The 118,563-nt window shown below is 35.0% G+C and overlaps 9 protein-coding genes across 16 annotated transcripts; 3 read left to right on the top strand and 6 right to left on the bottom strand.

Moving 5' to 3' along the window:
* Positions 1 to 1,758: 1,758 nt before the first annotated feature.
* Positions 1,759 to 3,339, bottom strand: LOC100241517 (organic cation/carnitine transporter 2). The gene has a single exon (XM_002265170.1). The coding sequence runs from the start codon at positions 3,337 to 3,339 to the stop codon at positions 1,759 to 1,761; it is 1,581 nt and encodes a 526-aa protein (XP_002265206.1).
* A 10,884-nt stretch (positions 3,340 to 14,223) lies between these two features.
* Positions 14,224 to 16,740, top strand: LOC100246643 (uncharacterized). Its single transcript, XM_010646787.3, has 3 exons — positions 14,224 to 14,756; positions 14,847 to 15,194; positions 16,057 to 16,740. Exons 1-3 carry the CDS (start codon positions 14,433 to 14,435, stop codon positions 16,549 to 16,551), a joined length of 1,167 nt encoding a protein of 388 aa, XP_010645089.1. The 5' UTR covers positions 14,224 to 14,432; the 3' UTR covers positions 16,552 to 16,740.
* Positions 16,741 to 17,069: 329 nt separating this feature from the next.
* On the top strand, positions 17,070 to 19,070 carry LOC104877794 (pentatricopeptide repeat-containing protein At2g13600). Its single transcript, XM_010646788.2, has one exon. It carries the CDS (start codon positions 17,070 to 17,072, stop codon positions 19,068 to 19,070), a length of 2,001 nt encoding a protein of 666 aa, XP_010645090.1.
* Positions 19,071 to 25,632: 6,562 nt separating this feature from the next.
* LOC100256921 (myb family transcription factor APL-like) lies at positions 25,633 to 27,732 on the bottom strand. 2 transcript variants are annotated; one of them, XM_010646790.3, is made up of 6 exons: positions 27,378 to 27,732; positions 27,190 to 27,266; positions 27,009 to 27,066; positions 26,822 to 26,888; positions 26,565 to 26,634; positions 25,633 to 26,467 (listed from the first exon to the last, which is right to left on the bottom strand). In XM_010646790.3, the coding sequence occupies exons 1-6, from the start codon at positions 27,544 to 27,546 to the stop codon at positions 25,811 to 25,813; spliced, it is 1,098 nt and encodes a 365-aa protein (XP_010645092.1). In that variant the 5' UTR covers positions 27,547 to 27,732; the 3' UTR covers positions 25,633 to 25,810. The 2 variants fall into 2 exon arrangements, with proteins under 2 accessions (XP_010645092.1, XP_002265800.3); XM_002265764.5 differs by having other exon boundaries at positions 26,565 to 26,607; positions 27,378 to 27,731.
* Positions 27,733 to 32,090: 4,358 nt separating this feature from the next.
* LOC100262240 (succinate-semialdehyde dehydrogenase, mitochondrial) lies at positions 32,091 to 62,059 on the bottom strand. 2 transcript variants are annotated; one of them, XM_002265478.5, is made up of 21 exons: positions 61,672 to 62,059; positions 60,171 to 60,284; positions 58,724 to 58,823; positions 58,123 to 58,171; positions 56,405 to 56,492; positions 56,175 to 56,285; positions 48,980 to 49,042; positions 48,728 to 48,838; positions 46,973 to 47,038; positions 46,762 to 46,839; positions 46,603 to 46,680; positions 38,711 to 38,777; positions 37,675 to 37,760; positions 37,428 to 37,460; positions 37,306 to 37,338; positions 34,620 to 34,720; positions 33,190 to 33,275; positions 32,880 to 32,986; positions 32,724 to 32,801; positions 32,442 to 32,490; positions 32,091 to 32,366 (listed from the first exon to the last, which is right to left on the bottom strand). In XM_002265478.5, exons 1-20 carry the CDS (start codon positions 61,774 to 61,776, stop codon positions 32,452 to 32,454), a joined length of 1,593 nt encoding a protein of 530 aa, XP_002265514.1. In that variant the 5' UTR covers positions 61,777 to 62,059; the 3' UTR covers positions 32,091 to 32,366; positions 32,442 to 32,451. The 2 variants fall into 2 exon arrangements, with proteins under 2 accessions (XP_002265514.1, XP_059591588.1); XM_059735605.1 differs by having other exon boundaries at positions 32,091 to 32,490; positions 61,672 to 61,999.
* A 2,534-nt stretch (positions 62,060 to 64,593) lies between these two features.
* On the bottom strand, positions 64,594 to 76,116 carry LOC100251993 (succinate-semialdehyde dehydrogenase, mitochondrial). 4 transcript variants are annotated; one of them, XM_019217462.2, is made up of 21 exons: positions 75,375 to 76,116; positions 74,369 to 74,482; positions 73,492 to 73,591; positions 72,887 to 72,935; positions 72,505 to 72,592; positions 72,276 to 72,386; positions 71,518 to 71,580; positions 71,265 to 71,375; positions 70,754 to 70,819; positions 70,566 to 70,643; positions 70,405 to 70,482; positions 69,143 to 69,209; positions 68,256 to 68,341; positions 68,026 to 68,058; positions 67,909 to 67,941; positions 67,669 to 67,769; positions 65,559 to 65,644; positions 65,241 to 65,347; positions 65,083 to 65,160; positions 64,867 to 64,913; positions 64,594 to 64,761 (listed from the first exon to the last, which is right to left on the bottom strand). In XM_019217462.2, exons 2-20 carry the CDS (start codon positions 74,474 to 74,476, stop codon positions 64,875 to 64,877), a joined length of 1,482 nt encoding a protein of 493 aa, XP_019073007.1. In that variant the 5' UTR covers positions 74,477 to 74,482; positions 75,375 to 76,116; the 3' UTR covers positions 64,594 to 64,761; positions 64,867 to 64,874. The 4 variants fall into 4 exon arrangements, with proteins under 4 accessions (XP_019073007.1, XP_010645096.1, XP_010645095.1 ...); XM_010646794.3 differs by lacking the exon at positions 64,867 to 64,913; XM_010646793.3 differs by lacking the exons at positions 64,867 to 64,913; positions 75,375 to 76,116 and having other exon boundaries at positions 74,369 to 75,363.
* Positions 76,117 to 76,204: 88 nt separating this feature from the next.
* On the bottom strand, positions 76,205 to 90,241 carry LOC100257122 (succinate-semialdehyde dehydrogenase, mitochondrial). Of its 3 annotated transcripts, none has more exons than XM_002265318.4 (20): positions 89,790 to 90,241; positions 88,394 to 88,507; positions 87,393 to 87,492; positions 86,723 to 86,771; positions 83,653 to 83,740; positions 83,429 to 83,539; positions 82,978 to 83,040; positions 82,711 to 82,821; positions 81,847 to 81,912; positions 81,652 to 81,729; positions 81,494 to 81,571; positions 79,881 to 79,947; positions 79,478 to 79,563; positions 79,157 to 79,189; positions 79,031 to 79,063; positions 78,229 to 78,329; positions 77,155 to 77,240; positions 76,928 to 77,034; positions 76,776 to 76,853; positions 76,205 to 76,575 (listed from the first exon to the last, which is right to left on the bottom strand). In XM_002265318.4, the coding sequence occupies exons 1-20, from the start codon at positions 89,898 to 89,900 to the stop codon at positions 76,543 to 76,545; spliced, it is 1,593 nt and encodes a 530-aa protein (XP_002265354.2). In that variant the 5' UTR covers positions 89,901 to 90,241; the 3' UTR covers positions 76,205 to 76,542. The 3 variants fall into 3 exon arrangements, with proteins under 3 accessions (XP_002265354.2, XP_010645094.1, XP_010645093.1); XM_010646792.3 differs by having other exon boundaries at positions 90,019 to 90,166; XM_010646791.3 differs by having other exon boundaries at positions 89,779 to 89,880.
* A 6,861-nt stretch (positions 90,242 to 97,102) lies between these two features.
* On the top strand, positions 97,103 to 102,503 carry LOC100267404 (ALA-interacting subunit 3). The gene is made up of 8 exons (XM_002265208.5): positions 97,103 to 97,542; positions 98,596 to 98,654; positions 98,756 to 98,830; positions 98,913 to 99,026; positions 99,189 to 99,259; positions 100,118 to 100,415; positions 101,023 to 101,312; positions 102,220 to 102,503. The coding sequence occupies exons 1-8, from the start codon at positions 97,455 to 97,457 to the stop codon at positions 102,272 to 102,274; spliced, it is 1,050 nt and encodes a 349-aa protein (XP_002265244.1). The 5' UTR covers positions 97,103 to 97,454; the 3' UTR covers positions 102,275 to 102,503.
* On the bottom strand, positions 102,479 to 109,869 carry LOC100262230 (uncharacterized). Its single transcript, XM_059735154.1, has 8 exons — positions 109,753 to 109,869; positions 108,406 to 108,631; positions 108,190 to 108,324; positions 107,252 to 107,474; positions 106,060 to 106,246; positions 105,761 to 105,945; positions 103,199 to 103,340; positions 102,479 to 102,719 (listed from the first exon to the last, which is right to left on the bottom strand). The coding sequence occupies exons 1-8, from the start codon at positions 109,838 to 109,840 to the stop codon at positions 102,595 to 102,597; spliced, it is 1,311 nt and encodes a 436-aa protein (XP_059591137.1). The 5' UTR covers positions 109,841 to 109,869; the 3' UTR covers positions 102,479 to 102,594.
* Between the last annotated feature and the right edge of the window lie 8,694 nt (positions 109,870 to 118,563).

Genomic DNA, 118,563 nt, shown 5'->3' with positions numbered 1-118,563 from the left:
TTTTACCCAAAATTAAATTGCTTCAAAAACTTACCTGTGAGATGTTACTGATGGGAACTGCTGGTGCTGGTGGGAGCCGCATACAGTGAAGAGAGAAAATGAAGTTATGGTTTCAAATAAAAAAAACTTTGGGATAAAAGTATGCCGATGGTTTCCAATAAAAAACAAGGGCCTTTGGAATAAAAGTGGGTTGAATGGAAAGAAAAGTCAAAGATAAAATGCTGATGTGGACTTATTTTGGTTCTTTTTTTAAAAATAAAGGTTATTTGGCTACAAACTCAAAAAACAATATATAGTACTTTTGATTACCTTGACCTGGTCATCCAAGGTGAAACAGTTCTTAAAATAGTTCTATAACATGCAAATTCCCATTTATAGAGATAGCAGCCAAAAGAGGATGGAAAGTGTAGGAGGGAAGAAAATGAGGTCGAGGAGAAAAAGAAGATCAAACTGAAGGTGCAATTAGGTTTTAGAATTTTGAGTGGTTCTCGTTGGAGATTGAAGAAGAGTATTGTTATATTTTAGGAAAATAGGATGGGTCTAATTAGGGATTGTAATTCATGTTGGCAGGTTGTATCATGCCAAAACTTGTTGTAAATAATAATTAGATTAAAAGTATAAACTTAAATACCATCTAATTATTAAATCAATAATGCGTTGTGTAATCCATTTAATCATCAAGTTTTATGTAATAATTAGATCAAATCATGTCTTTCTTCAATTAATATGATTAACTTCTCAACTTATTTAATCATGAAGTCCTATTTAATGATCATATTGACTTCGGTCTTATTTGAGTCAATATGATTAATTTCTTAACCTAATATGTTTATGACTTAATTGGCTTATTTATTCAAAATTAGATTTTAAATAAGTCAAATATAGGTTAAATAGGTTGTAATTATAATATATCAAGTTAATCAACATAATTATTAAATATAGGTTAATTTGGATCAAATTATTGTTATACAAGTTGAACTAAAAAATAACTATTTATCAAACGGATTACCCAATTCAACACAAATTTAAACCTAATACAATTATTTTCAACTCAATAGGTGGTTTTGCTTATAAATTGTATCAAATTTTGTCACTCTTAGATCTAAATATATAAGATTGTATTAAAATATTTTTTTGTAATTATTTTTTGTAAAATTACTTTTTTCCCACAACATTTGTTTTGAAAGTTTAAAAATAGATAGAAATAAAATTTCTTAAAAAAATATCTATTTTTTGTAGTGTACTTTTATGTTATTTTCTTTATCTTTATCTTTTTTCATAGCTTACAATGATCTCGATTTCTTTTCTTTTCTTTTTTTGTAATGTACTTTTACGTTATTTTCTTCTTCTTTTTTTCACGGCCTACAATGATCTCAATTTCTTTTCTTTTCTTTTCTTTTTTTAAATTAGGTTTGAATTCATGTCTCCATTAATTGAAGTGCAATTATCCCTTGAGTCAAGGAGCTATTACCATGATAGATCCAAATGTAAATTACAATTGAATTTGCAAAGGATACCTTCTAAACATTATTATTGCAATTACATAAATGGGAAAATAAAAAGGAAACATACTTAAATTATGGCACATTGATGAGCAAAGGACAGCCTCCCTAGTAATATAGTGGCATCTTAAATCACAAGTACTATGTTTGACAGCAATTGGTACATATTTCAAACATGTCCACCAATTTGTTTTCTATAATGTAATGCATCTCCCTGGAATTAATCCATCTTAGAAGCAAATCAGACAAAACATTATCAGCATGCATTGGCCTCCTTGTGCTCTTGTTCTTCCATGGTATCACAAAGAGACAAGCCCTTTGTCTCCGGCAAACAAACCACAAACAACCCACAACACAAAATCAACAACCCAAAAACTCCATAGGACAAAAACGCATTCGTCTTCCCCGCAGCAATCAATATTGTACTGACCGTGCCGCTGGACATGAGCGCTTGCCTCACCATGGCTACCGCCAAGCTCCTCACACAAGTTGGGAACAGTTCAAGTGTGTATATCATTAACACAGAGAAGACGGTGCAGGCGCAGAAGAAGGATATCAGCTCCAGCCCCACCTGCAATTCCTTCATTCCATGGCCTACCACCACACACATTATACTAGACACCCCACTGATGGTGGTCAAAGCCAGCACTGAGCTTCTCCTGCTCCATTTACCTATATAGAACATGGTGATCAATGATGAGGGCATCTCAGCCAAGACGTTAAGCGTCACACTCAAATAGAGATTGTATGCTAAGTTTCCGACCCCCAATGGCATGCCATAGTACATAATTCCAATCCCAAATGCAATTACCATAACTGCAAGTAATCTTCGAGAAGCCCATCTTTTCTCCAGCAACATCTTGATTGATAAATGAAGATTCATCTTCATCTTTTCCTGTTTGAGCAATGCCCCTGATAGACACAAGTCTAAAGACTTTAAACTTGTATTATTCTCCATGGGTGCTAGTTTTTCCAGTGTTGCTAATGCTTCTTCTTTCCGCCCTTGCATGAAAAGCCATCTTGGAGACTCGCAGACTAGGAAACGGATTAAAAGGCAGTAGAAAATTGCTGGAATGGAAGTCCATACGTAGAGAAGTCTCCATGAGGAGCTCCTATTCATATAAGCCATAGCTGGCAATGACAGAAACCCTAGGGTGCAACAGAGAAAGCCGATGGTCCCCACTTGGCCACGCCAAGCATTTCCAACTGTTTCTGTTGATAACACAAGGGCGGAAGCTCCAATTGATGCCCTCCCAAAACCACTGATAAATCTTAATGCTGAGTACATCCAAATGTTGGTAGAGAAGACAGTTAAAAGCGCTGCGACAGACATAGTGAGACATGAGAGGAATAGCATGTTCTTACGGCCAAATGATGAGTCCGCCACTGGAGCTAGAAGAAATCCACCAAGCAAGCACCCCATGAAGAAAGAGGTAGCAGGCAGGCCTTTGATGATCGAATTGACGCATTCAAGCGACCATTCTGATATGAAAAATGTGTATGCAGGCTTGTCCCACTCCCATGCGGTCTTGGGCAGTAGGCAAATGTTGGAACCTGAGTTGCAATCCTCAGTACTGAGATGATTGCAGTGCCATGTTGGCTCCGCGTCAGTGAAGATGGAGATGAATGTTTGTTGCCCATCAAACAACCATGCCAAAGATACAAGGATGGCATGTAGCAACTGTGCCCATGCAAAGCCTCCTATGCTTTGCTCGATGAACTCATCGAGGGAAGGAAGCACTTTCTCAACGCTTGGCGTTTCAGACTCTATCGAACTAGATGGTGAAAGAGGCTGAGATAACTCAGATTGGGAGAGCAAGGGGGTTGCATTGGCCATTCTGCTGATCTAGGGTTTTGATGTTAATTCTCTGGATGGTGATGGAAAGCCAAAACATACGAGTATTTATACACTAAGAAGGAAAACAGTACGAGAAGTTGGAATCCCAATTTGTTTTCAATGGTTAAAAATATTAGAACTTCTTAAAATTACGATCAAATAAATTCTTATTTTATTTAACAAGTGTTTTCGAAAAAAAATGTTTGAGAGTAATTTTAAAAATTATTTTCTAATATTTTATAAAACGAAAGCTTATTTGTAAAATTAAAATATTTTTAATATGTTTTTTATATTTTTAAATATATTTTAAAACTAACTTTTATTTGTAATACTTTTTTTTTAATCATTTCATATTTATATAATTATTTTTTAAAACAATTTACAATAACTAAAAAAACAAATAAAAGATGTTATTTAAAAATAATTTAGGACATATTTGATAACCATTTTCGAAAACAATTATGAAAAATAGTTTTTGAGCTAATTTTTGTAAAATAAGTCTTTTTGAAAACCTAAAATGTTTTTAAACTGTTTTTAATATTTTAAAATATGTTTTAAAAATAATTTTTATATCTTATATTTTATTTTTAATCATTTTATATGTTTGTATAATTATATTTTAAAACAGCCCTCAAAAAAACAAATAAAAACAGTAAAAAACAATTAAATGATGTTATTTGAAAGCACTTTATTTTCTATTCTTTAATGATAGAAAACATAAAACAGCTTTTTCTTGTCAAAGTATTTTTTGTATTTTTTATACTAGAGAACAAAAATTATTCCCAAATAGTCTTTTATTTTCTGTTTTTTAGGGATAAAATATGCTTCCTGTTTGTTTTTCTAAAACTAAAAAAATAAAAAATAAAAAACTATTTTCAAAACGTATAGATCCACTTTAACTTTTATGTAATCGGCCACTTGTTTTCTACTGCGATTAATTTGGCTACCATATCGTCCAAATACGTTATATGTAATACTGAAATTCGCACTTCACGTGATCCCAGCTTGCATCAGCTGTGAAGTCTTCAATTACGGCAAGGAAGCTATTATATATCCTTGCAATTTCAAAATAGTTCATCATGGGCTTTGATACTACTCTTCAAGTGAATGATGATGGATTGAATTGAAAGACAATTGTAATTAACGTATGAACAAATTTTCAAACCAAATACCCTACACCGCACACTAACGTCCAAGGCAATAAGTTGAGGTGGATTAATTATGCATGCTCAAGGAATGGAATCAATATTAATTAATGAATAAAATACGTCGAGTAGTAGCTAAAGAATCAAGAGATAGATTTATATGTATAATTGTTATAGTGATTCTTTTAATAATTATGAGAATATAAACTTAAAGTCAAAACCTAATATCATAATTTCCAAAGAGAATATAATATTTTCATAGATATGAATTAATTACTTTGATATGTCAAAATAGAATTTTTTTTTTTTTTTTAAAAAAAAAATATTTTTCTAATTTTCATATTAAAAGTTTTTTTTTTTTAACTCGAGATCATTAATTTAAAGTTAGAACCTGATCATCACTAGAAGGTCTTAATTTTCATTAGATTTTTTTCTTTTTTTCTTTTTTAGCTTATTGGATAAAAAAAAATGTTTTGGCTTATTTAAAGTATAATGGAACCAAGTCTTATTGTCTATTTTGTAATCTTATCATCACTAGAAGTACCCGTTACATGTTAATCAAATCATGTACACACATGAAAAGAAAATAAAGGAAAAACATGAAATTTTATAGTAATATACTTACTTTAATAATGAAAAATTGGATTTTTTATAACTTTATTCATATTGCCTTTTTGGTCACCATGCCCATAAATTTGAGTTATTCAAGACCAATCGCAAAAGGAGGTATTTGGCAAATCAACTTAATGATTTAATGACTTAATAGCTTAATTTCACTCACTCAGTAAATTAAACATATTTAATAAAATAATTTAATATATATTATAACTTAAAATTATTTTAAATATTAAGTCAAAATAATTAATTTATTTATTTTTAATATCAAATCCTTTTTAACTTATTTGCCCACACAACAATATATTTTAAAATTATAATTTTAAATCTATAACTCATTTTTTATGCTAAAAATTTTATGATTATTTTATTTATCTACATTAATACTATAGATATAGATATTTTATAAATAAATTTAATTTATTTAAGATTAATGAAAATAAATATGAATTAAAATCAATGAGATAAATATTAGTTAAAATTAATAAAAACAAATATATCAATACGATAATTTATAATAAATTTAAAGTTAACTTTATCAAATAACTAATAATAAATTTCAAATTAATAATTTAATAATAATTAACTTAAAATCAAATAATAAGTATTAAGTTTTATCCAATACAACTTCAACAGTCATTCTTGCTCAAAAATCAAAGTAAGGTCATGGTCAACTACAAGCTATATATTGCTTCGAAGATAACTCCATGGATCAAATGCCAAAATATGATTGTAAGATAGATTTCTAGTGAAAATCCTACTTTGGAGAAAATTATGTTGACCATCGACTCTCGCATGCACCAAATTAGTGAGTATATTTGAGGCTAGTGTCACTGTCTTCATTCATTATCCAGCGAGGATGCATTCCAGGTTCCAGCTTGCGTGTCCTGGGGAATTCTGCAATACTACTGATGTACCACAACTATCCTGTACGTTACATTACTCTCGTTAATCATCTGGCATTCTGCAGTGCCCAATTCGAATACCTTGTGGAGTAATTCAAGATTCTTGCAGCTAGCAGGAGATGTTAACTATTGAGAAACCGATTAGATATGTCAATTGACATCCACTAGTCCGAGGCATGATAACGGGACGGGCTCAATAGCGGAGCGGGTTTGGTTAATCATTCTTTAATTTATATCCATCCACACTTCTCCTCTAGAAAATAAAAAAATAAATATTATAAATTTGTATAATTTATTTTTATAAATAAATAAATAAATATATATATATATATATATATATATCAATTAAAATTTATTTTTATTTAATATTATCTCATATGAGCACCCAAATCCAATCCTTGAAAAATAAAATGAAATGAAAAACTAAAACAATTCGCATGTATCTAATAACAAAAAAAAACAAAAAAACATTTTTTGCTTATCTAGTTATAATGAAATTATACTGTAATCCTTTAATAATATTTTTCGTCTTAATTTTATAAAAATAAATTAATAAAATAAAATAAATAAATAAATAAAAGAAGGAGAATTTCGGTGGCTATCCCATTAATTACCCCCTTTAATTTAACATTCCCTAAAAACAATTTAGCTCTTTCAACAAAGTGAATTGTTCAACGTTCTTCCTGTATTGAATATTCATACCACAATATAGTGTTTCTTTCACCACTTACTTTTTCAGTCTGATAACTGATCATAAGTGATTTGTGAGTTATTATAAGTAATTTCTTGCTTTGAAAAGAACATCTTAAAGATACATTTAAGTTGAAATATGCTAATATATATATATATATATATATATATATATATATATATGCATTGATATGAAAATCAAAGCCCTTCAATAAAAGATCAACATGTCAATTTAATTAAATATAAGCTAGTGATAAGAAATAGAATGTTTTGGTTAAACACTCAAAATGATATTATAAAATGTCTAAAAACTTGTGTCAATGATTCATTTTGTATGTGATGCTTAAGACTTGGACATGTTAATTTTAAAGGATTGAAATTGTTGAACAAGAAAACTATAATGAGAATGATTGTCTTTTAAAGATCATTAAGACCACTTATATGAAGGATGCTTATTTGAAAAACATTTCCGAAAAAGTTTTCCAAAAGAAACAATTACAAGAGCACAGAACTCTAGAGCTTATTGTATACAACCCAATTCATCCAAACTCTTTTGATAATAATAAATATTTTTTACTTGTCATTGTGATTTTAGTAGAAAAATAATTGGTAGTGTTTTTTTAAGGAAAAATATGAAGTATTAATGCTTTTAAGAAATTTAAAGCAGGAGGAAATTCATATTAAAGAATTTGAAGAATATCATGAAAATCATGAAATCATTGGCCTTTAACGGTTCCATTTACTCCACAACAAATAGCATAGTTGAAAGACAAAATAAAAGGATTCTTGACATGACTCGAAGTATATTGAAGAGTAAGAAGATGTCTAAATGATTTTAGACTGAAACAGTTGGTTGTGTAGTTTTATTTGTCAAAGTATTCTCCTAATTGAAGTTTATGGAATGAAATACCACAACAAGCTTGGAATGAAAGAAAGTCAAGTATTTCACATGAGGGTATTAGGAAGCACTAATATTAATACAACCTACTCAAAATGACCCTCACTTGAGTTTATATAAAAGAGAAAGCTTTTGGAACCACCTTGAGACATTTGCACCTCCCTACCAGTGGAGGAGTATAGAGAATTCTAGAGAACCCTAATGACATTGACACATCTATACACAAGAAGGGAAAATAAGGGCAATGTGTGGAGAATGCTAAAGAGTTCTAAAGACGTCTTGTGCTTAGCTTGTACATAGAATTTGTATAAGACATTCCAAATAATTCTAGAGTAGTGGAAAACCTTTGAGGTATCTAGAGAGTTCTATAGGTGTCTATAAATAGAAAATGACTTTATTTAGTAAAAGTACCAAGCACTTCAGTCTTATAAGCTTTGTAAAGCATTCTAGTGCAACACAAGTTCCTTTCTTTCAAAGTCTCTTAGTGTTATTTTCTTCATTGTTCCTAACTTATGAGTTGTGTTATGCTACTTAGCATAGCAAGTTAAGACCAAGGTTAAGTTAGCAACATCAAGAGGCTTGAGTTATCTAAGCGCTGAATATGAACTTGGGAAACACCTAAAAGCAATTAAAGTTAGATGATAAGATTGAAAAATATATTTTCATTGGTTATAACTTAAGCTCTAAAGGCTACAAGTAATACAATCCAAACAATAAAAAGATCATTATTAGTAAAGTTGTAAAATTTAATGAAGAAACATGGAATTGGAGTAGTCAAGAAGGTAACTATAATACTCCTCCCCACCATAAAAATGAAAAAATATAAATAAATAAAAACAAACAAAAGGAAGCTTATAAGATATTGCTACTCCATTTTCATCACCATCTCCATCAACTCATGAAGTTCTAATAACATCATCTTGGAAAGTTAAAGTAAAAGAACACCACGTTTTAGAAGTTCAAAAGAGATTTATGAAGAAACAAAAATTAAAATGATCTAACCTTCTTTTGTTTTTTTGAAAATTGTGAACCAATAAGTTTTGAAGAACCAATTGGTCCAATTCGAAATCGAAGATGGAAAGATGGTATGAATGATGAAAAGAAGAATGCAAAAGGGGAAGTGGAGAAACACAAAGCAAAATTAGTGGCTAAGTGCTACAAGCAACACCAAGGCATCCATTATATGAATAAGAAATCAGTGATTACGTTATCAAAAAATCTAGTTTTCCATGATTGAAGTAAGTATATTAGATACAAGATATCATTTTATTAAAGAGTGCAGTATGAAGAATGAAATGCAATAAGAATTTGCAAAATCTCGAGATCAAATTGTAGATATTTTTACTAAGTTTTTGAAGTTCGAAAATTTTAGAAGGTTGATAGTTCGAAAGTTAAACTTAATTTAAAAACTTTATAAATATTATAATTAGATTTAGATTATGGTTTTTTTTTAACTTAATGATGAATGCAATTTGCTTTCAAACTTTACTTATTTGTTTTTAAATTTTTCTTAACTTTCAACTTATTTACCAATATTTTTAACGGAATGGAAAAAATATATGACTTTTTTCTTAATCTAAAAAGCTAACAGATTCAGATTTCCACCACCCAACTCTTATATATGTGAGGTGGTCGTAAAACCAAAAACATCTAGGCACAACATTCAAATAATTAGGAATTTGAATAATGCATTAATATGTTGACTTTTAGAATATAGCCGAATGAGGTGCCAATGAAAGCTAAGTAATCCAATGATAGTTTCGATGTCATATGTTGTAATTGGACCACTTATAGGGATGGCAACCGAGGCACCCCCTATCTCATTCCCGTCCCAAAATATATAATTATTTTTCACCCCCTTCCCAAACCTAAGGTAGGGTGGGGTAATGCACTTTCACTACTGTTTTCAAACAAAAATTATAATCTTGTCCTTACCCCACCTTAGACATGCAAATCTCAAATCCAAAATGAAATTCAACTCCTAAAGAGAAAAATCTCCTCAAAGATGCAACAAATTGCATCAATTTGAAGGGAAAAAACAAAATACTCATGAGAAAAGGCCAATTAAGGAGGTTGAACTTGAAATAAGGTTCAAAGTTGAAACTAGGTCCCAAGAATCTAATGCCCTCATCCAATTAGAGAGGAATCAGGGCCTAAATTGTTGTTGGGACTTACTTGTAGAGATTGACCTCACTGGGGCTCTTGGGCCTAAATTGTTTGGCTTGGGTTGATATCTGTTGAACACCTGAACCCTAGAATGAGAATCCAGTGGAAGGCAGGCATGTAAATAGGTTGGGCTAGGTTGGGCTGAAACCATTTTGACATGGGACAATTTGGGCTCAGGACAGCCTTAGTTAGGCCCAAGTGGGCTGTCAAAAATTTAGTGTTTGTTTGTCATCTGCTTTGAAAAACAGATTCTTATTTTTTAAAAATTAGTGAAAACCATTTTCAAAAATTGTTCTCAAATTTTTATTTTTTAAAAAAATTAGCATGATTCTTAATTTAGGCCAATTCTAGGCCTATAAAGAATCATTTTTAGAATTTTCCAAAACTGATTTTTAAGAAATGCTTTCAAAAAATTCCAAGCAGACTTTTAGGGCCTGTTTGTTTAGTGTTTTCAAGAACTGTTTTCTGTTCTTGAAAACAAAAAACACAAAAAACTCGTTTGGTTGAGAGGGTTGTTTTTGTTTTTATTGTTTCCCGTGTTCTCAAAATGACACTGTTTAGAGAACAACAAAATGTTGTTTTCCCTGTTTTTTTACTGTTTACAGAACAAAATTAAACAAAAAAAAAACCATCTGTTCTCCGTGTTTTTTTTTTTCTTCCCGTTCTCATCTCTTCTCCAGCACAGTCTCAGTCTTGATTCAAGGTTGTGAAATTTAAATCCAATGGCACAATAGCAAAGAGACCCCTAAAACGGATCCAGAAAACACAGGGAGCAAGAAAATCCATTTTTTTTTTTTTTCCTTGGGGTTTTTGCTTGGATTTTCTCGGAAATCGAACGAGGATGAATTTTCCCGGAAATCGAATGGGGGATGGATTTTCTTGGGAATCAAACGGGGGTTGCAAAAAAAAAAATAATAATAATAACATGATTAGATTAGTACCTGCGAGGATTGAGAGTCGCAGAGGAAAATAGGGCCTTTTAGGGATTCTCTCAGTTGGAGGGCAACTTCAGAAAAGGGCTTCTTGATGCCCGAGAGAGGGAGAGAAGTGGGTGGCATTTTTAATTTTTGGTTTTAGTAGAGATAAAAAATAAATTAACAAATCACAAGAACATAATTTTTAATAAAGTTAAAGATTAAATAAAAAAATATTAATAAAAATAATTTTATTATGTTTGATTTATTTTTAAAAAATATAAAAAATATTTTTATTTTTAAATTAATAAAATAAATAATTTTTTTAATTTAAATGAACTATATATCTAAAAATTATTTATAAATTTATAATATAAAATTACTTGAAGAAAATATTTTATTAATTAGAAAAGAAAAAAAAACATCTTTCAAACGTGTCTTTTGTTTTATTTGTTCTGATTTTTTTTTATTAACTCAACCAAACATGTTTTTTTGTTTTTGAGAACAAAAACTGTTTTTTAAAATTCAGTTCCCAAACATAATTTTTTTTAAAAAAACACCAAAAACTGTTCTTAAAAACTGTTCTCAAAAACTATTTTCCAGAACAGTTTTCAAAAACAGCAACCAAACAGGCCCTTAATTCCTAGTCTAGGCTTTCAAGTTAGTTTTCAGGCTAACTTAGCTTTGGGCTAGGAATTCAATTAATTACTTTCAGAATCAAACAAAATAAATTAAAAATTATTAATTGAGGTGATGGGATACATTTCCCACTTTTATATTTTTTAAAATAATATGTAAGATTTTTTATACAAAAATGGATACACAATTTGTGTATTTAAAGCATGTTTAAAATTTTATAATTGAAGTAAAAAAAAAAAAGAAATTACTCTCTCAAATATTTATGTAAAAAGTGGGAACATAACTTGTGCACTTGAAAACATTTTTTAAAATATTTTAAATTCAAGTAAAATTTTCTACACAAGAGTTTTATATTTTATATAAAAATAAAAACTAGAGGCGGCATTCTATATTTATATAAAAATAAAATAAAGTAAAAAAGTGGGTTCAAATATTATTTAATTAATAAAAGATACATCCTCTGGAGTTAAAAAAAAATTAAAACTTCAAAAAATCGAAGAAAAATATAATATACTGTGATATCCTAGATTGTCTATAGTGATGGACAAATGAAAGACTTTATAATCTTATTCATCATTTTGAAAATGGCTTAGGTGGTGTTTGTTTTTTTACTTAATTCTAAATAGAACCTTAATGCTTAATAGTGTTAAATATTAGGTTATTTGTTTTTGTAGTATTTTATTTCTATTAAGTATTAAAAAGTAAAAAAAACCAATATGTTATTTTTTCTATTTAGAAAAAGCTACATATTTTAGTTTTTTTTATTTAGTAAAAAGTTTATAATAAGTCATGAAAAAGTAAAAAAACAAACAACCTAAATTCTAAAACTAAATTGTTTTTAGCAAAAAGCCAAAAAAACAAACACCACCTTAATTAAACTTAAAAATTAACTCGTTGAATAAGTAAACAATTCAATTGAATAATAACAACAAAATCAAGCGGCAAGTCTTATCGGTTGAATATATAGTAGCAACAGTGCTAACTCTCATTTCTTATTGAATTGACTGATCAACTTTCGATTAAATTTTTGGATTCTATAATTCACAAAAAGTTTCATTTAATTTGAATTTTTATTATTTTGGGAATAAATCCTAAAAAAAAATACTTAGGAATGCTTCATTATATATAATGTTAAGAACCCTTTGCTCTCATGCTTAAACATAAAAATAAATAAATAAATAACTAAGAGACCATTTAGTGTGATTAAGCTAAGCTCAAACTAGGTTAAGCCGTGTTCAAAGGGTTTCAACTTGATAATATATAAAATAAAAATATTTTACAAAATTATAAAAACATAATCAAAATGAGATAGAGCATCATCCATCATCCTTAATAAGATGGTGATGGATTAGCTACTACGAACATACAAGACACACATGTGATTACAAAATGGATATTAAAATCTCTCCATTGAAAGCCACATATTAACCTTTCAACCTTAGCTTGAAAGATATCACCATCCTTCATCTACCATTTAATTCACTTCTCATCCAATTGATGCCGACTTTCCACCATTATCTTCTTATACATTCTTCCTCAAGCATGCAGGCCTACCAATTATCATCAAATTTCTCTCCATTTGGACGACATTCAATGACCCTATGCTACTATTAATTCAATTTAATTTAATTTAATTTAATTTAATTTCATGTTATTGAATATTAATTTTTTAAAAGCATATGGTTTTCAATGAAAGAGCAGTCCACCCATGATTAGTTTTTAGACCTTGGGATAAAATGTATATATCTTGCATGGTGGATGGTGACCCATCAAGCTTGTTCCTCTCCCCTCCCCCCCTCCCTCCACCTCCCAACAAACTTTTTTTTTTTTTTTTTTTGCCTTAGTATTTTTATTTTAATGTTGGAACCCAACCAAATATTGCTTTGGCCATGCCCTACTCTAAATATAGCCTCCTCTCATTGATTGGCTCCATGGTTTGGTAGGATTACTTTGAGTCTATTGTTTTTTTTTTTTTATCTAAAAATAAATTATTAAATAGATAAATATCATCAATAAGAAGGGACTATATAAAACCTTGTAAGACTTAACAAAAAAGAATTTAAAAAAAAAAACTCCAAGAAAATTTTCAAGTAATTACATATGTATAACAAAGAAAACATTTTATCAATAAAAAATAATTGGTCCAATGACCTAATAGAAGCATTCAATGACATTCATAACATATTTCAATATTTTAATGGACATCTATGCTCTAAGTGCATTCTATCCTTGGATAGTGTTGTTACTCATGAAAAAAAAATTAATTATATCATTGTTTAAAAAAAAACAAAGAAAGAAAGAAACTTAATTTGGTAATATTTGAAAAATGGATTTTAAAAAATAGAACAATTTTGAAAAATAATTATTTTTCATAAAAAAAAAATATTGTCTAAAAATATTTTTCAATTTTCAATTACTATTAAGAAAACGATATAAAAAATTGAAAACATGTTTAAATTGTTTTTAAAATAATTTGAATGTTGGTGAAATGTGCTTTTTAAGTTAAAAGCAATCATCAAATTAAGAGGTCCTTCCCTTTTCATGCACTTCTTTATTTTAAAATTAAAATATGGATAAGGTTGTTTCTTAAAAATCCTTTTTATAAAATTCATTAAATGGTTAGGAAAATTCAAGTTTATGAATTCGAAGTCATTGATCTCCAACCATTATATATATATAACCCAACTTGGAGGAGTGTGACAATAAATGGCCTTGAAAGTGAAGATGAGTAGTTACTTTATCCTAAAATAAATGAAATGGTGGGGCAGTCAAATTAACTTATGGGTCTGACCAAAGACCTAGAGAGAGAGAGAGAGAGAGAGAGAGAGAGAGAGATCAGAGGGTAATCCTCATCCCTCATCCCTCACTTGGAGCTTCACAATGGAATAAATATAAAAATGAAACGACAAGAGCAGCCTAAAAAGAAACCAAGAATAAAGCAAACACATCCCAACATGCTACTTCTCCAAATCCTCCTCTCTATTATTATAAAACCCTTTCTCTGCCCTTCCCCACATAACTTGTCCCTTTTGTCCCTATTCACCCCCATTTTCTCATCCATATTCACAACTCTCTGCACCTTCCTTCTTCTTCTTCTTCTTCTTCTTCTTCTACACAGTTCATGGCTTCCAGAGCTAGAAAGAAGCAGCAGAGATGGTGCACACAGCCTCTAACTCCTCTAATGGAGGGCCCAGATCCTGAAATGCAAGAAGAAGGAACCAAGAAGGAGAGTTCCTGGGAGGTCATCAGAGAATGGTTCCGCCTGCAGAAGGGTGGCGGCCTTGGGGTTCATGGAAGCAGTAGCTTCTCCCTCTCTTTATATGGAAACATCCCCTCCAAAACCCAAGACTTGAGGCTTCTGCTAGGCGTCCTGGGCTGCCCTCTCGCCCCCATCCCCCTCGCCACTGACCCACTTCACCGTCTCCATATCAAGGACATCCCCATAGTAAGTATATATACTTAATTAATCTTCTACAACATTTATGTATATGAACCAGCTCTGCTCATCATGAAATATATATGGGGTAATGAGCAGGAGACGTCGAGTGCCTGTTACATCATACAGCAGTACTTGGCGGCAACGGGGTGTCTGAAGCAAGAGAAGGGGATGAAAAATATGTACACCACGGGGACGATGAAGATGATATGCTGCGAAACGGAGATATCGACGGGGAAGAGTGTGAAGAGCTTGGGGACGAGGAGTGGGGAGAATGGGTGCTTTGTGCTCTGGCAAATGTCTCCCGGAATGTGGTCTCTGGAGCTGGTGGTGGGTTGCAACAAGGTCGTCGCCGGCAGTAACGGCAAGATCGTCTGGCGCCACACCCCTTGGCTCGGCACCCACGCCGCCAAAGGCCCCCACCGCCCTCTCCGGCGCATCATTCAGGTACATAGATACATACAAATTTCCTCCTACAATTTTTTTTTTGTTTGTTTGGAAATTAAATTTGAATAAAGAAAGAGGAGGCGGAATTGAAGAAGGGGCAAACGAATGGAAATGGCTGACAATGATAGAGAAACTGTCTCCTTCTTTACCCAACACTTTGCTTTTTCTTTTCTTTCCTTTTTTTTTTTTTTTTTTTTTTTTGTCTGAGAAGCTGAGAGTGAGTGATGGAGGGCACGTGGTCCACTTTATTACGTCACCAACGATCACAAACCTCGGGATTTCCACCTCTTATTCTGTTAAAGTGTTCCGCGTAGTATCTTATCATATCCCCTCCCTTTCACTTTTCCTTTTTTTTAACACTTTACTGCATCGTGTCGGATTTTATTGCATTTTATACCCTACTTCTTTTGGCTATTTCCACTTGTTCCCTTCTTCATTTTGTCTTATTCGATTAATTCCCAATTGTAACCACCTTTTTCAGCTTTTTCTTCTGCTACGCCCCTCAATTACTCCTACTATGTTTTTCAAATTTACAAATTTAACACAAGAAATTATATATATGACAAGAAAAAATCTGAAGAAAAAAAAAACCCTCAAATAACACTATAATTATACAAATCATGATGGTCGAAACTGCAATTATTTTAGGATATTGAAATATAAATCTCAAAACTGTAATAATTGTCATTTAGCTAATAAGTTCATGGATATTAAGGTTTAACAAATGGTGCTTGCAAATGTTGGAAATCAAATTCAAATAACTATTAATTCTAAGGTTTTTCTAGTCCAAGAATAATTGTACATTTTTATTAGGTTGACTTGAAAGGTTTTTCTAACCCTACCATGACGGTAAATTGTGTAGGGTTTGGATCCAAAGAGCACGGCTAGCCTGTTCGCCAAAGCCCAATGCTTGGGCGAGAAACGGATAGGAGAAGATGACTGCTTTGTCCTAAAGGTGGCGGCCGACCGGGCGGCAGTGATGGAGAGAAATGAAGGCCCTGCAGAGGTGATAAGGCACGTACTATATGGATACTTCAGCCAAAAGAGTGGCCTCCTAATATACCTAGAGGACTCACACCTCACAAGGGTTCAAGCTCCTGGAAATGACACAGTCTACTGGGAGACCACCATAGGAACCAGCCTGTGGGACTACCGGGACGTCGATGGCGTGATGATCGCGCACGAGGGGCGGACCATCGCCACGGTTTTTCGGTTTGGAGAGGTGTCCATGCAGCATAGCAGGACAAGGATGGAGGAGCTGTGGGTGATAGATGATGTAGTGTTCAATGTTCCTGGCCTCTCCTTTGATTACTTCATTCCTCCTGCTGATATTTTTGATGTTGATAACTCACCATGATGGACTAACAATAGGGTTTTTTTTTTTTTTTTTCCTTTTTTTTTTGTGGGTTTAATTTGGTTTGGGTTACACTAATATTGGTGGATCAACGTTATAACGGTGTAATTTTCATGGGGATTGTGCAGTTGGTTTCTAGTCATTAAGCCAAATGACCAAATTAATCAAAGAATGCATTCGAAGTCTTGGAATAATGTAGGGATTTTGAGTCTGTTCACCAATGATTTTAAAAAATAACTTTTAAAAATAATTCTTAAAATGATTAAATACGAAAAATAATTTTTTTCACTTATTCTAAACACTTGAAAACAAATAAAAAAATTTTAAATATTTTTTATGTTTTTAAAAAAATTAATTGATCTAGAAAAAGACGACTTATTTTTAGATTAAAATTTCAAACAAGCTCTTTTAAGTTGGAAAATAATTTTTTATATTATGTTTTCAAGAATAGAAATGAGAGAGAGAGAGAAATGAAAGGGTCCTAAGAAAGCCACAAGGCTCTTGGACTAACCATAATTTCAATGGGCTCGCAAAACGCCCTCTTAATCCTCTACTCTGAACAAGGAAAATGGCGGGAACTAACGGCCTTTTACCACCAAATCAGAAAACAAGGCTTTGAGCCAAACTCCTTCACCTTCTCATCTCTCCTCAAATGCCTTTCCTCTTCCCAATCTCCTCTCCTTCATGCCCAGCCCCTCCATGCCGACGCCGCCAAGCGCGGCTTCGTCTCCTCCGACCCCTTTGTGACCAACGACCTTCTCACGGTATATTCCCGATGCGGCTCACCGCAAAGTGCTCGCAAAATGTTTGATGAAATTCCTGTTCCAGGCCCATTCTGTTGGAACACCATGATATCTTGCTACTTCCGGGAATCCCATTGTGGGGCTGCTCGGGAGCTGTTTGATCGAATGCGTGAAGCCCATTTGGCTAATGATGTTACTTGGTCTGCGGTGATAGCGGGGTATGCTCAGAATAGCAGGCCTAAGGATGCATTGTTTGTATTCAAGGAGATGAGGGGGGAGTGCGATGAAATGGGCTCTCCCTTGTCGCCAATGTCTCACACCATTACAAGTGTTTTTTCAGCTTGTGGGCAGTTGAGGGATGTTATTTTGGGAGAACAAATTCATGGGTATGTGATGAAGATAAGCAGTTATGTTGAGAATGATGCTTTTGTTGGGAGTGTTGTTGTTGATATGTATGGTAAGTGTGGTTTTGAAGAGCTTGCGAGGTTTGTTTTTTATTCAATAGTGGACAAGTGCGTTGTAGTTTGGACGGCACTGATTGCAAGCTACGTCTGTAATGAGTGCCCTTGCCCAGCTATTGAAGTTTTCCGGGAGATGATTTATGAGGGCATGGAGCCAAATTGTGTTACTCTATCTTCTCTAATTTCAGCTTGTTCCCAAATCCCAGACTTGATGTTGGGTAAGGAAATTCATGGTTTCATTACTAGGAGAAGAGCAGCAACAACTCCAGATGTTTTCATTTCAACATCCTTGATAGATATGTATGGTAAATGCAATTACATGGTGTATGGTCATCGGATATTTGAGAAGGATAAAACATACCCAAGATGTAACACAACAGCTTTGTGGAATGCAACAATTGCTGGGTATATGGAGAATAATTTTGTTAGTGATGCTTGGGATGTGTTTAGATCTATAACTCATGGTGAAGGGATTAATCCCAATACTGTTACCATGTCCATTGTTCTTCCTTTGTGTGCTAGATCTTCCCAGCTCCTCTCAGGTAAGGAAATCCACTGCTATGCTCTTAGAAATGGCTTGGATCAAGAAATCTTTGTAAGTAATGGCCTAATAGACATGTATTCCAAATGTGGAAAGCTTAAGCTGGCGGAAAATCAATTTAATAGAATGATGAATGAAAAAAACAGGATTTCATGGACCTCCATGATTGATGGGCACGGGATACATGGAGATGGAGAAGGTGCAATTAGAGTTTTTGAAAGCATGGTAAGGGAAGAAGTCAAGCCGGATCATATCACATTTGTGGCTCTCATCTCTGCTTGTAGTCACGCAGGCCTCTTGGAACAAGGTCTTAGATACTTCGAAGAAATGAGTAGAGAGTATGGAATTGTACCCGTGGAGGAGAATTATGGGACTGTTGTTGATTTGCTTGCACGAGCTGGGCGCTTCAAAGAAGCCAGGGATCTAATCGAACGAATGCCTATAAAGCCTGGTGCAAACGTTTGGGGGGCATTGCTTGGTGCCTGTAGGATCCATGGAAATGTCAAGGAGGCTGAGCTTGCCGCTCATTGTCTGCAAAAACTTGAACCAAAAGATAGTGGTTTTCAAAAATTGTTAGCCAGTATATATCTAGAGGCTGGGAGGCGAGAAAATGCAGAAGATTTAAGGAGTCAAATGAGAGAAATGGGCATGGAAAAAAGGCAAGGATTCAGCTGGTTGGAGACTAAGGAAGAAATTTATGAATCCATTGACAGCGATAAGCACATTCCCGATACAACAGAGACTTGGAGTCCTGAACAACTAGAGATTTCAGATTAAATGATAAAATTCATCTTGAGGATATCAGTTGAAGATTATACAATGATGCCATAAATCTTCAGGCAGCAATATTATATTAATCTTCCCTTATTGGAAGTTACAAATTTATTTGTCACGATTTTGGACCCACTAGAGTGGGAAATATCCATGTATATTAGAGAAAGAACGAATTCAATGGAAACCTGAGTTTCTTCTTTATTTGTTGTACACATGATATATGCATTTTCATCATGACCTTTTTAATATTGTTGTACTCAGATTAATTTTCCTATCTCATACCCAAGTTAGATATTGAGTACCCACAACAATTTTTTGTGTTATCAGAGCTCATCGGACTCACTCAAAGAACCTCTTGACTTTTTATCTTCTCCTTCTTGTCTAATCCCCTTACATTTCTCTCTATTTACAGTTACTTCTGATTCATGTATGATCATCCCATGTTTGATGAAACCTTTTTTGTTGTTTCATCTTCTAAAAATGGTCACTATAATTGATTCTCTGAAAAAGGTGAATATTTCCGGCTTCATGTTCTGCTGCTCTGTCTTTTCCAGTGGAGAAGAGTCTGGGATTTGCAATGATCCATTAATATATGTCGACATGTTAATGCAAAACTCCTTTCTTTTAGTTGCTATGTTATTCTCATAGGCAATTGGTGCAAGTTTGAGATGCATGATATTAAGAATGGTCTTCTGTTTCAGCACTTCAAGGGAGGCACCGTGTAATGGTCTGCTCCCAACCGTGTAGATATTGTCTACTTTGGACCCAAAGGGGCCCTCACAACTTTAAAACGTGTCTATTTGGTTAAGAGGAGCCTCTACATATATAGCGCCAAAAACTTTCTCTCCTATCCGACGTGAGACATCACAAACACCCCTAGTTTAATACAAATAAATATTCTTAGAAAATTTAATTTAGATAAGTTAGAAAAAATAAATAAATTAAATAGTAATAATAGTTTAATACAAATAAACATTCTTAAAATATTTAATTTAGATAAGTTTGAAAAAAATTATATTATTATTTAGAAAGATGAAAATAATATTAGACGGTAGTAATAATATTAGCATGAAAAAATAATCAAGATCCCTAATATGCTAAATAAAATATTTTTAGGATTGTCGAATTTTTACCTTTAGATAATTGTGAATGATATTATGTTAGGTGGGAGGAGTAAATTCGTCAAGCTAAACACTTCAAGTTTTTGAGCGCTTCTTCAAGGTAAGGGAAATTAATGCAAATTTTTACAAAAGAAAATAATTTCCTTTTTATATTGTATTTTGAAAAGTGTAAAAATATTATTTTTATCTTTTTGCATGGATCAAATATGTGTTTTGCATGGAAAATATATTTGAGAATCTTCTTTGTTTCTTTATGAAAAGTGAAAAATTTTGGAGATATGATATTTTGTTTTGCAAGTTTGAATTAATGAAATAAAGTGTTTGACTCTAGTTCCTATGGCCCTAGTCAATGGGTTATAATTGTTGACATTTCTATTACCCTAATCAATGTGTTATAATAGTTGATATTATATGGCCCTAGTCAACGGGTTATAATAGTTGACTTTATGGCTCCTAGTCAACGGGTTATAATTGTTGACTTTTGGTTTTGTTCACCTTAAATGAAACAAATTTGAAACTAGTCACTCATTTGTGAAGTTCCACCTAATTGGGTACCATTTGTTATTTGATAACCAGAATAATATATTTTGAATGCATTTGATTTGGTTTTGATGAGAAATTATTTTGAAATGGATATGAGAAAGTTTGTTGAAAAGTTTGAATATATTAGTATTTCGAACTCAAAAGTTTTTTATAAAAATAAGTATATGTTATATCTCCTATTTACAAGCATGATTGAAAATGTTTTATCAATGAAACTGTATTAATATTCCTTATTAAGCTTTAAGCTTATGCCCCTTCGTTAATAATTTTTCAAGTACTCTCAGTTCGGGTGAGGAGTGACGGTTAGGAGGGGAAATTGGCTTGTTAGGACTTTTGTCAAAACTCTCTTTATTTTGAGCATTGTTAGATGTTAAAATTTATTTTCCATTGGAATTATTTGAGTTTTGAGTTATTTGGACAATAACACTCTAGTTGATGTGTTAGTTTTTTTAAAAAAAGTTGATGCTCGGAGACTTTAGAATTTTGTCCTATTACTCTGAATAGGAATTTGGTAATTGATAAATTTCTTTCTAGTTATAATATGAATATTTGTGTTGTTTCCATGTTGAGCCTTTGGGATTGAGGTGTGAAATGACCGTCATGCCCTTGGAGTGGGTTTTAGGGCATGACACACCGACACCCTACAGAAACTAACAATTCAATTACATTATACATTCACATTTATAAAGTGAGTAGGTTTGATTTTCCATAGACAGATTCACTGTTATATTGTTGGTTCCCTTACGCAGGGTGCATATTCATCCAAAATTTCTATGAAACAGAAGTGGGACTCATTTCAATTTCCATGGATGGAGAAACATATGTCAGAGCTACTACTACATTGCAATCCACCATTACCTGATTTTACATTTAAATCCCAATAAAGGGTAAGTTTCACTCAACCTGTTAAGTTTTTCTTGTTTTCTTTTTCATAGACTGATTGCAAAACACAACTAATGTGGTAGCAGAAGAGTCCAAACACCATGGGTCCGAACTATCTAACAATATTAGATTTTGAACAGAATAATTCTCCACTTGGTTGCATAAGAATCCAAAATTTCTTCTCTTTTTATCCATAGTGTGAGGTTCAATACTTTTCTCTTCTTTGTCTCTGTTTTCTTGACAATCAAACTAGCATAAAGGACTGGTAAATTTAGTGAGAAGCAAAATGGTCAACTGTCTTGGTATGAATGAAGATTTATTTGGAAAATTTAGCTAGAGGCACCAAAGCAATGAAACTGATCACCAATAATTCAAATTTTCTAACTCTCTCCTGTGAAACTCTAAACTAATCTACTTGTGGTCCATTTTGAATGCCTTTAGAATGCAATCTTTTGGATCTGTTGAACAACAAAGATTCTATCCTGGCCATAGAGGCCACTCGAAGAGCCCACTAAGGACCACTCGAAGAGCCCACTAAGGACCACTCGAAGAGCCCACTAAGGACCACTCTCTGAGTCATATGACCTCTCTCATAGACCCATTGAGAGATCTCTTTAAGCTCATTAAAGTTTCATTCCTTGCCACAGGACCACTTCATCAAAGCCCATTCGAGTTCCACTCAAAGCCCCTATCTTTTTGCACATTTAAATTGCGTTGCCAAGCATATTGAAGCTTCATTTTCCTCATTTTCTTACAAATCCCACACTCAATGTCGGCAAAACATACAAATAATCTGGGGAATATAGATAGATTTGATTACCCTTTAGCTTTTTCCATTCTTGTCCATGTACAGGTCTGTCTCTTAGCAAGGTTATCATTGTTGGTCCATGCCCGGCCACAAAGATGCATGCATCTTTGAATACCCTTGACTATATAACACATTCTTCATTTGCTTGACACTTAACTTGGAAAGCATATGCTACTCTTTTGAATGAGCTTTCTAACGAGAACTTTCTAGGAGGAAGTTCAACAAATGAAACCCATTAATGAACTGCCCTTGTAACTTGGTGGTCCTGATGAATTAGGACTCTAATCACGATCCATGCAATGATCGAAGTTTATGCCACATGACAATCATCATTTGAAAGTTATTATGGTCGAGATCTCAACTAACATTCAACTTATTTTGTAACACATTTTTAATTTCAAGCAGGTTGGACCAAGTCTTAGAATGATGATTTTCACATAGGAAAAGGTTTTGTTAAATGATGGCTTGCATCATGATCAACTTATTTTCTGACACTTATTCTGTCAAGCAGGATGCACCAAGACTTTGGAATGATGATTTCCGCATAGAAAAACCCTCCTGATACATGATGGCTTCCATTATGTTCAAAACAGAACTCATTTGGTTGCTTTGATAGTTTCAAGAGCCGATTTCAATTTATGCAGACAAGAAAACACTTGTGATTTCAATAGTCATTGGAGTATGACAATGTTCTAAAAGTATCACAGGAGAATGAAGATTGATTTACTCTTACATTTATTACGAAATGCACGGTGGTGCTTTTTCTTTTCTAGTGGTAATCTTATGGTTACATGTTTATGAAGAAATCAGCCTCTTTACTTTATTAAAAGGCTTTAAAAGCCAACTAATGGTAATGTACAATCGTCAAAAAGAAGAAGATGGATAGAAACAGCATGCATAGTATTTTCCCAGCCGATATTTTGACATTATTTTCAACTAAGTCACATTACGGTTTCATATCAGACCCCTCAAGACATAATTTTCCCCTTTCTAGTGGATCCATTGTGCAAAATACTCTTAATTTCCCAAAAAGGGATGAACCATGGCTAACTCATCACTTTCTTTCTTCGACTCTGGCTCAAATTATGGGAGAGGTGTCAGAGGGGAAGGACAAAGGAAGCTTCTGCAGCGTACTTTGTGACAGAGGAGTCATGACTGAGCAGACAGAATCCAATGTAAGGTACTCTATATGTATATGGAGCTGCAAATGATATTTACATGGGAAACCACGCCATGACCAAGTGCTTCCTTCAGCCTTCTTTATATTTTCGATGATTTGCAATAATAGGTGATAACCCTTATCATGGCATATATAAAAATCTATGTATAGGTTTCTGGGTAAACATGTACTTGTGAAGATACGCAAACCAATCCCTGATCATCAGCTTTTAATATAGTATTGCAGACTCAACTTTGCCCTCATAAAGATAGAAGCTTCCTCGGAATCTGCACGCATGGGAGTGCGTTGCATTCTCTCCTCCCCGCTCTAACCTTTAAATCTCTCCCTCTCTCTGTGCCTTGGCTTTTCCTCTGAATAAATGAGTAGTTAGCTTTTCCTCTGTTTATGAGTGGTATAGTGTGTATTGGGAGAGTGAGGTGATGGGAGCTTTGTTGCCAACTTGCAGCCATCCTCTTAAATTTTTTTCCTGCAACCGATAAAGGTGGTTGCACCGCCATCTTTTCTACATAGCAAAAGAAACCCTCTTCATGCGTCCAATCATAGACAACCAACCTAGAGAGAGAGAGTGTGTGAGAGAAGGAAAGAGACTTGGATCTTTTTCTATTTTTCTTAAAGGGAAGGAAGCCTCTAGGGTTTTTGGTCTCCATGAATCCTATGCCAGCACTGACTGATCAGCATTCATCATCAACCTTAAGAAAGCAAGCAGTATTATCACATTATTCTTTTACACCATTTGTTAAAGGATTACGTGGTGAAGTATGTGCTTTTTATGGTTACTTCTCTCTTTAATTGTCCTTCATGCATGGCAAGGCCCCATGTATATCTTAAAGGTGGGTCTAATAAACTTTTGATTAATGTGTATGATTAACATATATAACACTGTTCTTATAGTAGAATTGTCTCGATATTTGAAAGGAAAAGCTATCAATGTGTTAACCATATGAAGATAAAATTATTAATCGGCGTTACAATCACTGTTTTTTATGCATTGTTCATGAGTTGCGATGCCATGATAATCTTCTGTTCTTTCATATATTGGCTAGCTCAGATTGATATTAAGAAAAAATGAAGAGAAAAACATATCATATATAGATAAAAGTAGAGGAAAAAGAAAACAACAATACTAGATTGAACCTATTTTCCAAGAAACCAAGAGTTGGAAAAATTAATGAAAGGTAGAGTTCTTCAAACGACCGATGAGATCGAAATGAGAGATAGGTCATGCACCTAGTCGTTCTTTTCATTTGATACCCAAGGAATGTGGAGTTCTAAAGAGGAAAAAGGGCATGAAAGATAGATACTCACCCACCAAAAGAAAAGGGATGGTTAGATACTCTCTGTCGGCTTCTCTCACGGGAAATTCTTCTTCATTCAAGGAAAAGGAGCTTCTATCAATCTTGCATCATTCAATTCCCAATGAGGAATTGAAAGCCCTACCTAACCAGGTTGTGTCTTTGTTTACTGTTTTATGTGTTCCCCAAAACCCTAAAACCCTTTAATTGCTTTAATGGTGATCACTGTTTGTTTTTTATCTTCCCAATGGATTTGTTTCCAATGATGGAACTAACTAACTATGAGCAACTAACTTAAAAGCAACAGTTGGAAAAAGGTTGCTGCATTCATATGAGTAACCTCAAAAAACAAATGCATACTGTCCAAACATGACAAGGTCCTATGTAACAAAAGACCCCACCAGAAGAAATTTAGGTTCCATAATCTCAAAGTCCTCGCTTCTTTTTTTTTTTTCCCCTTTTTCTCTTTCTACAAATTAAGTTGTCCTTAAAGAAAATGTTTTCTGGCAAATTGTGGAGGAAGGTTCGATCTTAAGTGGAAGAAAAAGGAAATAGTTTGATGAAAAGAATATTAGTACTGTTTGCATGGTTGCTAGAATATATTTCATGCAAGCTAGCTTAATTGTAAAGCAGCATTGTTCTGTGGAAATTTCATGGACTAAACAGTCATCCATAGTGCGATACATTTCCGAATCGATAAGCTAGGAATGAGATGCATGAGAGTAGAAAGAGTATCAAGTAGTAAGAGCATAATAAAGTTATAATTGTACTAGTTAGATTACATTCTACCTGAAAGTCTGCCATGCATGGCTTTATACCAGATTTGAGCGGAAACCCTAATGTGAAATGCTAGCCTTCAAGACCAAAACCCTAAATCTCATAGTTCAGGTCACTTAGATCTAATATGTAATTTGGCCTCACCCGTATGAACTTCTTCCTTGTGGCATGGCACCAGCATTGATCATGGGATTCATCCTATCTGTGGGAAGTGGTGCTCTACGTGGCGATGGCCTTCCAAGCTTTGCCGACCCCGACCCATCAAATTTCTTTTCTCCCATAGGATCACCAGAGAGAATTGGCTTTGTTTCATAAATGTCGGATATGGAATCCATATCAGCTCCTCTATCCATTGATGGTGGTGCAATTTGAATTTGATCACCCTTGAATGGATCATCTTGAGAGCCTAGACAGGATGCTGCTGTTCCCAGTTCTTGCATCCGAAGATCATCAGACCAGATTAGAGGGTTCTTGCCACTACCACTATAAGGGCTAGGCCTCTTCTTTCCCAAACACATGTTCTCAGTATTCTGTATGAAGCCATCAAGTGATCTGTCCATGCTTTGTTGAAGGTCAAGCTGGTCACCTCCATAAATGTTTAGGTCTTGAAGAGATGGAAAGTTCAAGGAAGAACCGAAATCCTTCATCGCTCCCATGTCAGGAACTCCTTGATTTCCGATACCCTTGTAGTTTCCCAAAGCCATGTTTTCACCTGCAAGTGTCTGGCAAGCTTTCTCCAGTATAGTCTGCATGTACTTCCCTTGAGCTTCAATTCTCAACTGGAGGTGTCTTTGGACCTGCAATACATATATAACACATATACCAAAACCGATCCGTAAACGAATTCTTGTTGATCATAGCCTGCACACGAAAAATGAAGTTCTTTGCACTTACCTCCAGTTGTTCGTGAAGCCTTCTTTGCACCTCCATTTGCATCCTAATCGCATCAGTTATATGTGTGTTACTGCCACCATAGCACACATGCATTCCACAAGAAAATCACAAACCCCCCACCCCCAAAAAGATACGGAGAAAAAAAAAAAAAAAAACTTAGGAAATTCATTCAACATTCAAAAACACAGTTCCCCTACTAGAATTCATCCACTGGCTATCACCCAAAAAAAGAATTGTTGAGGTATGTGATTACATACTCGTTGGTATTGCGGCTCATCACCCCAGATGAAGATGCAATGTTTCTTTGAAGTTCTAATGCTGAAGCTGCCATGGAAACCGAATAACCAAAATTAAATGACTTATATATTAGCTAAATTATAAGTCTGAATTTGGAGATACATGCAAAAACTTAACAACCCTAGGAAGATGAAACACTTCTCTCACCATCCTTAATTGAGTGATCATTGAATTCCTTGTGTGGCTGCTTTCCAAGCCTGAATTTCTATGAACAAAGAAAAGGAAGGAAAAGGAAAAGGAAAAGAGAAAATATCAAGCCAACTCAATATCAGATGCATCAAAAGCAAAAGAAGCACGCAATATTTGTTATCCTCTGTTGTGTTCAAACCTGGAGATGGCTCTTGAGATGGTAAAGAGTGAGACCTTTTACACCCATGACTCTCATGATGGTCTTCGGGGTGGCCTCTGCAAAGAGGAAACAAATTAAACAAGAGAAAACAAGGACAATCGCAAAAAAACAGAAACACGTGAAGATATGAGATACAAGAATTGGTGAGAATTAGGGAGGAGAGGTACTATCAGGTCCTCCAAGCTGAGTGACAGCATCAACAAAGCGTTCATGGAGCTCAACAGTCCACCGGAGGCGGGGCTTTGGGTCGGTGGTGAGGACAAGGCCAGAGTCACCTTGAACACACATGGGTCTATCGTGAGAATTCATAGTAGAAGGCTTCTTGTGATGGAACATTCTCTATCTCTCTCTCAGCTGCTCTGGAATAGGAAGAGATTCAAGAACAAATGCGATGCAAATAGGGAAGAATAGGGTGCGTTTTTGAAGAAGAGTTTGGCTTTGATTTCTCAAATAGAAAGTACGGGGGGACAAGCCAGCCCTGTAGAAAAGAAAATCTCCACAATATTAAACAAAAATAAAGCGAACCCCTACTCTAATATGCAGGCAGGCAGGCCTCTTCCTTTGCCAAAAGATTCTTTCTCTCTCTCTCTCCCCCTCTCTCTCTCTATATATCTCTCTCTCTCTCCCTCCCTCTCTCTATCTCTCTCTTCCTCCCTCTCTCTCTCTCTCTCCTTACCTTTACAAAGAGTACATCAGTGTATTGTACATCTAAGTAGTGTTTTTTTAGTGTACATCTTTTGTCACAGCTAAAAGAAGAGTACATCCATGTAGCGTTATTCTTCTACCATGTGAAGCTTTTGAAGCATTGAGATATATGAGAGAGACCTCTCATGCAGTCATGATGAGCAAATGTTGAACTTTACCCTTGTTCCATTGAACCCCATGAACATATATAGATATATCCATATGCTGATGTTCCATCTAAAACATAATCTCACTGCCATTATGCATCACACTTTTTCTTCTGGTTCGTAGTACGACTCCCTTTTTAACTGATTATGCCCCAATAAATCTATCAGCCATGATGGTTAGAGCTTCAACCCTTGCTTTGTGTCATTACCACCAAAAAGGCCTCATGGATGAGACTTGACACAGTCAAATATGTTTTCATCATATACCTAAACATTAGAACTTATTTTGTGGACAGCCCAAAACCCTAATGTTTGAATACATTAGGGCTAAAACTCATAGGATTATAATATTTTTCCTTGCCTAGACAAATTGGAAGTACTGTTAAACTTTGATCATCACTTGGCTTTGGAAAGAGGGTATGATGATCAGGAAACTATACTTCATGCATACTAGATGCATATGATTAATATTTTAATACATGCATCCCTAGAGATACTAGCTCTCCAAAGGCCTTTTGTCAGTATAGAGAATGTCCAAAGTTTAATTTGACCACAAGCTTACAGACTGATCATTTCCTTTCTGTAACATGCCTTAGAAGAACAAACAGCATATTATTATAAGTGAATTAGAGTTAAGCAATGAATCGCTCCTCGGATGAAGAACTTGAATATACCTGCAGAAGAATATGTCTGTGGCAACCAGTTTATTTTATGTGAATTCTCATCAGTACCTTGACCAAAAGTTGCAAGTATCCATCAACTGGATTTCAATTCTCTCAAGCTCAATTTTTGGCTCTAAAACCCCACGTAGAGTCTGATGAACTTAAGATTAATGAATAGATGAGAAAAGGTTCTCATGACCCTACAAGTTTCAATGAGCTAGAAACCCTAAATAACCAACCCCATTTTGTATTTAAAACTTTCAAGTTTGCATTTATTCTTAATTAATACACTACCATTTTGTACTTGTCATTATTAAGTTACCACTTTAAATTAATCAAATGCCTAAGCTCAAATTTAAAGATAATAGTAAGTCAATGATGTATATGAAACCGATATGAGTCACAAGCCTAACACCCTTTTCAAACTTTCATATGTGAAGTTAATTAATAAATATGGGTGATAAATAAATAAAAAAATTCAAAATCATGATCTCTTATAAAATAAGATTTTGATATCATATTAAGTTCTAACAATACTATATATCAAGTCGATATAATTTATAATTGCGACTATAATCAATTTCATGAAATTATCAATATTGGTAACGGGCATGGAAATTGCCCATGACTATATTTTTGTCCATATGTTTGAGAAATTAAAGCAGCGGGGGGGGAAAAAAGAACATAATGTGGAAGAAACTTTAGGGTATGTGGTTGGTGTGATCTTAGGAAGTGAACATCAATGCATAAAGGGTGGTGTAATGTGGAGCTTTTGATGACAGGTTTGGGGGGACCTCTCTTCTACTTCTAAAGCTTTTTTGGGGCTCAACACCACCTCCCTCCCTCTATATAATCACTTTTGTGGAATAGAAGATTGTCTCAGCTCCCATAAGCATTTGTCATACAAATGGATCCATATTAATTTCATCTATTAAAGGACTAAAAAAACAAATTGAACTCATGAAAACAGTGGCAGCCAGTCAAACCCAATTCATTGACACAGGGGCCCATATCCTTAGTAAAAGAACATAAATGCAGATGAGTAAGAACATTATAAAGCTCTCTCTCCCTCCGCCCCTCCCTCCCTCACACACACACCCACATAAAGCCCATGCAAGGATGTCAAATCTACCACAGATCATACAAATCTAAAGAGGGAAATTGCATGCTACTCGCCTAAATCCAAAAGGGAATAGATGCTTTCTTCTTTGACAATCAAAGGAAAGATTCTTTCCCCCTCAAACATTTAAAACTTGTAATTGGCACCTCCTAAATCTTACATCTAAGACCTGTATTTGACCCAACAAAAAATTGACCAAATTTTTTGCTAATACTTCATGATATAATTTTTTTCTTTTTAAAAAATAGTTATAATGTCATGTCATGTGATTTTTAATAAAACCCGAAATATCATAAGGATGATATAGAATTGGTACCCATTTGCTTTATATTAATGGCACCTCATTAATGAGAAAAGCAATAGATTTAAGATATGGAGATTCTTCTTCTCTTTAGACCACTGTGTTACAGTTGATATCCCTTTTTTTAAATGTGATTGAAGCAAAGCTAAGATTTAACTTTTAGTTCAATATGTTTCAAAAACTATAGGGGGAGTGGAAAAGTGGGTTGGCTTAAATGTTAAGGCCATGTTTGCTTGAATTTCAAGCATCTTTATGTGCTGTGGAGAATTATTCCCAAAAATTGAATATATTCCCCTTTCAAGTGTGAAGGTTTTTTGGGGGACCCACTTCTTCCTCTGTAGCCTGTGGTATTAGAATACTTTACTTGCCTTTTTCTCTTTATAATTTTTTTTTTCCCTATATGCTTTCACTCCCATATGGGAATTGCTAGGGTGGGGGAGCCTCCATCTTATTACTATCACCCCACCAACTATGGGTTACTTAGAAGAACCTTTGGAAAAATAGTTTAAAATTCACGGTCTCTGCTTATTTTTATTTTCTTAAACCTTTTTTCTTCCATTCTTGTGTGGTTATTTCAACTTTATTTTTCCCTCATACTTCCCATAAATAAAACCTATTTAGAGGAAACATTTATGGTATGAATTTTATATTATATTTTTTATCTAGATCGTTCAAAATATATAATCAAATCTAGATTATAAAGTGATCGAGTGTTCAAAGTGCAAACCATGGGACTGAAGTACAAAGCAATTAGATCACATATACAATATGAAACAACGGGATTCAAATACAAAATAATAAAATCATTTTTATGTATAGACATTATTTGATCGATGATACGTATCCGATATAACAACCAAAAAGTACATTTTGTTATTATAACCACTAGCTGGTTAATTGACCAAGGAAGAGAAAATTGCAGGTGAAAAATAAAAAATTATTGGCATAATGTTATGGAACATTAAAAATATAGCATGATTTGGATGTGTGATCGGAGGCTTCAAAATGAAGGCTCACAAGAAGGATTCATACCATGGAGTACATGCATGGATTGGGGTCGGTAGAGAGATAAAAGGACATGATGAGTTGATGATGATGATGATAATGGATGTACATGTTAGGTAGTTGTGGATTTTGAAAGGATGCTCCAGATTTGTGGAATATTTGACATTCCAATCTCCTATTCATGTCTTTTCCTCTCTTTTTCCTTTTCTTTTCTTTTTCTTTAACGCAAAGGAAGTAAATTAGAGTACGATATCTGGGTCAACTCAGAGCTTGGCCGGATAGACTCATACCTTGCCTCTATGGCTCTATCATTGTGGTCCAGCACAGACCCAACTGAAGACCTTCATCTGGGCCTAGCCCACTCCGCCATCTGGCCCATAGTAAGCTTTCAGAAGCGGTTTAAAAATAGAGAAGAATATTTGGCAACATTTTTCAAAATAGTCCTCGAAAATAAAAAAAATTTAAAGAAGACACACTATGGACTTGTGTATATTACAAAATTTTCAAATATTATATTAAAAAACAACTTAAAACAATTTTAAATTTATTCTTAAAAATTATCTTACTTTTAAAATAAATTCTGAAAATTCAAAATTGATCCATATATCCCAAGTCGAAAATTTATTTTCCATTTTAAAAAGTAAGTAATTGTTTGAAAAATAACTTCCAAATAAATCAATCTTCAATTCAACAAATGATGTAAGGTAGAAAGCCTTACCATATTAATGCATTTGAAAGTATGTTCATTCCAAATGCTTTTAATTAAAATGTTTTCTTCAAAACCATTTTCATAATAATCACCCATTTCATGCTTCTTCAAAAAGCGCAAGTGATTTTTCAAATTTTTAAAAATATTTTCTAAATTTCTTTTACACAAGCGCTTTTTATATATTAAAAATATTTTTAAAAAACACAACCAACCGAACCATGTCAGGAGCCTCTACAAAAACATTTAGGTTTCAAGTTTAGGTGTTGATGGATATGCGTAAGTGCATATAGCCACAACGCAACCCCGCAACAACAAATAAGCAGGAGAAGCATTCAGCAGAAAACAAAAATCCAAGCACAAGCCTCTACAACAAAGAGAAGCATTAAAAGAACAAGGAGTACAACAAAAAAGGAAACATTCAGGTGCAAGTCTGCACTTTATTTAATCACACAAACACAAGACGGAACTACCAGCCGCTTATTCCTCACTCTCCCGCCCAAGTGATGACCTGCATTTTTAAAATCAGAATCAATACTTACGACGTATATGCACAAGATTCCGGTTTGTGTTGGAAGATACCAACCTTGGCCCCATCAGTTACTGCTTATATTTCCGAAGCACACATATTTCATCTGCAATCAGAGTGAAACAATGTCAGAAAAAAGTTTGAGACTGAAAACTCAAATATGAAAAACAATTTTCTCAATTTATCCCTGGTGACGATGCTATAAGCTTATATATAATTCAAAAGTTCTCGACTTATTCTCCATGTTTCAATTTATTTTTACTAAATAAGTCATAATTTTTTAATGAAAAAATAAAAAATCAAATGCCTTTTCAGCTGTTAGTAAAAGGGATTACTTACTTCCAGAAATTCATCCATCCCATATTTGGAACCTTCCCTACCAAGACCAGACTCCTTGACTCCTCCAAATGGAGCCACCTGCAACGAACAAAATTTTATTCAGCCAATCTTGAGCCTGCCCTTATTTATTGTTGCCACATTCGGGACAGAACTCACCTCTGTTGAAACCAATCCTTCATTGACACCAACCAGTCCATATTCAAGGGCTTCAGTGACACGCCACATACGTTGCACGTTTTCAGTGAATACATAAGCAGCTAAACCTGCACATGTGTATCAGAAACCATCTACTTGATAAGTCTGAATCTATTTACCATGAGAATGGAGAGCACAAGATGTTATTTAAATTTGCTATTAATTGAGATTTGACTGGTCACGCTGTCAAACTGCTTTCCTAATAAAATAAGATAAACAGCTGTATGGTCCTAATGTTGTGACATGCAGTATGGGGTTGTGGGAAACAAACCAGCATTGGTGTCATTTGCAATGCGGATAGCTTCCTCCTCGGTTTTAAAGCGCAAGAGGGGTGCAACAGGTCCAAACACTTCATTCCTGGTGAAGACAGATTTAAATACCATGTATTAGCACATAAAACAAACATGACAAGCCCAAATAACACACAGAGTAAGCTTCAAAAGGAAAAAGTCCAGCTTTTTCCGAACTAATTAGAGACCCTTTATCTGATCAACCGTCTTCTATAAACAGCAATAGAAGAGACAATGTTCACAACAAAATGGAAACCATAGGGTATAAACAGTCAACTTTCAACAATGAAGTTAAAGAACAATGCAAGAAGGATCACTACCCAAAACCCCTTGGAAAGATGATGAGAATATAGAGTGAAGTGGATACGCATAATGCAGTCCCCAATCGCAAAATAACATTTTGCAACAAAATAATCTAAGAAGGGCCAGTGAAGATTATTTTGTTTCTAAATGCTTCCCTAAGTGCCCTTATATTTCCCTCCTAGTTCTCAAATGCACACCTTGAGTAAGTTGCATAAGTTCATGTTTCCCCCATAGTTGGATTCCTAGGTAAGAAGGGAATGCCATGGATGACAGAAGTTCGTGTCACCCATGAACTGATACTAAACAAAATGATTCTTGTAATTTCTTTGGAACTTAGGAATTCTCCATTCTGTACCCCTCAATGTGTATTGGCTTCTATTTTGTCAAGTCTCTAAAAACTTTTAGGAGGATATAAATTCAATAACTGGACTATAACAAGTGTGCTATCCCAACATGAAACCATTTCTCCCAACCCCCACCACTGACAAGCCCATTCTCAAAAGAAATCCCCATAAAAATCATAAAGAGCCATTTGAAACCAATCATCCCAGGAGACTTAAACAATTTTCCTTACAAGTACTTAGTTCCACCAACAACTGACTCTTATAATGCAGATTCAGCCAATCTGTTCGATCTATTAGGACCAACCTATAGGACAAACCCCCAGATAATACGGTACAGAAACTAAAAGTAACCATAGAAGAACATCACCAAAATAGAGTACATTTTCCTCTCGCTTGCTAAATCAGTTTCACTTAAATTGTGCAACAGAGGTATAATCAATAATAGATTTCTTAAACAGGAAATTCTAACTAGTGCTTCATAAGTAGTACCCAGCTACAATAGTAATAAAAGTCAAACTGCAGAAAATTACACACTTGCAGAATACACCGAGAACAACTGCAATTCTCTCATCTATAATAATAACAGAACACAATAATAAAGATTTTGCACAATAAAATCCATGTATAACACCAACAATTTTTTTATTTTATTTTATCTTTTTTTTTTTTTTTTTTTTTTTGATAGTCATATAACACCAACAATTTAATTATACATATGTATCCTTAGCAGAATTTTTGGAATAAACATGTTGACTAGAGTTTACCTCGCAATAAGCATGTCATTCTTGATGTCACCAATTACCGTTGGCTCATAGAAGGTCATTCCCAGACTGTGTCTTTTACCCCCAAGAAGGACTTTTGCTCCCTTCACATAACAATTGTATAGCTATGAGAAGCAAATAATAGGGAATTGCATCAAAATTATCCTAATGTTGAAAGACAATTCATCAATTATTTCAGTGGAGAAAATTTACCACATATCTGAGTAGACAGAAAATGAAGAAAGAAAGAATAGGCAGAGAGTACTAGTTTACTCCAGTGCATGTTAGTTCAAAGTTCCAACTTATTCGAATATTATAAGAAATTTTCCTCTTTTTTTTTTTTAGTCTCTTTTCATTATTCATGTGCAATGCAGCATGGGAGAAGAAAGAAAACAGAGATATCAAAGTAACTTAGATGCAGCATAACATTTTATGTTTCCTATCACTCTTTTATATCACTCTTTTTTACAGCTAAAAGGATGCAAAAACAGGACCATCCAAAATTATACATTCAGTATTTACAAAGAGATTTTTTTTTTTTTTTAGCAGACAAAAAAGAGCATTTATTAAAAAGGCACCAAAGAGAGGGGATGCACTCTTTGAACTAATTTCGAAAGGATTATCCTATTTGAGCTTCCTTTTGAATTATTTTTCAACATCAAACACATGAATCTTGTCATATCAAGCATAGTTCTGGCTCCAAAAATCACATTGAAGTCCATTCTGTTGAGGTTGTCATGATCAGATGCCTAACATACATGTCAGACATTACAGCTATGAAAGCATGCTACTTTGTTACATGGGTGCACTATATTCCTTAGTATTACAGCATTACTCATGGTAGTTAACTGATGTTCAAGATCATGTCTTTTTTTTTTCTTTCTTTTCTTTTCATTTTGTGGGCGGTTGGCCAACTAGAAAATCCAACTCAATCCTAAACCCATACCCCCCCCCCCCCCTGACCAGGCTTACACCCATTGGCATTATTATTGCCCTTAGAGAGTTTGGAACTCCCTAACTCTATGAAGTTTCCCATGTTCAGATTAAGCCTATTTACTTACATGAAAAAAAAAATGTAATTGTTCAAAAATACATTTTTCTACTTTTGATCAGAGCAGCAACCACATTGTGGCCTTTATTTAATTGTCCCAGTATGTTTCTTTCCCTATCAAGTAGAGGAAGAAAAGCGGTTTCTAAGACATTTTTTCAAGTTCACATTTATATTTTGTACAATTTTCATGCATAGCACAGGCCGACGACAGTCCATTACTGGTAGATTAATTTATTTTTTTTATGATAAGTAAAGAAAAGAAATTCTATTAAAAAAAGACGCTAAAAAACCGGCCCAATAAATACAAGAAAAATACACTCGCCCCCTTCACAGTCGAAACAACAAACTGTCCAAAGGGATATACAATAGACAACCCTCCCTCAAGGGGCACCCACCCAATCAATGAAATCTATTACTGTCGAAAAACTATCTTTTATAAACAACTTGGTCTCCAACCATAATAAGTATACAAAAGAACCTTTTACCCTTCAGATGGATAACACATCGTCTTCAAAGGCGATTCCATTTCTTGACTTCCAAATTGTCCAAAAAAATACACAAGGGGCCCATTCTCCAAACTTTCTTGCGCTTCTTACCCACAAAAGGCTCATTCCAACTCAAGAGGGTTTCCCTAACTGAAGAAGGGACCACCCACAAAACTCCAAAAAAAGAAAAAAAAACATCTCCCACAAAGCACTTGTCTTTACACAATGGAGAAGTAAGTGATCTATGGATTCCTCATTTAAATGACAAAGATAACACCTATTTGCTAAAGCCCAACCCCTCTTCTGAATTTGGTCCAAAGTTAACGCTTTTCCCCACGAGGCCTCCCAAGCAAAGAAGCTTATTTTTGGTTGCACACAAGAATTCCAAATGATCTTCATTGGGAAGTAAACTGAAGATTCCGACTCTAAGGCTTCATAGAGAGACTTTACAAAGAATTTACCACTCTTCGTTGGCGGTCACAGCACCCTATCCTCCTCATCCAAATTCACTCTCTTCCCACCCAACCATAACAAAAGTCTCTCCACCTCATCCACCTCCCAATCATTGAAAGGTCTAGTAAAACAAGGACTCCAGCTCCCCCCACCTTTTGAGACATTCCAGACATCCTTCACCCAAGCCTCTTTGGAAACAGCTAAAGCAAATAAAGACCACTTATCCCTTTAAAAACTCACCCTCTGCCCATTACCCACCACAAAGGAGAGCCTACTGCGAACGAGGTGCCAAACCTTCCTAATTGCTTTACACAACCCCACACCATATCCCTCCCTTACTTCGTAAGAACACCAGCCACCTCGATCCTCCCCATACTTCCCCCTTATTACTTGATTCCAAAAGGCCTCTCTCTCACTTGCAAAACGCCAACTCCATTTGCCAAGGAGAACCTTATTGAGAATAGCAAGACTCTTAACCCACCTGTTTGCAAAGCCTACTCAACAAGATATGGACATACACAGGCCATTATTATCAAGAAAAACACTCATGGTAGCACCAATCAAAGAGCATGTGCATTTGAACCATTTATTAATAGAACTATCATAAAAATAAAGGTGTACAATGCTAACAATTTTTTTAAGTAACATACTCTAAATAGAAAAATTAACATTTCGCAATGATACAGATGAGAAAAAGAACCTTTGAGACAGCATCTTTAACAAATGATTCAACCTGTCAAAGAATTCCAAGGTGCCAAGTTAGTTAATGGATTATACCAGGAACAATGCTCAATAGAAATTAAATTCAAAAACAAAACTAACCTTCTGCACTGCAGCCTCATTAATCAGTGGACCCTGTGAAATATGGATGGTCAAAACTATGATCATTAAAACTCGAAAAAACTATTAATTATCACGAGGGAGAAAGTTCTCAAGTGTGGAAAAATGGAAAGCTACATATATGTATGAAGGTACATGGACAAAGCCATCTCATGTAATAAAGAAGATAAAGGAGTTCAATAGATTTTGTCATCAATCAACAACACTGGAAATCAGATTGGATGACTACCTGGACCACACCTTCAGTAAAACCTTCACCAACTTGCATACTTTGGACAGCTTGTGAAAAAGCAATTGCAAATTTCTCATAAATACCTGCAAGAATGAAGGCTCAGTAAATCCCCCACAAAAAACTACATACATTTTTAAGGACATGAACAAGTTCAGAAACATATAAGAGAAAGTTCAACATGAATGAACCAATTTAGGAACAATCTGCATTGGTAAGAATCTGACATGTTTCTACATCTATATTCCCAGGGACAGTACAACAAACGTACTATTAAGAATTTATTTTTAAGTAACAAAAGCTTCAACATGGCATAAGGCACACCCACAGTCTCGTATATCACCTTTCATTTGAGACTCTCCAAATAAAAGTAAGAATTTACAGTAATGGAGGTAATAGAATTTGTCCTACAATGTCATTTAAAGCCATAAGATACTCCTGTAAGAATGATGTCAATTTGACATTTTGAATTTCTAAAACCATATAGAAGCAACATAAACAAACAACTGAAATTCTAGGGCTTAGAGAATAGTCTCCTAGTAGCAGGCACAGAAGGATATCCTTCGTTAGTCAAGCTGGCAAAATTGTGGACACATATCTGACATGGCTATGGCTCCGCTAGAGTCAGGTCAATGAATGCTACAAGCTTTAATATCATGGAGCTCAATTTATAAAGTTAAACTTGAAATTGCTTTTCAAGTTTCCCATGAAACAGAAATGCAATGTTTTGGTATGGATAGGCATTGGGAACTTTTCCTGTTCAATGGATCATTTAGGACTACAAGTTATGATAACTACATTTCCCAAAATCTTATAATAATGATCTTAGAGTCAGATTAGCCTAGCAAGGAAGTAGAGCAGCAGCTTCAGATATTTATGTATATGTAAGACCCATGATTACTACATATACTATCAGAATTCTTAACTTGTATAATTCAGTAACAATCAACAGCTAGTTCAGTGCAGAAAAAGTCTTTATACACCAAACAAGGCAGTAAAATTACAAATATATAGTAAAATATTCTTCCCAATATACCTTCCTGCACAAGTATTCTATTTGCACAAACACATGTTTGTCCACTGTTACGGAACTTTGTACCAAGCTGCAAAAGAAGATTCCACATTTTAGTTAAACAATGGTGCACAGAAACTGAGAATGCAGAAATGTTGTCAAATTAAATAACAAAGTCCATTTTCACTACTTATATTCTGTAACACAAAGGCAATCGCCATCTAAAACCACATGTACTTAAAACACAACATATTAATACTAGTAGTAAAAGTATAAAATTTTAGCCAGGCCCGAATTCAATGGAATACAGATGTAGAATAAATATAGCTGGAAACATAAGGATTAACAGAGAATGAGTAAGGAATGTCTCATTGCAGTGAACAATTAATTGGAAGAGACATCCACCAACATAAAACATGGCAATGTTCCTTCAGAATAAATTCCATTTTTAGAGGAGAATGGAGGATAAATAATTTACACATAAAGAGCATAAAACATGTAGCTGTAATGGACTAAATATCATTTCAGCACATGTATTGCTGCACCAAAAGTTCAATGAAGGGAATCATGAAAGTGGGAACTGACATTTGTACAGTTTCATTTACTGCTTCAGTTCCATGATAAGGCAATACAAAACTGTTATACATAAAAGTGAGAACAATAGCTTTTCGCTTAGGAGTTAAGCCACAAACCTAATTTCATGAACCTTTTTACTTGAAGCACAAATTGCAGAAACATTATCACTAAGCACCTCAAAGTGGAGAAATACCACTATTCCAAAAGCCCAACAGAAAGCTGATCCTACCTGATACTTTGTTAGCATATCAAATGCACTCTACTCACACTAAAGCTCTATAAATCTAACCTCAGTTCCTAATTTGTTAATCCAAGTCATTCTTCTTTATCCCAGAGTTGTCATAAGAAAGAAGTACTAATACAATCAAGCCTCCTCTGTTCAGCTCAGTACTAATATTCCCCTTGAATGGATGTACATTTAGACACGAAATGGAACATACCAAAGCAAGAACAACTAAGGTATGTTTCACTCTAGATCCTAAATGATTAAGTTTTAACCTCCTTAAGAGAACATTCATTAGATTAAGGAACAACTAACAAGACCAGAGGCATGAGCTTTGTTGAATATAATGTATGTATAGTATACTATCTTTCCTTGTTAATATAGGTCACATGTATGGTAGTTAGGACTCCTAGCCTTGTATATATATATCTCTCAATTGTAAGTAGAGATTAGATGAATGAAAATAAGGTTTTTCTCCTTTCTCTCTCTCTCTCTCTCAACATGGTATCAGAGCCAAAGGAGAAAACCTAATTTTTTTTCGGTTTAGCCGTGTACTCAATTCCGGCGAACCGTCCAGTGACCGTGTTTCACTCCGGTCCCCTCATTCCCTTCCCGAACCACCCCGGACAACCTCATCGCCGTCGGATCTCTACCACGCCGGCAACCCTTTCCGGTGAATTTTTCCGGGAACCGACCACATATTCCAAACCGCCGGAGGCTGATCTACACGCCAGTGGAAACCCCACCGGCAACCGGAGTCTCACGCGCCCCCACGCGCCGATCTTCCCCGTCGGACTGTCACCCACGCGCCGGCGCGTGACGGCGCGTGGCTCACTTTCCGGCCACGTCCGACACCTCTCCAGGCTCGTCCGGCGCCGTCTTGGCCTTCTAGCCCTCCGGCAGTCCTCCACGAGCCCTGCATCTCCACTTTTTTTCCTGTTTTTGGCTTTCTTGCCATTCCGACCACATCTGACAGGGCTTCCTCTCCATCTCCGAGGCTTGGGTGCTGCTTCTCTTCCTCTCCAGGGCTCTCTTCGATCCAAATACGTGAATATGACCACCAAAAATCAGATCTTTACCTCTGTTCTCTCTGGATCTCCTCTGATTACCTCAGAGAAATTGGTTGGCAGTGAGAATTATCTCTCCTGGTCTGCCTCTGTTGAACTTTGGTTTATGGGTCAAGGATATGAAGATCACTTGGTTACCCAGGAGGCAGATATCCCTGAGGTTGACCGCGTACAGTGGAGGAAGATAGATGCCCAGTTATGTAGTGTATTATGGCAATCGGTTGATCCCCGGATTCTTCTTCATCTTCAGGCCTATAAAACTTGTTTTAAATTTTGGACTCAGGCCAAAGGATTATACACGAATGATATCCAGCGTCTCTATAAGGTGGCTTCTGCTATTGTCCATCTCAGCCAACAGGACTTGGATCTATCTACTTATATTGGTCAGATTGCCTCTCTTAAGGAGCAGTTCTTGACTGTGATGCCTCTTACTCCTGATGTTGGGGCTCAACAAACGCAGCTTGACAAGTTCTTCATGGTCCTTACTCTTATTGGCCTCCGTCCGGATCTTGAGCCTATTCGTGATCAGATTCTTGGTAGTTCATCAGTTCCGTCCTTGGATGACGTGTTTGCTCGCCTCCTCCGTCTCTCGTCCACTCAGACTTTGCCATCTGATAGCGCTTCAGATTCTTCTGTGTTAGTTTCTCAAACTACCTCTCGAGGAGGACGCAGTGGTACCCGCGGTCGAGGCCAACGTCCTCATTGCACCTATTGCAATAAACTTGGCCACACTCGCGATCGTTGCTATCAGTTACATGGAAGACCTCCTCGCACTGCCCATATGGCCCAGTCCTCTGATTCTCCACTGCCTCAGCTTCCGAGCTCCTCCGCATCTCAGACATCTCAGGCTTCTATTGCCTCTGTTGCCCAGCCTGGTAATGTCTCTGCTTGCCTTACCCACACATCTTCTCTTGGATCCTGGATTCTAGATTCTGGAGCATCTGATCACCTATCTGGTAATAAGGATCTTTTCTCCTCTATCACTACTACCTCTGATTTACCTACTGTTACCTTAGCTAATGGTTCTCAAACTGTGGCTAAAGGTATTGGTTTGGCCCTTCCTCTGCCTTCTCTACCTCTCACTTCTGTCCTTTATACTCCTGAATGTCCTTTTAATCTTATTTCCATCAGCAAAATCACTCGTACTCTTAATTGCTCTATTACCTTTTCTGATAAATTTGTGACCTTGCAGGACCGGAGTACGGGGTAGACGATTGGCATAGGACGTGAGTCTCAAGGCCTCTATCACCTCACCTCAGATTCATCTCCTGCAGTTTGCATTTCCACTGATGCTCCTCTCCTCATTCACAATCGTCTGGGCCACCCTAGTCTCTCCAAGTTCCAGAAGATGGTTCCTCGTTTTTCCACTTTGTCGTCGCTTCCGTGTGAGTCATGTCAGCTTGGGAAACATACTCGTGTCTCGTTCCCAAAGCGTTTGAATAATCGGGCAAAGTCTCCTTTTGAGCTTGTCCACACTGATGTTTGGGGTCCTTGTCGGACTGCGTCTACTTTAGGATTTCAGTATTTTGTCACTTTCATTGATGACTATTCTCGATGTACTTGGTTATTTTTAATGAAAAATCGAGCTGAGTTATTCTCTATTTTCCAGAAATTTTATACTGAAATCCAAACCCAGTTCAATATTTCTATTCGTGTGTTACGCAGTGACAATGTCAGGGAATATTTTTCAGCCCAATTTACTTCGTTTATGTCTCATCATGGGATTCTTCATCAGTCTTCTTGTGCTCATACTCCTCAACAAAATGGGGTAGCTGAACGCAAGAATCGACATCTTGTTGAGACAACTCGTACTCTCCTCCTCCATAGTCACGTTCCTTTTCGTTTTTGGGGGGACGCTGTTCTTACCGCTTGTTATTTGATTAATCGTATGCCCTCCTCTGTCTTACACGATCAGATTCCTCACTCCCTTCTTTTCCCTGACCAACCACTTTATTTCCTTCCTCCTCGTGTCTTTGGTTGTACTTGCTTTGTTCATATTCTCACTCCTGGACAGGACAAGCTTTCCGCCAAAGCCATGAAGTGCCTCTTCTTGGGATATTCCAGACTTCAGAAGGGTTATCGTTGTTATTCCCTTGAGACTCATCGGTACTTTATCTCCGCTGATGTCACCTTCTTTGAGGACTCACCATTCTTTTCCACCACTTCTGAGTCTCTTCCCGTTTCTGAAGTCTTGCCCATTCCCATTGTCTCCTCACCTGACGCTATGCCCCCTCGACCACTTCAGGTTTATCATCGTCGCCCGCGTATCGTTGCTCCTCTCCCTTTTCCTGAGGCACCTGCTGACTCACTTCCTATCCCTTCGGCTTCACCTGCCCCGGCTCTGCCTTCTCCTAATGACTTACCCATTGCTGTTCGGAAAGGTACTCGCTCTACTCGTAACCCTCATCCTATTTACAATTTTTTGAATTATCATCGATTATCTTCACCCTATTCTGCTTTTGTTTCTGCTATATCCTCTGTTTCTCTTCCCAAGAGCACCCATGAAGCTCTTTCCCATCCAGGCTGGCGACAGGCAATGGTGGATGAAATGGCTGCTCTGCACTCTAATGGCACTTGGGATCTTGTTGTTTTACCCCCTGGTAAATCTACAGTTGGTTGTCGTTGGGTCTATGCAGTTAAGGTTGGTCCTGATGGTCAGGTTGATCGCCTTAAGGCCCGCTTATTTGCTAAAGGCTATACTCAAGTTTATGGTTCTGATTATGGTGACACATTCTCCCCTGTTGCCAAGATTGCTTCTGTCCGCTTGCTTCTCTCCATGGCTGCTATGTGCTCTTGGCCTCTTTATCAGCTGGATATTAAAAATGTCTTCCTTCATGGTGATCTTGCCGAGGAAGTTTATATGGAGCAGCCTCCTGGTTTTGTTGCTCAGGGGGAGTCTGGTCTAGTGTGCAGGTTACGCCGTTCTCTATATGGCTTGAAACAATCTCCTCGAGCATGGTTTAGCCGTTTTAGTTCTGTTGTTCAAGAGTTTGGCATGCTTCGCAGTACAGCAGACCATTCAGTTTTTTATCATCATAACTCCTTGGGGCAGTGTATTTATCTGGTTGTTTATGTGGACGACATCGTCATTACAGGCAGTGATCAGGATGGTATACAGAAACTAAAGCAACATCTTTTTACCCACTTTCAGACCAAAGACTTGGGGAAACTCAAGTATTTCTTGGGAATTGAGATAGCTCAATCCAGTTCTGATGTGGTCCTTTCTCAAAGGAAGTATGCTTTAGACATCCTGGAAGAAACCGGTATGTTAGACTGTAAACCGGTAGACACACCTATGGATCCGAATGTCAAACTTGTACCAGGACAGGGGGAGCCTTTAGGAGACCCTGGGAGATATCGACGGCTCGTAGGTAAATTGAACTATCTCACCATTACTCGTCCAGACATTTCTTTTCCTGTGAGTGTTGTTAGTCAATTCCTACAGTCACCATGTGATAGCCATTGGGATGCCGTAATCCGTATTCTTCGATATATCAAAAGTACACCAGGCCAAGGTGTATTGTACGAGAACAGAGGTCATACTCAAGTTGTTGGTTACACAGATGCAGATTGGGCTGGCTCACCCACAGATAGACGTTCTACTTCAGGGTACTGTGTTTTTATTGGAGGTAATCTAATATCTTGGAAGAGTAAGAAACAAGATGTAGTGGCCAGATCTAGCGCTGAAGCCGAGTATCGAGCTATGGCTTTGGCAACATGTGAACTCATATGGTTGAGACATCTTCTTCAGGAGTTGCGATTTGGAAAGGATGAACAGATGAAACTCATCTGTGATAACCAGGCCGCATTACATATTGCATCCAATCCAGTCTTTCATGAAAGGACCAAGCATATTGAAGTTGACTGTCATTTCATTAGAGAGAAGATCGCATCAGGATGTGTTGCTACAAGTTTTGTCAATTCAAATGATCAACTAGCAGACATCTTCACTAAATCTCTCAGAGGTCCTAGGATTAAATATATTTGTAACAAGCTTGGTGCATATGACGTATATGCTCCAACTTGAGGGGGAGTGTTGAATATAATGTATGTATAGTATACTATCTTTCCTTGTTAATATAGGTCACATGTATGGTAGTTAGGACTCCTAGCCTTGTATATATATATCTCTCAATTGTAAGTAGAGATTAGATGAATGAAAATAAGGTTTTTCTCCTTTCTCTCTCTCTCTCTCTCAACAAGCTTGAAAGGAGTTTTAAATTTTATCCTCTGAGATGCGTTTCAATTTAGAACCGATGATGTCAAAAGAAGCATGAGCAGCATCAAGGAATTCCTTTTTCTTTTAAAACCACCATTTTGTTGTGGCATGTGCAGACAATATTTTGATCCTCAATCCAATATTCAGCAAGTAAACACTTCGTAGCCCCTAGAGGAGAACTCTACTGCTAATGCACCAGCAGATGCTCCCACATCTGTGCAACCATACAAGCAGAAAGTGAGGTTTGTGATGCTGGTGTTTCAAACCATATTCAGCAAACAACAAGAAAATTTGCCATAGCATAGGAAGAAAGAGACATTTATCAATTGATACTCCTCTAGGCAAGACAGTGCTACTTGTAACAAAAAGCTTAATGGTAGAGCTGATAGTAAAGAGTATCATCCCTTGGCCATGGAGGAAGGTGAAGGATGGCACTTCAATGGTGAAGCGAAAGCTGTGACTCCTTCTTCAATGGCCTTTCCATGATGGACAACTTTGAAGTATGAGGTATCGGATAACTTGTTGCGGACATAAGTTTTTCGTAGTGAGGTTAGAGGAGGAAGAAGATACTGAAGTTGGTAATTGAAGGCAAGCTCAAATAAATCATGTCTTATGACACAGTGGGTCTTCCCGAACTACCAAATGAAGAGGGGTCTAGTGCTTTCAGAGTTGCTTAGATGAATTATTCAATCACTGTGGTGAACAGTAGATGCATAGTTTCCTTCAAAAATGTAATGTCATTTTGACGACACACTTTTCTTGGAAGATCACAGGTATATGGATAGAAAGTTCATCAAGGTGGGATATGCCCTCTAAATGAACAGAAAAGGGAGATTTTTCCAATGAACTTGAAAGAGGCTGCCATAAAAGCCCAGGAAAAGAGAACACTCCCCAAACCATATCCAACAATTATATCTCTGAGACATTTTGAGGCTGACCAAAAACAGGTTGCTCTCCCTGCTCTCCCTACTCCAGCAACACAAGAACTGGAAAACCAGTCAAAGAAGTTTCTCCAACCACATAAGGAAGTGAAGTTCTTATCTTATATCCAAGATGCTAGGCTCAAAAAACTCATCAGAATAATTTCTTCCATGGCATGACATCTCTTAGATATAGTATATATATGCTTACCCATCACATAGTGTTTTAGTACATCTATGGTCAGATGTTGTCATCATTATAGCAGATACACATCTTTTTCTCAAACTTTTGATGTCCATCTAGACTACTGGATCTCTTCCAAACACCATGAAGGTTGTGCCAGTGGGGTTTTCAACCATTTCCAAGTTCAGAAACACAGCAAGGGGGAAAATGCAAATAAGCAAACAAACATATGTCAGAGCAATTTAAAACACATGGAAATAGTTGGGACCTCCAAAAAGTTACATTAAATGAATTGTTAAAGATACAGAAGAGCATACTTGAGTAGCTCCAAAAAATTTTACCGAACTTGCTGCTCAATCTAAAACCTAACCAATAAATAAGGAAACGATATTTGAAAGTAACCAAGATATATATGTCAAACTCAATACAACCTTCAGTTGTCTCAAAAAGATAATAGAGGCTCATCGTGTAAGAGGCACAAAAGAACCTTATCACACGGATAAAAAGGAAAAGTAAGAGAAAAATAAAAGAGTTTAACAGAATGTTCAGCCCAATCCACACCATATCTCAGACCAACGGATAAAATTTTGATTAGGATTATCTCAATGTCATCAACATCTTGTTCGGTTTCGATGTGCTAAATAGAATTACTCATGTAACTCAACAAACATCTATTATGTAATGCCAACAGTATAATCAGGATAGCTAGGGAATAATTCTAACTTACAGCCCCTTTTACTGCCACCTCCAGGTCTGCATCGTCAAAGATTATGCAAGGTGCATTACCACCAAGTTCCAGAGATACCTAGAAAAATTATGATTAAGGCAATTAACAATATAATGATCTCTGAAGGCTTGTTCCTTTAACAATTTCTACTATGCCAACCTTTTTAACAGTCTGAGCTGCACCAGCCATCAACTTCTTTCCGACAGCTGTTGAGCCTGTAAATGTGATCTTCCTTACCTGAATAAGTTGTTAAAAGTATGAGCTACTAAAGGTGTATCATTTGTATTCCAAATCCAATACTATCCATAAGGATGCTGCATCCAAAGTAATAATTGGGGAAATTTTCCCTCTATTTCAAAAGGTACAATACCTGCCGACTTGCAAGTAAAGCATCCCCAATTTCAGGAGCATTTCCAAAGACCACATTCACAGCACCCTAAGTGATTAACAGACAAAAAACCATTAAAAACAAATAAAGCAACAAAATCTATTGAGAGGACCCAGGAAAAGAAAGAAACAAGACAATTGGAGCACAACATTCTTTTGATAGGAGAGCTTTCAATGATAATTGTGATAGGTTCGATCAAACAATTAAGAGTTTTTTCTTGAATCTTTTTTGGGAGTGGGTAAGAATTTATATATATATATATATATATACACATTTTTGATAAGTAAGCACAGGTATTGTATTAATAAGAGGCGCTAAAATAGCAGCCCAAGATGTACAGATGAAAGAAACTCACCCCCTTACAATTGTAACCAAAAAGAAAATTAACCAAGCAAGATGTACAAAAAAGACCTCCCTCAATGGGGACCCACCCAATCAATGGAATCTATTAACATCGTAGGACCAGCTTTCATAAACAGTTTGGTCTCCGACCAAAGTGAAAAAACCAAAAAGGCTTTCAGCCTTTGCAGGGACAGCACCCCATCATCAAAAGTAATGTTATTTCTAGCCTTCCAAACTGACCAAAACAAGCACAGGGGGGCCGCTTTCCACACTGTTCTGCGCTTTTTGCCTACCCAAGCACCATCCCATCCCAAAAAGGTCTCCCTAACCAAGGCGGGAAACACCCAACACACACCAAACAGAGTAAAAAACAGTTTCCACACCTCCCTCGTCTTTTCACAATGGAGAAGAAGATGGTCAATAGACTCCTCATAAACTTGGCATAAAAAACATCTATTTGCTAAAGCCCAACCCTTCTTCTGAATTTGGTCTAAAGTTAAAACTTTTCCCCAAGAATTTATATTGGGAATGGATCAATATCGTTGTTAGAATTTGTGGACTAGATAGGTTCTTTGTAGGGCATGGCCAATGATTTGTGAACTTTTTATGTATACATTATGTATACACTTACACTTATCAAAAAAAAAAAAACATTCTTTTCAAAACAAATAGTAACATCACCCAAAAGGTGTGTCAAAGTAGACTCAGATATTGCAGAGTTACAGAAACTCATAGTAATAGTTTACCCCTTGGGCAATGACACAATCAGATGCAAAAGTAAGAGCAAGTTTGCCTTCTAAACATTAGTATCCAAATACCTGCAGAAATAGGTTATAGTAATCAACTTATATTCTCATCCATCATGTCATGTACCAATAAGATGTACAGGCCATAATGATCACTATCTTATTCCTGTATCTAATAATAATATGATATGTCAATTGATGGCCATAACAATGGACCAGTGTAACTTTTTTCTTTTAATCAAAACCTTATGATTTGCACACCAAATGTCAGTCAAGCTGAACAACGTTTAGAGGAATGCCTTTAAACATTATAAAACAGAAGGCCCAAAAAGTTCTTTCCACCAAAAATTCACTAAAAAAAATTAAATTATTAATGGCTTATTTACACATGCCATTAATCACGCCCCTGCTAGACAGCCTAAACTAGCTTGGAGAGTTCTGCTATAGCATCAATGGACCCCACAATCTGAAACCACACCCCTTTGTGTTTATGAAAATTTTTGATAAAAAATTCCAATTAAATGCCAAATTTGCGATCTATAGAAACATTCCAAGTTGCAAAATGTTATTTCCAACTTAAGATGAAACCAAATCAAGAGTAATTTCCATGAAAGCCAATAAAAGAAGATTATACAGATATAAGGATTACCGGTGGTATTCCAGCTTGAAGGGCAAGCTCAGCTGCTGCTAAGGCTGTCAATGGTGTAAGTTCAGAAGGTTTTATAACCACTGTGCAGCCACAAGCAAGGGCAGGACCAACCTGACACAAATGTAAAAAGATGTCATTTGAGCATGACAATCAACCACCAACCAGATTATCTGCTCACAAGACTGATACAGAATTACAAAAAATTATGTCCCATTGTCTAGTCACAATGCAATAAACCTAGATCTGACACACCTTCCGTGTGATCATAGCCAATGGAAAGTTCCAAGGAGTAATTGCACCAACAACACCTACAGGCTGCAAAAGAAAGATTCAAAAGCCTATGGTAAGCAACAGAAAACAAGAGAATTGCAAGAGAATGACCAATATTGGGAAGTCTAATGAAGCCATAGCTAGAATCATCCATCAAAAGCTATAATCATAAGTGTCAAGTGTCTAAAAACTGGTGGTAGAAGCTGTTACAGAAAATGCAATCAGCTCAGAAAAAGGAATAAAAATGGCAGACAAAGTTCTAAAAACTAAAATTAATTACGAAAATATTGGCCAATGGTTCAGCAGAGTTTCACATTTCCCTTACATATATACCTGATGTTTTAAAAGGCCAAGGGTGGACTTGAGGCTTTGTGAGCAAATGAAGCAAGGTGTAAGCCTTGAGTGGAACATGGGTAAGCCTCAACTTAAACAATAAAATATCAATAATAATGAAAAAGAAATTAAAAAAATTAAAAAATTTGAAGAAAAAAAAATATTAATAAAATCACATGAAAATTGAATAATAAGAAAATTCATAATAATCAAATTAATTATTTTTCATTGCCAATAATTTCTAATTTAGTTCCTCTTTATTTCTTCTAAAATTCAATTATCACTAATGGCTTCATCAAAATAATTTTCCAAGGAATTATACTCATATCTAATTGCTTTATGTCCTCCCTATCAGTGTTAATATCCACCCATTCCTTTTCTTCAATCATCAATTTTATTTTTTTTTATAGGAAACAACAATTATATATATTGATAGAAAAAGAAGTACAAAAGAAGGATGAGGAATCCTCCCTCCAAAGATAAAACTAAACAACACAATAAAATTTCTTCATCCATCAATTGCAGTGAACTTTTCCTTTATCTATTAATAAATGATTATATAAGAGCTCAACATTACAATGGCCAACAACTCCTTTATTTCTTCTCCTCGATCTATTTTTTCCCTCTCCAACTAAAGCATTAATTGGTAGCCAATTAAGCTCTAACTCTGAAAAGGACTTAACCTTGATCTTGAACCCAAGAAATAAAATAAAATAAAATAAAATAAACAAGGAAAGGAAAAAACTTATAAATCTACATCATAACCCCACAAAGCTGGAGAGGGGAAAGATTTTGCTGGAGTTTGAAAGATTGGAAGAATCGAAGAGAGTTCTAGGTCTTGGAAGCACTACGGTCAGGGGGATTCAGTTTCGTCTGGAAAAATGGAGGCCTGCGACGGGGTGCATGCTGGAAGGGGAAAGAAGGTGTGAGGCATGGGTGAGAATCGTGGGCCTCCCTGTCTCTCTTTGGGATCAGACCACTCTGAGAAGGATTGGGGAGGAGTGTGGGGGGTTTCTTGCAATAGATTCCCAAACAGAGAGGCTTGAAGAGCTTCAGTGGGCACGGATCCTGGTAAAGACGAACGGAGAAGAACTACCCAACGTGGTAGAAGTATGGATTGAAGATCTGTGCTATGTGCTAACCCTTTGGTGGGAGGTCAGGCCGATCTTGAAGGTAGGGTCGGCAGGGCTGAGAGGGTTGAAGAAAGCTGCAGTGGTCGAGGTTGGGGGTGAGGCTAGTGCACGCGCGAAGAGGCGCGTGATGGAGATGGAGGATGTTGCTAGGACCGAGACCCTGCAGCAGCTGGTAGATGGGACAAGTGGCCAGTCTAGTGGGTCGGGGCGTCAGGTGGAGGCCCGTTTGGGTGGGCTGAACGAAAGGGGCCCCGCTGAAGTCTTTAGGAATACTGTTTTGACTTTTAGGCCTTCTGGGCCTGACCCAAATGCTATCGAAGTTGGGCCATCGTGGGGTGGGTCGTCTGGACTGTTGGTTGATGGACCACATGATATTGGGCTCATGCAAAGGGAGGATGTGGAACGGGCCAAGCCAATTTTGCAGCCAGTTGAGTCTGGGCTGGAAGAGTTAGGCCCGTCTAGAGAGGCTTGCATGTTGGGAAGGACTGGCCCACGGCTAATGAAAGGGCCAGATGCAGCCATTTCTTCTTTCTGGCTGAAGAGCATGGAGGAGTTGGAGGATCCAAGCCCTGCGGTGAGTCCAAATACTGATGGTGCCCTTATGGAAGAAGCTCAGAGGTATGGAAATTTATCTAGTCTTGGTGGATTGTTGGTCCCTGCTGCTTCTTCTTCCCCTCCTCTCTTTTCTAGTCGGACCCCGTTGGGGTATTACGACTTCTATGGTGGTGGTTGGGAGGTTGCCCAGAGAGACTCCCAAGGCTGCAGTGGCAATGGTGTAGGGTTTATGGAGCAAGGGGCAGTAGCCAATTGGGAGTTGATGGAGACCAACAATGGTAGTGATGGTGAAGGTGGGGAGGAGCTACGTCTGATCCGTACAGAGACACAGGGAGACAAAGGATGGGAAGAGGTTGAGTGGGAAGATAGTGAATTGGCCAGGTTTAGCAAATTTCTGGGGTTTTCGACAAAAGGCTTGGAGAAGGATATATTGGATTTTTTGGTGAAGATCAGAAAAAGGAGGGAAAAAGTCCATAGTAAAATTCTTCTGGACAAATCGAAGTTTGAACGGGAGCTGAAAAGATTAGAATGCTCCATTAATTACGAAAGGGGGAAGAAGCTGAGGAATGGGACGCAAGTAAGAGGGGATCAAATGTTGGTTATCCAATGAAGTTAAGACTGTTAAGTTGGAACGTGCGGGGAGCTAATGATAGCTCCAAAAGGAAGGTGATTAAGGCCATGATTAGGAGTCAAAGGGTCGACTTGTTTTGCCTCCAGGAGACAAAAATTCAATCTATGGCTGAGGGAGTGGTTAGGAGTCTAGGGACTGGGAGGTTCCTGGAATGGGGTGCTCTGGATGCTCATGGCTCTGCGGGTGGTGTGCTGATTTGTTGGGATAAAAGAACCTTGGAAATGATTGAGATGGAAGTGGGTCAGTTCTCTATTTCCTGTAGGCTACGGAATGTGGAGGATGGGTTTGTCTGGACCTTCACAGGTGTTTATGGGCCGTTCTCTAGGGAGGATAGGGAGGCTTTTTGGGAAGAGTTAGGGGCAATTAGAGGCATATGGAGTGATCCGTGGTGTATTGGGGGCGATTTTAATGTCGTCCTGTCTCAAAGAGAAAGGAGCAGTCAGGGAAGGATAAGTGGTGCAATGAGAAGATTCGCCCAGGTAGTAGATGATTTAGAGCTTCTAGATCTTCCGCTGCAAGGTGGTGTGGTTTCATGGAGTGGGGGTAGAAATAACCAAGCATGGGCAAGATTGGATAGATTCCTTGTGACCCAGTGCTGGCTGGACAAGTTTTGTGGGATTGTTCAATGTAGGTTGTCGAGGCCCACATCTGATCATTTCCCTATTATGCTGAAGGGTGGAGGGTTAAGACGAGGCCCATCTCCGTTTAGGTTTGAAAATATGTGGCTGAAAGTTGATGGCTTTAAGGACCTCCTTAGGGACTGGTGGCAGGGGACAGTGGTGAGGGGGAAGGCCAGCTTTAGATTGGCCTCTAAGCTGAAGGTGATGAAACAGAAAATCAAAGAGTGGAATAGGGAGGTGTTTGGCAGACTTGAAGTTAACAAAAACTTGGCTCTCCAGCAGGTCGAGTTCTGGGACAGGGTGGAGAGTGAAAGGAGCCTGTCAGAAAACGAAACGGAAATGAAAAAAGAAGCTAAGGAAACTTTCAAGAAGTGGGTTCTCCTGGAAGAAACCCATTGGAGACAAGTGTCAAGGGAGTTGTGGTTGAAGGAAGGAGACAAAAATACAGGTTTCTTCCATCGCATGGCCAATGCCCATCGTAGAAATAATTCCCTGGACAGAATCAAAATCAATGGGGTGTGGAGGGCTGAGGAGCAGGAGGTAAGGAGGGGATTGTGCAAAATTTCCAACAACTTCTCACTGAAGAGCCAAGTTGGAGAGCGGATATTGAGGGGCTACACCTCCCTCGCCTAAATTCTTGTGAGGCTGAAGGTTTGGAGGTGCCTTTCACTATGGAAGAGATCCATGCTGCTTTGATGGGCATGAATGGGGACAAAGCTCCTGGACCAGACGGGTTTACAGGGGCTTTTTGGCAAACTTGTTGGGAATTTGTGAAGGAGGATATCATGGATCTGTTCAAGGAGTTCTATGTACAAAAATCTTTTGAAAAGAGTCTCAACACCACTTTCTTGGTTCTTATCCCTAAGAAAGGGGGAGCGGAGGATCTTGGGGAGTTCCGGCCTATTAGCTTGTTAGGGGGTTTGTACAAGCTTGTGGCGAAGGTGTTGGCAAATAGATTGAAGAAGGTCCTTGGAAAGGTGGTTTCAATGGATCAGAACGCCTTTGTGAGGGGGAGACAGATCTTGGATGCCTCTCTTATAGCTAATGAGGTGGTTGATTTCTGGTACAAGCGTAAGGAGAAGGGGCTGATCTGCAAATTGGACATCGAAAAAGCATATGACAGCATCAACTGGAGTTTCCTTATGAAGGTCTTACAAAAGATGGGATTTGGGACTTGGTGGATGGAGTGGATTTGGTGGTGCATTTCAACTGCCAAATTTTCTATTTTGGTAAATGGGGTACCGGCAGGTTTTTTCCCAAGTTCTAAGGGGCTGCGTCAGGGTGATCCTCTATCTCCCTATCTCTTTGTCATGGGTATGGAAGTGTTAAGTGCTCTCATAAGAAGGGCTGTTGGGGGAGGGTTCGTCTCAGGGTGCAACCTTAAGGGAAGAGGAGGGCTGGTGATGGAGGTTTCTCATCTATTATTTGCGGATGACACAATCATTTTTTGTGAAGCTAAGAAAGAGTATCTAACCTCTTTAAGCTGGATTTTGGCTTGGTTTGAGGCGGCGTCTGGTCTAAGAATAAACCTAGCTAAAAGCGTGCTAATCCCTATTGGGGAGGTTGAAGAAATTGAGGAAATGGCAGTGGAGCTTGGGTGCAAAGTGGGAGCTCTTCCCTCAGTTTATCTGGGGCTGCCTCTTGGAGTCCATCACAAGGCCATATCTATGTGGGATGGGGTGGAAGAAAGAATGAGGAGAAGATTAGCCCTTTGGAAAAGACAATACATTTCTAAGGGCGGGAGAATAACCCTCATCAAGAGCACCTTGGCCAGCATTCCAATTTATCAATTGTCCCTTTTTCGTATGCCAAAGTCAGTAGCGAAAAGGCTTGAAAAGTTACAAAGAGATTTTCTTTGGGGAGGGGGGAGGATGGAAAGGAAAGTTCACCTTATCAACTGGGAGGTGGTGTGCACTCAAAAAGTGAATGGTGGGCTTGGAATACGGAAGATTGATCTCCTTAACAAAGCCTTATTGAGCAAGTGGATTTGGAGGTTTGCCGTTGAAGAGGATATTCTTTGGAAGAAAGTGATTGGGGTGAAATATGGTCAAGAAGGCCTTGGTTGGCGGACAAATGAAGCCCGCGGAGCCTTTGGGGTTGGGGTTTGGAAGGAGATCTTGAAGGAGGCAAATTGGTGTTGGGATAACATTAGGTTTAAGGTGGGGAAGGGGACGAGGGTAAACTTTTGGACTGATCATTGGTGTGGTGAAGAGGCGCTGTCCAGAATTTTCCCTCAATTATTTGCTTTGGCGGTCCACAAAAATGCAACTATCAGTGAGGTTTGGGACTCTAGCCTTGGTCAAGGAGGTTGGAATCTCAGATTTGCTAGGGATTCAAATGATTGGGAGCTGGATTTAATAGAAGCTATGTTTAACATGCTGAGGGATTTCAAGATCTCCCAAGAGGAGGACTCGGTGGTTTGGAGAGGCGGAGGTCAAGGTATTTTTGGAGTCAGATGTGCTTACAATCTGCTGGCTGCTCCTAACTCCATTGATTTCCCAGTTAGATGCATTTGGGTGGACAAGGTCCCTACTAAAGCTGCTTTTTTTGCTTGGGAAGCTACATGGGGGAAGATCCTTACGTTGGATAGGCTCCAAAGAAGAGGGTGGCAGCTTCCTAACCGCTATTTTTTGTGTGGTTGTGAAGAGGAAAATGTAAATCACATTCTTTTACACTGTACAGTGGCTAGGGTTCTCTGGGATATTATCCTTGCCTTGTTTGGGGCTCATTGGGTGTTCCCAGAGACGGTCATAGAGGTGTTACTTAGTTGGAGGGGCTCCTTTGTGGGGAAAAAGAGGAAAAAAATCTGGAATTCCATACCGGTGTGTATTTTTTGGACGGTTTGGAAGGAGAGAAATAGATTAGCCTTTAGAGGGGGTTGGGCTAGAGTGTACATGGGAGAGGAGTTGGGCTAGAGTGTACATGGGAGAGGAGTCCTCTTCGCTTTTACTTTTTTTGGAGTGGCTAGCGGCTACCTAAGGGCCGTTTGAGGCTGCTTGTCTTTTTTGCGTTTTGGGGTGTGGCTGAGTTTGTATACATCCTGTATGCTTTTGGCTTTTTTGCCCTTTAATACAAGTTGCGCTTATTTATCAAAAAAAAAAAAATAACCCCACAAAGCACAACTCATTAAAACTATTGAATATTGAGGTTTAAAACTCTTATAAAACATATACCAAAAAAACCCAATAAGGCCCTAAAACAATTAAAACCCTTTGAATATTTGATACTTAAGCCTCAATAGCCTCAAGGCTATATCTCAAGATTGTAAGCCTCTACAGGGTGAGCCTCAAGCCTTGATTACCCTATATGGGGTGAGCCTCAAGCCTCGATTACCCTATATTCAGGCTACAGCCTAAATGCTAATTTGCATAACCTAGCCTTGAGGTGAGCCTTGAAACATAAGCCTTAATAGCTTTCTAAATCACTACATATACCATATACCCTTTTATTATAAGCTAAATCACTGTATATACCCTGTAAGCCTCAGTAGCTTTCAAATCACAAAATATACATTGTAAGCCTTAATAGCCTTTTAAATCACTATATATACCTTGTCTTTATTTATGTCTCTGTGTGATCTTTTTAAAAACATTGTTTCCTTTGTTGTTTCCCTTCCAAAACACATAATGGCTAATCAAAAAGAAGAAAAATATGCTCCATATAAAACAAAACATATTGCACAGTTTAAGGTGGTAAAAACAACATTTTTATCAACATTAGAACCATGGTATTGCCAAATTTAAATGTTTTGGGCATTTCCAGGTCAAACAACCTAATAATCATGTTGTAGTCGACCCAAGCATGTAATCTTGTTAAATTGGGGTATCTCAAGATAAAGAGAAAAGTTTAAGACAATTATTTGCATCAAAACTTGTATAGAATTAAGATATAAGCCAGTGCTTCACCTGCTTTAAAACAAGCAGCCGACGATCAGCTAGTGGTGATGGAATTATATCACCATATATACGTTTTGCCTCCTCTGCAGAGAACTCAATAAAGGCAGCCCCATAGTTAACCTGCAAATTGACTTTCCAGTGTCACATGTTGCAGAGAATTAATGACAAATAGTGAAGAAAAATTTGTGATACAATTACTACTCCTTAAGTTTCTTAAAGCAAAGTTGAGAATGGCATACCTCACCAATGGCTTCTTTTAGGGGTTTTCCTTGCTCTAGTGTTATGATTTGACCAAGCTCTTCTTTATTGGCAATTAGTAAATCATACCTTCAATCACATCCAGAGATGATATCACAAAAATTTCATTGGGTATAAAGTTTTGACAGATTCAAAACAGAACACATCTTTTATACACATCTTTCATACCTTCAAATACAAAAGCTTTAAGAAACAACTGACCATATTAAATGCAGGCATGATTCAACTTCAAAACACATCTTTTATAAAAAAGTACCGAAGTAGCTGAACAACATAAATTTATAGGATTAATAAGAAAACTTTACACCAAATGCTAAATTTTCTTCCAAAAACTTAAGTCAGAATTTCAAAACAGAACTCCAAAACTCATAATTTACGTATTTTTTTCTGATGAAGGACCAAAGAGGCCAAAGGAAACCTATGTATTCAAGGCTGTACATGAATGGGAAAAAAAAAATTGTAACCAGTGTTACTCCTCTTCATTTTCTTTGACTATATCTCATTTTCAACCCACTAACCAAATTCAAAATATATGTATATGACATATATATAATGATCAAATCAGTTGCTCTTCCGGGATAAGAAACATTGTGCTTATATAAATTGAACCACACAATAGGAAGAAACCAACACATAAAGGCATTGAACTTTAAACTCATTGAATTTCTTATGATTTCTAGGTATGAAATGTACAATATACTATGCATCTACATGTTATAGCCAAAATTTATGTTAATGTTTTGAAATTTACAAAGAATTTGGCGGCTGTTGTATACATTGTGTATACTTTGGTGTGCCCCTTTTTGGCGTTTTTCAGAACTATTGCTATTTATCTATAAATAAATAAAAAAGGAAAAGAAAAATTCATCGGTTTTAAAATTTACTCTTAAAATTATCAGTGTGCAAATTCACTAGTGTTTACAATCAAATAGCTTTGTTTAACAATGCCAGGCTTCCCTGCAATAATGCTTCACACTCATTCCCACATATTTCAAAACCTTAATTAAAAAAATAATTTAAAAAAAAAAAAAGAAAAAAAATTGATGTACTCTTATTATTATAGTCAAAACCAGTTTCAAAACAATCCTCCAAGTCTTTAACCCATCTCCAAAGCACTTGCAAGCTAAGTATATGAAAACCAACTAAATATTTCTCTTTAGCTTCTTTTTTTTTCTCTCAAAAGAAGATACTTTATCAACTGGAGACCTGCCCACTCAAATTGCGCGAAAATGAAAGAGAGGAAATGAAAGTGACTCTCTCAAAGTAACAAATATTCCCAGCTCCTACTTATGACAATATGATTTCAGGGCACACAAACAAAAATCACTTGACCCAAAAAACTTTTAAAAAATAATAATTATTTTTTGATAGGTAAAAAAGCAATAATATTAAAAGTGCTTGGAAAAGGCACACGGAGGATATAAATAGCATCAAAAGGCAAGCAAAAGGAAAGAGCAACAAACCACCACCCAAACAAAACAGAAGCCCCAAAGACCTAGGAACACCTTCAAAAAAAATAATAGTAATATAAGAGAAATGCAATTCTCTCCTACATGTTGCAACGACAATGGACTCTATGACTTCTTTGTCTGAGTTATTTAATTAGATTCACTAAAATAGGTAGCTATTTTCAATAGTGAATCAAATTAAATAACTTAAATAGTTAAAAAAAGATCATAGAATATAGATTTCCCCATACCATTTCCGCAGACGTTTGCTCCTTTCAGCAGCAGTAAGTTTGCTCCAAGCTACACAGATAACAAGGTGAGGATGGTAAATACAAGGAATTACATGTAAATCAAAAAATTAAGAATGTAACACAAGGGGTAATGAGAACTCATTGCCCCCAATTCCACCTTAACCTGCACTTGCCTTTGGCAACCCTATTCTAACTTAACCTACATATGCCTCTGGAAGCATCAAAATACAACTCCTTGTAAAAGACTTCTTATCAGCCACAAGTAATATCTTTTAGTATTCTATTTTTTTTATGCTGGTCGCATATTTATTATAAGCAACCACAATATATCTTTTGCCATCACATGAATCAATGATGCATGTTTATATGTCATCTGAGATTGTTACCTCCGACAGGTACAGATCAAGTAAAACATTGCTGTGAGAGGTGTCATGCCTATAGGACTAAAACAATATATCTTTATGTAATAAAAAGAAAAAAAAGGAACATTAAGAAATATAACCCCCACCTCAATAGGTAAATACAACAAAATATGCTTAATCCAAAAGATTGTGCTTTCCAAAGAATCACAACATAGTAGAGAAGCACAATAATCACTTACAAAGGAATGCCTCATAAGCTACAGATATCGCATCATTCGTCTCCTGCCCTCCCATGCATGGAACATTTACTAAAACATCACCAGTAGCAGGGTTGTGGACCTGCCAAGAGATGCAACACCTTTACCACTATAAATATGTACAATGATATGGTAGAGATCAAAGAAAAGAATAATTAATCAGCAAAAAAATAAAAGGAACCATAGATAAGTCTGATATCAAATTTTTTTTTTTTTTTTTTTTTTGGATAAGTATAGATAAGTCTGATATCATGTCTTATGTTGTTTAGATTCCACAGCTGAGAGTGCATTCCAGCTATTTTCTAATATGGGATTTCTCATTTCTAGAGAGAAGATTTCAATCGGGCCTGAAGCTCATTTATATAAGGTTAATGCCATTGTCAAATCGGTGCAATCTAGCAAGAGTGATTTGTGGGGAAAAACTGGAGTGTCTGAGAACAGGGTGAAAACCCCAGCAATTCTAGTATTCTAGGCAATAGCAAAGGGCTAAGTATGCGATATATATGGCATCTGTTTCTCTTCTTTTTTTTTCTACTATCTGTGTGACAAATAAAATAAAAATTAAACAAAGGAAAAAAGAAAGCACAAGAAGTATAAAAACAGACATTTAGAGCAAGGCCAAAAAATCCTACATCAATGTCACATTGACACATCAAACCAGGTAAAGTACTAATGCAGGACTTGACATAACATGAATATGGAATGGGATGTGCATCTTCAGTCCATACAAAAAACTGACACCCAGGCACGCACACAAACTAGACACCGGTAACTGAGTCTATGCAACAAAATTTTAGAGCCCAATCATCAAGTATAAGATTTGAGGGTAATACCACAAAATCCTTTGAAATATACCAAGTGACAATATGACAATAAAAGGAAAATTAAAAAAACACTGTTTAGCACCACCATTTCAGTGGAATGATAAATTTTGAAGGCAGAACATCTCTTTCTTTCCAAATTGTCCATAAAATCAAGGTAAGGATCAAGCTTTTGAACAAAAGAAATAAATAAACAATGAGCATAAAACAAAACAAAACAATAATTTTGTAGATAAATATTCAGCTCAATACAGCAAAAGGTTTAAGCCCCAATGCAAATTTGTCTTCACTGTTGAGCTCAATCTAAGGCCATATCCTCTGTAATGCAGAACTTATTGCCCTGGATATATAGCCAACTTCAAGTAGTTGGGATAAGGTTATGTTGAATTGACTATTAACACCAAAGTGAAATTCCTTGCAATCTTATTCTAACTATTTTAATACTGAATTCATTACTAGTCACTATTTTTCCATTTTTTAATAAATTTTACACCAAAAGCTTTAATTACTCATTACAATTAGGAATTGATATCTGGTACTAGCCCCCTATATACTCTACAACACATGCAGATTGTAGCATTATTGGAAAGGGGAAAAAACAGTCAAACCGGTATGGTCTTCCCATCATAAGCTTCAGTCCATTTTCCTCCAATAAGGCACTGGCTCCGAAGTAGACCTGAACTATTCAGCCGAGCCACAAGATTTTGTGTGTCCATGCTTATCTGATCATCAAAAACCCTCTTTCAATCAGATGAATTTGCACATTTGGAATATGAATTGAAAACAATTTCTAGAACATGAAACAAATTCACCTTAGTATCAAGATGAGGCAAACAATCATAAAAGAAAATTGCTAAATAAGACATCAATGGCTGAGATAATCATCATATCTTTCTTTTATTCGTGCACTACATGGAGTACAGTATAAAGAACAGAGTATTTCGCAAAAAAAATGCAGAGGTATTCACTATACAGTGTGAGTACACTCACAGAGTACCCAGAAAGTACTAAAAGGGAAAAAAATGATATTCCTGCCCAAATGCCCCCTGAATAGCAGAAAATCTACTTGGTGAAGACATTTGTAATAAATAGCATTGCTCATCAAAAAATAGAACAAAATCTACAGAATATAACAGAAGACACATACATTCACATCTCAGTTGTGAAAAATAAAAAAAACAAACAACCAAAAAAAGAAAGTAGTCAATCAGCACAACTAGCAAATTAAAATTGCCAAAAGCAGCACGAAAAAATATTGAATTGTTATTATCAAAACTGAGATTGAGATTGTGATGACATATATGAACTTAGCCCCAGTGGTGAGTGTCTGTGTCTATGGGACTGCAAGTGAGATTTATATTCAACGGCAATCTATTGAATATTTGAATTCAACAGCAAAAATACACATTCAGCTCAATTATGAAATCAAAAAACAATCAAACGATGAAAATAGAAAATTCACACAATCTGCAAATAAAAACCACCAATACACAGCAAAAAAAAAAAGTCAAACTGAGATCATCAAAATTGGAATGGAACTGTGTTTACATCTCTGGACACTTCAGTGTGTTTGAGGCACTGCAAGTGAGATTTGGAGCATACATACATTCTTAGCTCCATTATGAAAACCAAGAAACAATCAATAACAGGGGGGAAATCACACAATGTGCTAATCAAAATCACCAATAAACAGCAAAAAAAAAAAAAAATTTAAAAAAAACAAACAATCAAACAAACAGATCGAGCTAATCTGCAGCAACAGTGAAATGAAACCATTGAAAACTCAGATTGGGATCGAGATTACATGTCGCAGCGCGCTACAGTGAGAGAGAGAGAGAGAGAGTGAGTATATGAGTGCGAAGACATAGATGTGGTGGTCGTGAAAATCAAGAAACAATCAACAACAACAAATATGCAATTTCACACAATGCGCCACCAAAAATCACCGATAAACAGCAGAACAAGTTCAACATCGAGACCGAGACTGAGATTTACATATGAGGAGTTTGCTACAGTGATTGAGTGTGAGACTGAGGGAGTTCGAGTGAGAGAGATTTATACAGATAGAGAGACAGAGAGAGGTGGAGGTAGGTGGCGGTAGTTGAGTACCTGGCGAGTGAGGACAGCGGAGGGTCGGAGAACGGAAGCAGTCCGGGGGCCGTGACACAGCGCTGAGCAGCTGCTCCGCAACAGACCCATCTGCGATATCCCCATTTCAACGAAACGCTTCTCACCGACCACTGATGCAACCCTCTCCTTTTATAGCCAGGTGCCCCAGCCTCGTGACCCTAAATCGCGTCGTTTTGTGTTCGGGCCGGCAGCTGCAGCACTCCCTCACCTCTCACTACCAATCTTGTTTAGTTGCTGAGAGAATTGTGGGGGCCACAACAATCAAATAGCAACGATTTATATGACTAATTACTCTCCTTGGTGTTTGACCTTATTAAAGAAAATGAGAGGATAAGGAAGGAGGTGGCAAGTATGAAAAACACTGATGGTGATGGATTTTTAGGTATGTTGGTGTGTTAATAAAGTAGATATTTGTGTTGGGTGTTATGCAAATATAAAATTTCTTTTTTAACTTATTTTTACTATTTATTTTTTAGACTTTTTGGTAAATTAATTTTTAAGAAATTTTTTTAATATCCCTTTAACGCTATTATATAAAAACTCAAAATTGTGTGATTTAAAAATATTTTTTTTATTTTTAAAAACAGAAAATTATTTTTAAAAATTCATTTTTAATTATTATTTTTTATTTTTTATTTAAAAATATAAAATATAAAATAGTTTTTAGAAAACAAGTAAAAATTGTTTTCACAATTTTTTAAAGTAAAAAAAATTAAATAAATTAAAAAAAACCATAAAAAAACAAATAAAATTAAACGTCATATTACTTTTCTCTCTCTCTCCACAATGTAAAATTTATACTAAAAGTTTTCAAATATGACATTTCTTCAAATTCTATGTTTTTTTTTTTTTTCTTTTAAATTCTTTAAAATTTTGCATTAAATAAATAAATTTTAAATCAAACTATACTTAATAAATAAAATTTATTAGATTTCAAAAATAATTTAATATATATATATAATGGTTCTAGTAATCTTTAAAAATAATTTGAAATTTAAATTATAATCACATTAATACTTAAAAATTAAACAAGACTTAGGCGGTATTTGTTTTTTTACTTAATTCTAAATAGAACCTTAATGCTTAATAGTGTTAAATATTAGGTTATTTGTTTTTGTAGTATTTTATTTCTATTAAGTATTAAAAAATAAAAAAAAAAACCAATATATTATTTTTTTCTATTTAGAAAAAGCTACATATTTTGGTTTTTTCTATTTAGTAAAAAGTTTATAATAAGTCATGAAAAAGTAGAAAAACAAAGAATCTAAATTTTGAAAACAAATTGCTTTTAGTAAAAAACCAAAAAAACAAACACCACTTAAATGTCTTAATGAGTTTAATAATTTTTAAAAATAATTTGAAACGCAAATAATAATCTCATTAATATTATAAATTGTGGAGAAAATTTCGTTCACAATGAGTTTATTATTTCTTTTTTATACATAATTATATTTTTATAAAAATAAACTTCAAATCAAGCTGTTGCTATCAGAGAAACCTCATGAAGATAAGGTTTCTTTAAAAAAACAAAAAACTTATCAACTTAATTGAAGTGCTTTAGACTTGAAAATTTTTAAAATATCAATTAAGACTTTGTTAAAAAATGGTCTTTATTTAAAAACCAAAAAAATGCATGAACTTTCAAAATATTGGGTTAAAGCAAATGATCATCCACATGTCATGTGGATGACCACACAATCATCTACTTACTCTATTTTCTTTTGGGAAGCCATCTCATGTGCATGGTCATATGGACGTCCATATTTGTGTTTTGGCCTATATCACCTCACTGCAACTCATTAAATGCTCAAACAACTAATAGGGGAACTTGTTTTTAACAATTAGTTCGACTTTTTAACTCTTATATAAAGACCTTATACTTCATCTATTACAGAGTGGAGTTCCAAATTGTTATTCAATCATCTTTTAAGCCTTAAGAAAATATTTTGAGTGTATTGAGCTTAAACATTTATCTCATTTTTAACGCATCTCCCAATCACAGCTTTTTTGTGTATTCTTTGGGCAAAAATTGTAAAATAGGAATTTCCTATGAGAATTCATTTCATCTCAACCTTGTGAAGTGAGCTCAAAAGTTCAGCAACACTTAGAAAAAATCTAATTGTAATGTTAGGGTTTGTCAAGTGTAGTTTATCACTTGGGGAGTTCAAAAAGTGAGATATCTCTTAAGAAAAATTATAAGTACCTATTGGAGTCAATTGATCCAAGTGTAAAGTTTGAGGGATTGATTTGAAAGTCTTTGTATAATGGGACCTCAAACTTTATATTGATATTGAAACTAGAGGAAAGTGAATATGAGTAGATGAAACCACTTATTAATCGAAGTTTGCAATCTCTCTTCCATGTTTGTTTTATGTAATTATTCTTTATTTTTATTTATTTTTGATAAGTACGTAATTATTCTTTATTGTTTTTATTATATTGTTATCTCATATCCATCGAAGTTAAATTGCTTGAATTTGCCAAAAATGACCTTCACTCAATTCACCCCTTCTTAAATGATTGCCATAGGTTGATTAACATATAATCCTAACACTCTAAACAGTCAATTGACTAAATAATAAACCGATAATATATATTAAATTAATTGAACTAATAGGGAGTCTTCTTTAGGCTTAAATTTGAACTTAATAAATGGGGAAAATAACTACGGTGAGGCTAAAATTTAGCCCCCCGTAAACTAAGACTCTGATACCATATTAAACTACTTATAACTTAAAAAAGTTTTAAAATTAGATTACTAGCTTAACCATCTAAAGCTCTTCTTAATAAAACCAATAAAAAGGTTCTTTTGCAAAAAGCACCCACCTAGATTATGAAAATTGTGATACAAAATGTGGGTGACCTTGCAGACTTACAAATGAAGAAAGGAGGCTTTGTATGTGAAGATCATATTAAAGCTTAAGCTTGAGAACTAATACCATCCACTAGAACACAAAACCATAAACATTTACAACAAACCACAAAGTTATTCAAAGCTAGTCTACACACATTTGAATAGATTACAATTGTGCAAAACCACTTATTCCTCACTCTTTCTCTTGTTATGACCTGCATTTGTGAAATCATACTTGTCATTACAACATGCAAAGTACATTGAAAAAAGGTAATAACTTCCAATTTGTGTTGGAAACTTGTTATAACAAGAATACAGACCTTGTCAATCAGATATTATTCATATTTCCCAAACATATATATTTTAACTGCAACCATGGAGTGCAGGAATGTTAGTGGAAAAGGACTAACATATTGAAAAGTTTTGACTCTAACAAAGGACAAAAGAATTTTCAAAAATTAGAATCATAATTTTTTTCCTCAAATCAAGAAAATCAAATACTTCTTTGGTAAAGGAGACATTTTCTATATACTTACTTCCAGATATTCAAGCATGCCCTTTTTGGATCCTTCTTGTCCAAGACCAGTATTCTTAAACCCACTAACCGGAGCCATCTGTAATGAAGGCATACAACTATTCAGCTAATCTAAATATTTGCATGCTTATTCATTGCTAGATGCAGTATAAGACTCACCACTGTCGGAATTAATCCTTCACTGACACCAACAAGTCCATATTCAAGAACTTCAGAGACACGCCAAGATCGTTGTAGGTTTTTTGTGAAAATATAGGCAGCTAAACCTGCAATATGTGTCATGAAAAACACATGATTATAAGTCTAGATGGATATCCTTTTCATAAATCCATTTACCATGACATTTGGGAGAATGATTAAGACCATATTTTGCTATTAACTGAGATTTCTAGATTCACTTGACCAGATACACTGTGAAGTGCTTTCCAAGAGAAAAATATAATGTGGTATGGTTCTAATGTGGCATGTAAAAGAAACCTTCATCAGTGTCATTTGCAATGCAGATGGCTTCCTCCTCGGTTTTAAAACGCAGAAGGGCAGCAATAGGTCCACATATCTTGTTCCTGATGTGAGAAAAATTGAAATACAATGTATTAGCACATAAAAACTAGCATGATAAAATCCAAAAAAAATAATATGATTAATCTACTGATTACCACCAAAAATTGTACTTGCTTAATTTTCCATCTCTCTAAAACCAATAAGAAAAATAAGAGTACTAGCAACAAAATAGAAACCATATGGTATAAATACTCCACCTTCCATACCTAAGTTGTAATTTTTAATCATTTGAAAAAAGTTCTCTTCTAGAGACACATGTCACGAATTTTGGTGTTTCTTAAGCAATACGTGTGTTATTTAGACATACTTGAAGTTACTAAATCAGCATTCAACAAGGAAGTTAGATGTGAGCAGAGCCACACTTACAGTTTGGAAGAATGAATGGATCTATTATTTCACAAATATGCTTTACAAGCCTTGATTGCTATCAAGTACTCGATGACTTAGCCAAATAAGGCTATCATCTATTTATAAACACCATAGAACTCTTTGGAACCCTTTGGGATTAATGTTAACCAATGAAAATTGTAGAACAACCTAGACTCTGCTAGGCTTACAAGCTATGCCCAAGCAACAAAGAATTCTTCAGATTTCTCTACATTGCTCAAAGGACTTCCACCTAACTTTGGATAAGGCTAGAGGTCTCTTGACTCCTCTTGACGCTTCCAGAATATTCCAACCATCTGAAGGAGGCTCCCATCTAAAGGAGGCTCCCATCTCAAGGTCATTTAATGCTTAGTGTGGAGAGAATAATAAGCTTGTCTTTGTATCTAGAAAGTTTTGCCTAGCAATAAATACTCAAGGGAGGGGTCATTTAAGGAGGGTGTAACATAAAACTCCTGAAGTTGTTGCTGTAATGAAGAGGCAAAAGAGAAGTGAAGAAAATGATTCCTTTCAAAAGCCCATTCACGAGAATATGTGGTAGACTGATTACACATGCCCCAGTCCAGCAAAATACCATTTGGCATAAGGTCTATTTCTACTTTCTTCATAAATATCCCTATATCACCCCCTTACTTCTCAAATCCTCGATCAAAAGAATTCTTGTATTTTCAATGAAACTTGTGTATTCTTCATTTAGCACCCCTTAAAATTGTTGGATTCTGAGTTTGATCAATCTCTGTCATTGGAGAGGATATGCATTTAATGAGTGGACTACATCAAGTGTATTTCTCTAACACACTGTGGATATCATCCCCACCTGACTCCCACATTTTCCTTGAGAAAGAAAAATCTACAAACCTCAACTGCTTTAGCAACTTTTTTACCTGCAATGATTCATATTAGCTCAATCAAGTTCAATCGATACCTATACAAGCCTATTCTTGACAAAACTCCCCAAGAAAATTGCAAGAAGCCATTTTGAAACCAAGGAGACCAACAGAATTTTCCTGTAAGCACCAACTTTTGGCTTGTAACTTCAGCCATTGGTTTTTCCTATCTGTTGGCACCTTCAAATGGTATAATAGAGAAATGAGAAGAAAAAATCAGAACAATATCATTGAAAAAACAAGCAAATTGTCTGCCAACTTGCTAATACAGTTTCACTTATTTGTGTAGCAGGGGCATAATCAAGAATAAATTTCTGCAGTAGTAAATTCTACCAAGTGTCTTCTAATATTGCTAGATTTTGCCTTTCACAATTTGTGGCCATGTTATAGTCCTAATAAAAGTCGAACTACAGAATATTACACTCTTAACGTGCCTAGAGTTAACCTCCTCTATATCGTGGGTCCATGGGTCCATTATAAGATTTTAGGTCAAATTGATGCTCCCAACATGGTATGATCAACTAGAGGGTTTGAGTTCGAGTCTCTCTATTCATTTATTTCCCCATCCATTCATCTGTAATCCATGGTATACATTGTCAGCCCATTACCTAAAAGTTTAAGCTCTTTTATCAAATTGATATATAGTCTAACATCGATAACAATTGCAACCCCATTCACCAACAAACTTGTTCAACAAACCTAAATTGAATGCCAACAATTCAATTGTGGAATATCATTTGGACGGTAGAGTTTACCTTGATATAAGCATCTTGTTGTTGACATCACCGATTACTGTGGGCTCATAAAAAGTCATCCCCAGATTGTGTCTTTTACCCCCAAGGAGGAGTTTTGCTCCCTTACATAACAATCATATATTTTTCAGAGATGGATTATTGGAGTTATTGCATAAAAAATTTGCTTTGCTGTTGAGAAAGGTGTCCTCATTTATTCCAATTGTAGGTACTTTTCAATGGTAGAGATGAGAAAAAACATACCTTTGAGATAGCATCTTGAACTAATGACTCAACCTGTCATAAAATCCCAAAGAGGCCAAATGGTTTGTTACTGGACTATACCAGGAGCAATGCTAGATGGAAATTAACATAACTAACCGTTTGCACTGCAGCTTCATTAATTAGTGGACCCTGGAAAATGAACGGATAACTCAAAATTATCATTGTTAAAACTCAAAAATCACTTGCAAAAATCATCCCCAAGAACATGATGACATTAATAAATATTGACAACACTAGGCAGAAACTTCAGCATTGGTGTGCACAAATAAGAAGACCAGCAAGGGAATCTTGTTAGAAACTAGAAACAAAAATGAATGGATGACTACCTGGGTCACACCTTCACAAAACCCATCCCCAACTTGCAGACTTGTGACAGCTTTAGAAAAAGCAGTGGCAAATTTTTCATAAATACCTGCACAATGGAGGCTCAGTCAATCCCCCCCAGAAAAGAATTTACATTTGAAAGGAAAATTAAGAAACCAGAAATGTAGAAGAGAAACTTCAGCATGGATGAACCAGTACAGGAGCAAAAACTAAAAGCATTTTGTGCATCGATGAGAATCTAAATCATTTTTGAGCTATTGAGCGTGCATTTCGAGCAATAAAAATGTCAACACGATACAAACGCGTATCCATAAATGATTCTTCATTTGGGACTGCATGATGGCTAATAGGATCCCCAACTAAAATTAAAAAATATAGTGCAATAAGGGTAATAAAATGGGTTGTACAATGATGATAAATAAAACGGCAGAACACTTATCAAAAATAAATAAATAAATAAAACGGCAGAACCTTGGATCGACTAGAAGCATGCAAATTCTACAAAGCTGCACCATCATACACTTCAATTTTAATAAAGTTAAACTTGAAAATGTGTGGTTTACATTTCCATCTCTGGTTGAGAAATAAATTAATCATCTCATGAACCAAAATGAAAGGTTAAGTCATGTTTGGTATGGCTGGAAACAGTTCTTGTGCCAAGGATCCTTTTGGATTTGCAAGTTATGGTAACTAAATCCCCTATCGATCTTAGCAAGGAAGTCATACGATAGAGCATAATAAGACCCACATTAAGCCCACATATTATGAGGATTCACTAAGTGTATTACTTAATAACAAACAATAGATAGCTGAATGTAGAATGAAATACAAATCCAAAAAAACCCCATAAATATTATGAATTTATAGTAAAAATATGCTTTGACCGTACCTTCTTGCACAAGTATTCTATTGGCAGAAATACATGTTTGCCCACTATTATGGAATTTCACGGCCAGCTGCAATAATAGATGACATGTTTTAGCTAAACAAAACCACAATGATAATAGTGTACTGAAACTTAGAATACAGAAATGTTATCATACAAAATGATGCCCATTTACATGCAGAGCATAGAATATATAACTCTTAATGGGCTAAATATCATTTCAGCATATACTCAACAAAGGGAGTCATGAAAGTGAGAACTGAAATGAGTAAAATTTCATTTGCTACTGCAATTCGATCATAAGATAGTAAGAGAACTCTTTTGCATAAAAGCTGAGGACAAAAAAGATTTTTTCTTTAAGCCCCAGTCTTAATTTCATATACTTTTTGCTTGAAGACCAAAATAAAGAAACATTAAACATTTAGCATTTCGAAGTAGAAGAATAGTACCATTGTGAAGGCCTAACAAAAGAGCAGACCTATGTGATTTTTTTGTTAGAACATCTAGTGCACCCTGCTTCCAATCCTACCTTATTAAGACGAGTCTTTCTTCTTTATGCCAGACAGTCATGAAGAAAGAAGTAGCAATACAACATAAGACAAATGTAGGAGAATATTTATTGGGAATAAAGCATAGCAGTAGAGCCAGAGGCAAAGAGGGTCATCCTTCAGCTATGAATGGAGTTGAAGAATTATACTCCAATGATGAAGAGGAAGTTTCTGCTCCATTCTCACTGGTGGTTTCACGCCAGAGCACTTCAAAGCAAGATAAAAACAACTTTGCGTGGAAAAGAGGTTTCCATTGTGAGTTCAGAGGCAGGAAGAAGATATCCAAAGTTGATAACACTTGTGCACAACTGTCAACAGGAAATTCAGTAGTCAATCTTAAGAATAAGATTGTTGGCACCTTTCATATTTCTATAGAGTTCCAAGTGTTCACATTTGATGCAGCTCAAATGATCTGAACTTACCCTGTGTGATCTATTTTCAACCTTAATTTCTAAGTTTCAGAACATAACGAAAGGGAAAATTTGTTGGAAGCTCTAGAGAGTTACATTGTATAAATTGTTAAAGCCAAAGAAGTGCATACTTTGAAAAAGGAAAAACTAAAAGAAAAATAAAGAGATGGAAAATCTTCAGCTACTGCTCTTTCAAAGGAAAAGGCCAAACCCAAGCACTATCCCAAAGCTATATATCAGATATTGATGAGGATAATATCAATTCCATCAAGATCCAGATCACTTTCTGTGTATTACTCTGACTTACAATTGATTTTACTGCCACGCCCAGGTCCGTGTCATCAAAAACTATGCAAGGTGCATTACCGCCAGGTTCAAGAGATACCTAGAAAGTCATGATTGAAGGAAATTAATGACATGATTTCTAGAGGCTCATTTCTCTGGAAAATTCTGATAATCTATGCATACCTTTCTAAGAGTCTCACCAGCACCTGGCATTATCTTCTTTTCAACAGCTGACAAGCCTGTAAATGTTATTTTTCTTACCTGAAAAAATTCTTAGAAGTATGAGTAACTAATGTTGTATTGTTTGTACATCCAATGACATTCACAAAGATGTTGCATAAATGATTCCTCTATTTCAAAAGCTAAAATACCTTTGGACTTGCAAGTAAAGCATGCTCAATGTCAGGAGCATTTCCCGTGACAACATTCAGAGCACCCTAATTGATAAATAGATAAAAAAAAAAATCATTAGAAACAAATGAACACAACTTATGGAGATAACACAGGAAACAAAAGGGGAAAAAAAGCTTTCTTATTGAAAACGATATTGTATAGAAAATTCAAAATCCCAATGGCTTCTTTGAACATGTCTTTGATTCAATGCCTTTTTGAGGAGCCTAAATCAGCTTGAGAGCTCTTTCTGTACAGCCATAGCCGTTTACTGATATATGAAACAGGCGGGGTAAAAGGCTCCCCAAACACAAAGCCAATATGTGCGTCTGAAACTTTTTGTATAAAAATTTTGAGCTTGGTAACAAATCTGCAATCTATATATATTTTCCAAGTTGCATAGCAAAATTTCCATCTCAGAACAAAATGATATGAGTACAAATTCCATGATAACCAATAAAAAGAATATTATATAGATATAATATTCATTACCGATGGTATTCCTGCTTCAAGCGCAAGCCCAGCTGCTGCGAAGGCTATCAAGGGTGTAAGTTCAGAGGGCTCTAAAACCACCGTGCAGCCACAAGCTAGGGCAGGGCCAACCTGACACACATGTGAAACCAACGTCATGTTAACATGATAGTCATGTCTTAAACAAGTTTTCTGCTCACAAAAACACTGCACTCGGAATTCCAAATTATGCCTCATTTTGTAGTGGAAATGTAATAAACCTGGTTTAACACACCTTCGAAGTAAGCATAGCCAACGGAAAGTTCCATGGAGTAATTGCACCAACAACACCAACAGGCTGCAAAACACATTTGAAAAGGCCATGGTAATGATTAGGAAGTAAGAAATTGCGTGACAATGATTGGCATCGGGAATTTTAATGAAGCCATTGCAAGAACTGTCCATCAAAAGCTATAACAAGAGTCTACAGAGAGGTGGTACAAAGAACGCATAACAGCAGAGAGAGTTTCACAGAATAATATTGGTCATAAGAAGATCGGTCCAAGGCTTGGTATAGACTTTTCTAAACAATTCAATTAAATGTTACCTAACACCTTAAACTTTCTTACCCTTATTTGTTCCCCATTTATTGAACTCGCATTTATCGAGGCTATTAGCCGAGTGTTAACTAAAGCTCGAGAACTGAACTTGGAGGTTGGCTAACAGCTTAAACTTTTGAGTTGATAAGTAGTTTAACAAGAAACATTATTTTTATTACATGGAATCAAATCTAGAACCTTCCCATCCTGCCCACTTACCACACAAGCCAGGCCACATTATTCAAAACCCTGAAACCTAAGTCCTTTTCTGTACCATTGTTAAACATCAATGTTTTAGACATTTTCACAAACAACCCATAGTCATATAAGATATCTACAGCCATGCATGTAACCCTGTTCAATAGATATATCTAAGTTTAAGGGAAGATATCAAACTAATTACTTGTTTAAGCAATTATACAGAACCAAGACAAAGAAAAACCCATAGCTTCACCTGTTTTATAACAAACAACTGGCAATCAGCTACTGTCGATGGAATTATATCACTATATACATGTTTTGCTTCCTCTGCAAAGAACTCAAGGTAGCCAGCCGCAATGATGACCTGTAAATTAAGTGACTTTCCATTATCATATGTTGCAGACAATTGATGATGAATAGTGAAAAATATGCAGTGATCCTACTCCTCAAGATCTCTTGAAGCAAAGGTGTGAATGACATACCTCAATAATGGCTTCATTTAGAGGTTTCCCTTGCTCTAGTGTTATAAGTTGACCAAGCTCTTCTTTATGGGCAATGAGTAAATCGTGCCTTCAATTATAAGCAGAGAAGATACCATAAAGACTTATGAGCATAAAATTTTCACAGGAACCGACACAATATTTTCCAAATAAACATTTCTAGTACGAAAGCTTCAAAGGACAGCAACTCCAAGGGATTGATAATAAAAGGTTACAATATATGCAAAATTTTCTTCCAAAAGCTCAGACTAGAATTTCAAAACCCAACTTCAAGATCAGAAACTTGGATCAAGGGACTATTCAAGAATATTGTAAGTGCAAATCTATAGTCAATAAAGACCACAGTATATTAATTTCCTCATACCATTTCCACAGGCATTGGCTCCTTTCAATCGCAGTAACTTTGCTCCAAGCTGCAGGGACATATTTTCAAATAGAAGGCAGATCATATATATACAAATTTGCAAAGTTAAATCATTTCTTATGTAAGCGATATCATACATAAAAATAATGGACAAATTGCAAATGACGAATTGCTGCTTATTTATGTTATAAATATTAAACATTTCAAGGAAATGTTAATTGAAAATTGTTTACTCGCTTTCCACCTCGGTTGCTTCTTCACTATTTATCCACAACTTGTCAGTCTTTCCATTGGTTCTTGAAACAACAAATAAAAACAGAAGGAATGATAAATACTATTGAAACATCAGCTGTGTTCAATGATGTCAATGAACCGATTCTGGTTCAATTCTAGATATATATTGTCCAATTCAGGTCTGCCTATTGCTGCTGAGATGATACCATCCTCGTTTTTCTCAAAATCTTCTGTACACATGCCAACCAACCAGGGAGCTTCAAAAGTGTCTTGGACTAAAGCAATATAAAAAAAATCCTAAATGTTTCTTTCTAAGAACGAATTTTTATCCAGTATCATGAGCAACAGGCACCAAAAGACAATTCCCTTACAATTGAACATCTCATAAGCTGAAGATATCGCATCGTTTGTCTCAGGCTGACCCATGCATGGAACATCTGCTATAACTTCACCAGTAGCAGGGTTGTGGACCTACCATTAAATGAAACACCTTTAGTGTTCGACATGCATATCGCCACATGGTAGAAATCAATAAAGGAATAATGAATTGATGGAAAAGAAACAGACAGAAGGGAATCAATGTCAAGTCTCTCTGAGAAAAAGGGCAAACCTTTGAATTTTTCTGTTAGCTTTGAGATAAATAAAAAATATCGAAGAAAGGAACAAGACTCAGAGGGAGGACACAGACAGAGGTTCATAGCCAATGTCCCAGAAGAGGTTAGCAAAAACCTCAACCTAGGCAAACACTCAAACATCCATTAACCATAGCAGACCCAATCATGAAGTAAAAGATCATGAAGGATATCCTAAAAATCCTTTAAAACAGAGGCCTAAGGAACAATGTGATATCAGAGAAACCCCTTCTGCGCCATCATTTCTGCGGAACAATGGTTTTTGAATGAAATAGACCAAAGGTTCATGGATAGAATTAGGTAATCAACAAAATAAATAAATAGCGAACAAAAAAACAAATCAAAACAATTTCCTATATGTTTAATCAGCTCAATTCAGCAAAAGATTTAAATCCCAGTTGGTTGAATCAACCACACAAATTGGTTCTTTTACAAGCGCAATCTAAGGTCATGTACTCAGTCATTACTTTAGTACTTACTGAATTGCTCATTATAGTTACAACACCGATACTTGGCACCGACCTCCGGCATGTTCTACATGCAATCACATACAGAAATTTGGAGGCAGTGTTTGTTGTGTTAGGAAATAAAAAGAGAAGTAAAAGTTCTGTCAAACCTGAATAGTCTTGCCATCATAAGCTTCAGTCCATTTTCCTCCAATAAGGCCCTGGGTCCGAAACACACCAGAATTTTGAAACCGAGTTATAACACTTTGTGCTTCCATCTTTATCTAGCCATCCAAAGACCCTCTTTCAATCATATGCGTCTAAATGTTTGGGATATTTATTGAAAATAAATTCACCATTTAAGTATGAGGAAAACCATCAAAACACTAAATATGAAGTAATATTGACAGTCCTAATACAGGAAATATATTAAGAAAATGTTAGGATTTTACTATTCTAAGTGCAGTTGAAATATCTCTAGTCCAGGATTAAGTGGACCAACACAAAATGTTGCTACTACATGTTTTGTACTTAGACAACCAAGCCACTAGAAATTGCTTAGACAACCTTTCAGAACCAACCTAGTGATGCTGAGCAACAATATGCAACATGAGAGTTAAAAAATGAGCAAGGAAACCAAACTTAGAGAGTAAAACCTAAGGAGTTTAGGCATTGAGAATAATAATAATAAAATAAATAAATAAATAAACCAAATGTTTAGGCATTTAAACCAATAAAAACCCCAGATTTTCTAAAAAGGATATCATATATTCATATATACCTAAAACCCTAGAAATTTAGGCATTGAAACCCATCAAAAAACCTCTAGATTACTAAAAAAAATTAATCAAGTTCCGTATACACACACCTAAACGAAGAAATTTAGGTATTGAAGCCACTTGAGGAAAAAAAAAAAACACCCAAAATAAAAACCCCAAAGTTTCTTAACCGATACTCAAAACCTTAGAAGTTTAGGCATTGGAACGGGGAAAAGAAAAAAAAAAAAAAAAGGAAAGCCCTGATTTCTACAATTGACTGGAAACTAAAAGCATCAGATAATCTTTCCTTCAAACCAAACACTATACAGAGAAGAGAATACAAATTCCAAAGGAAACAACAGGAAAACAGAGAGATAGAACCTTTGCAAACAGTAATGAAATATAAAAATATGCTTACCAGTTATCACTACACTGCACAGAGAAGTGTTCAGCAAGTAAAACTACAGAATTCAAGAACCACACAAACTGAGCCAAACACACTGAAATCAACACACCCCACATCCCAATCTTATCATATATATGCATATGAACAGCAGATCCACACAATACAGCAAAGGAAATTGGAAGATGACTCCCAACAATGAACTGAAGTTGGAATTTGTAGCTGGGTATGTGGAGTCTGATACTCTGACACACATTAGTGGAATGAGAGCTTGAGAGAATGACAGCAAGGAAGCTCCATGTGAGGTGTGCATGGATTTCTGTTCCTGCTGTTTTGGCTTCTAGTCTTCTTCTAAAGCCTCCTTATTTTGACTGTTACAAGTCTTATGTTTATATGTTTGCATGGTTTTCATGCAAAGATACCCAGTCTGTTGGCAGCAGGTGTAAAAGAGAACAGCATCCTCTTGAATTTTTCTGTGCTTTGCATATAGTCTTAGGTGTGGGGTTGGAATATATGCTTTTGGGCTGTGCTTCAGGCTTTGATGATACCGTTTTTATACCTTTCGAAAACCTACATTTCGATATTGTAATACGATCCTCAACTATATAAACAATATTGAAATTATTTTAAATGAATTTTTTTGTTATTAAAAGTTATCATGAATTAAGCCCAAGATTTTATATGTTAGGAAGTGTTTTCTTAAGCTTTTAAAAAATGTTCTATGGTACGTTGAGTCTCTGACATTCATCACCTGATTAAAATGCATGAATATGGAATAGAATTATGCATGGAAAATTTTCAAATAGCCTTCTCCAAAACCTCTTTTGTGAATGTGAGATCCCACATTGATCAAAGAAAGATCACTTTCCAACACTTAGATAATGTTTGGTTCCCAACAAATACTACACAAAGAAAAGCAAAAATCATGTTAAGGAAACTTACTTTCTTCTGTTTGGACTATAGAGCAAGATGAGGAAAAATATTATAGAAAGAGAAAAGAAGGGAACCAAAAAATGTTTTACAATGACTGCTAACAGAAGCATCAAAAGCTCAAAGTTGTGCAACAAAAATGAAGACACCCAATGCTAGTCTGCATGGATTTATTCGAATACTTCATGTGGGAGGAAACCATCAGCAGCTTATTCCTCATTCTTCCATCAAGTTGAGACCTGCTCCAGTAAAATTACACCATATTTCCCAAGCACAGATATTTGATCTGCAAACAAAGGATTAAAGGAATGCCTTAGTATATGATGCTTCTTCTGCACTTGGATAAACGAATGCATTGTGTTCTAGAACTGGAAACAGGTTGGTTCATACTTGGATTATATCGACTAAGGAGTTATCCAAAAGTATAATCGTAATTCTTTAATGAAGCAGGTTATGAAAGAGGCATGCATTTGTTTATGTACTTACTTCTAGAAAATCATCCAACCCATACTTGGATCCTTCACGTCCAAGACCAGACTGCTTAAACCCACCAAATGGAGCACTCTGCAATGAAGGCACATGGTCACTCAGCTAATCTTAATCTTTCCTTGTTTATCGATTCAGGATATAAGACTCACCGCTGCTGGAATTAATCCATCATTGACACCAACAATTCCAAATTCGATAGCTTCAGCGACACGCCAACAGCGACGCAAGTTCTCTGTGTAAATGTAGCCTGCTAAACCTGCATATGTATATGAAAAATTAGTATGTGCTTATAAGTCTACTTCAGTCCCTCTTGCTAGTAGTTGAGAATTCTAGGTTTGGTTGATTGGACATGCATGGGCCTGGCTGGTAAACAAACCTGCATTACTGTCATTTGCAAGGTGGATAGCTTCCTCCTCAGTCTTAAATCGCTGCAGGGCTAGAACAGGTCCAAATATTTCGGTACTGAGGAAAGACAAATTTAAATATAGCATAGTACCAAATAAAACCAACATATTTAAGCAATCTCATGATTTGGTTAAAAAGAAAGAAGAGAAGAAAGAAAGAGAGCTGCCTTTAAATCAATCCAAGACCCCATTACCACCTAAAGTTGGGGGAATCATATAGTAGTTAGCTATCTCCATAAAAACCGCAATGAAAATTACAGTGCTGGCCCAAAAATGGAATCTACATGGTATAGACATTCTCACATCTAGCATCCAATTGATATTCTTCAATCCTTGGAGAAAAGTTCTTTTACAGACAAGTTTTCTAAGATCCGAGCTATACCAAAGAAGCTAAAGATCAGTGAGGGAAAGGATCACTGCTGAAAAGCCCTTTGAAAGACTATTAACAGCAAAGTAACACTCTGCATAAGATGTGGTCTAAGAAGGCCCTGTAAAGATATTCTGTTTCTAAATTCTTCTGTGAGTTGCCCCTATAATTCTTAGACAGGATCTAAGTTCAATAAGCAGAATTTCCACTCCTGTTTCCCAACATAATCCACAAAGTTTATACTTTCTCAAGCCTGTTCTCAGCAAGGTTCTCAGTAAAATCACAAAAATCCATTTTCTGAAAGGGAGGTACAATCTTTACTGCACAAGTACTTCAAAATTCCACCAAGACATCTTTTTATGGGGTCATCCTATGAGGATTTATGGCAATGGACCTTGGAATGAAATAGTTGAGAAAGTAGAAGAAATCATAGTATAGTATAATAGAAAAATAAGAAAATTATCCTCCAACTCATGGAATCAGTTTGTGAAAAAACATGAAATTCTAACAAGTGCCTTCCAATAAGTTACTAAAAAATTCAGCATTCTGGATTTCATGGCCCAGCTACAATAGCAATAAAGATCAAATTACTTCCTGATCCATGAGGAACTTTGCACAAAAATCTATACTTAACACTGATAGTTTAATTATGGGATATTGTTTGGAATGTAGAGCTTACCTTGATATAAGCATATCACTAGTGACATCGACAAGTACTGTGGGCTCATAAAAAGTCAATCCCAAACTGTGTCTTTTACCCCCAACGAGGACTTTTGCCCCCTTCAAAAAGCAACCATACATTTTTCAGAAATGAAGCATAAAAAAATTCTTATACCTCTTAAAGTGTGTCAGCATTTATTTGCAATGGAAAAAAAATCTAGAAATATTAAGCAAAAAGGGGAAAAAGAGGAAGTATGTATTATTTTATCATGTTTTCCTCTTCCTTCTTCATGAATCATACAGCATGAGAGATGAAACAAAACAGAACTATTGGAGTAATTTTGTTGCAGATAAAATTTTCATGGGATCTAAGTGTCGTTTTCAGGTTCAATTCCCAATGGAGACAAAAATTTATTTTTGAAAAAATTGTATATACTCATACCAAGAGTTGGAAGCTCAAAAAGACCCAAGGACTTGATGCGTTTCTAGTTGTCATGTTGGGTGGCCTATTTCTTGTATTATTCTCTTCATCAATGTTTCTTATTGATCTTCGGGTGTATTTCAAGTTAGAACCTTTATTGTACCTGCTATTACTCTATTAAGATGAACATATATCCTATAGCTTTTGTTTTTTAAGCTATATAACATGTTTGAGTGATGGAGGCATACAAGGAAAAAAATTACACTGCAATCGAATGAGGTCGTGCACCATTTTATAGTACTTTCATAAAAATGAAGTCATAGAATGCTAACAACATATGAAGTAATATCCTTTGAATAAAAGCTTAACATTTTCCAATGTTATGTGTGAGAGAACAAACCTGTGAGACAGCATCTTCAACCAATGCCTCAATCTGACATTAAATCCCAAAGGGCCAAATGGTTTAATAGAGGCCTATACCAGGAACAAATGCTTGATGGAAACTAAAGTTGAGAACAAAACTAACCTTGTGCAATGCAGCTTGATTAATCAGTGGGCCCTGTGAAAAATGCACGGGTAAACTCAAAAGGCACTCATCAACTACCATGAGGGAGACAACCCTCAAGTGTGAAAATATAAAAGCGATATATCTGTACTAATTTATGTGAAGCTCATGTAATAAGGAAGATAAATGAGTTCATTATATTTTTTCATTGGCCAACAACATAGTGCCATTGATGAGTATGACTATCAAAAAACCAAGTAGAAACTGTAGAATTACATAGATGGGAAGACCCACAAAACAATCATCTTAAGGACTAGAAAAGAAAACAGAATCAATGACTACCTGGGTCACACCTTCATCAAAGCCATGCCCAACTCGCAGAGTCTGGACAGCTTTTGTAAGGGCAGCTGCAAATTTATCGTGAATACCTGCATAATGAATACTAAGTAGAAATCCACTAAAGATGTACATTTGAAAGAATAGTGAAGAAACCAGAAATTTATAAAAGAAATTTCAGCATGAATGAACCAATTTAGGACCAAAAGTAAAAAGTATTTTCAGCATCGATGAGAACATGATGTGCTTTTACTGCTATGTTGATAGGCACAGTATTCTAATATGAGGATTCACTTAGTGTATTAGTTAACAATCAATGGTTAGTTTGATGTAGAATGAAATACAACTCTGTATCCACCAAAAAGAAAAAAAAAAGCAGTAGACTAAATATTTACAGTTTTCACTGTACCTTCTTGTACCAATATTCTATTCGGAGAAATACATGTTTGTCCACAATTAAAGAATTTCACAATCATCTGCATACAATAGATTGCATATTTTAGTTAAATAGAACCACAATGATCATGGTGAGCTGAAACCGACAGCACAGAAATGACATCAAACAGAATAACAAAGTCCAATGTCTTCTGCTTGTTCTGTAATGAAAAATTTACAGTGCATATCACACAAATACCACAAGCACTTGAAAGACAGAATACATTCAGAAGAAGAAATTAGAGACATCTTCCCTTGAAGAGAGATACTTTAGACAGGAAAAATAGCATATTCAGCCAAGTAATATCCATAAGCACATCTCACTCTAGATCCAAAATGACAAAGTTTATGACCTTCTTAATAGTATATTCAATAGATAAAGGGATTAGTCAAGACTCAAGACACATGAGCCCGAAAAGAGCTTTAAATTTTATCATTTGAGATATTATTTAATTCAAGAGCTACAATGTCAAAAGAAGCATGAGCAGCATCCAGGGAATTTTTATTTTTAACACAACCATTTTGTTGTGGAATACCCAGACAAGTGTTTTAATCCTCAATCTCATGCTCATCTAGTAAATCCTTAATTCCCGGTTCAGAGTTATATGGTAAAAAAAGATAGATCTATGTCAATGCATGACCTAAGACTTCTAGACCTACACAACCGTGAACTTAAAGTGAGATCTGTATCACTGGTGTTTCAGTCCATATTCACAAACTCACAAGACAAACTGCCACAGGTCAGGAATTAAGGGATATTTAGCAACTGATTGCTCTAGGCAATGACACACTATTTAATGTGTAAAAAAGCATAATGGAAGAGCCAGTATTGAAAAGGCTCGTCCTTTGGCTAATAAGGGGAGTTGAAGGATTGCATTTCATGGAAGAAGAGGAAGTTTCTGCTCCTTTTTCAGTAGCATTTCTGTTGCTAGAGAACTTCAAAGCAAGATGAAAAGGACAACTTATTGCAGAAAAGGGTTTCCACATTGAGGTCAGAGGCAGGAAGAAGGTATTCAAAGTTTAAGATATTTGTAATCAGTCAATCCACTGATCAGAAATTCAATAATCAATCTTGAGAAAAAATTTCTAGGGTTCCAAGAGTTCATATTTGATGCAGCTTCTGTGGTCCAAAGCTACCCTCAATGATTGACTATCAATAGGAAAAAAAAACTAACGTATTTTCAACTAATTTAGAACACATGGAAATGGTTGGAAGCTCCAAAAGTTTACAGTGCACTTCATAATTTGGCAGCTCCAATAAATGAGCAAACAATATTTGAAAAATATCCACATTATAAATCAAACTTATTAGGTTTTTTAGTTTTCTCAAACAGATGATTGAGGCACATACTGTTAAAGGGCATAGAAGAGCTTTGCATGAAAATCTTCAGCCCCTTGTCTTAATAAGAAAAGGCCAATCCACACAGTATCTCAAAGCAATTCATCAAGCACACAATGAGCATTTTGCCAATGCCAATCAAGATTCAGGCCGGTTTTGATTTTCTAACTGCAAGTGCTCATGGAACTCAGCAAACATCTAGTATGGAACAACAATATTAGAATCAGTATATCTGGATGACAACTTACAAGTCCTTTCACGGTCACCTCCAAGTCTGCATCATCAAATATCATGCTAGGTGCATTACCGCCAAGTTCCATAGATGTCTAGAAAGTTGGGATTGAAGTCAGTTAACAATATAATGATTTGTAAAGTCTCTTTTCTGAACAAATTCAACTATGCATACCTTTTTAACAGTCTGAGCAGCACCAGCCAGCAACATCTTCCCAACAGCTGTTGAGCCCGTAAAAGTGATCGCCCTAACCTGAATAAGTTGTTAAAAGCATTAACGAGTACTGTTGTATCATTCTGGATATCCCAGGACCTCGACATGGAGGTTTACACTAGGAAAGTAATTCCTCCATTTGAACAGGCACAATACCTTTGGACTTGCAAGGAAGGCATCCCCAATCTCAGGGGCAAATCCCATGACCATGTTGAAAACACCCTAAAAGATTAAAAGATCAAAAACCATTAGAAATGAATGAAGGAACAAAAGTTATTGAAATGACCCAGGAAAAGAACAAAACAAAAACAATTGGAGCACTGGTATTCTTTTGAAAATACATAAAAATATCAACTAGAAGGTACACCAAGTAGATTCAGATACTTCACTGAGTTGCAGAAACTAGGATAATAGTTTGTGACTGGAGAAATAACACAATCAGAAACAGAACCATGCACTTGCTCGTGCCTTCTCAAAAATTAGTAACCACATGACTGTCAAAATAGATTATAGTAAAATTTCCTTATTCTATTTCTCATCCATGGTTATCTAGCAATAGTATGATATGTAGGCTATAATGATGACTACATCATGCCAATGTAGCAGTGTGATTGTCTTGTGTAGTTTAATCATAATGGTATAGTTGAAAAAACATTACAGTTAAAGATCCCATGCATGCTAAATGATTTGAAACTTTCCACTCTTTCTATCAAACTGAAACTAAAAAGCTTTCTTATTGAAAACTATAATATATAGAGAATTCAAAATCCCAATGGCTTCTTTAAGCATGTCAGTGATCATCCCTCCTGAGCAGCCTAAACCAGCTTAAGAGTTCTGCTATACAGCGATTTTCAGATGATATGGTACAGGTAAGGCCAATGGACCCCCCAAAGACCAAGCCAATTTGTGCTTCTGAATTTTCTTACATAAAAATTTCAAGAACAATTCCAAATCTGCAATATCTAGATACTTTCCAAGTCACATAACAATAATTCCATCTTAAAACAGACGTGAGATTACCGGTGGAATTCCAGCTTGAAGAGCAAGTTCAGCTACTGCTAAGGCTGACAATGGAGTTAATTCAGAGGGCTTTATAACCACTGTGCAGCCACAAGCCATGGCAGGACTAACCTGATAAAAATGTGAAAAAGACATCTTTTTGAGCATGGCATGACACAATATTCATGGATCAAATAGGTTATCTAATTCAAGAAAACACGACATACAGAATTATATCATTTTGCCCCATTGTCTAGTTGTACTGTAATAGACCTAGATTTAACACACCTTCCGAAGAGCCATAGCCAATGGAAGGTTCCAGGGAGTAATTGCACCAACAACACCTACAGGCTGCAAAAATGGAAATTCATAAGGCCACAGTAGAAAATAAGAAATTGCATGAAAATGAGTGGCATTAGGAAGTTTAATATACCCATGGAAGTCCTTAGATAGCTACAATCATTAAGGTTCAACTGTCCAGATAGTGGTGGTAAAAGGCGGTACAGAACCAGTACAGAACCAGGCCACATTATCATAGACATTAAAACCCATGTCCTTCACATATCATTATCAAATTCCAATGTTTTGGGCATTGCAAGGTTAAACAGCACATTGTCACATATGATGTTGAGACCCAAAGTATGTAACCATGTTTGTAGAGGCATCTCAAGATAAAGAGAAAAGTTTGAAATAATTACTTGTTTAAGCAATTAAGACATAAAGAAAGCCACAGCTTCACCTGCTTTAAAACAAACATTCGGCGATCTGCTTGTGTTTGTGGAATTATATCACCATAACAATGCTTCACTTCCTCAAGAAAGAACTCCAAACAACTAGCCCCAATCAAGACCTGTGAATTTCCTTAGTGTCATAGGTTGCAGATAATTGATGTTGAGGAAAGAAAAAAATATGCAGTGAGCCTATTCTTAAAGATTTCTTAAAGAAAAGGTGTGAAGGGCATACCTCATTATAGCCTTCCGCTACAGGTTTTCCTTGCTCCAGTGTTATAAGTTGACCAAGCTCGGTTTGATGGGCAATTAGTAAATCGTACCTTCAATTGCATGCAGATATGATATCATAAAAAATAGATATGGGTATAATTTTTCACAGAAACTGACACTATTAAATAAAGAGATTTTCCAATATGAAAGCACCAAGCGACACTTAACTACAGTAAATGCAGGCACATGATCGAACTCCAAAATTCATCTTTATGGGAAAAAAAACTAAACAGCATCAATCCCAGGATTACTAGCAAAATGATACACTAAGTTCAAATTTTTCTTCCAAAAAGCTAAGATTGGAATTTCAAAACTCAAACTCCTAAATGTTGCCTTATGCCGAGGGACCATAACAAGATGCTAAAGGAAAGCAATATATTCAAAACTGTACATGTTAAATGCAAATGCATAAGCAAGTGTTAGTTCTCTTCATTTTCTTTGCAATATTTCTTATTTTCCACTCTTTACCCAAATTAAACGAAAATAAGTAAATAAATCAATGGATGCTTAAAAATGATCAAACATGCTTTTCCTAGATGTAAAAACAATGCTGTCATTTGATTAAATCAGAAAAGGAAAGAAACCAATGTATCAAGGTACGGATAGAAAACAAACTTTTAAGTCTTAGACCCATCTCTGAAACCCTTATAGCTAAAAGTGTATGAAAGCTACCCATATGTCTTTTTTTTTTTTTCAGTGCTACTTCATATTTTAAAAACAATGCTTTATGCCTATTATTGATACTTTTTAGGCTACCAACTTTCCTTAAAAGGCTACAATGGATACTAGGGTACAATATGGGAAAAGACAAAAATTATGAATTATCAACAAATAAATAGGGGAATAAATAGTAGGAGAGACTCAAACTCAACACTTCTAGTTAACGATAGCTCTTAAATAATATTTGTAGACATAAAAAATTTTAGTGGATTAAATTACCACTAAATTGGTCTTTAAAATTGTGACTCCTTAGTTCAATAAAATTTCAACTTGACAAGTGATGGGTCTTACATGTTAAAGACGTAACATACAACTCAAAAGGTGACATGTAACGAAATTTGGAAGGCTACAAAATTAAGTGTTCAAAATAAAATAAAATCAAATATTTAAAGTGAAGAGGGAATTAGAAAAAAGGATTTTCCTGTTGACATATTTCCTAAATAAAGGAAACAAATCTTCCCATTGAAGTCAAAAGAGAATTAAAAAATAAATATTCTCTTGTTGGCAACTTTCCTAAATAAATAAAACAAATTGTCCAATCGAAGTCAAAAGAGAATTAAAAAATAAATATTCTCTTATTGGCAAATTTCCTTAATGAAGGAGACAAGTTGCTAAAATCAATGAACCAAATTCTTTAAATTAAGCAACCAAATCTTAGGGATGTCAAATTTAATTTTTTAACTTCATCCATAAATAATGATGACTTCCTTTAATGGAGAAGATTAGAAAAACAACTTCACGTGCGAAAAAAGGCTTTACAAAGATAAAAAGGCTTCACAAAATATCATTGTTTTGAAAACCGGACCGGACTGGCCGATCCAACCAGTCCAACCACTGGCCGGTGGTCTTTCCGGTTTGGCCCTCTCCTTTAAATCGTTGGGTTGTAGAACCAGCCACAAGCCGCCTAAACCGGCAGTTAGACCGATGAACCGCCTGGATCGGGTGGTTCTTTATGAACCACACGACTCAATTCCAGCCCAGTCTTCCTCTATTTTCTTTCATCCAAACACAGTCCAGCCTTCCCCTCCGGGCCCAAGTGAAAGCCTAATTAGCCCAACCTTTATATTTTAATCGTTTTTCAGCAAAACCCAAACACTTTAACAACCTTAGTGGGCTGCACCTTTGAGCCCATTAAGTTCACAAATGGCTTGAATGAGCTGTGTTAATAAGGGCACCATTATTCTCATCTGCAACCGATGTGGGATTGCTGCTATTTTCAGTCTAAAGAAAAATCAATGTAATAACATCTACTTTAGGGATTTGAACCCCAGATCTCAACTGAGCAAAAATTATAGAGCACCACTTGGCTACAGCACAAATCAATACTAAGTCTGGAAAATAAAAAAAATCTGTCTATTTCTAAAAAGATTTATAATATCGGATAAAATAATATATATTTTCTGAAATTATAAAATTAGTTAAAATAAAATAATTAAATTTTCTTTCATTTTGAATATATCCACATTTAAATATTATACGTATTCCATTTAATAAAGTTTAAAATATTAATATATTTATATTTATATTTGATAATATCCAAGATAAAAAATAAATATTATTAAAATTTTAATTTATTAATATATCTATATATATATATATATATATATTTAAATTATTTTTAATTTTAATAATATATAAATTATATATTTATGACGTCACTGGTTCAACTGCGGTTCAACCACCGATCTGACCACTAAACCGTGAACCACTAACTTTTTCAATTCAATAATCGGCCTAGTTCTAAAAACATTGTAAAATATCCCTACAAGTCCAAGAATTGCATAAGTACTACACACATATTCTTCACCTTGCAACAAAGTCATTCAAGAACAAGTCATTCGAAGCCCTCGATTGATCTTCAAAACAAAAAAACCCTTTGCATTGTTGTTTTTTGAATAGTGATCAAAGTGAATGAATCAGAGGAAAAATATTCTTTTGTAAAGAATATTGTCACAAAGATTATACTCTACAATTATTTTTTAATACAAAATTTGTGTTCGCATACAACTTTCCTAAAAGCTTAAATTGTTAGGATATAAACCCACAATATATACCATCCTAGTGTTTCTAATTAATTATTGGGTTTAATACTCATAGTTCTCTTTCCCTAATTTTTTGTTTTAGGTTCAAGAACATTTCCAATGCAATGATGATGCACAACACAACTTCTTTGTGTCACTTATTTAATAACATTCACAGTTCACTATATTGGAAAAGCTTCCTCAAACAAGCTCGGATCAATGGATCATTCAAAACATTATAAAAGCAAATATATAGTTAATAAAGATCACAGGATATCAATTTCCTCGTACCATTTCCTCATAAGTTTACTCCTTTCAGCAGTAGTAAGTTTGCTCCAAGCTGAAGAAATAATGGACCACAAATAGATTGCAGATCATAAATATAATTTGTTAACTTTAAATGATACAACATAATTTAAACATAGAATTCAATTACCCAGGAAATTAAATTCTCAAAGTTTCTTCTAAAAATGAGGTTACACTATGTATCATGTACAGCATGCACCAAAACACAACTCGTTGTAACAATTTTCTCATCGACCATTAGATACCATATATGCAATTACGATACCTCCATTTCATAGCCCATCTTTTATTATGTTAGAAGCATATTAAGTATTAGCAACTAATAATATATCTTTTTCCATTACATTAATCTATGACGCATACAGATATGTTATAGATACCTACTGCAGGTATGGATTAAGTTCATATTACTGTGAGAGGTGTAATGCTCTATCCAAATAGCGGTTTTTATAATTAGACACAGAAGTGTTATGGTACACCCCATTGGTTACGTTACAATGTGTTACAAGACTCTGTAAAATGTATTTTTTAAAGAAAATAGGAAGTACAAGGCCAAGGTTCAATTGGCAAGTTCAATAAAATATGCTAAATGCACAAGATATTTTTCTTCTAGGAGATCACATAAACACAGTAGATGGGCAAAAAAATCCCTTACAAGTGAATGCAGCATGAGCTGAAGCTATCGCATCATTGGCCTCCTTCTTACCCATGCACGCGACATTAGCTAGAACTTCACCGGTTGCGGGATTGTAGACCTGCCATGAAATGAAACACCTTTAGTGTCTGATAAGTATATTATATATTATATTGCCATAATTGATTTAAAAAAAAAAAAAAAAAAAAACCAAGCAGAAGTGAATCGGTGATAAGTTCTATTTGAAGTCTCTTGGGAGTAAAAGGGGCCCCTAGTATTTTAGCTAAAATAGCAAAGAGCTAAACATTGAAACAAATAGCTGTTTTTCTCACCTTTTTTTTCCATTATTATTGTTATATATAAAATGAAATCAAAGAAAGGCTCAAAACATGGAAGTAAGTACAAAAAACAGAGGTTTAAGGTTTATAGCAAAGGCCTAAGAATTCTACATCTATGCCATATTGACATTTCAAAATATGCAAAGATTCCATTATTTGGCTCAACAATAACATGGATTAGAGATTAGACAAAATCCAGGCCATTCAGCTCAATTCAATCCAAATAACATACAATAAAACAAAGAGCAAGCAAAAAACAAATTCCAAATAGTAATTTCTTGAATATGTATTCAGCTCAATTCAACAAAACATTTAAATCCCAGCCACTTGGGATCAACTGGACAAGTTAGTGTTCAATGCTGAGCTAAATCTGAGGCCGTATCCTCTGTCATGTTGAATAGCCAACATTAAGTAGATAGGATAAGACTTTGTTGAGTTGACAATTCTTGCAACCCTCTTCTAACTGTTTTTAAGACCAATTTTTTACCGCTCACATTTTTTCCTTCAATGAATAAGAAAATTTTCTAAATAACTCATTACGGTTGGAGTTCCAACATTTGATACAATTCACTACATAGTCTGCATGCATGCAAATCATCCAGGGATCTGTGGGATCAAAGGAAGAGGGTGCACTATTTGCTGTTATAAGAAATGGAAAGGACAATAGGAAAAAGTCTCTCAAACCTCAAAAGTCTTCCCATCATAAGCATCCATCCATTTTCCTCCAATAAGGCCCTGGGTCCGAAAAAGACCAGCCCTCTTAACTTGAGCTATAGCACTTTGTGGATCCATGCTTATCTAACCATCCAAACCACTTTCAATCAGTTGCATTTAGATACTGAGAATACTTATTGAAAAGAAATACTAGACACACAAAATGAATTCACCTAAGCATAGAAAGGAAAAGAATCACAAAAGGACATTTACTATTAAAAGAGCACAACCTCAAACAAAAAAGGACAAGGAAAACAGCAACAAAAATGTAAAAAGACAACTTCAGTCCTTTTCAGTAGAGGAAAAGATCAGTAAGTAGTACTTTAGCATCTTACGGTTCTAAGTAGACAAAGAAAATGCCACACCACTAAATCAATCTTTAGATTTACAAAGCTCTGGGCAATATGTAGGAATTGAACACAACATTACATACGAGCCATCGATCTTAAGCCAGACAATAAAAGATATAGCAGCATTTTTTGTCAAAAGAACCCAAAACAATGTTTGCTGATACACACAAATGAAGCCAAAACTATGCTCATAGCAGAACACAGACAATAGTAAAACAAGGTGAAGTAAATTTACAAATAAATACTGGTATAATACATTTTTCTTTTTGTTGAAGAACAATGGAAAAAACTGGTATTATATGACTTTGGTGGAAAGTTCAAGACCAAAAGTTCAAGACCGAAAGTTCAGTGCAACATATTTTCCTTGTTTCCCTTAGGCTCTCTTTGGATCTCAAAGACTTCAAAGCCAAACAAAAAATACCCCCAAAAAAATTAAAACTAAACACTTATTTTCATTATTAGCAGGGGAAATGAACCTAAAATCACAATACCATTTTCAATTAATTTTAACTTATTTTATTTTATTTTATTTTTTATGGTATAATTTTCTTCTCATAGAAAATAATCATGTTATGTTTATATCTAAAACCCTTGAACCTTAAGTATTGAAACCAATAAAAAAAACCCCAAAATTTCTAGAATGGATTTGATATATATACCTAAAACCCAGTAAATTAGGCATTGAATCTGATAAAAAAAAAAAAAAAATTCTGAATTTAGACCTAAGACTCAATAGGTTAAGGCATGAAAACCAAAAAAATAAAACCCCAAAAATTTTCTACATTTAGACATAGAACCATCAAGTTTACGCATTGAAAGCAATCAAACAGAAACCCAAAATTTCTACAATGGTCTGAAACTGAAAAACATCATAAAAATCTTGGCCTTAACACCACATAGAGAAAAGAGTACAAAATTCAAGCGAAACAACAAGAAGCAGAGAAATCAAACTTAGGTAAATACTGTGTATATAAGCATGAACACACTGCGCAGAGAAAAACCCACATAAATCACACCTGAATCAAGAAATTCTGCCTATAAAAATGGCAGATGAGCAGCAAATTATGAAACCCAAATCGAGAAAAACCTTCAGAAACAATAAACAATAGTTGAGACCCGTAAGTCATAACACTGTTATAGTGCCATGATGCAAGGTGTGTGGGCCTGCTGATCAGTTGTCATTGGGCCCATATTCATTTCCAAATTTTTTATGCCTCTGCATGGTCCTCATGCAAAGAAACCTACCCGCTGTTCACGAAGGCGGTGGCAGCGGAGGTAGACAAGAAAGGAAATCAAAACCCGGCTAAACTCCCCCTACCACTAGGCTCTGGCGGTTGAGGGAACTGCTCTTCTTTCCAAAAAATTTCTTGGACCTTTGCATGCCCTCTTATCCATCTTTGTCTTCTTTGCATTTTGCATGTCCGTTGGTTACGTGGTTCTCGGGATGTTTGGAGAACAGGTTTAAGGCTACGTTTGATGGCCGAAAATTTGAGGGAAAGTAAATACAAAGGAGGAAGGAAATAAGAATTTTTTTTTTATTAAAAAAAAAAAAAAGAAAAAAAGAAAAAAAAGGTTTTGTCTCGTTGATACGTCTAAATTTTGAAGGAAATAAAACAAAAAAGAAAAACGGAAGAAAACAAGAAACCAAAAAAAACACACAAAAGAGAGAAAAATGGGTTTTGACTTGTTGATATGAAAATACAATCTTTATTTTTTAATTAATATTATTTTTATTTATTTATTTAAAATTTATTTGAAATATATTTTTGTTTCAATAAATTACATAATTATTCCTTAAAATACATTTTTTACTTATCATTTCATCAATAATAATTGACAATTAAACTAAACTTTTCTAGGTAAATGTTTTCATTCGTTTAGATATATTACTATTATTATTATTATTTGAGATTTTTTTTTTTTTTAAAAACAATTGGTTTAGATATATTACTATTATTATTATTATTATTATTATTATTATTATTATTTGAGATTTTTGTTTTCTTAAAAAACAATTGGTTTAGATATATTACTATCATTATTATTTTTTGATATTTTTTTCTTAAAAAACAAACAAACACTGCGAAGACAAAGTTGAAATTTTTTTTTTCTCCATAAATAAGCATTTCATAGCAAATGTAAGATAGTTTGAAGAGTGCGAATATTAGAAGTAGTGAAACCCGATAAACTATAAATGAGTTTGAGTTTTGTTGAAAATAAAATTTATGATTTTTCTCATGGTCTCTTTAGGAGGTAAGTTGAGGTTAATTTTAATGACTTTGATTGTTTAGAACATTTTCTTTGTTTTTGACATCACCTTGGATTCACGAGATAGAGATATAGATAAAAGATAATATATTATTACTTTTAAAAAGTGGGAAAAAAAATCCTTCCGAGTGTTTGTTTTTGAAGAAAAAGAAAGAAAAACATTTGTGTGAGGAGTTTAGTTATCAAATTATCAATTAATATCTATGACATAGCAAGTAAAATGAGCATTTTAGAGAATAATTATATGACTCGTTTAAAAGTGCATGATATTTCAAATTATTTTTAAATAAATGAAGATAATACTAATTTAAAAAATTTAAGATCCCTTTTTTAATATATTTTGATATTAGTGAGTCAAAATTCACTTTTCCCAATAAAAAATAGATTTTAGAATTAATAAATTATTTTTGTATATTTTTTCAAACTTATTTCACATATCTTTTTTTATCATATAAAAATTAAATAAATTTAAAATATATAAATTTCTAATTAAAGAAAAATGTGGATTTTTCTTAACCTTTTTTTTTGCATTAAAATTATCACCCCTAATTCATAACCTAAATGGTTAGATACGGTTGACTTCATTAGTGACACGGTGTCATATATGGTATAAATAGAAGACAAAGATAAGACATAAAAGGGAATATTAAGGAAGCAATTTCATATGACACAAAAGGTCGATGTAAAATAAATTCGGGCACTAAAGGAAATACCATGAAAGGGACACAAAAACTAAGAGTTATTTAATAGTGTAATTTATTATATTTAAGTCTAAATAGAAAATTAAAATAGACTTCTACTAAACCGAGGGTTGCAAAGAGAAAGAACCAAAATTAATTACATAATGTTATACATGATAGGTATAAAAGGTGGTATGGAAAAGAATACGGAGTATGGGTGTAACTTGGACGGGTTAGCTTGACCTAATATGACGTTCAAGCGGATTTGGACAATCATTTTCAACATTTGGATTGGATTTGGGTTAGGTTTTTTCAACCTGAACTTAATTTAGATTAGACTTGCGTTAAGATTCAAACATTCTTAATCTAACTCAATTTTGATTTAATGTTTTTATAATATAAATTATCTTATATAATAATATATATTTTCTTTTTAATTTTTGTAAAATCAAATTATATTATATGTAATGCCCCAAATTCAATTTAGAGGTAAAATCATAATTTAAAAATTAATAATTAATTAAAGTAATTTAATAAGGATAAAAAGATCTTTTCATATTTAAAACTCGAAGGTATAAATTAGATTTTTCTTATTTTTTTTATTCAAAAAACTCTTTTACACAGAGATCAGAGAGCATATAATTAAAGATTTGAAGGTTTAGGGTTTTAAGATCAACTTTTCAGGTAAGCTTTTTAATCTTTAAATTAATATTTTATATTAGTTAATTAGTTTTGAACACTTTAGATATTTTTTGGAATATCTCAATTTTGATTAAAGTCTGTTTAATTAATTTATAAGTAAAAAATATTAAAAATTTATAAACATAGTTTGATTTATTTATGAAGATTGATAAATTTTGATTACTAAAATGAATAAATATAAAAAAAAGAATTATATAGTTTTGGATGTGAAAATTACATAAAATTTGTGAATATGAAGGTTAAAAGTTTTGACTTTTAAGAGGAGAAAAAAATAATAATGAAAGATGCGTGAGGTAGGAAGGATTTGGTATGTTAGGGAAAAAAAGGGCTAAGGAATGACGTGCACGTAAGGAAGTAAATAGGATTAATAATAAACAAAAGTTAAATTATGTATTGCTTGCATACAATAAAAAATAAAAAACAACAAAAGACAGCTGTTTGTGGAGGAAAGTAGTATTAATAATAATCAAAGGTAATGGGTTGGTCATGCATTGAATATGAAAATTAATAAAAAATAATAATAATATTTAGTTTTAAACTAATGAATGAAATATTAGTAATAATAATAGTTTAATGTAATAAATAGAGAAAAAAAACATATCTTTGAGGGATTTGGTTTAAATAATAATAATAATAATAAATTAATAGAATGTTGGAAATAAATTTTGGAAAGAACCTAATTTTTTAAAATAATTTAAAAACTCACTTGTTAAATTATTATTGATTAAGAAGTTAAAAATAACCGATTACATAATATAGAAAATTATTGGGGTTCTCAAAAGTCAAACCTATAAATTTAGATAAATAGTTAATAGTAATAGTTGTGTCTTTTTTTTATTAGGTTTGAAATGGGTTCTTTGAGGCGAAATTCTTTGGGATTAAATACTTCAAGGTTTTTGAGTGTTTTTTTGAGGTAAGAGAAATTAATGTAGATTTTGTGAAAGGAAATAAGTTTATTTTTATATTATATTTTGAAATGTGTAAAAATATTATTTTTATTTCTATGCATGGATCAAATATATGTTTTGTATGAAAAATATGTTTGAACATTTTTTTTGTTTATGAAAAATGAAAATTGTGGAGATATAATATTTTGTTTTGTAAGTTTGAATTAATAAAATGAAGTGTTTGACTCTTGTTTCTATGGTCATAGTCAACAAGTTATAATAGTTGATCTTATGGTCCTAGTCAATAGGTTATAATTGCTGACATTTGGTTTTGTTCACCTTAAATAAGACAAATTTGAAACTAGCTACTCATTTGTGAAGTCTCGTTTAATTGGACACCATTTGTTATTTGATAATCAAAGTAAATATATTTTGAATGTATTTGATTTGATTTTGATTAGAAATTGTTTTGGAATGGATATGAGAAAGTTTTATTGAAAAGTTTGATTGTATTAGCATTTTGAACTCAAAAGTTTTAATGAAAATAATTATATGTTATATTTCCTATTTGTAATTATAATTAAAAACGTTTGATCCATGAAACTGTATTGATGTTCCTTGTTGAGTTTTAAGTTCATGTCCCTTCGTTGATAATTTTCAAGTATTCTCAGTTCAGACGAGGAGTGATGGTTAAGATAGAGAATTTTTCTTTGTTAGGATTTTGGTTTAAACTTTTTTTTGGACATTGTTTAGATGTTAAAATTTATTCTTGTTTAAATTATTTGAGTTTCGAGGTATTTGGACAATAACACTTTGACTCATGTGTTAGTTTTTAAAGTTGATATGGAGATTTTAGAATTCATTTATTTTACTACTCCGAACATGAATTTGGTAACTGGTAATTTCCAATTACAAGATGAATGTTTGTATTGATTCCATTTTGAGCCTTTGGATTTGAGGTGTGAAGTGATTATCATGCCCATAAAGTAGGTATTGGGGCGTGGCATTATATCATATATATTTTTTATTTTTTAGAAAGATATGATTTTATATATATATATATTTTTTTACTATTTTAAATTTTTATCTGTTTACTATATAAATTTTCATATAAATATATAAAACATTTTAAAAACACACTAACAATTATACAACTCAATCAACTTAAATCTAACCTAACTGGTTCAAATTCAACTCAAACTTAGAGAAATGATGTTGAGTTAAACTTAGGTTGAGTATCTTGAGTTAAAGGTCGAAACTCGGGTTGGGTTGATTGTTTCGTAATTCAGATTAAATTTAGATTAGTCATCAATTCAACCAATCCACCTAAGATTGAACCCTAATATTGAGTTAAAGTAACATGCATATTGATTTAATTAGTCATACAATTATAATATACGAAAATCTTTCCTTTATTTAATTTTTGAGAAAAATTCTAATATATTGAATGGGTTTCAGATCTAAATCATCCTCAGATATCTAAATCTTTAGTTTCTATTTTTTATTTAGTTTCTATTTAGTTTAGGGAATAAATGATCATTAGTATTAGTTTTATTTTATTTAGTTTCGGCTTTATTCAGTTTCTACTTCTATTTAGTAGCCTATATAAAATATGACAAAGCGTAATGAGAAAGACATGGAAAAATATTCTTAATAAGAATAATTTATTCTCTTAATTTTGCGTCTTCTCCATGGGTCATAAGAATTGGTATAAGAGCATGGTCTTGGCACCATGATGGAAAAGACTAGAACATAAAAATAACATAGACTTGAAGATATTGTTAAACAATTGAAGGACTTGTTAGATAAACAAGCAGCATGACTCATCAAATAAACAAGTAGCAACCTTATTGGAATTGTTGAAAATGGTTGCAATCATAAACCTAAAATTTGAATGCTTGACTTCCATAACAGAGGAGTCAAGTAATGGGAACCATGCTTTAATCAATAGAAGTGAGACAAATTATCACTCACATGATTAAAACTCCTTTTAAACCAAGTGTTCCAAACCTAATTTTCCAAATTTGAAAGGTGAGAATCCTAGTGGGTGGATTTACAAATGTGACAAATTCTTTAAAATTAATGGAATCGAGGATTAGGAGAAGGTAAGATTGGCTTCCTTGCATTTAGAAGGAAGTGCCTTAGAATGGTTTCAAGGGTACAAGGCAAGGAAATCAATTAGACAATTTTTTTTATAGATATTGTTTCTAGGTTTGGCCTTAGTATTTATGATAAGCCTTATTGGACAAATAACCAAATTGAAACAAGTTTTTATGGTTAGGATATACTAAGAGCCTGTTGATGGTCAAAACTAGTGGGTTGACTGAGGAATTTTTTGTTCAATAATTCATTATTGGCTTGAAAAATGCAGTTAAAAATCAAGTCACAATGTTTCGACTAAACATTCTAACCCAAACCATTGAGTTAGCCTTGTTGTCGGAAAGGATAATGAAGGCAATTCTCAAGGAAGTTAAGGACTCTAATGAAAGTGATGGGGAAGCGATATGTGAAGCTAAAAATGATATCAGGGAGGATGATATTAGGGTTTCAATCAATGCAATATTTGATTAAACATCTCATTAGATCATGAGGATCGGTGGCAACATTAAGAAGAAGTCTGTCACTATACTATTTGACTCAAGAAGCACCCATAACTTCCTTGATCCCATAGTGGCCAAAAGAACAAGATGCTCAATGCAAACTACCAACCCTAAGAAGGTGGCAATGACAGATGGAATTAGAATTACTGGTGATGCAAGTTGTAGACAATTGACATGGAACATGCGAAGGAAGGGATTTTAGGCAAATTTGAGGCTCCTATCTTTGGGTGGGTGCAATATGGTATTGAGAATTCAATGGTTAGCTAAATTGGGATCCATATTATGGGATTTCAAGAATTTGAGAATGAAATTTATTATCAATGGAAAGAAATTCATGTTGGAAGGTGCAGCTATAGGTCCCCCCAAGTTAGTTAGGTCTCAAGCATTTACAATTCGAATTTTATCCATACAATGGGAATGAGGAAAATATAGTTAAAGAGGAACAATATGACAGTTGTTCAATAACTCATACATCGGGCCAATTTGTTTTTGGAAGACACAACATGAGAAGATGTTTACAAAATTCAACAAAAGTTTTGAGAGTCTCGACCTTGAGGATAAAACTTCTTTTGACGGGGAAGAGGATGTTGCGACTTGATTAGTTTAGAGAATAAATGATCCTTAAGATTAGTTTCTATTTAGTTTAGGGAATAACGTACACTTAGGATTAGTTTTTATTTTATTTGGTTTCTATTCCTATTTAGTAGCCTTTATAAAATAAGGTGATTGCAATGGACAAGATATGAAAAAAATAATCTCAATAAGAACCATTTATTCTCTTAATTTTACATCTTCTCCTTGGGCAGTAAGAATCATTGAATAAAGATTAAAAAAAATGATATTCAAATATAAACAAAAATGAAACTTTTTTTTATCATAAATCCATACTTTTGAAAATTGTATTGAAAATAATAATCAAATAAGAATTTGGCCATTGTTTGTCAAAAGCATTTTGGGTATTGTTTGTTAGTTTGATTTTGTTTTTACGCCTTATATTTGATTATTATTAGTCTTATACTTGTATAATGCGTATAGATATGGCATTTTGAAAAAATGAGAGACAGAGAGAATGAGTCAAAGAAACGGAGAAACTCAAAACGCAGAGTTTCAATAAACGGAGGAACCCAAAACGCAGCGTTTCGAGGAGAGAAGCAAAGAGTAAACGTTCTTAATGAAATACCTAAGTCACCAAACCCAGCCTAAACCGTGTTGTTGTTTCCCTCTGAATTGGGGTTTTGACTTTCAATTTTCTCTCGTTTTCTCGAACTTTCTCTCTCTAGACTTTCTCTCCACCTTCTAGAGGGAGAAGTTGTCTTGGCCGCCCTTAGAGAGAGAATACACCTCTTTCCTTTTCAAAGTCAAAGGACAGCTACAAGAATTTTCTCTGAAATCCCAAGGCTTCAGTTTTCATACTTTATATGATCACACACGCCTTCATCATCGTTTCTATCTTGATTCTCTTCTCTTCTCTCTTTCTGAGGTCCTTAGCCTTGTCTCTTGTTTGGTAGGAAAAAAAATAAACGATAGAAAAAAGAAGCTTTCTGATGAGTTCGAACGTACCGTCGTCCAGTTCCGGAGCCGCCGGATCGGCTGATTCTTCAGCTCCCAGAAGGAATTCGAAGCGACCCAAGTGTAAATTTCTATGCAAAATTCAAAATTTGTGATCTTTTAGGGGTTCTGTGTCGAGTTTATGAGTACCCATATACGAATTCGTGGTTTATGGGCCCCAATGCACAAACACCCATATGCAAATTTGTGGGTTTTGGGTCCAATTCACTTTTTCCAGTTGGAGTTTTGTTCATATTGTTTGTGTGTTCTGTTATTTTTCTCTGTGTATTCACCGCTGTTGTGTCTAGATTTTTTATCTTTGTGACTAGATTAATTAGTTTTTTTTTCTGACGAATTTCTCAACTATTGATTTTATTTGCCGATGCTAATTCTTTTTTTTTTGGAAAATAGATGGTCCTTTTTTTCTCGTTGTTGTATTCATGATTGTCTGTTCTGATCCAAATTTATTTGGGTTTTTCTTTGATCTCTCTTAATTAAGTGGTCTTTGATTTGATCAACATGCTTTTTTTCCTCCCAGATATTTTGTTGGAAAGATCGTCTTGATAAACGGAAGAAAAACTATTTTTGTTTTTTGTATTAAAAGTATAATCTTCATCAGGCCAGGCTACTTTATTCTTAGAATTTATGTCAAATTGTTTAACTATTGTAATTGAAACATAGCCTGGTTCATGAGGGATATCAGTATGATAAGAGATATACTTATTCTATGTTATTTAGGCACTTAGCAATAATGGTTCTGGGCATTACATGGAAAATTTTATGAGATTGGTTGTGTCAATTACATTAAGCCTGTCAAACATAAGAAAAATGAAACTCTCTAGGTTAAAAGTTCGTCACGGATCTTTAAGAATGATTGAATTATCGAGGTTAGACATACAATGTGATGGTTCCATTTACAATTGGGTGCAAAAGAATCAGTTTATAGACTGATACAGCTGCAATTCAGTGTTCTAATCATTTGTGTATGCAGTTTTTGATTCAGTGATGATTACCTTTTCTTTTCATATATAAAAGGCAGCCTTCTTTGTCCATTGTATTCATTTTGGCAGTGGGTTTACGAAGTTTCTGAAACATTATATAATGAATTAAATCGGTCCTTTTCTATTTCCCCTTCAGATTCAAGGTTTACTCAACAGGAACTTCCAGCCTGCAAGCCAATTCTCACACCACGATGGGTAAGCTTTCTTCTTTTCTGCATATTTATAACACTTGTGTGATTTTGTCATCATAAATGGGAAAAGAAACCATCTCATGCAATCTCTCTTCCCCTGTGCAGGTGATTTCAGCATTCATGCTAGTTGGCATTATTTTCATTCCCATTGGAGTTGCTGCCTTGTTTGCTTCCCGAGATGTATGCATGACATTGACTCAAAAACTCTCATTTTCATGTTGAATTCTATGAATTTGACTGTGTATTCTGTTGCTTGCCATAGGTAGTTGAAATTGTTGATCGGTATGAGACTGACTGCATACCAGAGGAATTCAGAAATGATAAGGTCAACTACATACAAAAGCCTGGAAATAAACCTTGCAACAGAACGCTTACAGTAAGTTTTCTTATCAATGATATATTATCAGTTATTATCATTGTTATTAGATGGATCTATTCCTCCTGTGCCTTCTGCTTATTTATTGCACCATGTGAGATAACACAATTGCTGACTTTTAGATTGGATGAATTTATCTTCTTTTTTTGTTTTCATAATCAGGTACCAAAGAAAATGAAACAGCCTATCTATGTATATTATCAGCTCGACAACTTCTACCAGAATCATCGCAGGTATAGTCACCTACCTATGTTAAGTCCTTAATTAAAATATAAGGTAATCACTACTGGAATAAATGTGATTCTTTTTATCAATCAATTTAGATTATTCTCTTTATCAATCAATCTACATATTTAGTACATCTAGCGATCATAAAATAAGAGGATCATCTACAGAAAAAAGATCAGCTAGATCTTTGAAGATGGTGGCCTGTGCTCAGATCATTGCATTTTCTGATTTTTTCTCACTAAAAGCTACTCTGTATTGATATATCCATTGTTCTTTGCAAGAATTCATTTTCCATAAGTAGGCTGGGGCTGGTCATGAGCTTATTTCATGTCTTAGATTGCTTTAGCAATAACAGTATTCTACCATTTTCATCATAATGGTACATGTGTTTGCCCAAACAGCCCAACTGCATCCTAACTCTCCATTTTTTTGTTAAATTTTTCCATTGCCTGGTCTATCTGCAGATCCAGGTTTTTACTGAACTCCTTTTGTCTTGGTAGTTGCAACACATTTAGGTGGTTATTTTTTTGAGAATGAATTCTACAATTTCCCAAAATGAAGGAAGCTGATTTTCCATGATATTGATCTGGGATGTCAGTGCAGGATGTGAGGATGTCTTAACACACTATATATGTTGCATATTTTGCAAACTGTGCTTACACCCTGATCATAACGATTTATGGCTCATACAACATGCTTGATATGCTGCTTTTCCTTAATTCCATTTTCTGATATGTTGCTTTTCTTTGAATTCACTTGCAAAATACATGGAGGCTAGCTGTCAAAAATTCAAATAAAATCAAATGTTTTCATATGTAGTGATTGATTTGCTGCAAGTGTAACAATCACCTTCTGCAATTTAGGTATGTGAAGAGCCGAAATGATGAGCAGTTGAGAAGTGGCAACAGTGCGAATGAAACAAGTGATTGTAAACCTGAAGATTATGCAAATGGGGCAGTAATTGTGCCTTGCGGTCTCATAGCTTGGAGTTTATTCAATGATACTTACAACTTCTCTCGCAACAATGAGCAATTGTCATTGAACAAGAAGGGTATCTCCTGGAAGAGTGATAGGGAACACAAATTTGGCAAAGATGTGTACCCTAAAAATTTTCAGAATGGTACTCTCATAGGTGGTGCAACTCTGAATGAATCCATACCAGTAAGTCTTTCACCACTTCTCTTGGAAGAACACTAGTCTAGGGGCAAGTTCCAAACTATGATCTTTTCTGTGCTTAGCAGTTGAGGTTTGGTCATGTAAATAATACTTAATTATGCTTTATAAAGATAAGGAAATATTTCCATAATTATCTAGCACTATATTCCTATATAATGTATCCATTTATCCGAATCAATAAGGTATAGACTCTGCAGGATGGTTATGGAAACACCTCTTAGAATCTTCTTTCTTTTCCTAATGATTTTTTATTGATTTATAATTTCTTGTTTCATAGGTCTTTTAAAAAGCAGAAAGAATCACAACCTAGTGTGTTGATGTTCTAAAATACAAAATATTTGTATTCTAAAATAGTCCCTTTAACGTGTCTGGCAGTGCTTACAGACTGGAATTACATATGTAACCACATGCAAGAAAATTATATATTTTACCATTGCTTTTTTCATTGTGATAAACATGTTGGTATCATTTTAATGACCTCTAGATTTGTTCTTGTTGATGGTTAGAAATCGTTTTAATGGCCTCTAGAATCATCTTGAAGGTTTTCCATCAAGGCAGGTGTTAATATAGTATAATATGTTTTCTGTAACAGTTGAGTGAGCAGGAGGACCTTATTGTTTGGATGCGAACTGCAGCTCTTCCAACTTTCAGGAAGTTGTATGGGAAGATAGAGGTGGATCTTCAAATCAATGATACCATACAGGTGTCATTAGAAAACAATTACAATACATACAGTTTTAACGGCAAGAAAAAGCTTGTGCTTTCTACCACTAGCTGGCTTGGTGGGAAGAATGACTTTCTTGGCATTGCTTATCTCACCGTCGGGGGAATATGCATTTTTTTGGCTATGGCTTTCACTGTTGTATATCTTGTTAAGCCAAGGTAAATTTTCCTTAACTTGCATTTATTTAAATTGTTTTCACCATTTGATTTTTTAAGTGTCTATCAACAAGAGACCTTCATATTACAACCTGAGGTATCCCATTTGATAATGTTGTTCCTCATAGATGTTTGGCCAGCATGTGGAAACAAGTTGCAAGTTTGGTAACTTTCAACTCCCAGAATTGTAGTAGTTGGATTTAAGATTTTCTCTTAATGGGCAAACAGCATGTGTAAGATAAGAATGTTGAACTTTGGGATGACTGAAACTGAACTGAAAGGCTTTTGCTTTATGTCTAGAGGTTCTTATCCTTAGGAGGAGAGACTTAAACCAATTGACCTAAAAAGCTTAACCGGTTAGGAAAAGGACACACGATGTATGTTAGGTTAACATAGAAAATTTAGTCTTATGTAGGATTGCCTTCTTACTTTGAAGCTGCCTTACTACCCGAACAGTGGGTAAGGTTGAATGCAAGCTAATTTAGGGGAGTACGAAAACTAAAACTACATAACACAAGGAATAGATGTATGGGTATTGAATGAAACTTGTTGAGTTACCAACTTTTCTGAGACCTTGTTAAGATTTGCGATCCATGAAAGAATGTTTAACTTTCAGATGAGTGGAACTGAGTTGAAAGGGCTTTGCATGCCTTTAGAGGTTCTTATGCTTAGGATGAGAGGCTCTTAACAAATTGACTTAAAAGTTTTAAGCTTTTGGACCCACGGTTTATACTAGGCTGATATAGAAAATTTAGTTGCATGTAGGATTGCCTGAACAGCGAGTGAGGTTGAATAAAACATTCTCTAGAAATTTAGGGGGGTACACAAACAAAAACTACCAAATGCAGGGAATAGATATCTGGGTATTCAATGAAACTAATAATGTCTTTCTTTCTTTCTTTCTCAACAGGCGGCTTGGAGATCCTTCTTACTTGTCATGGAACAGAAACCCAGGAGGGCACTAAACAAATTCACTGAACCTGTTTATAGGGCTTGGCTTGAGTATTTCCGTCACATTGGTGAATGTAATCTTATGTGTATTAAGATTTTCAAAAAGAGAGTGCATATACCTCAGTTTGGTACGGTTTTCATGCATTCGATTCTGAATTCTTTTTTGCAAGAACAAGACCACTGCAATGTTGATGTATAATTTCAGTAATAGAATTCAATACAAGAACTGGTTATTATCATAAACTCTAATGGCTTCCCATTTTTCTTCAATGTCTGTATCAAAACTTGTGTTTGTTTTCATATTCATATTCATATTCATTCATGATGACAAGTTTCAGAGTACCCTAAAAAGAATGTTGGAAAGGTATGCCCCTTCTGGGTAGGATGGATCAATAGGATGGTCACAAGCTGCTCCTGCCTGCCGTAGAAGGGTGATTTTCCTTCCAGCCATTGATGCAGCTCCCTATACCCGAAAAAGAAAAAGCAGACTGAATCAATAATGCAGGGTAAAAATGATCCTAAACAGGGGTGAAAATTGCTTATAAGAATGCATTTCATTTTGTTGTTCTTTTGCCTTAAAATGCAATATCAGTTTAAGTGATTCATGGTAATACATAGTTTCTATCAAAAATACAGTTCCAGAAAACCGAATGATAAACCTCACTCTTAACACATTAGCAAGAACAAGGAAGAGATGTTCCTAACATGATGGTTGTCTAGTATTCTACTTCACTGCTTTCTGGAAGAGCTGTGACAGAAACAACACAAAGACCAGGAAACAAAGGAAGCAAACCAGAGTTTCTTTTTCTAACAATGGATTCTTTAACTTATGGAGATCATTGCATATGAAAATTCTCAGGGTGGCTAATCCATTTCAACAAACTCAAGTTATGTTCCTGCAAGGATATGCTGGATAGAAGTTAGCGATAGAAAAATACTTGCCTGAAGAATACGCATGAATGTTCCACTTTGGGTCATTGCTCCTGAGCAAGAACAAGTCATGAGAAGACCGCCTCTCCTCGTCAATTGCATGGCTAACGAGTTTAGATTTCTGTACATGCCGGATGCGCTTTGTAGAACCTGGATTTGTTACTGACCCAGTAAGTAGCAGCAAGAGAGAGAAATTAGAGCAAAAGGCTGATAGAAAAGAACTCGATTCAAAACAAACAAGATGATCTGTAGTCTGTGGACCACCCACCAATCCTTTGAGTTGTTTCAGTTATGAACATGGGAAGACAAATGGGAGAACAAATTTTCTTCCAGTTTCAGTTATGAACTGAAGTGTAGAGAAAGGGAGGGAGGAGAAACAAGGGCCCAACCTGAGTGCCTTGTAACATATTTGTAACCAGGACAATAACTATTGCACTCGATCCCTCAATTTAAGTTTTCTCCCAATCACGTGACTTTTGTTGTGACAGTATTGGTTGGTTCAAGGATAAAAGCTCTGCAGGGAGACGGGTCACACAGGGAAAATGAAGAGATTTTTTTCTTCTCTTCTTTGCTCCTATTTCTAGTGAGCTAAACTGGCTACAAAACATGTTCGTCGGTCCTATACCCATGTCATGAGAATTCTACTTTAACTTGATAGGTATATAACAATCATACAACAGAAAACCCACTTCATTCATCTCCCTAAAAATTGTATGGATGATATTCTCTCTTTATCCCTCCCTTTATGATGAATCCTTACCACCAAATTGTAACTTCTACCAGATTTGTCTTTGATTTTTTTCTGAACTACTTTTGACAGGCCAATTTACTAAGTTACATCATTTGTTTGGAGAAAAATTCTAGGACTCTCCATGACGAGTGAAGATCCACATAGGCGTCATGGGATTCAGCCCATTACCTTTCTTTATTAGGGGATCAGTCATGAAGCCTTGACTAGGCATTCTCATGACTGATTTTTCTGGGTTAAGAAGAGGCGTGCAAGGCTAATAGGAGAGAAGAAGGGGTCAGGCAGGTGGTGGAAGCCCTGACCTCCAGCAGCTTTTTGGAGGTGTGCAAGGCTATTGGATGTCTAGAATGGTTAATCAAACAGCTGATCAATTAGCTAAGCATGGGACTTCTTTGATATAAACATTGCTGAGGTAGAAATCTATTTTAACCTTGTTTATTTTAGAAATATTAGACTCCCAAGAATTTCTCCATCCTTCATAGACCTAACATAAACCAACAGATGCCAGCTATAGGGGATGCTGGGATGGACAGAGACAGTGGGACTACTAAACATTGAGCCTCAGTAGGGATTTTAGGTGACCAGACAGACCCTTTCTGGATTAAATATTTGTAGAGTGGAAGGCATGGAGAGTGAACAGATGAGATCAGCTGAAAAGCAAACAAAAGATTGTCAATTCTAAATCAAATTATTCTTCAAAGCTGAGCCCCAGGAGGATCATGAGGTCTCCAGGTAGATTTGGGGATTCTTGACACCAAAAAGAAAGCTTTCTTCTTCTGGATAGCTGTATGTAAAACAATCTTAACAACCAAGTCAGTTTAGGAGGAGAGCCTGGATCCTAACAAATTAGGAAGTTAATCTAAAAGGGATGAAGAGACCGTCCAATGGCCAAGAATTTAGAGTTGATGATCCCTTGTGGGTTGGCATTATCTACATTTAAGCTTAAAGAGGCCAATCTCACTCCCTGTACACGTGGGTAATTGAAGACTCCAAGGAGAGGACATTATCTATTTCAGAAATCAGCAGTAGCAAGGATATTCCCAGAAAAGACAAGCAGATTTTGTATGCTTTTTAACTTCATAAGCCATAACTTGTATACTTGCTGAGTACTTGGGTTACAACCTCCTTTAAGGTGGTCTTTTTAGTCATCCATTTAGAAGAAACTACAGCAAAAAAATGTCATGGTGGAATAACAACAATAAGGAAGAAAGAAAATAGGACAAGAAATAAATGTAGAATAAGAAATAAGAGGGGGCATAATGAAGGACAAGACAAGGGAAAGTACTCTAAGAGGGTCTGTTCTTATGATGGAGCGAAACTTGAACCAAGTTCTTTTCTCTTTTTCATCATGCTAATCAACTTAGAGAAGTTTGGATGAGTTTATTATCAAATGTAAAGAAAACCTATGCCAAGCATCAACCTGAGAAATGAACCTATGGAACCCCAAGGAAATTCCCTTTATCTAACAGCAGGACTGACACAAATATTCAGCCTGAGAACAAAACCGACACAACTCAAGTTTGTCATCTTGGCCTAACAAGTTTTAGTATATCAAATTAAGCCACAAGTTTCACAAAACATTTACTCTTGTATATAAACATTTATCATGGTTATATATAGGTATAGGTTCCTATATCGTATCAGGAATCAACTCAAAGTCAATCAGGACTTGGGTCCATCTCTAATTTTTCAAACCAAAACAAACCCTATTCCAAAAAGTCCAAGCCTAAACTAACCTTAAATCTGGTTGGGTTGGATAGGCCTAGGTTGGAACCAATACAATTTTCACCCCTTACCGAATAGGATTTACATGTTAGAATACCTTTCGTCGAGGTGCTAGTTTAGGGGGATCCAGAATAACTATATCCCATGATTCATTCCTAGCAACAGCATCCTTCATAAACTCGGTGGCATCTCGTCTCAAAAATGATATTTTCCCTGGATCCAAGTTGTTGAGAATGATATTTTCATTGGCAAGCTCCAGAGCAGGCATCGACGTATCAACCCCTGACAAAAAATAAAAGATAATGAACAATCTTATATGAACTCCGCCACTCCTGCAATCTTAGAAGTGTTGGAGTTTGTACAAAACAAACCAGTAATCACAGTGATAAATTATACCAGTGACATTTACGGCACCACCACATACTGCATTCAGAGCAAAACCACCACTATAGCAGCACATGTCAAGAACTCTTTGACCTTCTGAAATTGTTGATATAAAATGACGGTTTTCACGCTGATCAGCATAAAATCCTGTCTTTTGGCCCTCTGGCGAGATTGCATAAGAAATCCCATTTTCAATAACCTGGCATACAGGAATTGAATATATCAAGCAGGTGTACATGGGCAAACAATAATAAAGGCCCTCGAAAGGTTTCAAAGAAACACCAAAAAGAGATATTAAGTATATGAAAACATGGATTTAGCTAGTGATTGATCAAAAAGTTCGTGTTATTCCAGAAATCTTGCCACCGGAACCTTTTCATCACATGAATCAGACACAAACATAGAAAGACTATAAGTAAATAAATTAAACAAAGCAAAATAAATCAAATCAAGCCCTGACAAAGAGAAGTGGTTTTTAGAATTTCATCATGCCACAATCTACATCCCAATTATAAAATTACTATACAGAAACCAGATTTAGACATGCAGTAAAAGCACAAAACATCTTCCATAAATCGGTTGTTTTGTATTTTGATGTAATAGTGCAACAAAAAAGTCAGAATTTATTCAGCAAAAAGGTTGTAAAATGCGAGTAAGGACTTCACAAACTCAATATCTTTTGCACTGGGTGGTGCATGACCCGGACCATTCTCATAGAACTTGATTTTTTACCCTCTAGAAATAGGTTCTGAACAGATGACTTTCACTTTCTTCTCTCACCTTATTTTTGGTTCATGGAAAGTACTAAGGAAAGATATAAAAATGCTGAGGAAAATGATTTTCTTATGTTTGGTTTACCATGAAAAATATGAAGAAAATCAAACATAATTAAAATTACTTGGAAATGTATATATTTTCAAATTATTTAATCATTATTTAGAAAAGAAAAAAATAAGTGAAATGAGTTTGAAGAAACATGTAAAAATAATTTATTAACTTTAAGTCTAGTTTTCATTTTCCTTCACTTTTTCTTTCTTGTTATTTTTTCTCTCTGTTTTGTTTTGATTGTATTTTCCCTCAAATTTTCAAAGAACCAAAGAGTAAGGAGTTCTTGTAATGGAAACAACAAAACCAATATTATTTCAGTTAAGAGTTCTGAACTTATTCAAATGAGAAATATTAAGTATGTCATGAGGTTTCCTACCTTTACCCTCTGATGAGAAGTAGGCAGATGTATTCCCTTCAGATCTGTTAAATCCAATCCTTCTTCTTTTAACATTTCCACAGACTGCCTCCAGTTTATATGATTAATTTCATCAATTCTACTAATGCAAGCCTCTACTTGAGGCTTGTACTTCTCAACCCAAGCCGCAGATGATGCTATTACAGCTAAATCTCCAAAGACATCAACAATTAGTCCTGACAACCTGTATTGAGGAAGAAAATTGAAAATTAAGTGGACTTGCTTTCTCAGAGAAAATTCAGTTTATACACTACAAAAATATTGAAGTAAAGGAATGGATTTGGAGCCCTGCATCATATGATTCCTATCACAAACATGCACCCACAAATTATTTAGTTCCTCTTTTTTTTTTTTTTCCAATTGACAAAAATCTACTGAATGATTGTCTGGAACGATGCTGTTGTAAATTCAACATGTTCTGGTAATATTTTCCCTTTTTTCAGGTATGTGATGTTGGACAGCACCATATTTAGATGCAGAAACATATGCTGCACGTTCAGATCATCAACTACCCAATGTGGGAGGCATCAAGGACTTGGCATTTGACATTTCAAACAAATAACCCCAAGTATAATTACCACTGATTTACTCAAAAACTTAATTAATTGCTATAAAACCCGAATCTGCATAAGTAAACTATTTAAAGTCATTCATACTCAACTTACAGAGGAGCTGAACCAAAAGTTTGTACACAAATTAAAAAACAGGAATTCTAGATACCTTTCTAGCTCGGTATGTACATGGGTGCACGCATATGCATGTGCATATAATGATTAATTGTACAGTAATACAAGAACATAAATAATTCTCAGGTTCCAGAGAGAAATCAACTAGCTCCAGCGTATAGAGAAATGTTATCCTTAAGAAATGTAGTGTATTAAATATCCAAGAATCTATACCTGTCTCCTTCACTATTCACAAGACGGTATGCATTTGTATTGGCAGAAGGAAGGCCCAAATTCCTACGTAGTTCTATAGCTGCATCGATTCTTGTTTCAAGCAGTTTCTCCATGTTCAATGCACAAGACGGGTCTCTGCACCATATAGACTATAACATAACTAGCTCTGTCTCAAATATCAGATAAAACTAAGAAAGCCCTTATTTTGACAAATACCTTGTTGCTTCCTCTTCTTGTTGCATGAGCCTAACACAGAACATAGAAACTGAATTGTATAAGCCCCACCCTATTGGTTTCTCTGTTCCATCAGCTACCACCACGACATCTCCAGTTCTGGGTGGTGGCCTCCCAATAATTCTATCAACTGCCCCGCTATAAACCATAGGACTTCCATCCCTAAAAAGTTGCGTCTTCCCCTTTTTCAGGACAACCTTTGCAAGACCTACCAAATTGAAAACAAGGATTAAGAAGCAAGCAGGTTCATTTTAAAAATATTTGACCACTAACACTACATGTTTAAGTTAGAAGAAACAAATAGACTAAACTGACATGCTCCAAAAAAAGTTATGCTAATTAAATTAACACATTTTGCTATGGCGTGTTTGGGTCATCAGAAAATTTTTGAGCTATCATCTCAGTGGATGGCACATGATCGGTTTTATGATTTCTTCAAGTGCCCGTTATCCAAATTTTTACTCTCATTTGTGAAGATGGCAGCCATTATTCACGATCAGTCCATTCATAATCATGGATTGAAAACAAAATCGTATATAGAAGGCAACGAGTCAATTGAATTTCCAAGAAATATAATTTGAGGAAGAAATGAACAATTACTCTTCAACCATTGTTTTTATTAATCAACAGCATTCATATGGTAATCCAAACTATTTAGAATTGGCACAGTGGATTCAATCTATACCATTCTAGTTCATCGATTATAACAAAAATGGGATGCATAAATCGGGTTTCAAATCACATGCAGAAGTAGCATATAAGAAATATATTTCAGGATGAAACCACACACACAGAAAAAGGGTTATCCATCCTACAATTTGAATACCTATTATCAGAATCCTCATTTTCAAGTGATTCTATCCAAGGCATATATGTATACTCACACCATAGATTACTCAATTGAAATACATTGATTTCATATTCTGAATATTTGCAGACTCCTTTACTGGAATTCAATCACACTCTCGTAGAACAATCATATTCTTCTCCTAAAATCCCCCTGTTCCCATTTTCACCACCTCCCGGTTTCCCCTATTGCAGAAACATCTAAAACTACAAAGAAAATAAATTGAAGCTTTGTTCACATGTAGAATGCAAATTGAGACAAACCCAACAGCAGGATAGTTGATAAAATTCAGATTAATGCAAAAATAGGAACATTTAAATCAGAAAATAAAAGAAATTGAAGCCATGCTTACACAAAGGATACAAATTGAGACAAACCCAACAGCGGAATAGTTGATAAAATTCAGATAAACACAAAACCAATGCATGAAAGTGATGACCTTGAAGGCACCCAAATAGAGAGAGAGAGAGAGAGAGAGAGACCCTTGTGGTGATTAGAAGCAATTTCTTGAAGGGTGGTGGGCGGCAGTGACTGCAGACAGAGGGACTTCATCATGCGAGTTGCAACCATGTTTTCGCTCCACACTGCTCCACTGCCGTTGCTTTATTTATTTAGAGCAAATTTTCAGATTTATAGAGTTATTCTGTGACATTTTTTTTACTTATTTTTTAGATTTTCAAATTATTTTTTAAAACTTCATAATCATGATTCATGAAAGAGTAACCTTTTTTTATTTTTTTTAATTGCATCACTTTCTTATGTGTAAAATCCTTTTGGAATTTCTCCCAATTAATTTTTAATTTTCTCTTATAGGTTTCTTTGTAATTTGTATTTTAAATTTGATTTACTGATATTTAGTTTTCGGGAAGTGTTAAAGGAAATGATTTTCTTATTTTAGTATTTTCATATTATTTAATATTTATATTCATAAGTTAAAAAAAAATTGAAATGGGTTTAAATAACAAATAAAAATTATTTATTGACTTAATTTTTTTTTTCCTTGTATTTTCCTTTAAATTTTTTGAGAACCAAACATAACCTAAGTATTAGTATGAAATTTCAAAATTATTTTATTAAATATAAAGGTAATTGAACATAGTTTCATTTGATACGAGATATGTTGAAGTAATTTTTTCAATAATTAAATTTAACAAATTTTTAGAAAGTGCCAGTCTAATTTAAACCTCAGATGAATCTCTTTTGGTTTGGGCTTGCCCACTGGATCAGTAGGGCATGGGCCAAGCCTGACCTGGCCCAAAAGTCTGCTCAACCCATCAATAGCCTTGAGTGGGCCACGTCGGATCGGACTAGCCCAACCCTTGAAATTTGTGGGAAATAGGGCTGAGCAGAAGATATAAAAAGTAGATTTAAAGTTAATAATTTTTTATATGTTTCTTTCCATCTATTTTACTTTTTTTTTTATCTTTTATATCATGATTAAATAATCTAAAAATGTATAAATTTTCTAAATTATCGACTATAAATATATTATTATTTTTAACATTGTAAAGATTTATATTCTGTTTGATAGTAATTTTAAAAAGTATTTTTAATCTTTTTAATATTTGAAAATATTTATTTTTCAAATATTAAAAATGTTATAAATACTTTTCAGAATCACTGTGAAACTTAATCTTAGAATCCATTTAGTAGTGGTTCCAAAAAAACATTTTTAATCTAAAAAGTATTTTTTGAAAAAAAAAATTAGGTGTTTAACAAATTTTAGAAAACACTTTTAAAACGCATTTGATAGTGATTATAGGAAGTATTTTTAACATTTGTAATACTTGAAAATTCTTATCTTTTAAGTATTAAAAAGATTAAAAACACTTCTTAAAAATAAAATTACTACCAAACACATGCTTAAAAATTTGAAAAATCACCACTTATTAAAATATTAAAAAAATTACTTATAGTGTTTTTTGGAAAACCGTTACCAAACGAGAAAGATGTTGATTTTTAATAACTATTCAAAAAATTGGGACATTAAAGAAAATTGTTATGTCCAATTTTAAAATTTTGAAAATTGTTTTGAACATAAAAGTCTTGTTTGGTAATTATTTTTTAAAACAGTTCTGAAAAAATAGTTTTTAATAACGGTTTTTGAAAATTGTTATCTAATGTTTTGTAAAACAAAAGTTTGTTTGGGAACCTAAGGGCCTGTTTGTTTAGTGTTTTCAAGAACTGTTTTCTGTTCTTGAAAATAAAAAACACTAAAAACTCGTTTGGTTGAGAGAGTGATTTTTGTTTTTGTTGTTTCCCGTGTTCTCAAAATGACACTGTTTAGAGAACAACAAAATCTTGTTTTCCCCGTTTTTTTACTGTTCACAAAACAAAATTAAACCAAAAAAACAATCTGTTTCCCGTGTTTTTTTTTTCTTCCCGTTTTCATCTCTTTTCCAGCACAGTGACTCGCCTCTTCTTGTTTCTCAGTTTTGATTCAAGGTTCGTGAAATTTAAATCCAATCGCACAATAGCAAAGAGACCCCTAAAACGGATCCAGAAAACGCAGGGATTTTTGGTTTTCCTTAAGGTTTTTGCTTGGATTTTCTCGGAAATCAAACGAGGATGAATTTTCCCGGAAATCGAATGGGGGATGGGTTTTCTTGGGAATCAAACGGGGGTTGCAGGGTTTTTGCTTGGATTTTCTCGAAAATCAAACGAGGATGAATTTTCCCGGAAATCGAATGGGGGATGGATTTTCTTGGGAATCAAACGGGTTGCAGGGTTTTTGCTTGGATTTTCTCGGAAATCAAACGAGGATGAATTTTCCCGGAAATCGAATGGGGGATGGATTTTCTTGGGAATCAAACGGGGGTTGCAAAAAAAATAATAATAATAATAACATGATTAGATTAGTACCTGCGAGGATTGAGAGTGGCAGAGGAAAATAGGGCCTTTTAGGGATTCTCTCGGTTGGAGGGCAACTTCAGAAAAGGGCTTCTTGATGCCCGATGAGAGAAGTCAGTGAAGAAAGAGTTGGCATTTTGAATTTTAGAATTAGAAGGGATAAAAAAAAAATTAACAAATCATGAGAATAATTTTATCTCAACTTAATAAAATATGCTATAATTTTTAATAAAGTTAAAAATTAAATAAAAAAATATTTTTATTTTTAAATTAATAAAATAAATAATTTTTTTAATTTAAATGAACTATATATCTAAAAATTATTTATAAATTTATAATATAAAATTACTTGAAAAAAATATTTTATTAATTAGAAAAAAAAAACATCTTTCAAACGTATTTTTTGTTATATTTGTTCTAATTTTTTTTTTTATTAACTCAACCAAACATGTTTTTTTGTTTTTGAGAACAAAAACTGTTTTTCAAAATTCAGTTCCCAAACACAATTTTTTTTTTAAAAACACCAAAAACTGTTCTTAAAAATTGTTCTCAAAAACTGTTTTCCAGAACAGTTTTCAAAAACAGCAACCAAACAGGCCCTAAATTTTTTTTTAACTTATTTTTAAATATGTTTTAAAAATAATTTTTATATCCATAACTTTATTTTTAATCATTATATATGTTTGTATAATTATTCTTTAAAACAACTCTAAAAAATATTTGAAAACAACTAATAGAAAATAAGAAAAAAAAAACAGTTTTTGATTATCATACGTGTTTTTCAATTTTTTTATTTTAAAAAACATAAAATTATTCTTGAAAATAGTTGCCAAACAAGCCAAAATGAGTCCACAATTTTTATGCAATAATTCTTGTATTCTATATGCAAATTACTATTATTTCCCATTTTAAAATTGAAAAAATAGAAAAATATATCCATATCACTAACTAATTATAATTATATTTTATTTTCATTTATATTTTTGATAATAAATAAAATATGAAAAAATAATTTTTTTAACATTAATTTATTTTATTTATTACTTTCCTGAAATTAAACAAAGAAAAATAAAATTTATTAAAATTAAATTACTTAGAAATGTATTCTCAAGACTCTCTCTAACATCCATATTAGATAGATGAGAAGTTAATTTCCAATACTATATAGAAAATTTTCTTTAATATATATGTATATATTCAGACATGTTTTTAAGCTTATTAAACTTAAAGTAAACAATATCAGTAATTGATACTCGATCTTCGATAGTAGATGTTTATTTATTTTATTTAATACTTTCTTGAAATTAAACAAATACGTTCTTAAAATATTTTTTGATATCCCATATAAAATAGAATATAAATTTTTAATTTTATATAACCATGTGAAGTCGTTTTAAAGCTATATTTGACCAGACAAGATATATTCGGTATGCCTTCATGCTTCTTTTAGGAATAACCGATATTTAGGTCATGGGGCGAGTGGAGTATGACATGAGAGATTATAACAAATCCGGGTAGTTGGAGTTGGGCAAATATTATGTTTTTTTGGCAATTATCTTGACATTTGATGTATTGGGATGTAGAAAAGAATTTGTGATGAACGTAGAGGAATACCATATTTTGATTTGACCAACCTCAACATGGGCACTTTATTTATAGGGATGGATCCCTCTGCCTTGCTTTGCATGGAGAGGTGAGTCTAATTATGTGGACTACGTTTAAAGAAGGTGACGGATGACCCCATAACGCGTCAAGACATCGTGTCCGCGTTTCGGTCATCCTTTTCCAAATCTCGCTGATTACGTTTTTGGCAATGATCGCCCGGAATTCCGAAATGTCAGGGATTGTTTATTTCCGATTCTCCGAAATACCGGCAATTTCGGCCTCTATAAAAGGCGGGCAGTCGGCCACCCTCTTTCTTCCCCTCTAAGAATGTCTCTCATTCTCCGTTTCCCAAGAAGAATCTCTGTCTCTGTAACGTCAGGGGTGTCTGTGTGTGTGTAATGTCAGGGCCGCTAATCTCTCTCTGTGTAACGTCAAGGCAGCTAACCAACAAAATAGTTTTTAGCAGGAAAAGTGTAGAATGGGAAAGCTACAGCCCCCATCTCTTCATTCATATCTGCTATGATTGGTATGGAAGAAAATATCGCGATATTTTCATCAATTATGTATTGTAAAGAATTGATGGAAAATATATCAGAAAGCAGAAAAATCAATAAAAATCGGAAAATATATGGATCGGAAAGCAGAAAAATCAATAAAAATCGTAAAAAATATCCGATATATCTGTATATGGAGATAAATGTTCTTGTTTTCGCCTAAATATCGGTGATAAATAGACGATTTTTCCGAAAATATCGCCCAAAATTGGTTTGTGGGCCTATGACCTCCCGCCGTCAGCCTTGTGGGCCCCAGGTCACAATCTGCCATCAAGCCAGCACTTCACGTGCGCCCAGGTCAGAGTCTCCCACCAACACTTCAATGCGTCTCAAGTTTAACAAGCGCCCAGGTCACAGTCTCCGGTTTTAAGGAAAATTAAGTTTAAATTAAATTAAATTTACATTTGAAAGGGAAGGCCATGCCACCCAGTAAATTTATGTATTTATTATTGTATTGATATATATATTTATTATATAACATTAAAATTATTATATATGGTATCCCAAAAGATAAATTTCTTAATACTTATATATATATTAAAAATTATAAGTTTATAAATTAATACATGTCTTTTTGTGTATATAAATATAATAAATTAATTAGAATCAAATTATTATAAATAAATTAATTTTAATTATTATATCTTTTGTATAATAACTACCTGCAAAATAAATATAAATTAATAAATAAAATTATCAATATTTTAATAAAAAAATAATTATACGTGTATTATCATTTATTTTATATAATTGAATATATCCAAATTAGATAAATATATATAAAATATGTTTTTAACTTATTAACGTTATTGTTAAATATTATAAATTATATTATGTATGTATTAATTTATTCAATAAAACAAATTTAAAGTATTTATTATATTTCTAATTTAATTTAAAATATTTATATTACTTATAATTTAATTTTTAAGAGTTTTTTCTTATATTTTTATGAGTTTTGATTAATTTTTAATCCATCGAATATTTTGTGTCAAAATATTTTTGATATATCCTATATATACCTAAAATCGAAGTATCAATATATATATAATTACTAATATTTTTATCATTAATTAGGAGGTGAAAAATAATTTTGCCACGACATAAATTTTAAGGGTTTTAATGGGTTTGAGTTTATTACAATTGTAATGGTATCTTTGCTTTTTAACAACCTGTTAATTGTACATATCATTGCCACGTGGGGATTCGTATGACCCAGATGAGTTCTAAAATCTTATTAAAATATAATTATAAAAAAAATGGTGAATTTGATAATTGAATCAAAGATTTGAGAGTTTGAATCAATGGAGTTTGAGGAATCTTCAATCTAAAATAAGAGAGGATTACACTACGAATAAAATCGATTATGGGGTTAAGGCTCACAAAAGCCGTAAAATTCAATTTAAAGGTTAACAAATATTTATAATTAAATTAAAAGATATATTATTGTTATAATTGTAGGGACCCCTCCCTCTGGGAAACACGTGGCACGCATCTCACAGTGACACGTGTCACGTGTTATCAGTCGGACCATCATTATCCGGATTCCCCTAAGGATACGCATAATGCAGTTCTCCTATCCGAACCGCCTCAAGGAAAGGCAAATGACGTTTCAACTTCTCCTATCCAAGGAAGAGCAAACGACGCTGGCAGAGCATAGACATCCGGACAACCTTCATAATACATCCGCTCCATAATCCATTCGGATAATCAGTATGTTCCATCCGGGTATAATCGTCCGGATCATCAATTAAAGTATAGCGAGTCTTACACGCTATCACAACAACCATCCATGACCCACGTCCCATCACCTGCAGAGTGAAAGGACGAGTTGAGGTGACAACAAGTTACTTCCCATGATCATTCAACATGATCACCTCCCACGATCTCTGACAGCAGCGTCACCTACCACGGTTTCTGACAGCCGTCAGTAGGGTGGCGATGACCATGCTGCCTCCAAGTGTCATCATGACAAACATAAAATATCTCCTCACCATTAATGAGAGGAACAGTACTCCTGGCACTATATATGAACCTTCGCACGAAGAGGACGGGATCCCCTGGTAATCTCCTGATACCTAGTAAAAGGCCAACTGATTTATATCTCTCTCTGACCACGGCTAACAAAACCATCGGAGGGTGCGTCCGGACACCCTGTCCGGATGCCTTCTTGCAGGTATAACGGCTGGATCAAGAACCTTTATGGGTTGAAATCACGTGTCCATCCATCTGGCAACTACGTGGATCATCAAAGACGCGGGGTATCAACATTGGCGCCGTCTGTGGGAAATTTTTACTTTGATTCAGTCACTAAAAAAGATGGCCACACCTTCCCAAAGCCGTTCATCTGGTAGGGGAGAGGGTGATAATTTTGAATGGCGCCTAGCCATCGAAAGGAGACAGTTGGCAAGCGAAAGACAGCTGAAAGCTCTCCTCCAGGAGACAGAAAGATTGAGAGAAGAAAACGCGGTGTTACGCATCCAGGCTTCAACATCAGGGCCTCCTCGACGTCAGCGTTCGAGGGGCCAAGTAGCAAACTTAGGGCCTCAACAAGAACCGGAGTCAATATATCCTGGGACAACAGGAGTTATCCCAGGAGCATGCAACGTAAGACCTCATGAGCCACGCACGCCTATGCCTCGAGCTCCCCGTGAGGAAAGCTCAGACTCTACTCACTTTTCAGCGAAGAGACAACGTGATAAAAAATCTCAGTTGTCAAATTCGATGCGCGCAAGACTAGGCCCACAAGAGCCTGGAAGATCAAGGCCACCAATGGCCACAACTTGGGCACCACGCCCTGACCCCATGGCCACCCCCATGGTGCAAAACGTTCACCCGCATCGTGATCCCGTAGTCACCCCCGTGATGCGGAACGTTCATTCGCACCCAACGGAACAACCAACTGGGAGAAACATACCAAACGGGCCACCCATTGGCTCCATCAGCAAAAGGCTGGATGACATGCTCTCCACGCCTTTCTGCTCTCATATCATTAATTACGAGCCCCCAAGGGGATTCCTCGTACCAAAATTTTCCACATACGATGGAACCAACGATCCCTTCGATCACATCATGCATTATCGACAGCTCATGACGCTCGATATTGGCAACGATGCACTACTATGCAAAGTATTTCCCGCCAGCCTACAAGGACATGCCCTCTCATGGTTTCATCGCCTACCTCCCAACTCTGTTGGCAATTTCAGGGACCTGTCCGAAGCTTTCGTGGGACAATACCTGTGCTCCGCTCGACACAAGCAAAATATCAGCACCTTGCAGAACATAAAAATGCAAGATAACGAATCCTTAAGGGAATTTGTGAAGCGGTTTGGCCAAGCCGTACTTCAAGTAGAAGCTTGCAGTATGGATGCTGTCCTACAGATCTTCAAGTGAAGCATTTGTCCAGACACTCCATTTTTCGAATCACTGGCTAAAAAGCCTCCTACAACGATGGATGACTTATTCAGACGAGCCAACAAATATTCAATGCTCGAAGATGACGTACGTGCAGCCACCCAACAAGTTTTGGTTGCCGGACGGCCATCTAGAAGTAATACGGAGAGAAATGCTAAACCTCCGGATCGGCCAAAGCCGTCTGACCGAAGGCAGGAAGGGCCAAGTCGCCCGGAAATGCCGCCTCTCACACTTCTTTCTATATCATATGAGAACTTCTCCCAATGATCCAGGGCTTGTCCGACTTCAGGTGGCCTAGACCCATTGGAACGGACCCATCCACAAGGGATCGTAGCAGGAGATGCGCCTTCCACAAGGATCATGGCCATACAACAGAGACATGTCGAGCTTTCCACTTTCTGGTCGAGAGGCTCATAAAAGCAGGGCATTTGAAGCAATACCTCCGATCAGATAATGGAGGAAGGGACACATCCCAACATCACAATCCCGGGAGCCCTAGGGCCCCAACTGCCCCCAAGGCCGTTATAAACTATATTAACGGAGGTCCATCTGACGAAGAGTACGACTCTAGGCGAAAAAGACAAAAATTGTTGCGAGCCGCATCAATACGCGAACGCATCAATTCCATCCGGCCTGGGCTAACTGGAGGGGGCCCTCGCCCCATAGATGGGACAATCATTTTCCCACCGGTAAATCCCACCCGGACACTGCAACCACATCGCGACGCCCTCATCTTGTCCCTGGAAATTGGGGACTTCGATGTGCGGCGTATCTTGGTTGACCCAGGCAGTTCGGCCGATCTTGTGCAAGCATCAGTCGTTGGTCACATGGGACACAGTCTCACAGGCCTCGAAAACCCTGGACGAATCC

The sequence above is a fragment of the Vitis vinifera genome, chromosome 19 (genome assembly GCF_030704535.1).
Source record: "Vitis vinifera cultivar Pinot Noir 40024 chromosome 19, ASM3070453v1".
NCBI classification, from domain to species: Eukaryota; Viridiplantae; Streptophyta; class Magnoliopsida; order Vitales; family Vitaceae; genus Vitis; species Vitis vinifera.
Note: the sequence above shows the minus strand (reverse complement) of the source record. Positions and strands in the feature narration are given on the sequence as shown.

Excerpts from the sequence above, each read along its gene's own strand:
- LOC100251993 (XM_010646794.3), bottom strand. The coding sequence starts at position 74,476 with ATGGAAGCACAAAGTGTTATAACTCGGTTTCAAAATTCTGGTGTGTTT. Across the intron at positions 72,936-73,491 it reads AGCTTATGAGATGTTCAATT|CTTGGAGCAAAGTTACTGCG; the intron begins GTAAGGGAATTG and ends ATGTCCCTGCAG. Across the intron at positions 70,483-70,565 it reads CTGGTGAGACTCTTAGAAAG|GTATCTCTTGAACCTGGCGG; the intron begins GTATGCATAGAT and ends ATGACTTTCTAG.
- LOC100262240 (XM_002265478.5), bottom strand. The coding sequence starts at position 61,776 with ATGGGGATATCGCAGATGGGTCTGTTGCGGAGCAGCTGCTCAGCGCTG. Across the intron at positions 46,840-46,972 it reads CTTTACTTGCAAGTCGGCAG|GTAAGGAAGATCACATTTAC; the intron begins GTATTGTACCTT and ends CAACTTATTCAG. Across the intron at positions 33,276-34,619 it reads AATGACATGCTTATTGCGAG|GAATGAAGTGTTTGGACCTG; the intron begins GTAAACTCTAGT and ends TGTCTTCACCAG.
- LOC100241517 (XM_002265170.1), bottom strand. The coding sequence starts at position 3,339 with ATGGCCAATGCAACCCCCTTGCTCTCCCAATCTGAGTTATCTCAGCCT.
- LOC100262230 (XM_059735154.1), bottom strand. The coding sequence starts at position 109,840 with ATGGTTGCAACTCGCATGATGAAGTCCCTCTGTCTGCAGTCACTGCCG. Across the intron at positions 108,632-109,752 it reads TGCTTCTAATCACCACAAGG|GTCTTGCAAAGGTTGTCCTG; the intron begins GTCTCTCTCTCT and ends TCAATTTGGTAG. Across the intron at positions 102,720-103,198 it reads CATGCGTATTCTTCAGGCAA|CTGCATCAATGGCTGGAAGG; the intron begins GTATTTTTCTAT and ends GGGTATAGGGAG.
- LOC100256921 (XM_010646790.3), bottom strand. The coding sequence starts at position 27,546 with ATGTTCCATCACAAGAAGCCTTCTACTATGAATTCTCACGATAGACCC. Across the intron at positions 26,635-26,821 it reads ATGAGCCGCAATACCAACGA|TAACACACATATAACTGATG; the intron begins GTATGTAATCAC and ends CTATGGTGGCAG. Across the intron at positions 26,468-26,564 it reads GGCTTCACGAACAACTGGAG|GTCCAAAGACACCTCCAGTT; the intron begins GTAAGTGCAAAG and ends TATGTATTGCAG.
- LOC100257122 (XM_002265318.4), bottom strand. The coding sequence starts at position 89,900 with ATGACTTACGGGTCTCAACTATTGTTTATTGTTTCTGAAGGTTTTTCT. Across the intron at positions 88,508-89,789 it reads GGCAGAATTTCTTGATTCAG|ATAAGCATGGATCCACAAAG; the intron begins GTGTGATTTATG and ends TTGGATGGTTAG. Across the intron at positions 79,190-79,477 it reads TTGATGAAGGTGTGACCCAG|GGCCCACTGATTAATCAAGC; the intron begins GTAGTCATTGAT and ends CATTTTTCACAG.
- LOC100246643 (XM_010646787.3), top strand. The coding sequence starts at position 14,433 with ATGGCTTCCAGAGCTAGAAAGAAGCAGCAGAGATGGTGCACACAGCCT. Across the intron at positions 14,757-14,846 it reads ATATCAAGGACATCCCCATA|GAGACGTCGAGTGCCTGTTA; the intron begins GTAAGTATATAT and ends GGTAATGAGCAG. Across the intron at positions 15,195-16,056 it reads CTCTCCGGCGCATCATTCAG|GGTTTGGATCCAAAGAGCAC; the intron begins GTACATAGATAC and ends TAAATTGTGTAG.
- LOC104877794 (XM_010646788.2), top strand. The coding sequence starts at position 17,070 with ATGGGCTCGCAAAACGCCCTCTTAATCCTCTACTCTGAACAAGGAAAA.
- LOC100267404 (XM_002265208.5), top strand. The coding sequence starts at position 97,455 with ATGAGTTCGAACGTACCGTCGTCCAGTTCCGGAGCCGCCGGATCGGCT. Across the intron at positions 100,416-101,022 it reads CTCTGAATGAATCCATACCA|TTGAGTGAGCAGGAGGACCT; the intron begins GTAAGTCTTTCA and ends TTTCTGTAACAG. Across the intron at positions 101,313-102,219 it reads GTATATCTTGTTAAGCCAAG|GCGGCTTGGAGATCCTTCTT; the intron begins GTAAATTTTCCT and ends CTTTCTCAACAG.